Source organism: Nothoprocta perdicaria, unplaced genomic scaffold (assembly GCF_003342845.1).
Source record: "Nothoprocta perdicaria isolate Ctin4 unplaced genomic scaffold, notPer1 scaffold_2, whole genome shotgun sequence".
Classification (NCBI taxonomy): Eukaryota; Metazoa; Chordata; class Aves; order Tinamiformes; family Tinamidae; genus Nothoprocta; species Nothoprocta perdicaria.
The window spans coordinates 208,911-349,765 of NW_020455204.1; the positions used below are offsets into that span (position 1 = coordinate 208,911).

Sequence of the window (140,855 nt, forward strand, 5' to 3'; positions counted from 1 at the left end):
CTTCCTTCCTTTTTGGTGTTATAGACCCCTTTCCTTCCCCATCTGCACCTCTTCCGCCAGGATTTGCAACAAAGCTAGTCACAGTCACTTAAAGTCTCTGATTATTGGCTTTCTTTTCTTCTCTGTGTCTCTTTGTAGTAGTCCAGAGCTCCTTGAGAGGCCAAGTGCCATAGATCGAAAACTTCTGGATGGCACAGCAGAAGTCATACTCTACCTCAAAGCTTTGCTCTCTGGGTGCTGATATACAGAACGTTATTGCTTAGTAGATAGTCTCATTTACTGTGGAGGGAGTCCAAGAGGGGGAAAAAGGGGTATTTGACACCTCTTCACCCTTATTTTGCTGCAAAGAAGGTGGTAGACGCTGTGGTGGTGGAGCAGAGTCCCAGTTCCCAGTTTGATCCCACTCCCTGCAGATGCTCTACTGGTAGTGGAAGAGGGTACATAGTCCTCGTAGATGAGACACTTAACTGTAGATGGATAAGCTTTGGCAAAATACATCCGTCCTATGCAATCTTGAATTAAATTCCCTAAAGCTTTGAGAATCTGTTGCATAAAGGGGAAAAACTAGCTCACTTTTGACGAGGCACTTCCCAAGATGAAAGAAGCTGTAGTTCATTCCAGAAGCCACGTTGGAGTTTCTCCTGGCATTTCTTCCCCTCGTGCAAGAAAGGGAGAGAAGAGTCCTTGCAGATGAGCAGCTCTTGATGTAGAAAGAGAGCGGGGGAATAAGCCAACGTGCAGGGGACAGGGAGAGCTGCTGCTCCGCACAGGCCAAGAGCCAACGCTGAACTCCGGGAAGAGGTTGGAAGTATAGAGATAACTGATAATCTCCAGGGTAAACACTTCACATCTGCTGGATTCAAGCTGAGCCTGTAGAACCATGGGGATTAAAATTTTTTTTTCTTTTTTTTTCTTTTTTCTTTTTTTTTTTCTCTTTTTTCTCTTTTTTTCTTTTTTCTTTTTTTTTCTTTTTTTTTTTCTTTTTTTTTTTTTTTTTTTTTTTTCTTTTTTTTTGAGAGGATTGCCNTTTTTTTTTTTTCTTTTTTTTTGAGAGGATTGCCAGGCACACTGGAAGAGCAGAAGCAGAGAATAGTCGTGCTAGAGTTTAGCCAAAACTCTAACCAAAGTTTAGCCAAAACTCTGGGTTGAGAATTTAGCCAAAAGGGCAAGATGTCACTCCAAGATGCCAAGATGTTACTCCAGAACAAGTAAGCAAAAGGAGGGCAGATTTAACAGAGAAGGTGAGAGGGGTCCAGCTGGATTGAAAAATGACACTTTGACTCACCAGAGAAAACTGGGAGTTTCTTTTCTGTCCTCTGATCTCATTCAGAATCAGGGGAAAAGGCAGCACTCTAGAACTTCTGCAAAATACAAATTCCAAAAAGGAAAAAGCCTCGTGGAGTAGGCAACAAATTCCATTTTGGTAGAAAACTTGATTTGTTTTGAATTAAATGTAGAAAATGAATGTCAAGGAAAAGTCATTTCTAAGCAAGAAAGCCCATCCTTGTTGTTGGGGAAAATGTCAAAAGGGCACGCTGACATTTATGGTTTTTTTTTTTCTCTCTCCACTTTGTTCCTGAACAAAAATTTGCCAAAGCCAATGGGGTGTCATTTTCTGATGGAAATCTGTTCTGACAAATTTTTTCCAATCAGCTTTGCTAGCTATGCACAAACATTTCCACGCTCAATTCCAGCTTGGATTTGGCAGGGAGTGGGGCTAAGGATGAAGAGGGGCTATTCCTTTTGGTACCAGAGGTGGTGATGTATTGGCCTGTCAAGAACTCAGCGCTGCAGAAAGTACCATGCTTCCAGGGAGATCTTTGATCAAGGATCACCCTGTGTGACTGGCTGGTCTACCTGGGCAGAAACTGGTCTGAATGGACCTTTCTGCCATAAGGGGGGATTGTTCTGCCATGATGAAGATATTTCTCCTTCTAGTTTTCTTTCTTTTTTCTTTTCTTTCCTTTATGATGTTTTTCAGGCCTGAAGGTCTCCACAAAGACACCATGAGATGGTGGGCAAATTTCAGACTTCAGACAGAGCAAAGGCAGATGTTTGCTTCCCCTTTTTGTCTGGGTTTCCTCTGTTGGTGAAAGGCTGGCATCTTCCAGGTGGTTAAGGAGGTGGACAGACTCCTCCTTGAGGGGCCCATCTGTCTCCTCACTGCACTGAGAGACTAAACATTAGCTTAGACTAGACATCGCTCTTTAGTTTGCCAAGGCTCAGTGGAATCAATTCCACTCTAAACATCTTGCAGAAATGTGCTGCTGTGAATGCTGTGAGAACACCAGGGTGTATGATCTCTCTTCCTGGGTGGTGGAGAAGACCAGAGCATGGGTTGATAAATGATTTTGGGGAAGGAGGGAATGGACCTTGCAAACCCCTGCAGCTCTAGCTGACATCACCAGCTTGTCTTTAAGGGGGAAGAGCCGTGATGACTGCAGACTACAGATCACGGCCAGCTCCCACCTGCTGACAAGGTGCTGCATGATGCATGTGACAACTGCAGATGGCCATCAGCGCCCGGAGACTGCTCCTCCATGGCCTCCTGTGCTCTGGTTGCCTTGAATGGCACCAAGGAAAAGTGAAAGTCGAAATACTATTGATTAGGTAATAAACAGAGCAAAATGCAAATGGAATTTTTCAGAATTCCTCCCCACCCCTGTTTTTTGCTGGTCCAACTCTGGCGTGCCGTAGTCCTCCTGTTATCCTGTTCCCACACTGGCTGAGCTGTTCCTCTGTGTTATTGCTTTGGATAAGGGGACTCCAGCAGTCACCTTGAGCTCTTCCTCGGGAATGCAGCTTCCCCCAAGGTGCTTATCCTGCTTTTGCATCTGAGCTTGTACAGTCGCTAGCCCAGCTTGTGGCAGGCCGTGTGATCCYGGCCGTTGAGAGCTGCTCTGGACTGGCCACAGGCCCTTGGCCAAAGGCAGCACTGGCTGTTCACTGGTAGGTAGATAGTACGGGCACATAGGACCCTAGCCTGATTGCAGCATCCTGGAGAACAATCCATCCACCCCAAATCTTCAGTGGCAGATGATGACGCTTCTCTTCTGACCAGTATCCTGCTTGGGCTGAAGGCAAATATTTACCTTCCTTCATGAGTTGTCCATGCAGATATGTATTTTGTCATACAATGTCTAGTCCATTTTCATGTAGTGGTTTCCAGACGCTTAGCTTGGGAAGCAGGAACCCCAAATAATATTTCTTAGGTATCTGTGAGCTCACGTTACCTGCTTATCTCTGCAAATTTACAGAGAGCTCTGCATATTTTGGCTGTAGCTCATTCCTCRGTCGTTTATTTAAATCCAAGGGTATGTGCAGGAGCAGGTTTGCAGATCTCTCCCAGCAGCTTGTCGAGAGAGCCATCGTCTGGGGAGCAGGATGAGGCCTGAGCTACGCTGACACGCTCCTGCCAGTGCCTCCTTTCGGAGAGGAGACACCAGGCTTTGGGCTTCAGCAAAACACCCAAGAGGCTTAAAAAAAAAGAAGAAATCCGACTGGAAATGCGACGATGTTCTTGGGGTGGGGGGAGGAAAAAAAGCCACCGCAGCAATAAAATTAATTTCCTCCTCTAATATATACAAGACTTTCTCCGAAAGAATTATGACCCGAGCTGATCAAAGTCCGTAAGTGGTACTTATGCTATCAGTTTCACCCCCTTAATGCCCTCCTGTCAAAACAAACCCCCTTCGAAAGGCTTTGAGGAAAATCACGTGAGCATAATGGCTTTCAGAAAAAGGGCCCTAAGTACTCGATAACATATACAGAGGAGCCTATTAGCTGGGCTAGCGTAATTGTACTTATATTCGAATGTAAACAGTCTTATGTGAGCAAGTTACTGCTTGCGCGGCGAGCGGAGCGCCGGCGGGCAGGCTGGGACGGGGAGGTGGCAGTGGGAGCTCTGCCCTTGCAGGGACACCCATTTCTGGCAGGAGTTGAGGAAAAGTGAAGGTGGAAGGGGAATGATGGTGCTTGTTGAAGAACTGCTTTAAAATATGCACGTAAGGGATGAAATTCAAGCGTGTGCGTTGCCCACTGCTCCCAGGTAGGAGTGGGCTGTGCCAAAATGATCCCGCATCTGGTGCGATGTGGTTGTGTGTGAATGTGCTTGCTGAGGGTTCAGGGCTGCTCTGGCAGCTCTAGGAATGGGAATTCTCTGTGCGTTCCCAGGATAGATGTGTCAGGCCACGGCCAGGAGTGGAGGGGGACGGGGAGTCACCGGGTTGCTGCCCGCCAGCCATGAGAAATCATGGTTTCTCATGTACTCGGGTTTCTGCTCCAGCCCTGGTGTCCAGAGAGCTTGGGCAGGCAGAGCTCCAGCCTAGGTCTGTAAAACCTGCAGATGCTCAGTCTGTGTACTCAGCTGTGTCCCTTCACAAAACAGAGCCAATTTCTGTCTTTTGGGGATTTACCAAAAGATGCACCAGGTGTCATGGTCCTCAACCTCTCTGTAGGACACCTGTTGCTATACCAGACCCTAATTCTGCCTGCAGCAGCTTGCTGCATTCGCCTCCTGAGCACACCCAGCATCTGCTCTGCCAGTCTTCCATCACTGACATGCATCACTTCTCCTAATCTCCTCTGCTATTGGCAGTGACGTCCCAGACGATGTTCAGTAGCTGCAGAAGAACGAGGACCTTCAGAGAACTCAGAGCAAGATCCAGGATGGTTCATCTAGCCTTGCATGTGACCTGACTTGAGACAGCTCTTGATTCTACTGCAGCAAAGCTGAACACAGGTGGGTGGTCTGGGCTCTTCTGGGTGGAATATCTGAGGGCACGTGTGATATTCCTGGTTCCCCCTGAGTAAATCCTGAGTAGACCGTCTCTGACCAGCACCAAGTCCTTCCACAATATCCTTCCTGCCTGATTCTCTTCCTTCTTTGGGTTTCTGCCTTCTCTTAGTGCTCCCAAGATCATACACTCTCCTTCCACAGTGACTTTCCTCTTTGGGGGCTATCTGTGGAAAGAGGGGTCAGGCCAGCTGGGCAAAGGTCTTTTTTTTTTTATAAAAGCCTGAAATATTTCAAAGGCTTTCTGAAATAAAAGCCATGTTTCAATTACACTGGCCTGGTGAGTTGAAAACAAATTTCCCCGATCATCTTTCTTGTGCTGGGGCAGGGGCAAAGTCTGCTGGAGTCAATAAAAAGATGTTCCTAGATCAGAGTCATCCAGATTCCTAACATCTCTTAGAGGTTTTTCCCTATCTGTCCCTCTTTCCTGGGCTTACTGTCTTGCTCTCCCTTCGGAGGAAATTCCTTTCCTGGTGATAATCATGTCTGTAGCTCATATTTCCTCTTTCTTGTTGACAGTTTTAAACCAATAGACTTATGAACTTTGAAGTAATAGAAATATTTAAGACATACCTACCCTTATCTAGAATATGCTGGGAGTATTCTCCTTCTAGATACTCCACCTGTAAAGGGAAACATTTACCTTTCAGCTGATCCTCTGGAAAGCCAACCCCAGTTTGTTTAATAAAGGGTCTTTAGCCTCTGATTATTCAGGCGTAGCACCAAATTTTATATATTTTTATTTATTTTTGTCTGATTTTTATCACAGCTGGGACCAATGAGATGAACTTATCTGCGGCAATTGCCTGCAGCAATCTCCTAACCATGGCACATTGCTTCACTGAGGACTTCAGACAGGGACTTAGGCTTTCTCCACTTTAGCCCTTGCTCTTTCTGCTGGCTTCCTGATGTTTGAGACGTTTCCTACAGAAAGCAGTTGTGTTTTTGTTTTCCCTTCAGGGAATGGCTGGCTGGAGCCACGTTCATGAGAAGCCCCCAGTCATGTCCCTTGACCCTCCACTTGTCCTTCAGTCCAACTGGGCCAGAGCATGTAGGGCTCTTCTGTTCCACAATAAATACAGACTCTGGATCTTAATCCACCCTGATTAACACTCCCTGAATCCCACAAGGGACCTGGTTAAGGGTAATTACGGAGGCAGCAGCAACTTCCCGGACACGAGGGCTGCTCTTTTGTGCGTGTGAAACCGCTCGCCCCTAGCAAATGACAACTCACAGCACTCTCTGGAGGATGGAGAGTTCAGTAGGACAACTTCCTTGCTAATTAAGATTTTTCTGTAGCTGTAACTTCCAAGGAGCGTAGTCTGGATCAYGGTGCTGCAGCTGCAGATCCAGGGTTGACAAGTCACCTGGCTGCATGCTCAGCACCACCTCAGCCTGCAGGAAAGCACTGGGATGCTTGGAAAGCTGCTGAGGATGGATCCTAGAGTTCCCTAGTCCTCCGCTTGCTCTCCGCTCTATGTGGTCTATCTTGTGGCTCTCAGCTGCTGGTAGAACGTGGRAAGTGCCTCTGCCCTCCCCTCCAGCTCCTGCTTTTCTGATATGTTGATGTTGATGCCTCCTATTTAGAAAGTCTTGAGGTGCTTGATGGAAAGGGAGTCTTAGTAATCCCTGCCACATGTGTAGAACATTATGGATATGTTTAATGGGAAGGTTCCCAGCTTGAGCAAAGCAGACTGCCTCCTAAGGCTTAAGTTAAGTATTTTATTCAGGAGAAAGAGGCTCAGATGAGTTATCTGGAAGGGACTGATAGTCTTTGATATAAAGTTATTCCAGCAACAGATGCTCGTCCCTTCCAAGGAGAAGAGGAATACAAATCTTGAAGGTCCCAGTCTTGCAATCAGACAGACCSTACTGCCCATAGCACTCTGCTCAAGTGTGGATCTCTGGGCAGGTTCATCTCCATGCTACAGCTACTGTCTTTCTGGAAATCATCACAGAGACATCCCAKCCTGTGGAGGGGCAGGTAGGTTCTCCCCATGTCTACCTACCTTCCAGTAGCCCTAGCTCCCTGAGTCAAGTAACCAGATGTTCCCCCAGCTCTCCAAGCTCTAAAAGCTCTCCAAGCCTCAAGCTGAGCTCTCCTCTGGGCTTGCTGATTCACCAACYCTTCTTCTGGCAAAGCCACTTGTCACCTGGAGTCCCTGCAGTGCTGCTGCTCAGGTAGGACGTCTCTAAACCGCCTCATYCCCAGCCTGCTCGTGTTATTCTCTGAAGATCATTCGTGGTGAGAATGGGCAGGTTGGTTAGGTCTGTGCCCAAAGGGACACAAACCCACGTGAACAAAATTTACCACCACGGTGAGCGGCAGATTCTGTGGCTTCCYGGCTTGCTGTTTTCTGCCCCGTCTGTATGAATGGTGTCTCCAAGACGGAGTGCTTGAGCAAGAGGCAGAGCAGGGAAATCACACGCTGGCATTTCCCCAGCTCTATCAGCTGTGGGGCTTGGGAAAATAAATCATTTTCCAAGGCTATAAATCCCAAACTTTTCATCAGCTCTTACTGCAGTTCACATGTGCAGAACAACAGCAGGCTGTTTATCCAAAGCAGCAAAGCTTTTGTAGCGGAGTTAATGATTTTGCAAGGATACCCTTCATCCCCTGGCTGCAGGATCAGAGCTATGCTGCTGCCCAAGAGCAAGGGGGAGAAGGAGAGACCACAGAGAAAGGTGGGAGAAGGAGAGACCTCAGGGCAAGGTGGATACTTCTCCTCAATCTCTTGCAAAACTAATGGAGAAGGCATTTTTGAAGGAYTTTTTTTAAGACCCCAACTGTTTTCTTCCTCGCTTGGCTCCTGTTTCTCAGCTGCAATATTTTGCTGGATGCATTTTTAGAGCCATGGGGGTCGGTACTCTAAGGGTTAACTCCAGGGCTCTGAKGGGATGCTCCTCTCTCCTCTTGATCACCAGGTCCCGGCTCTGTTAAACATCTTCCCCTCTCTTTTACATTCAGCTCTTCTTTTACAAGGCTCCGCTTGGGAATTCCAGCCCAGCCAAGAGCCATCTTCTCATCCATTAGGGCTCTGTGACAGCAGGTAACTGTATCACTTCAAAAGGCCGAACTAGCACGATTCTTTTTATTCTCTCCAAATTAAATTTGCTGAAAACAGCATTTGAGCACAAAACAGGGAGGGCAGCAGCCGTCCTGCTTCTTTTCATGCCTTGTTGCCTGCACCCCAGAGCCAGCAACACCTTTCTGGGGAGCAAAGGCCAACCATGGACCAGAAATGATTCTGGGCATGGGAGACCTGGGCCTGGGGCTGCAGGCTGTTTGCACAAAGACCTTTGCAAACAGTTCTAGCCATCTTGCCCCCCAAGAGCAACTGGAGATACTCCATTTTATCAGCCTGCGCCTGACCTCTTACCCTGTATCAGGCCAGCAAAGGCTGGATCGTGTCTTGCCTAATCACCAGGGCTGCAGATGGGGGCCCTGAAGCTCTGTGTCTACTGTCTGCTTCCCTCCTCTTTCCTTTTCTCCCTCTTCCCGTCTTTCTTTCTTCCTTTCCTCTCTGCTGACACAGTCTCACAACTCTCTTTTCTCCTATTTTTATTTCTACGTGCTCCAGCTGCTGCATCTCACACTTTTGCATCTCTCTGTTTCCCTGTTCTCTGCAGGTAGAGGGTTCACSCGTGGTCCCCACCTGGGCCAGCAAAGGCAACGTTTGCAGGTCCGTCCCTCCAGCCTGGATGCTATTTAAGGATATTTAAGGATAACAATAACAGTGAGAGGAAGGTCCCTCACAAGACGGGGGACAGACTGCTAGCAGCGGTTTCTTTCCCCAGGCATCTATTCTTTTAGCAATAAATCTACAGAGAAATAAATAGTACTGGTACAGTTTCAGGTTGAAAAAGTAGATTTTTTTTTTTTGTTTAAAGCAAAAAAAAAAAAAACAAACACATGCAAGAATGAAAAAAATGAAGGCAAGTTCAAAGAGAAGTTGCTGCATCCTACCTGCAATTATTTAAATCTGTATTTATTTGTTCCAGTAGTGTTTATATAAAGCACTTATTCTCTTCCAAAGCATATCCTCCAAGAGCTGCTGCCCCAGCACCCGTACACCCGCCATGTCACCCGCCCTGGGAGGTGTTTAGAGCTCAGATAAGCTTCATTCCATCGCTGACTGGAGTTGCCAAGTCTCCCCTTTTCTAGAGAAATCTTGTTCCAGATACCTACGTGAGCAGCTGCCGTCCTCCTGCGCCTGCTTCCCAGACAGCTTCRGCACACCAAGTCCTGGGAGAAATCTCCTCTAACCTGCTGTAGCAAGTCGCAGCGTGTTTGAGCTAGCAGAACYCGGGTTTTTCCTTTGGTGTAAACTGAGAGCAACCAACTGTCCAGAGCCCTTCTTGACACGTCCCCAAACGTCCCATGGTGGGGAGAGGGGGATCTCGCAGTGTCCCAAGCCCTGCTCACTCAGGTCCCTTGTTCTGCCCAAAGCCCAAGCCCAGAGGGTGGTTGAAGGGAAGATGGTTCCTGAGCCTTCGAAGGCAGGGAGTTCCTCTGCAACTATCACTTATGATACAGAAATACTTTTTCAATCTGAAACTGTACCAGTATTATTTATTTTTAAAGAGTGATATGCATTTGGAAGCCTGTAGGCCCTCAGGGAGCCCTTCCAGTTTCTCTCTAGGCTTTCTCTCTAGGCTTTCTGATATCCTTCCACTCTGGATAGCATCTAAAAGACAGAGAGTATCTAAAAGAGCTCACTCCTGTTCAGATTTATGTGATCAGCATTTAAAATACAATCTGACTGSATCAATTTGCTACTGCTTGGCAAGTGGCTCTTCCAGGAGTCTCCCCACACTTGGTAATTCCAGACCTACCCTCCCCATCCCTGCCTTTGCCTCTCTGGGCTGGATGGCTCTGTGCAGAGCTGGAGCAGCAAGGGCATCCCCTGCCGCCACTGCTGGGAAAGGCAGGCCTGGCACYGTGGGGACCTGCAAGGGCATCGTGCTCCTGCCAGCGGCTTTCACACGTGTTTTGGTCAGGAGGAACAGCTGGGTGGTCTTGCTGACGTTGGCGGGGGCTGCAGCAATAGGTGTGAAGGCGGCTTTTGGCCATGGAAATAAAGCAAGGGCTGCGGGAGAGTCCCACCACGTCTAATTTATTTCACAGGGCCCAGTTGGGAGCATCCAGGAGAAGCTGCTGAGATGCCAGGGCGTTGCTGCCCCTCGGAGATACTGATGTGCATGGAAGGACTCATGCTAGATGCACAGATTGCTCCGTGCTGTGCCAGCCTCTCCAGCGAGAAAACACCAACTCAAACCCAAAGGAAATTTCTGCAGTTAAAAACCCCCCATATTTGAACGGAGAGACACCGGGGCAATCCTGGTTTCTCTCGCACGCGGGGAGCAGCTGAGCAGTGAGCAAGGAAACTCCTCTCGGGGCAGAGCRTGGCGAGCGCGCATGCCCAGCGCCCCGCCGAAAGAGTTAATCCCTGCCTGGTGCACTAAGTGGTCAGCAGCCCAATAAATTACCCCACGGAAAGACAAACCCCAATCATCATTAGTCACGGCTCATTGGCCTGCTAAGGCTCCGCCAGGACGTTTATCTCTTCCCTCCTGCCCACCGGCAGCCGTATTTCATGCCCTGAAAACGGATGACCCTGGGGGTCAGCGAAATGAAAGCCCCATTCAACAGGTCCGCGAAGGGCTCGCCGCGGAAAAAAACCCAGCCCAGGGTCAAACTAACATTGAGATACGGCCAGCCCTTGAGCCGCTGCCCTCGCGGAGCCGCCGCGCAACCGCACGCTCAAGTGCCCAAGACATGTTAATCCGTGGCAGGATCAGGCAGGGTCAGGCCGGGGCTGGGAGGAACAGTGGCGTAATTAGGTGAGGGTGACCTCCATAAAACGGTAATGGGCTTCCAGAGGCACGCTTAAGTCGTGCGGCCCCCGTGGCYGGCGGGATGCTCGGACGAGGCGGCACCGAGAGCGCCGGGCGAGCGCTCGGGCGTGGGATAGTGAGGGAKGATCCGATGATCCAAGCACTGGCCCTTGAGATCATCCCGTCTGAACGGAAAGGTCTTCGTTTCTCTTAAAAAACGCTTCAGAAAGCGTGCAGTTTTACGCTGAAATAAGGCTAGAAGGTGCTGCAACATCCCTGAGAGTGGCCCATATCGCTCTGGAGCGAAGAGGGAAGACGAATCCTGAAAACAGCAGGAGTTTTGGTTAAAGCCTTCGTAGGACGTTATTTTCCCGAGCATCTTTGAGATGTGGTATATAGGGACAGGAATCTATTTGCGAGGTTTGGGCCGTCGTGAATAGTAAGGAGGAAACGGAGGGAAACTGCCTACCAGAGAGGATTAAAGCCAGCATGTCCCGTTAGGCTTCAGGACTGTCAGAAACACCCTGAGTTTTCATATTTCTAAGTTCTTGGGGCCCGAGGTCTATGTGGAGGCACAGTGTTTAAAAAAAAATTAAAAAGCAAAGATCCTATCTCCCGAGCTTTGTCTCAGGAATGCTGTACTTAATTTTGCTGGTCCCCAGCTGGTCTCCCCTGGGACAGGGAGTCATGGAGCTCCAGGCAATGCAAGTGAAACGGTCTCTTCTGAAGCATCTGTTCCAAAAAAGTTACCTTCTGTTGAACTGTTCACGAGAAAGCTGAATGTTTTGGCCAAGCATGGACATTTCCTTAGAAAATTACAGCAGAAATCCATTCTGTGATTTGGGGGGATTTCTGTCATTTCAGGAAGGTTCCGATATAGCAGTTCTTTAGTTTGCAACAGAGTACCTTTGGAAAATCAGAGTTGTGCTAATTTTGCAGGGAAGGGCAGTCCTAGGGAAGATGGCATAGATACTTAGTTATTGGGAACTGATTTTTTTTTTGTGCACCAGCAAGAGGATTTTAAGGCAAGACTGATGCAAACCCTGTCGCCTGCAGAGACACATCACTCCTTATTCTCTTTCACACACAGATGATGCTTCAACAGATGATAACCGATATTCAGAGGCTGTAAGATCTTCGGTACCCAATAATATCATTTTCATGACACTCCAGATCAAATCTGGACGTGAACCCGCTTGAGCATCAGTGTCTCTATAAATGAAGCTCTTTAAAACCAGCTCCCATAATGAATCCACTCTGTGTCTCCAAGCACCATAAATCAGGAGATCCTGGGCCCTGGCTTTACAGCGAGGGAGTCAGAGGAGCAGTGAGGAACTGGAGTAATTCTAGCTAACACACTGCTGAGATAACCCCGTTCCAAAACAGCTTGTTGGGATCAGGTTTTAAAGTGTCTGTTTATCTGTGTATTTATTGCAGCGTGCGTCATGGGGTGATATTAATACAAAGCAATAGAGATGATGTGATTTGGGACATTTGATACCCTGTCCTCCCGTTGCAGCTGTGCCTGGATGGGGCTATCAGCCCAAGCGCATGGCCAGCAGGTGCAGCGTGTTGGGACTGGGGATCTTCTAAAGGAAGGGATGAGGAGGGGTGGGCTCTTCTCCTTTCCTGCTCATGCTGAGCTGGGGTTTGCTGTTGGAGAGGAGGCACCTCGTGGCCCAGTGTGATGCATTTCTGTGTGAGCAGGTCTTGCCAGTGCCTCATAATTTGGAAAGGAGCTCTGCAGGTTTCAGGTATCACAGGAGGCTTGGACTACCAGTGGTTGTGTGGTATGGCCTGCCCTGCCTTGCAGGGAGGTAGGTGAGGGAGAGTCTCCCCCACGTAACTTGCAAGAATGGTGATGGGTTGCCTCCATGCAGAGCTTCCCCTGCCCAGCACTATCTTCTGGGGTCCCTCCTCCATCTGGGCAGGGGATGTCCCCTTGGGATGTGTAGACTCTCAGTGAAAGGGCCATAAYGTGAGGGAAGTCTCTGGGAGAGGAGCAAGGAGTGCTGATGATATGGTGTTTAAGTGCTCAGGCTTCCTGGTGGCCTGTGGGATTACAGATATGTCCAGAAACTGGTTCTCCTTCTTCCTCTGCTGCCTAACTAGGGTTCCTGAGCTCTTAACTCYTCTGCTGTTTAAATAAGCCCTTAAAACAAGAACTGCAGGTATGTGAAGCCTGAACCTCACCTGGAGCTGCAGCCCAGGTTTGGTTCTGCTGGGGGAGACTGGACCCTGGAGGAGCCTCTTCTCCCCTCTCAGCTGCAGGTTGCACAGGGTGACCGTGCAAGGACGAGCAGCCCCTGTCCCCTGGGCTGGAGAGGAGCAGGTCTCGGCTCTGCCCTGCACGGGGAAGGTCACAGCAGTTGTTTGGAGCAGCCTGGGGAGTTGTACTGAGATTTCCCCACCTCTAAATTAGCACTTCAGCCGCTAGCCCACACTCCCTCYCCGCCGGCCCTGAGCTATTTCTGATGACATGGTGCAATTAGAACAAGGTGTGAACTGATGTGGTATTGATTCCCTTGCAGACAAGGGAGATGAAAATGGATATGGAAGTAAGAGCATGACAGGCACGGAGCTGGCAGCAGGTAAGATGTTGTTTTTTGGTTTCATTTATTTACAAGCTGATGGAAAGCGGAGCTGGATCTGAAACGGAGACRTTTCAGATGTGTGCAGTATCCATCTGTGTGCACACTGCATTGCAGTACGCAATACATGTGCTTTTCTTATTCCCTGGTATACAATGGCCATTAGCTAAATTGAAATAATTAGCTTCTCACTGTGATGTTTCCCCTGCTGCACCCAAGTCAGCAATGAGCATTGCCAAACTCTTCTCCTCAGCTGTCCCTATGGAGCACAGCACGGTGCATTCCTATATCAGACTTACCTCCATCCCAATCTGGGCTTCTGGATAAAAGATGCTTAATTCTCTCCTGGCTTTCTCCCTTTTCACTCTCCAGTCCCTTACCCTTGAAGCTATTGAATTAAAACCAATCGGATGAGCTCCTTAGAAATCACTGAATTAGAGAGATAATGCAACTGTGCAAGAGTCCCAGTGCTGGGACAGGCCAGTGTAGGGAAGAGACCCAGCAGAAACACCGAGCAGGATGACAGGCACAGTGCACGTGGAAAATTTACAGCTGCAGACCTGGGCCCTGGGCCCCCTTTTTATTACATTTTACACTGAGCAAGCTATATTGAGTTACCATTGAGTTTTCATCTGTTCTACCAGGGCTGCTTTCAGATCCAGAGACCACAGGGTTAGAAAGAAAGAGCCCCAGCGATGTCGGTTCTGGACGTCAGCAAAGAGATCAGATACATAAATAAAGAACAGGTGATATTTCATAAGCTTAGGTTGGGATTTAGCCGTCCAGTAAAGCCCGGAAGAAAAGGAGCAGAGTTAGCATTTCCCCAGTCCCCAGGACTGTTTCACTTAGAGGAATCTCAACTTTTCTGTTGTCCCTGGGCAATAGAGGCATTTTTTTAAACTGTGTTTGCTGGTGCTTTGTAATCTTGTCCCCGAGATGGGGAAGGGCTGTTGGCAAACCTGGTAGCGGGGAAGCAAACCCCCTGCCTGTAATATTTTAATAATTAGCTTGCAGAATAGCAAGTGCTGCTTGGGGGCTTTGAAGGATTTCTTGTGGAAGAGGGGATAAAAGGTGTGGGAAGACAGGAATCTTGGTAATTTTATTTCAGTTTTATCTGGTTTTCAAATAGAYTGAGTACATGGGCAGAGTGGGGTTTATAATCCCCCGTGGAGCGGGATGGCCTCAAGTTCTGCCAAATGAGTTTTCTTGATCCCATATGATCCCATATATCTACTCATCTGGCTTTCCCCGTACGCAGCTCTCCAATTGTACTTGGCCTGGGATGGAAGCAAGGGGGTCTCCTTTACAGGTGAAGAGGGAGCAGGAGGAAACACCAGGACATTGTCCTCTGATGGCAGCTTGCCCTTTCCRGATAGATGTGTCCCTCGGCTCCTCGCGTGTTCAGCTGGGCCTTGTCCTGCTGTGCAGAAACGCATGGGCAGCGCTGGGTCATTGGCAACGAAGGTCATCTCTGCAGGTCCTGGCTGCATCTCCAGTGACAGATGTCTGGAGAATGATACCAAACTACCCGCAACAGGAGCTCTGTAGTCCCTGTAGTAATCCCCTCCAGCTAGGCAGGCTTTGCTGAGCCGCGCTTGCTGCAAACGGGGCTAGAATTCCTTGTCCCCTCTCCAGCGAGTGGCAGGAACAATTTCCATGTATTTGGAGACTTGCTGCCCGAGACCTTCAGCCTCTGCTTGTGCTGGCGAGGCCCTGGCCAGCAGATCTGGTGTGTCCCTGCTGATTATTCAGCCCTCCGAGCTGTGTTTGGTGATATGGGCAGAAGCCAATAAAGAAGCCGAGTTTTAACTCGTCCATCTGTCTGCTGTCTCCCCAAGTCCTCCCATATTTCATCTCTGGCTCTCAGCTGTGAATCCCAATATTTCCTTGGGCCATAAGCCATTTACTCTACTGGCACCAGAACATTACACATGGTGGTAGCAGCTGTCCTAGCAGAACTACTGGGTCCTTTTTCTGACTGTCACTATGTTTCTAAAGACAGAGCTGTCTGGCACCCTCTAACAGGTCACGTTTGATGTGGATTCTCCACTTGCAATCCGTCATAGCCTTATCAGAACATCTGCATCATGGCCTCTTACTAAGCCCTTAGAAAAATAGACACGTTTAATGCCTGAATAGTTTTTAAATTTGGAAGCAGGGTGGGAGTAGGTGGAAGAAAATAAATTCCCCTCCATGTAATCATCAGAGGAGGACAGTTCTGAACAATGACCAGATCATCCTCACGCTGATGATGACAGCAATTTCAGACTTATCACACCCCAGCACTATATTAAGGCACTGAGATTACATTGTTATTCATTAGTACAACATCTGTTGAAAATCAGCAGGGAAGGGGCTGGGGCAGTTGCTGAAAAAGCTTTCTGGGGAGAGTAGAGAAACTGCTCTTGCACAKAGAGACAAGGTCTTTGCCCCTGCTGCCCCCCAGCAACCGCACGTGTGAAGCAGCCACTTGCTCTGGGTAGGTAGGTTGGTGCTAACTGAGGTCGGTCTGTCCAACTTTGTGGTTTTGGGCGTCTTTTCTCTTCGTCTCATCTGTCCCCGGGCTGTCACTTATGTGCAGTATCTGAGGGACACATGATTTCATGCACTTCTCTCCTGTGYTTGCTATGGAGCAGGTCAGAGCTCAGTTTCATGCACTTGTGCAGGACTATCTTGCTTCATAACAAACCCAGCCTGGCACAGAAGCTTTCTACCAGTTACCTGCTYTGCAAGGAGTCTTCTCCTGTCCTGACAGTCCCTAAAGGGACTCAAGTTTCTAAGAGTCCTCTGGGAGAGGAATTGAATTTATGAACAACTTTTGGAGTAACCTGATGACTTTTTTCTGCTTCCTGAACTGGCCTGATTAGTACTTAATCTACCCAGGCCCTCTGTCTATGGCTGGATCATCTACCTCTAGGATGCTGGAAAAGGAGTAGGGTGGGTGACCACTGCCTTGAAAAGGAGGTTGGAGGTGTAATAGCAGGAACAGAAGACTCTTYATTTAAAGATAGAGCAGGAATAAAGAAATAGGTGAAGATGCAGAGTAGACGATATTGACTTAAGCCTTCGTGTCTCACATGGATATCAAGATGCTTTGGCTTTCCAGGAAAAGTTTTGCATTTGGAACAAAGGTTTTATGCAGCAACTCTTCCAGATCAGATGACTGATGGCCATTGCAACTAAGCCTGTGCTCAGAAGAAAACTCTTGAGAGTTTTCCTTTCTGCTTCCCCCCCGATCTTTCCATCCCCAAGTCTCACCAGTGCTGCTGTGACAAGATTCTCTGGAGGACACCAAGACCTCTGATGGCAAATACTCATTAATTGATTCACTGGGACCAAAGRAGCATCCAATCCAATTAGAGATAAATAATTTATGTCATTGAACGCTGAGTCCAGGACAATATTGATCAACGGCAAGAAAGGGGATGACAGCTGTTTGTGTTGTCAGAGTTATGGAACCTGAACTGAGATGATGATCCTTCAGCAATGGGCGTGAGTGGCAGGGGGTTGCCAGGCTGACCATGAACCACCTGAGGTCTCTGCACACCACAAGGGCAATCATTTCTTGTTTTTAATCCTTAACTCCTGGCTGTGCAAAAGGTCTCCAGATCTACAGAGTTTTTGAAGGCTAAGAGCCTTCAACGCTCTCTCCAAGGCACCAAGACCCTCCTCAAGAAGAACCYTCCTCAAGTTTCAGCAGGTCACACCAGGAGATAATTCCTTTGAAGAACAGCCCATAGACCAAACACCTTCATTTTTACCAGTCTTTGATCCTTCTAACAAGGTCATGTCCTGCAGAGGAAGAAAGTGGCTGCTCCAGGGGCACAAAGGAGGAACTTGGCTGTGGTAGGAAATTGTTCTGCTGCAACCTTGTGGCTCAACATCTTCAGGCACCATCCAGGAGCTGTAAGAAGGAAGCTCCTAATGAAAGTGCAGAAATGTACTGGAGGGAGGGAACGGAGAACAAAGCCTCTTTTGTAAGACGGGAAAGAAAAGGGGGCGCTTCCTAATTTTGCTTTAATTCTCAACCTGTTTTCCCTGTAGGAGGAGAATGGCTTGGTTTTSGTGTATAAACAAAAAAGTAAAGGACGAAGTGGAAAAATAATTTTTGAAAGAAAGCATAGTTTCCATTGGTGAGTTTTCCAAGCCAATCAGAAGAAGATGGAGGGATATTTCAGAGATTAGCTCTGAAAAATGGGCATCGATTTTTGACTGTGACAGGGCCAGAACTGTGTGAACTTTAGCCATGCAACCTTTTCGGCTTGTTAATGGCTGAGCAGTCATTAAAGGCTCCATAAGCCAGTTGGAGGCTTTCCATTGACCTGAGTGGAATTTGGATCAGGCCTAACACAAGTGGGTCCTCATACGGCTCAGAGAAAAGAGGGATAAGTTTTGCAAGGTCTAGTTGGTGCAGAGAAGCAAGGACCAACTCTGGAACGAGCACATGGTTATTTTGAGCAAAGGCAATCTGTTATTTCCACTCCTGAACATTTATTTGGGTCAGGGTATGAAAATCTGATATACTTGCCAAGGTCCCACTGGGGTGGTAGAAATGCAAATGCCATGTATTATGGGTGTTTTCCAAAAAAAGTGGTTAGTGACTGTGTTTATTACACTTGGCCATTTGTAGGGAGCTATTCTCTCTGCCCCCTTCCCTAAATTCATATCCTTAGGTGGAATACTGGTCCTGCAGGGAACTGTAAAAATGYGGCAGCGGGGTGGAATTGGAGTGACTCTACCCAGGGCTTCCCACACCATGGCCTTTGGAGAGGAGAGGTCTTTCCGTGTCAGTGGTCTCGTCTGGTTGAGCCATCACATGTATGTGGTGCTAGGGATTCCCTGTGCTAAAGCTGCATCATCTGTCCAGGGATGGATTCTCCCGCATCGACCAAGGATATGCCAGTTGGTTACAGCACGGTTTGCAGACCCTTCTCTTCATCAGGAACTGTATCCTGGGCTTCATCCTGGCAGGTCTGGATTTGATACAGCGGATAAGTGAGGTAAGGGTGTAAGGATGAGTGTTAGGAAGATGCTGCTACCCATTGTACCTTCTTCTTTAAGGGATACTTTGCTGATCCCTTGGTGCTGATGGCAATAGGTGTGGTGCATTTATCAGGGAAACAAAGGGAACAACTTCACYAGTTGCATCTCTGAAGCTGCTCAACATCTTAAAGTGCAAAGAGCAGCAATGAGTCCCTTGCAAGAGCCCATCCTTGCACTGATCCAGCATGCATCTTTCCACTAGAAGCTTCAGTTGAAGACAGCATTTCTGGTCTTTGTATCAAAGGATGCTATTATCTCTGACTCTGCCTTTATGTAGGACAAAGACAGAATTCCACATGACAGGACCACTGGAACTTTCAAAACACGATATAAATATGTTTTTTGACAAAAATATCTTGATCTCCCAGAGAAGACTGGGACATCCTTGAAGATAGGTGGCCTCTGAACTGGGTGGAAAGTGCCAAATAGCCTTTTCTGGCACTTCTGACCCAAATGATCCTTTCCAGTCCTTCCTGACTTTAGGTCAGAGTCCTTCACTGTCCTTCTTGCACCCTAAAACTGTCCTATAAGCAAGACTGGATGTTACTCTCCTCTCTCCTGGTTTACTGCTTGTCGCACGGGTTATATATGGTTATATATGGTTCAGCATCAGGAAGCTGTGGGTTCAAGGTCCCTTCTAGTGATTGCCCTAAATTGTCTGAACTCTGCTGTCTTTGCAGTTTGGGGTTGGGCTGTCACTCCTCAGGCAGGAGATGTTTTTAGTACTCCATCCGTTTCAAAAAGCATCAGCATTTGCATTACAGCAACACCTAAGAGTCCTGCTGGGTCAGGACGCAGGGGCACGAGTGGCTGGTGGAGAACACAAGTCCCTGAGAAGGATAATGCACGCCCTGTCTTTCTAGTTATCAAAATCCTTCCTTTTTGCTCGGAAACAGCCCGAGCCAGCGATCGATCCCGCAGATATCCCCCAAGGAGAGCAGCCTCGTCTCCCGCGCCGGGAGCGGAGATGGATCAAGTCGTCCTCCTAACCCTGCTCGCAGCAGGGGCCGCGGCTGCGTGCGAGCTCTGGGTGCTGAAACAAGACTCACGTGCCCGCACGGGCAATTCTGGGCTCAGCTTGAGTTCTGGGAAAGGCAGGAAATGGAAGGTAAGTCTCATCCCACCCCAGCCTTTGCCTCCTTGGCCCCCCTAAGGACTCGCTCCCCTTTTCTCTCACAGCGAAAGCCAGCGTGCACGTGCACAGGTAACAGCTCTTGCAGGGAAAATGCAGGAATTTCTGAAATAGAGCCCTGCAAATGGGGAACTGCCATGCATGCAAGCCGGGAATGCTGCCTGCGAGCAGTAAGCGGGCCTGGAGGAGGCTTGCTCACACCAGGGTGGAGCTGGTTGCACAGCTTGGCCCGTTGCATGTTTTGGGGCTCAGCGTGCACCTCCATAGCGTTGGCTCCGCCGCTTCCTCTGCACCGGCCCCCAGGGAGCTGCCTGCTCTTTGTATCCGGGGCTAATTAAAACCTCTCCGAGCTCAAGACACTGGTTACGGCGAGGGGGCCAGGACCACGAACGGACCACGTTGAAGGATGCCACAGCCCACGGGCTGACCCCGTGCCGTTCTGCAGACCCCACGCTTGCAGCCAGGATGTTATTTACTCTGATACAAGCAACATTCTCTTAAAATATATTGAGGGAGAGATTGGGAAAATGAAGTGTATAAGATTTATCCCGCACTAGAGGGTTTCAGCATGCAAGAAAGCCAGAGCGTCCAGTCCCTCAGACTTAATAGAAACCTCCTGCTTTATTAATGTTGCTTTTTTTTTTTTTTTTTTTCCCTTGTCCACAGGTCCTGGGCAGAAAGTCAAAGCTGTATTTGAGGAGCTTTCCTGGAGGTTTTCATTAATAACAGAGCCAGGGAATCCACTGCAAATGTAAAAATAATAGATTTGAGAGTCCTAAAAGGATGGAGATTTACTCACTGTGGAAATATTAGAGAGAAAGCGGGTGTGGGAGGTTCCTGTGGCTTGTGGTTGCCTGCCAAGGGGCTTTGAAAGCTGCCTAGGGACCCAAGCAGACCTGGGGCCAGGGAGGCAGGAGGGGAGGCTGCTCCAAGCACGGTAATAGCTGAGACCCCTGCTCCTCTGAGCACTGAGCTCCCATCACTTATGGGTACGTCTGACTCCAGGCKCCTCTGAGCCCTCTCAATCTGAGGAGAAAAGGAACGTGCAGAGGTGACTTCAGGTGAGCTGGGATTCAGAGCTAAGGTACGAGTTTACCCCCACACCTGAGAGCCTGGTTGGCCCCATACGAGTGGTTTCGCTGGCAGCCCTTGGCTCAGGGAGCCCTTGTCGAGTCCAAGGTGAAGCCTCCAAGGGCTCCAGGGGACACCTTCATCAGGGTCCTGAGCCTCCCCAGAGGAACTGCTCAGAGGCCAACCCATGGTTCGTGGCTCCTTGTGTCACCCTGTGGTCAGTGTCGTGCCAGGCTGATTCCTTGTGCCAGCCTTGCTGACTGCTTGGCACTCTGCCCCTGGGGCAACTGGTCCAAGTGAGCCYAGCCGTGATTTACTTGCAGCTTTGCCAGCCATGGACCCTGCTCTTCTCCTGCATTTGCAGTTCATGGCTTGGGGAGAACAAGTTGGTACAGGGAGATGCATGAGAGGGCAATTCTTCCTAGCTTTCCCCATCCAGGTGATCTGCAATTTGGTCGCCCCTTGGAAACGAAGGGCAGGACTTGCAGCAGCCCCTGCCAAAGCCAGTTTCCAGTGAGCTGGGAAGGTAAGGTAAGCATGGATGTGGGATGCTGCTCGGCATGGGGCAACGACCAGCAACTCTMTTTCTGGTGGCATCTTCTTCCATGTGAGCCGCTTTCCAACGGGCTGAGGCYGCTCCCATAGCGCAGTTATGGTCTGCCTGCCTTGGCACCATGGGCAGGATGAGCTCTGCAGGGTCACCCCAGCTGCAGGAGGGATGAAGAGGTCGGGCACCTCCTGGTGGCACCTGACCCACGTGTCCCACTTGCTGAGGTCTGCTCCCCTTTTCAGCAGTGTCACTGAGGGCAAGKACACCTGTCCCCACAGAGCCCCTGCGTTGGGAGCTGGATTCAGCCCCTCGGGAGGAGGAGAACGTCTTTAAGAGCATGGAGAATATCTGACATTCTAGACCTCTGGACAAATTTAGGGCAGGTGAGCGTGGGGTGGCAGCCTCTTGGGCAGCTTGAGCTTAGCCCTGCTATGCGTTAAGCCAGGAGGAGCTGCTGTAAAACATGCTGCCCTATCTTTGGAGTGGTGAGCTTCCCTCCCAGAGCCTCCCATAAAGCTTCCCCTTGTGCTACTGGCCAGGCTATGGTGAACTCCTTGTCACTGGAGCTGGACCTCTGCTGCTGGAGCTCTCCTTCCCCTGGCAAGGACACATGGGAAAGGTCTTCCTACAACTTCCTACAACAACTTAATCAGAACCTGCGCGGTGTGTTTTCTTTGCACCTTATCACAATACATACATGTTCCTGCAGTAAATATAAGTATATATTTGAAATAGGTTTGGATCATTGCACTCTATGGCCAATGACTCTGCGCCAGCCCTCCAGGTATGTGTGGAGAGGTCTGCATGGGATGAGCTAGCAGTGATAACCCCAAGCACCTGTGCTCCAAGCAAGCTGGAGGCTTCTGGCCATGGGTGGCCTGGGCGACGGGCAAAGGGAGAAGTCAGTTTTCCTGGCAGGAAGGTCCACAGCCCTGCAGCAAAGCAGGGGGCTTCTCCACAGCTGCTGCTTCCTCGCCCCTCAGCAGCTCCGCAGCCCCCTGGCCCGCGGGCCGGCAGCCCGGGGGGCCRCAGGCATTTTCCCAGCGCTCTAATCTAACAGCTCCAGTGGGAATGTTTACAGCACGCTGCCACTTGACGGCTTATCGGAGCCCTTCCCTATCTCGCTCCGCCGGGGGCTGATAAACGGGGGTGCTGGTGGCACCGGCGGCAGCGCGGGATGGAGCTGGGGCAGAGCTGGCCGTGCTGCCCTGCTTTGCTCCCTGAGGCCTGGGGGGGCAAAACTGAGGGCGTGCAAAGGCAGCAAAACACCCTTGAAGGGGGTGCTGAGGGCCTGGGGTGCAACCCTGCGGCRTGGAGACGTGCTGGAGAAACCAGCCCCAATGCGGTGGGAGGGAGACTAAGTGCTGACACCTCCTGCCTTGGGCAGAAACGAGGGTTTAAGGGTTAAAACCGGCTGCTTTGGGGCTAACACCTCTTTGCATTCGCACAGAATAAGCGATATATGGTGGATGCACCCAACTCCCAGCACCCCACGCTGATGCTAAGGGTGTATGGAAAAGAGCACTTGTGGCTGTGGAAAAGGATGCCCGGCACGTTCCACAGAGCCCTGGATGCCCGAGCGTCCCCCCACGCATCCCCTGGGCTCCCCCGTGGCCCCCGGCCGGGTTTGGGGGCCCCATGCGCGTGGTGGGACATACTGCTGTTGCCCTCTAGTGGCTTTTCTCCCGGGGAGAGACGGGTCCCTGYTGCTGCTGGCACTGAAAGGTATTGCCCGTTTTCCCCCTATGACACAAGGAGATGGAGACTGCTTGTCCCACGGATGGGAGATGGGCTTGGGGACCAGGCAGTGCCTCCTATCAACTGCCAGAAATTGCTGCCAAAGCTGTGCAGAACCATGTGCCACCTTTCCCTTTGCTCTTCAGAGCCCAGCTCCTCCCTGGCACTCTCCCAAAGTGATTTTCTCAAGCTAAGCCATCCACCGGCGCTGCTCTAGGCTGGACGTTGCCATTTGGGTCCCTGCAGCAGCAGGAGCCGCTTTGCAAGAGCGATCGGGACCTGCTTCAGACCAGGTGTGAGATCGCAATCCCAGTTTTAATTATAAGCAAACACATTCTTTTCCAGGTTGGGAATATGCTGGAGTCCTCACTGAAGACYTCCTGAGCCTGTGGTCAGCTCCACATGCTACCTCCGAGGTGCCCGTGGTGGTGGTCCCCGAGAGGAGGAGACGCAGATGGGAGCTGGTGAGACCTCCCACCTCCTGCTCAGCARCAGCTGCAGTGGCTGATTTGGGAGCCGACGTGCAAAGAAGATGCTGCAGGAGGTGAAATGCATTTTCAGCCCCTTTTCTGTGAGGTACCTAGAGGTTTTKGGGGGGATATTGGGCTCTTCCTAAGCTGCTGCTCAAGCTGCTGTCTGCTGGTGCCCACGGGCTCGACGCCAGCTGGGATTTCTCTCCCTTAACCAACATTGATTTTCTGAGTAATCACAGAGCTAAGGAGCTGTGGGAGAGCTCCAGCGAGGGAAAGGGATTTTTCAAGGATCCCAGGAGATGTGTTTGAGGGCCAGGGGAGAAGCTGAGGGAGGATCATAAACAAGCAGTGTTTTTATTAGACCCTGCAGGCAAATAGGATAAAGCCCAAACAGAAAAAGGGGCTGTAAGGGTTGAATTCAAAGTGAGTTTTCTTTTTTTTTTAATATGAAGGAGCTACTAGGGAAAATTATATCTACTTTGTACTCCCATCTACACCCACAAACCAGTACCTGCAACATCCTTTTAAGTTTGAAAAAGGAAATGAGCACCGTGGTCAAGAGGTAAATGAAATGTGGCCTGCGGAGGGGAGGAGAAAAAGAGGATACCGGAAARCACAAGTGTAGAGAAGGAAGCAACAAAAAGTGAGCCAGGAGGAGCTTATAAAGAAAGGCTTCATAAGCTACCGGGAAGACCAAGACCAATGTTTAGCTTCTCTGGAGGAGGAAGTAAAAGGAAACTGAAGAGTGAGAGGGTAGGTTGTACCAGAAGTGGTGGGGGAACTTCATTTGCAAAGTGTGTCTCTGAGGATAGCAGCCCAGGGGATTTTATCTCCATATGACCAAGAGAAGAATCTGCCTGAGCGTGTTTGTAGTTTTTACCTGGATAAATTTTTCACCTGKGGGATGCAGATCCTGCTCGGATGAGAAAGTCCTTTTGGTTTGAGTAGGAGATAGTGAGATAGTTTGGGGGGTTGGAAATACGTTCAACCATGTATTTTTGGTTTTTATTTTTAGATTATGGAGAGCTGCAAGAAAAACTAAAAACAAGCAAACAAAAAAACCTCCCTGCAAAAGAGGACATGATGCCTGTATCTGCAAGCAGCCTGGAGAACAGCAAGGCTGCTCTTTGGAAGTCTAGGCAGGACTACAACAAGCATAAAGGTCCAGCACACCAAACGTCCTGTGAGCTCTGTCACCAACACTTCCCAGGGCAGAGAAGACCCTGTTCCTGTAACATTGTTCTGGGTCTCAGGTAAGAAAATTTTCCACGGAGATCAAGGGTCAAGTTGTGAATTTGTTTCGTACTGGCATTTTTGAAGGACCAGGTCATAGAGCCTTTGAATTTGTGGTTAATGTTGGCTCTCTCCARCCACATGGAAAAAATTCTCCATCCTAGTCCGGGCTGAGACTGAGGCTTCTAGTGGTGCTGGTGAAAGAAGGAATGGGCTAGAAGAGCAGCCTATGGTTGTACGTGCCATTGAAGCTAGCACAGAGCCATCGTTCAGCATGTAGAGCAGTGCTGGCCTGGCAACAGCCAACCAAAAAAACCAGGAATCTGAATTTACCTCTTGGCAGTGCTCTTCATGGTGGTCCAGCTCTCAAAGCCTCGTTGTTAGCGTTCCCAGAAAGAAATCAGGTCTTGCAACGCCATGGCAAAGGTGTGCAAGCACTCCACAGTAGCAGGCCAGGGTAATTCTAGGAGTATCTTCTACAGCATCTTGTAACTGCTGGTTTTGGCCATCTAGAGAGGTCCCCTCCAGCCTGGTGTTCCTGCATAGCTGTCCTTCAGCTCTGTCCTGACTTGAGCAAGGTGCTAGTGGGTCAGCCCCTGAACTGAGGAGCGTCTGTGCTTCTGGAGGGTGTTTCTTGGTGATGCCTGCAGGCGGGATGAATCTTGCCAAGCTAAATGGGAAGCATGAGACCACAGACCTTGCTCGTGCACCTTGTTCAGTGGCTGTGTGGGCAGGATAAGCCCATAAGCAGAGCTCTGAGGTTGAGGAAGGTCCAAGCTGAACTCTCCTAACTCTGAGCTCTTCTCATAACTGCTTATACAAGCTAACTTTTGCCACCAATATCCATTTAATTTTATGGTCCTAGTCTATCTACCTCGCCTAATACATGGCCACATAACCTGTGCTTAAGTAATGAGACATGACAGGTTGTACATTTCTTTTCAATTATGGCGTGTGTCATAAAGCAAAAAGCTGAAGGCAATAATCCCCTGGAAACACATTGCCCCAGGGCGTCTTGTTGCTCTTATGAAATAAAACCAGGAATGAAAAAATAATGAAAACATTCGAGCACTTGTGCGCTCCAGCCRTAAGTATGGGAGAACTGACAGGCAAGCAAATCTCCGGGCTAAACTGTGGCCATCATTTATTCCCAGCGTAAACACGCTCACACACACGTGCACTTGCACATGTGTTAACAGCATCCGCAGTGGGGCTGTCGTTATTTCTGCAACCATGTGATGAACGGCAGGACCCCAGGAGAAGCCACCTTTCTTCAGCAGCTCCAAGGGCTTCACCTGGGGTCTGCTGTCTTACACCTTCTTGCCTGGGAGCGTTTGCCTTATTCCAAGCCCCAAGAAACATTTGTCTCCACTCTAAGGCCATTCAACAAAAATCTTTCCCCCTCACCCCCTGCTCCGAAATTCAACTTGCTGAATTTTTGCTTAGGTCCTAGGCTCCAGCGCTCCCAAGAACCTCCTGCTTCCACAGCCTCCATGCACCAGACTTCGGGTTCCTTTAGCAGTTAGTGGAAGTGTTTTTCTTCAGAGGCAGCTGGGAGCAACTAGTTATGGAGCTGCCTGAAAGTTCRTGCAGATGATTAGCTTGGTTTTTTATGCTTTTTTTTTTTTAATTGTAGCTCTAGGATGTCTCAACACGCAGAAGTTCTACATGCCACACGAGCACGTAGCCATAAGCAGAAAAGAGGAGCGGTGAAGAGTATGCTGAGAAACAGAAGTGGCTTTGCCAGGTCTGATCAGCTGCTTGGTGGGAGAGGGATCCTGGCAGTAAGAACCGTGCACTATTTACTAGGCTAAGGTTTCCCTGGCTGAGTTTGAAATCCTTAAATAGCAGCACGAGGCCAGCAGTGAAAGAGGAAACAAGACTGTGGCTCCAGCCAAAGAGCTGGGAGAGGGAGATGGGAAATTGCTCTCTTGCACAGCGGTTACTTCCAGCTCCTGCTCGATGAGCTCACTGGAACATTTTCTGAACCAGCTTGCCTTGATTGTATCATTCACCCTACTGGAGATGTTGGGTTTGAGTTCTGCTTGCATGATGGGATCCCATCGGGAATGCCTCGTAGCTCTGCTAGTGGGTGAGTAATGCAGGCAGACCAGGCTCGTGCCAACAAAAACTTCTCTCCGTGCTCTGGATGAGAGACACGTCATGTGAACTGGCCTAGTGATGGTGGCGAAGGACGAGGGGTGACAACACCGTAGCGTTATGTCCTTTGTTTTGCTTGGTGACTGAATCATCTGCTGGGGAAGAAACAACGGACCTGCTGGGTGAAAGYGCAGCACTGTTGTCAGCTCCATCCTCCGTCCCAAGAAAGAAGCAGAGAACGGTGTCACTTGGCGGCTGGTGGTCCTGGGAGCTGGCAGGACTAGCCAGACCAAAGAACACACCAGAAAAAAGGACATTAGTCATAATGGAAATCTATGTATGAATGTGATCATGTTGGCAAGGGGGAGTTATTTTGCAGCCTAAGAATACTGGAGGGGCATCTTATCTATTCATATATATATATATGCATATGTATGTATGCACATGCATGCTCCAATATCCATTTATGTGTTTATATAGATTTTTAATAATCTTACTTTTAATAAGTTTAATAAATGTATAGATTTTTAAAATAATTATATAGATTATATAATCATATAATCTATGTAATAATGAGAGGCGCCTGGATATCAGGAAAAGGGTCTTCACTGTGAGGATAACTCAGTTTTGGAATAGGGACCCGGAGATGTTATGGGATCTGCATCCCTAGTGGTGATCAAGAACAGGCTGGACGTAGCACTGAGCAATATGGYTGGAATTTGGGGTTGATCTTGCTCTGAGCAGGCGGTTGAACTAAAACCTCCCTGGATCCCTTCCAACTGATTTATTCTGTGATCATATATAAATCTGGAGAGGTTTCAGGCTGGTGGGACCGGTCTGCTTTTCTTTTGTGTGGAAGCAGTTATCCATGATCAGCTCATGACACTAGAACAACAGAATAATAATAATCTTTTTAAAACATATTTCTCAGCTTCTTTTATATTAGATAAGGGACTGGAAGTGGCACCATAATCTTGCAGCCAGAGGTTTTTGGGAGGGTGCTCATCCCCACCATGAGATGTAAGTTCATGTTCTCCCCATGTGCAATAAGCAATCCCACGCTTCCTAAGCCATCGAGAGGGCAGTGTGCAGCTGTGGGATGAATGCTATCTGTTATGAAGTGATGACTCTGTCACCTGCCTTCTGTCCATTAACTCCCCCAGAGGTGGTGTTTAATGGGAAAAGATGCTGAGAAGTCCCAGAACAAGAGGATTTCTTTTTTTTCCTTTTCGCTGTACTTAAAAAAACAAATCAATGAAAAGGATTTATCTTTCATCCTATCCACAAACAACGACTGGAGTTATCAAGTAAAGAGGACCAAGATGTATGTTCTTGCTTTCCCCAAACGCAAGTATTTTTGATGCTTGGTAGGACCCAGGGGTAAGGGATGATCCCAAWTCTGCTCTAAAGCATCACTGTCTGCAGCATAGAGCTGTCCTGGGAATCTCAGTAATCGGGAGACGCTACATGGCCGTGGAGATGCACCAAACTCCTTTACACTTGCAAGTTTGGGTCTTTTTAGGAAAATAGGAATGTGAGCAAACAGTTGCAGTTTCTTGGGAAAGTCTTGGGAAAGACTTCCATTTTTGGCCACCTATGAACTGCCCTCAAGTTTTGCCTTAGTGAGAACTCCCAAATATCAACAGAATGATCCCAGCATTTTGCTTCAGAAGGAAAGCTAAAACAATTCCATCTCCTCGTTTTACTGCCAAGGAAGCCAAGCTGCAGGGAGAGCCATGGGGAGAGTTAAGGAAAGGCCAAGTGTTCACACTTCTCCCAACATGGCTTGGACTCATTTTTTCTGGTACCAAAGGGCAGGTTACACTCAGCATTGGGAGAGACTCTGTTTTCTGGCTGTGTTGTAAAATCGGACAGAAGGAGGGGATGAAGGGAGRGGACTTGCTTGGAAGAAGCTCAGGGTTGAACCAAGGTTGTATCTCATTTCCCGAGGCTCTGCTTGATCTTGATGCTAGGAGAAGCCTTCTCGAAATAGCTTGACAATTGTCATTTGTCCCATCACAGCTAAGGTTTGTCCCATCGATTTACCCTCAATAGATCTGCAGCTGGTTGATGCTTGACGAGATTTCTCAGAGTTAAAGCATGTGTTGATTTTAATTTTTTATTTATTTTTAAAGTGTCTCTTTTTACCCATAGGGGAATTTCTATCATATTCAGGAAGACAAGGAATGAATAAACTCTGATTTTTGTGGGTAGAGGCACTGCTCAAAAGAACTTGTTTCAAGCTGAAGGGAAACATTGGGAACCTGACCGATTTCTTTTAAGTTGTTATTGGAAACAAATCAATAGCCTTATGGAATGACACTATTTTTTTTTTTTTTTTTTTTTGGTTTTATTGGAAAGCAGGATTTAAAAAAACAAAATGTTGCTTTGCCGTGTCTGTGCAAAAGTCAGATGCTAAAGATAAATATGTCTCTAACGAGGCAACTTCAGCTTCAGTGAATATAGACCTGTGTTAATTCCCAACCTGTTTCTAAATTTACTGGCAGTGGTGATTTGGGGAAGGAGGGAAGCAATATACCCAGGATTTGGTCATAAATGAGGAATTAATTGAACACTTTCTTTTAATTTCCCCCCTTCCCTGAGCCTGAACCAAATGTGCATCCCTTTAGCTGGCAATACGCTTCCTGCAGGGGGAAGAAGGGCAGTGATTCCTGGCATTCCCATCCTTTCCTGATTGATTAGTACCATTTTGTACCATTCTTAGGCAGATTTGCACTGTTCTCTCCTGCCTCCCCAGCTACCTGCTCCTTTTACAGATCTTGCTTCTCGGCGTCCTTTTTGCAAGTGATGTAGAGGCAGGTGGTGCCTTTTGGTCATTGCATTTGGGGACACTTCCGACAATTATTCCTCATTCATGATGAGCTAGGAAAAAAGCCGCCACATTTCCCTTGCAGAGACTTGAAGCCTTTTGGGTGCAAAGATTCCAGATCTTCCATGGCTTCAGGGTGCTACAGGAAGAAACAGAACAGAGGCACAGACAGATTGGACCCAGGAAGGCTCTTCTTTTATAAAATACAATTTCGGTGAATGCGAAGCCTTGTTGATGGATCATCATGTCCCTCTTCGGAGCTGTGGATGCTTCTGCTTGGGACCCAGGTGCGACTTCTGAGAGATCCTGTGGCCTTTAAACTCAGGGCAGTTAATATACAAGTCTAGCTCCGTTCCCCAGGGGAAAAGGCCAAGCATGGAGAGCAAAATAGCTGCTGCTCTGGAAAAAAAAATGAACTTGTCCTTGCTCTTTAGCATCCTGAGACTGGGAATGTCCCAGCAGCTGAACCCCTGTACCTGGAAGCAGCCGCGTAGCCCAAGCTTGGGATGGAGTAGCCCAAGCTTGGGATGGAGTAGCCCAAGCTTGGGATGGAGTCAAAGACAGCCCTAAATGACCCAACTGGAGAGAAATTTTCTTGAAAATCATGTGTCCAGATGGAAATATGAATGCAGCATGGGCAGCCTGGGGGCTTTTCCTTTGGGAAAAGCAGTGCAAAGGATGAGACYTGCCCTGCCTTCCCATCGCTTTGCATCCCCTCTCGGATGAGGGACCGCTGCCCGGCCCCAATTACAGCCTTGTGGAGGAGACTGGGAGCYCTTCAAGCGCTCAGACTGGGAGCACCGGCGCTCGCCTGCCTGCCCAGCCTCCCCGAGCATCATCTTTGGGACCCCTGTCTTAATGAGAGCAAATTTTTTGTCCAAACATTTGAAGCGAAGAGGTGCCTTCTCTCGCCGCCCCCCGCCAGGATAAATATTGTTATCTGGTTTGCTCGGGCTGGCAATGAAACCAAGGGCAGCTGCCTCTTTTAATGAGAGGTGACAGTGGCTCCAGCACTTCAGAAGGGAATTAGCGAAGGGGCGCTCGTGGCGGTGGCCGTCCCCGCCGCGCCGGCTCCGGCCGGCTCCGCCTCGGCCATCGGCTGGAGATGCACGGGAGGAATCCCTGCCCGGAAAAGGTTTAGCTGGAGCGCAAAGCTTCTCATCACAAAAGGTTGGAATGGACCTTTGTTTTTGTTTTAGATAAGTGCTTTGAGCAACTTTTTGTTTGTTTGGGGAGTTTTTAGAACTTTGGGGTAGATGTTCCAGCTGAGGCTCTGGCATCCCTGCCCATGCTAGCGATGGGAAACAGGGCGCCAAGGCAGTTTTTAGATCTGTCTTGAGATCGGTTTGATTAGCAGCGTCAAAAGAATATGGAACAAAAATGTGAGGTTTTAATCCCCTTTGGAAGGACCTTTACCCATGCGTGAACTTCTCTTTGAAGTCGGCTCTTCCCGGCCGCTCAGAGCAACGTCTCCGTGGAGGGGAGGCTGCGGGAGAGCACGGGGACCTTTCTTGCCCAAACCTTCTCAGCAGCGGATCTGAGTGGCACTGAAGGGCCAGAGCATCCTGGACGCTCGAACTGGGCCAATAAATCGATTGACCCGTTTGCCATTCAATCACAGTGCCCTGGAGAGGCTAGAGATGTGGGGAGATGCCCCTGGCAGATGCACTGTGCAGAGCAGCTTGTGATGGTTGCAGTGAATTTTGAGCCCTTTTTTTTCCATATGTGATGCTTTGCCAGGGCACCTACACTCGGGTGTTGCTTAGAGGGGTTCCCCCTTCCTCTTCCTCCTTTCCTCATCTCCTGCAAAGGAACTATTGAGCTTCTCTCATCTCCGAGCTAGGGGCTTGGTGGTCTTGGTGTGGCTGGTACCACCCAAAGCCAGGGTGTGCAGGTTTTGGGACCCAGGTCCCCTCACATTTCCATGCAAATGTTGCTCATCAGCATCTGAAGAAAGGGCTGGCAATTGGCTTGGTGGGTCTGAAGGAGCCCCCATTGCCTGCAGGTGGGCGAGATTTTCTATAGACCCAAAGCTTTGAGAGCAATGTCAGGTGTCCTGCACGCAGTTGTGGTTGCAGTAAACAGGTATTTAMATTGCTTTGTTATTGTTGTTCCTTAACCTTTCCTGATTTTGGCTGAGCTTATATTGTCCTTAGGAAATTTCAACTTGTTGAAAWAGGGTGGATGCGTTAGCCTGTTTAAATAGAATTATTAGACAGGCTTTTAGTGGCAGAAACAAAATCCAGACTGGAATGAGGGGATCCATATTCCTTTCTGCCTGTCGGAAAAAGAAAAGCAAGTTATCTGATCAATTCAGAAGGGTTGTTTGCATTTATGCACACATCTGGTTTTAGAACTAAAAGTTGAGGTTGCTGTAGTCTGACCCAGGGTTGAGACCGAGCTTTGGGTTTTTGCAGTGGGTAACGTTGCCCCTTGTCTTTCCTGGCATCTTATGGCTCTGTTGCTTTTTATTTGCGTTGCTGCTCAGGTAAAGTCAAAGTGCTTGAAGCTTTTCAGACTGTGGCCCTACTACCTGCACGTGGCAAATGCAGGAGGGAGATGGGGCTGGTTTAACTAAGGACGCTCGCATTGCTCTGGTTTGAGCTCTGTTTTTTTAAGCTAACGTGAGGAAGTATCTGTGAAGTCAAACATTCCCGTGGCACTGCGATGCAAAAAGCTTTCTGCTTTGAAAGCATCAGAACATTCGACTGCTTGTATGCAACATCATGTTTTCATTAGGCAAAAGCTGTTCGAGTCAAGCTTAAGTAATTGAATGCCTACCTTGCTAACCTAATTGTCAGCAAAAACTGTAACTCAGCCTAAGAAGTCAGAAATGAAGGGAAATTAAACAGCGAGGGCAAACTRTGAAAGGCTGTTTGTCTGGCTGAACTGAAACATCTTGCTGTTATTTGAAGGAAGCCAGTAAACTCTCCCGGTGAAAACTTCATCAGCCTTTCCACAAAATGCTTTTACTCCAGCAAATCTGCTTTTTTGGCTGGGAATCCGTTCCATCAAACGAGTTGCAGCCTTTTCCAGCAGAAAGCGAAGGTGGTTTTGCTGATGGCTGGGGAGATGCAGGATGCTCCTGCTGGCACAGGGGCTAGAAATCCATAAGCCCAGGTTGTGGCCGTGTTGAGTGGACAGGGAGGAGACCCTGATATATCACCTGTGCTTTTGAACGCTCTCGAGTCAGACAGGCAGATTCATCCATCTTCCACCCGGGAGAAGGAACGGAGCTAGCTCCTGCTGGTCTGGATTCCAGATGTTTGGAGGCAGGGATTGCTCTGCACCTACCTGTGATGTAGAAATGGGGCATCTTTTCCTGCTCCTCAGACCTGGGAGCATTGAATGCTCGTGCAAACAGGGCAGGGAGCGACCTGAACATAGGAGCATAAGGTTCTGAGCTTGTCATCTTGTGTCTTGTGCTCTGCCTTCCATGTGCAAATATCACAGATTAGTCACCTCCCATGTTCGTTTAGTCATGCATGTACCTGCACACATACATAAATACATAAATACATACATAGTCCTGCAGTTTATAAGCTAAAAATATGATATTTGGAAAGAATGGTTGTAGGAATATGTTCATCTTGCTTTTTGGTCTCTAAAAATCACGTGGTGCATTTTGAACCACGTGAAGCTGGAGGAAGATGTGGGCGTCTGTGGAAAGGGTGCAATCATTTGATGGTCCCATCTTTATGCTGGTGGCTATTGTGTGTCCATGCAGGAACAAACTGAGCTGCATAAAATGCCTTTTTTTTTTTTTCCTTTTTAAATTCTGTTAACTAATTTGACTTTGGGAAAGGAAACATCACTYTGGCTCACAGGTTCAGCAGAGGCTTCAGGGAGAGGATAAAGGGATGTCAGTGGACAGTGAAGAGCGCCTGGTTTGGGCGAGGTGACACATTCACTCTCCATGGTGGAATTCGTTGGAATTCTGAAATTAGCACTAGAGGACAACCATGGTTTTGCACAAGCTCAAAGCAAATGAAAGTATTTCCATAATGAAGTTTCAGAAGGGCTTGGATTACATTTTGTTATTTTTTTTTTCCCATTTGCATGCAAGTAATCTTTTTTTTTTTTTTTTTTTTTTTTTTCCCCTCAAAAGTGTCTTAACTGAAGGTACATGGACTAACTCTCACATGTGGCTCTGGGACCCCAATTCAGTCCCCACCAAAGAAAGATGAGATTGAGGGTTAAACTTCTTTCTATCACGTTTTCTGTTCACCTCAAATTTGAAGAAAACACAGAGAGAGAGTCTGTTTTGGTGGAACATTTCCTCAACTACCTACAACCAGCAACTCTGCGCAGAGTATTTGGAGCACCGCTGCTCATCCTWAAGTCCAGGAGCTACGCCCAACTCTTGCAGGGAGATGAAGAGCCACCTGGMAAAAGCGGGAGCATATAGAAAGGTAAAATATATATATATGTTAACACTGCCCAGGTCTAAGGGCAGGCCCAGCCTGTGCTGGTCCAGCGGCGCGTGCCTCGCAATGCAATTTCAGCCCTCAGCTGCAAGACAAAACAGCTGGCCTGGTCCGCCGGCGCGCGGAGGTGTGGAAARTCCGTGGGGGGATTAAGCCGGTCTTACCATCAGTCCTCACTTGTGAAAATACAACCTACTAAGTTTTCCTAGATGATGCGGTTTTCAATTGCTTTTGTTTGTGTTTCGGACGGGTCTTAAATCATTCTGTCAGTCGGGCTCCCCCCTTGCTCCCGCTGTGCCTCCAGCACGACTTGCAGGCGCTTTTTGGGGAGAACCTGTGAGGTTTTGGCTATTGCCATTTATTTGTGGGACTTTCTCTTCYTCTCGTGTGGAGCGGATGGCTCCAGATGGACCTCACCACGTGCCCTGGGTCTCAGTGTTCCCTGGCTATCAGGGCTGCCCTGGTGCTCCAAGACTTGGAAATAGCTCAGTGTCTGCTCTTCAGACCTGGCAAATGCTGGAGGGTCTGGAGGCTTCTGTCATGCCTCTCCTCACACCTGTGTGGGGGGATTTCCTTGCCAGGGAAGAGCAAGGGGAGAAGGTTTATCCGCATTTCCTATCCTCCTTCCTCCCATTCCTCGGCTGTTACATTCATCTTCCTGGCTGGAAAAGATATTTGCACGGTATCCCCCCGGGTTGGAGAGAGCTGAAGGCTCATTAGAGGTCACTGTAAGGATTGCAAGCCCTGGCCCAGAAGAGCGCGGCARTTTCTGGAGCGCTGGCTGAGCCCGGGAGGAAGCAGCTCTGCAAGGTGCAAGCCTGTGTGCAGCTCAGCCCGGAGCTCCATCCCACCAGGCACGGTTCTATATATTCCTAGGTGCTTGAGTACAGCCCTGTCAACGCATCGGGAAGGAGCTGGTCYGGTCTGCAAGCGCAGCAAATCCAACGTGTCTCAGGCCAAGATTGACTCTGCTTGATGCAGGTCAGCACCACGGGGACACTGCGGCACGCAGAGCAGGGGGTGGCTGTGTCAGGAAGGGGATGCTTGCCCAGGACTTTGGAATATCCAGGCAAATCCCAGGCCATGTCACCAGGCACCAACATCCCCAGCCCTGCTCCCCTGGGCAGTGTTGGCAGATCTGCAAATACCTCCATAAATCTGGCCCCAATCTCTCCATCCGTCCCAGCAGCATCTCTCCCCCTGCCCCAGGCCTCATGTTCCAGGTGCTTTCTTCTGCTCTTGTCTAATAGCACAATGCACAGAGGAGAGACCTCCTGCAGACTTGGGAATCTGAAGGCCAAGGCTGCTCCCACTAAATCCTACCCCTCCAAGTGATTTAAATCACGGTGCTTATGCCTGGAGAAAGGTCGGGGGGAGCTTGCTGAATTTGAATGTCACCTGTTTAATGACTGTGCTGTGATACCTTTTTCCCTGCATCTACAGCAGGATGGACCAAAGCCAGGGGATGGAGGAGGTTTGCTGGGCTCTACTGGCCGAAGAAATAGGTCGCCCCACTGGGACTCTCACTGGTAACACAGCCCCCAAGCATTTTCTTTGGTCAAGAATATGCATACCTGATTGAGCACATCAATAAGGTCTCCTGAAACCAACTGAGGATAAGCGAAGAGTTTGGTGTGGTCTGGAGACACATAGCATGCATGTGAATGTGCTCTTCCTGGATGACTTGTAGGAAGGTGGCTGCGCTTGGTGCTGCAGCTCAAAGGAGCTTCACTTCTTTTTTCTCCTGCTGTTGTAGCCTGTGTGCAAAAGGCTTGGGTGCCTGGAGGTCCCTTGAAGGTCTCTTGGAAGCTGTCATGCAGAAACGTTGTCCCTGAAAGTGGGGAGCAGCAAGGGGTGCTGGCCTCTTCGACCTCGGCAGCTAAATCTACTGGGGTTTCTTGCTGATTAAACTAGATTTCCATCAGTCTTTTGCCAGGCCAGAAGAACATCTACCTCTAGATCACGGCCCAGGAAGAAAGAGACGCTTGTAATTAAAAGGCCTTATTTATTTTTGGTGTCGTTTGTTCTCTGTCCTCCTTGCAGCCTAGGAAGGAGAATAGTTGACTGGTGCCATCACAAAAGAACTAGATGTGTTTATGGTTTGGAGTATGTTGCTCTGCAAACCGCTCTTCAGGAGTCTTCATGTGTCACTTTGGCTGCAGTTCAGACTGAAACATCTTAGGAGAAAATATTGGATTTCCTCAGGGCTTTCCAAAATACCGGCTGTGGGGATGCCAGAAGGTGAAAGTGCTGGCTGTCCCCCTCCTCTCAATGTGCCAGTCTCCCTGAGAGGTTGTTTTTTTCCAAATTGATACAGGAAAATAAGGTGCCAGGTATCTGAGTGGGATTAACTGAACTCAGAGCATCCAAAGCCAGCCCCATTGCACAGAGGGACTGCACCATTGTGCAGAGAGACTGTGCTGAGATATCCTATGCATGGCACTTCTAGCCTATCTGCTAGAGCAAGTCTTGAGAAGGGGAGTTTGGAGCACTCAAAGCAGATCTGGCTGGGATTCTTTTTTTTTTTTTTGAATGGAACGTGTTGGAATTTGGTCAAAGCTGATTTGTCAAAAACGAAACATTTCACAACTGCATGTGGTGTCTGGTGAAGCTTAGCAGGGAATGGTTTTCCCCATCAGTAGGTAAGAAAAAAATGTGACTCCAGAATAAGAATCATAGAATCATAGAATGCTTAAGGTTGGAAGGGACCTCAGAGGTCATCTAGTCCAACCCCGCTGCTCACGCAGGGACACCCAGAGCACGGGGTACAGGGCTACGTCCAAGCAGGTTTTAAAGATCTCCAAAGAAGGAGACTCCACAGCCTCTCTGGGCAGCCTGTTCCAGGGCTCTGGCACCCTCAATGTCAAAAAGTGTTTTCTCAAGTTCCTGTGGAACTTTTGGTGCCTCAAAGCAAGAGCTTTGTGCTGTAGCACCCAAGCCAAAAGCGTTTGGCTACAGCTCTTGGTGGCAGCTGGAAGCATGAGCCCTGGGGTATTTGGCAATGCTGGTTTTCACGCTGCATCTCCTCACCCATCCTCAGCTGCGAAGACACAAACACGGTGCCTTGATCCACCATGTACTTCCTGACAATATGTCCTCCTCAGTGGTGCAATGTGTGCCCRGAGTAGGTTTGCAGATATCAGAGCTGGCAGTGGGCAGCCCAGGTTCAAATCCCTACCTCCAAGAAAGCTCTTCAATCACACGTGGGATGTGGTCCTAACTCTCTAAACTCTCCCTCCACATTTCTCCCCTCAATGAAGTTTTGGAAGGTGGCCTTTTCATCATGGTCAGAAACAGGAAATTCTTGGAAAAGTCATCCCCCAAGGTAAGGAACATTTATTTTGCTCTCCACACAGTGGTCTGCTTGAAGAGGCTGTGCTGATGGTGAGCTTACAGCAGCCCTTAGAGCTGCTACACCAGAGTAAGTATGAGCTACAAGCTTACCCAATTCATTAGACACTGCCTGTTGAAAAGGCAGTAAATCAACTAAACCCTCATGTTTTATGGTGAAATTAGAATAATGGATGAGGAGCTGGCTCTTTTTGTTAGCGTTGGCTGGCAAGCTGAAGAAAAAATCTGGTGTTGAACTTCATTATAGAGCTTCTACATTAGCAAGCTCTAAGACTGGTCATARCTTTCTTAAGCGTCAAGGGCCTGCAAGGATGAGGACTGAGACATTGCAAGAGCAAAGTGCACTAGGATGTAGATAAGAGACATGGGCATGTTTTGAGACGTGGCACAGGCAGAATAAGATCATGCTTCTGGAAGGGCTCTCCAGGGCCTGGAGCCTCCACTTTTCTGTTCTTTACCACATGTGCAAAGTGCTTGAGGTTCAGCGTTGTACAGCAGTGAGCACAGAAGATGTGTTGATACCCTGCTGATGTATGATACGGCTACAGAGTCTGTAGACTCATTTTATTCTCACTTGTGCGGAGGCAAAAGGCATATATCATGCTAGTTCATCTCTCCAGCCCATCTCTCCGCTCCTGACCATCTGTCTGCTGTTATCTGCAGATAATGAAATGTCCCAAAGGCCCAATCTCAATCCAGCTGGAGACCACAGAGAGACTCCCATTGCCTTCAGAGGGCTGTCAACAAGGTCCATTACTGCAGATCCAACTGCAACCAGTCAACAGTATCACAACTTCTGGCCTCCTGCTTTGAGCTCGAGCCATCATATGCTTGCCTGGAAGCCACCAGAGTCTTGCCTTGGCCTTGAGAGAAGCAGGATGTGTCAAAGGGATGTGAGACTTCCCCCTACCGACACATCCCCGATGTCATCACCACGGCATGGCTCATGAACCCAGGAGCTATTGGCCACCACCAAGACCGTAGCATCCCTCCCATGGCTCTTCCCACCTTATTATCAGCTGAGCCCAGGCACGCTCAGTTCAAGTTTGCTGCAAGCCCTGCTTTGCTGCAGGATTAACCTTCCCAGGTTCCTCCAAAGGGCTGGAATCACGGCCGCCTCCTGGCGGAGTTGCTTGCTCAAGGGCAGCCGGCCCTCCTTTATCTCTTTGAAGATTAGGGGGCTTTAACATGTCTTTAAAGTGAGTTTCTCCCCCCTCCTCTATTTTATTATTATAATTGATGACCAGCAAACTTTTCTTTCCTTTATCTCTTAAATATGTTTCTTTACCCTTAAAAATGCAATATTTCTTTTAACTTGGAATATGGATGAGTCTGTGCCTAGCAGGGCCGCCTTGGAATCATCTGTCAATTTGATCGTGTAAAGCCTCTGTTTTCAGCTGGTATCCAGTACAGATTGCAAAGCCGTGACTCACCAGTTCTTGCAGAGTTAGGACCAAAAGGAAAGGTTTTAAAAAAAAGAGATAAAGAAAAAGAAATTTTCTTCAAGTAGTTAATTACGAAGTTATTTAGTGAGGTCTGTGCAGTCGTGCTATCAGGGAGTTTTGTGCAGGCACAGGAAGGATTAAAGTCATTGCAGCGTTTCAGTAGTGAGGACTCCAAAACGAATGGTTGCTACTTGGAAAGTGTGGGTTGGAAGAAATAAAACAATTTTAAGTGAGGCTGGGAGGACAAAATGCAAACTTCCTTACAAAGCTCAAGGCCAAGAAGTTGGAGAGCAATCAGATCACTTTTTATGAAGTCAAAACACTGCACTTTATATATAAATGCATATATAGCAAATGCTTGAGGCTGAAATGCATTGCTTTCTCTCTCTGCGTACATATATATGAATATCTTTGAAAAAATGCAAATTTCAGAATGCAAAGTTAAACTGGAAAATAGCTTTTTAGTTTGAAATATACCTTTTTAAGCATTTTAACAAGACTTTCTCCTAATTCATACACCATTACCAAGAAAAATCAGTTCGATCAAAATAGTGTATGTTTTGGGCAGGTCTTCGATTACAGCACGGTATAACACCAAGCGGGGTAAAATTCTTTATTTTCTGGGCCTGATCTCATGGGAAGGATCAGGATTGCAAGACATTAGATACCCCTGTGAGACGACAAGGCCCTGTATTCATTGCCTCCAGTGGCTTCTGTTGCAGAATCCCAAACTTCAGGGGTTTAGCCAAGACAATTCTACAAATAGTGTCAAAAGAATATGCGTGTAGCAGGCTTAATGTTTCCTCTGATGTCAGATATTTTTATGACACAGCTTAAATCCACATGTAGAGAAAGCAGACATTAAAAGTGAAGGTTTGCAATGGGCTGACGCACATCAGMGCTTTTCCGCTGTCAGTGGCAGGGTACCACCAGGGCATGGGTTTTTTTACACCCTGTCTCAGTAGGGACTAAATCRTAAGATTTTTGCTTTGCTGTGTATTACGTTGCCTTCTTCTAGCTCCATATATTAAATAAATAAATAAATAGAACCTTTCCAGGATGATATAGGCCAACTCTCTGCTGTCATCACCCTGTTGACTTCGGAGAAGATGAGTGTGCGTTACTGGTCTCAAGAGACCACACATGCCTGAACCTCCAGGAGATGCTCTGAGGATACTCTCAGGACCAGACCTGATATGGGATCCATCAAGACAGAATATCTTGCTCCCAAGTACCACCTTATAATGCCACTGTGAGCTCCAGAGAGGCCATCTGTGACCTCTGGACCAAGAGGAAGTTGTAGTGTCAGAAGCAGAGAGGTCATGGAGGCTCTTAGGGTTCAGGGTAGCATCTTAATTTTGAACTTTTGCATGCTTTATAGTGGGGCCTTCAAAGGCTCATTTATTGCCCAGCGTGCTCATCAAYGACATGTCTCTTGCTCTAGCTCCAAACTCTGTTCTTCTTTCTCTCATTCCTCTTTCTCAAGGTTATGCTCAGCACTTACTTGTCTATACTAGGAAACCTGGGCTTGAGATACAAGTTTGAAATAGGATGTCTTCTGGAAGACAATACAACTTAAAAACAAAATCTGAGAACATCTGCTGACGGAAAGCTGTTAAGATTGTCAAGCATTAAAGAAGACCTGGGGTTTCATGGTGGTTTGTCATGTGCAGTCAGGGATATTGGAGAGATGAAGCATTCATGAATGAATGACTCAAACTGATGCATGATGAGTGTTATATGCTCATCTTACCTTTCCTTGCACTAGCTAATTTCCTTAATTATTCCTTTCATCAAGTGCCAGTATTTTCCAAAGTTTTTTGGTTTTTAATTCTGTCAGCACTTCCAGCATCATCCTTGGACCTGCACGAGAACTACTAATCAACCTCCTTTTGTGGGGCTTCAGCACACCATGTGAAATGGGCCATAATCTGCTCTCCTTTGGCAAAACAACCTTACCATTTGACAGCCAAGGGCTCTTCAGGCAAAAGGCACTTTGCTCAGCACCAAGTACCACTTGAAAAYGCCTGAAGCGTTGTCTTACCTCTGAAGGCTATAGCAAGTCATCTGGAAATGTGTGGCATGGGCTGAATATGGCATCRTAGCCAGCCTAATACAGCCAAGAGCTTGAAATCAACAGCTCTGAATCTCACCTTTCGTTGTGTGGTTGCGTTGAGCAGCAAAGTAGATGTTTGGAAATGAATGTCACAAGGAAGAGGAAGGGCAGATGGAGGAGAAGCTGGTTACGAAAAGCCTTGGCCACCTTTGACTTGTCTTCACCTCCAAATGAAGAAGTAGCAATTCTAGAATAGGCTTGTGTTTGATTATTGTGTTCTTCGAATAATCATGTGTTCTTGTGTTCTCCTTGTGAACAGGAGGTCGGTGGTGACTCCAAAATCCCATTTGGGGCTTGCCAGTGATGCCAGCAGCAGGAGGACGGGTTGGCACAAGGACCACGAGCAGTAGCAACTGGCCAGGGGTGGATTTGAACCTATGAACTGAGATGAAAAGCTCCATTGTGGGTCGCGGGAGCCCACCCAAGGGCCTTGCGGTGGGCAAGGCGCCAGGCAGGAGGATGGATACTCAGGCCATGGAAAGCCCTTCTCGAGAGTATATTTGCCTTGTCCTGGGTGACACAGAGAACCTGAGTTATTATTTGATCCTGCGCTGAGCAATAAGCAGATAAATGGGCCTGCGGATTTCCAAATAAACAGTTTAATAAATGACGGGTGAATTAAAGCAAAGCCGCGCGCTCCCCCGTTCCCCTTCCCAATATTAATGTCCAAGCGAAGGCGGGCAGCATCTCACAGCGCCCTGGGTACTGTAAATACATTTCTTGCACTGTCACGTGTAAACACTGGGGAGACGGAGATCAAAAGGTCCTGGCGGGCGGTGCGGGGCGGCGCGATGAAGTGAACGTGCTGCTTGCGGCCGGCGCGGGCTGCTGCGACCCGCCGGGGAACAGACTGCCTGGAGACGGAGGAGCCCACAAGGCCTGGGGGGCCTCAAAGGGGGAAAAAAAGAAGAAAAAAAAAAAAATCCCTGCTAGCAGCAGGAAAAATAAATAATTCCGTTATCTCTGATGAATTTCTGCCTTTGATCTGGTTTTTCCTCTCCCTCTCCGCTGCCTCTGGCCGTTTGATTTATCCGGCGGCCGGCTCGGCGGGCCCCGCGGCCCGTGATGGATGGGCGGCGCGGCTCTGCTYGTGGCCCGGCCTCGCTGGCTACAGCCTCGGCATCTCCACAGGCCCGGACAGCGGGCGGCCTGGCGGCCACGCTGCGCACAGCGTCCCCTCCACGTGCCGCGCGGCCCTGGGATGGCGCCCAGCCTGCCCCGGCCCACGGTTATTTAGTTGAACCCTGATGGCTGCTGAATAACTGGGTGTTTCTTCCCCAGATGGCACCTCTTTCAGGAGCCATTGGAGGCCACATGGATGCYTCTGAGATCTCCCTGGGCATTGCCAGGAAGGAAAGGGATGGGCTCTGGGAAGCAGAGAAAGTCCTGGTTGGTGCGGGAGAGGGAATTGGTCCCCAGAGTTGTCAGCGGGATCCTGCAACGGGGGACAGCAGGTTGTCTCCTCCTCACAAAGGGACTGGACAAGCACTTTAAAGACRAGGGGAGAGGGGCAATGGCCAAACCGAGCCGCTTGGCTGCGACTTATGCCGTTCCTGTCCTAGAAAGGTCCAAGTCATGGTCCAGATCTGCACAAGTGATGGACGTGGGGAGCTCTTGCTCCAGTACCCAGAGGSTAATGGCTAAAAGACCCTGCTTTTCCTGAGCGTCCTGCAGTAGCTTCTTCCTTGCTTTCTGATTCCTTYGCTACTCACTGGGGAGACCCTGCTTGGACATGTCTGTGACTACCACTTTTTGAAGTCAAAACTCATGCAAAAACTGTGGTTTTGCTTTTCCCTTCCTACCTAGCCAAAAAGAAAAGCCTTTATACAGTGGTTAATATTTAAAATTTTGATAAAAATCACTGTGAAATGTGAGCAATTTTTGTCTGATGAGATCCGTGGATCCAGCCTGGTTCCATGATCAGACTGTTTTTCTCCTTATTTTTTGTTCCTACACTGCTGTCTTGCTTGAACATCTCCTTTTCTTCATCCCCTGGAGACATCTCCGTCATGGCAACCCCTGCTTTGGGCTCTACCCAAAGGGTCATGCTCTACCCTTGTTGATATATATTTAAAGGCGATACATTAGGTTATAAAGGTTATAAAGACCTTTATTCCGTAGTTTGGTCACTGATCCTCTTCCCTCTTCAAACTTCTCTAACATCTTTTTTTTCAATGCGATCTCCTAGTTTTGATCCAGAAGCTAAGGTCTTTACAAGGATGAGTGTTGATATTTTTCATATAATCAATATCCTTATGAAACGTGTTGGGAATTAGGTAATTTGAGGCTACTATTCTCACCAAAATGTAGGTAACCCATGGAAGTTCATGTATGACTTAATCCATGTTTTGAAGTTCTGTGCATAGACCCCCCCAGTTTCACCCGCTTCCCCCAGAGCTGGGGTTGGGCAAGCAGCTCTTCCAGAGAGGCATCCAGCCTCCAGTTGAAAACATCCAGAGATGGCAAATCCATCACCTGCCTTGTTTTGCTCCAACGGTTAATCACCCTCACTGAAGCATGCGTGCCTCATTTCTCACTGGAATTTGCATGGCTCCAGCTTTTGAATCTTCCTTGGATTTCTTTGTGCACAATTCCAGAGTTCTTTCATGGCTGGTGTGTAAAGTTTGCAGGGAGGGCAGCCCAGCTTAGGGCTGAGCCAACGCATCTGGGTTTGGTATCTGGATTGCTTCATTAATTAGCATTTTCAACAGCTCAAAACTGGGTTCTGTCCGATCATCACCACCTACAATTTCCCTGTATATTTGCAATAATCCCCATATCCGGAACGGAGAGCTCAGCATCTTCTCCAGGTTCATACTCTACAGCCTGAAGGCCCAATTAAACCCATCTTATTTAAAGAAACCTCCTGGTCTTTGTTTTCCATATATATTTCTGAATGTCTTACAGATCTTAGCTTTAATTAGAAAAATTAACCTCCTACCTGGGAGTTTCTCACACAAACTGCATCTGCAGTGAGAAGCATTCCCTTGCATATTTTTAATTAGGGATAAACAGATGCATTGCTATAATAAATGAATAGGTATCTTGTCTTATTCATGGAAGGAAACAATCTGACTTAGAATGGATTTTTCCCTCCAAATTTCTCTAAAGCAATCATTTTCAAAGATCAATGAATAATGAAAATTGTGCAAAGGTTCGTTTGGCTTCTGTAGCATCACCCTGGTCCTTTGCTTTTGATTTATCTATGCTGCTAACTAGATTGGGTTATAGCATATATAATAAATATCACATCATCTGATGAGATTTTTATTTTTCCAGAATTAAACAAAAGTCATCAAAATGATATTAGCATAGCAAAATATTTGGATTTTCCTATGTTGCAAAGTTTAATCAAAACCAAGTTTTTAATATGAAAAGTTTAATCAAAAACCAAGTTTTTAATATGAAAATTGTTATCTGGAAAAAAAAAATACCAGCTCCACTGATACTCAATAAATGATGAGAGTGCTAACTTAAGGTTACAGGAAGTTCCAGATTAACTCAAAAATGCCCCCCATGGCTTTTGATAAACATGGAAAATCCTCTCTGTCCCACTACAATTCTAGTTATTAAACCCCAAGATATTTCCAGTGGGGCTTTGTTTTTAACTGTGTAGTGCAGGTGTAGATCTGGTACATGGCAGAAGATGCAAGTTAGACTCCACTTTGATTTTAAGAAAAAAAATTGGATGTCCTGATCACGAGGGCTCTTAAAGACCCAGGAGTAAAAGAAAGAGGATTAACTAGCATTAATTAATTACAACCTGCCAGTAATTAGAGAAAGGAAAGGACTTTCCCCTCCCTAGAGTGGCTTCAAGGGACTGAAATTTATATAAGCCCTGACACCAACAAGTTGCTAGAGTGCTCCTGGTGTTGGGGTGGTGGAAAGAGGTGCTTTCTGCAAGGTATATGATGTTGTTTCTATGTGGCAGATAGCATGATTGKTTTTTTTGTTTACTCAAGAGGCTTTGGGGGTTTTTTTGTTTTTTTTTTTTAATATGCTGGCCTAGATGCTGTTAGTGTGTTTAGACTGCTTGTAGAGGGGTACTAGTTGGCATGGATGCTGTTGTGACTGGGAAGCCCATGTGCACCCTTGAGTAGTGAAGAGGTAGGGTTCAGTCTTTTCTCTCTCCTCAAGAGAAGAGGATTTTACTGAATCATCAATTAGAGATGRCTTTGTGTCCCTTTTAACGGAAGGACTCCTGTTCCGGCTGAGGTACTCTTTGAGCTGGAAAAATTAATTTCTAAAAATCCTAATCTCTAAAAATCCTAAAAGCCTTTAGCTAGGGGCTGAGTTGTCTCCACACCTGAAGAGATTAATATTTTCAGAGGGTTCCCACCARCCTCTTTCTCCTAAAATGCAATAGAAAACCAGTTTTGGGGTGCCCCTAATGAAATGAGGTGTGAGGGGAACTTCCCTGTTGGAAGGGTGACAGGTAAGGTGAGGAGCAAAGGACCAGGAATGCTGGGTTTAGCCTAGCTCAGGGGATGGTGTTGTCATAGGGTGCCCTACGCAGTAGCCAGAGGGAGATGGGTGGTGGACACCAATGGTGAGAGCCTCACTGGTAGCTTGCTCCTTCTCTCGTAGCTTAAGAGCTGAGTAAGTTTTGGGCAACACTTTCAAATGCTTCTGATGAAATGGGCAAAGCACTTGGATTTATACAGGAATGGAAACTATGGCAGGTTCTTTAAAGTAAATCCTAGGTGGCAGATAGTTTGGAAAGAGGAGTGAATATGTGAAGCTTTGACTTGGAGACCTTGATCCAAGTGTCCCGCTYGCTCTGTGCTCCTGCTCTCTGCTGCTAACCCTGGGTTTGTTGCCTCCTGTCTTGCCTGGGCTCTGCACAGAGCTCTGCACTGTGGGGTGCAGGTGAGAGGGAACCCTTGGGAGATGTGGTGGACTTGAAATACTCAGCAGGATGGAACTCTCCTTGCATAAAGCCACTTGGTTATAACAGCAAGAGAAGGATGGGCAGATTTTTATTAAACACTTCTGGAAGACCACATTTTTTGTGTGTGCTTTGAGGAGCTTATAGAAATAGTGCAGACTGCCTSCCCGCCTGGAGAGTGACCATGGCTAGTGATTGGCCTTATCTCTCCTACAAACATCAGAGAACTGGTCTTGCTCCTGAGGCCGGGACCTGACAGCCTTGTACATTAGCACTTTTTTAAAGTGATGTCCACTTTTGAAATAGTACCTGTCCCAAGAGTGGTCACTTCATTTGACAAATGCCAGCGATGACAGCTGGATGCAACTTTACAAACTCCAGCCTTTTGCTCGCCCTGGCTCACTCCAGCCTTGCTTGCAAGCAGCAGAGTTGTGTTCACAGTCGCCCTATCAAGAAACCTGTTCGTGGGGACCTCTTTGAGCATGGGCAGAGGTTTAGTTGGGTATTTAACACAAGCTGCTCTACTCTGGAGATGTCCTCGGGTCCCACCAAGGCACAAGAGACACGCACCGAATTGTGGCAGGGACAGAAGAAGGTGAGGTTGCTGACACGGTTACGTGGCAGAGAAGTGAGGCAAAGAAACTAATTCTCACTGTGTGTGAAGATTTTGGCTGAAAACAAGGGGTTTTGGCTTTTGGACTCTGTGCCAGTGGTGAGTTCAAATGCTCCTAGTARATAGGTCTTCCCCAGAGCAGGCTTGGCTCTGGTGTCCCATGGTTAAAGAGAATTGGGCACAGGATGCCGCCTCCCAGAAACTTGCATCTGATGGGGAGGTACATGAGGAACTAAATCACTGTGAAGCCTGGGCAGGAGTTCTTGGGTTGTTGCTGAAGGTCTACTTGGCTCTGCAGTTCTCCTCTAGAATTTCCACTGAAGAAATGCGATGAACTGACTAGTCCAAACCACGCAGTCTAGAAGACACCAGAATTCGGATTGGTTGAGTGATCTTCTAGTCTGCATTTAAGTATGGGACTGSATGAAGCCATTTCTCTGGATTTGGCTGTCCTGTTGAGATCAAGGACTTCCCTGACAACTGTGGTCATCCTGGRGGGCCTGGGTGACGTGTGCAGGTAACCCCAGTGCGTCGTGTCTGGTGTGTGTGGCTGTTTGCAGTCTGATAGCTGGGGAACAGCTGAGACACGGTGGCTGGAGAACTGGGTTCTTGAATGTTTAGCTGCTGCTTAAATGACAGTGGGATGCCTGGAAAACTTAAGTCACAGCCTTGTAATTTAGCGGAAATGAAACCTCCTTCAGTTGTCTGTGAAATGCTGTACTTGTCTTTCCTTAAGAGACTCTTCTCTTCCTGACAATCCCYCTGCACTTGCTGTTTGCCAGTTGCTGACTTGTCCCTCTGTGTCCATCTATGGGTCTTGATGACCTCCCATTCAGCTGCCATCCTGCCCACCCTGGCTTCTCCCTACTCCTTAACGGCTCCACCAAGAACTAGATTATGATGTGCAACGTGGACACATGTGGACAACTGGCACAGCCCAAGCTGAGCCTGCAATTTCCTGGCTCATAAAAACCTGAGCTTCCTTGAGGCCCAGGTCCTTGCCAGGTCACACTGATCAGAGCCCTTCACCTCCTCCCCAAGGCTCCCCCACCCCCAAAATATTTCACGACACCAGCTATGAGCTGGGGTTTTTTTATTGCTCCATATGTTGGAGAAGCAGGGAAAAAACGAACAGGAGAAATCCCCTTGGAGAGGGAGTGCAAAGCCACCAAGTTTACAGGGTGTTGCAAATAATCTGAGGCGAAACCAATGTTTAAGGCTGACTTGACTGCCAATTTTGAGTATGTTGTTTGCAACCTGGAAAACCAGGCCAAGGGCACTTGTTAACGGGCCAGTAATTTTCTTCCTTTCTGGACACCCCAGAGCAACAAATATCAAATATTCCTTGGGAAAGAGATCAAGTGCGGGGGCCTTTTTTATTTGCCATATCAAAAGGCGACATTGACTTGCCCTCGTAGAGCGCTGCTCCTTCCAGCAAGGGGCTTTTACAAGCAATAACCTGTTTGTGGAGCCGCCTGGCCAAGYTCGTGGGTTATTCTTGCCGCTGACTCTCATAAAACACCGTGGGGGCTTGCAAAAGCCGTGCTTTTTGTAAGGCAGTCCATTAAGCAAGGCAACCCGACCCAAAGAGCGGTGGGGGACCGAGCCTCTGGGGACCTTCTTGCGTTGACCCTCTGCTTCTGCAACGAACTCAGCAGCATCCCACTTACTGCAAAGAGCCCACACTAATGCAGGGCTGTAGGGAAGGTCAAGTATGAAAAGGGCCAGGTTGGGATCTTTCCAGAGTGTCGGGTGGTTGTTGCAGGGTAAGTGGCCAAAATGTTGCTGCTCTGTGTGGGTTTTGTTCTTAGCGGCATTTYGAGCCCTGGTTTACGGACTTCTGTAGTTGCTGCTGAGATGGTTTCTTGCTCATGGGGAGTTGTGGTTGCCCTGCTCAACGTGATCTTGTGGATGTYGTGTTGGCCTGCAGCTCAAGAGATGCTGGTGACAAACAACAAGCAGCGGTGACAAACCAGCTGGGTGACTCCAGGCAGCTCTTGGTGTTCCCCTCCTGGCACCAGCAGCTGGGCACAGTGTGGCTGTGGTGGCTCCGAGTCCACCACGTTGTTGGCATTTCCATTTCCCTAGCTGCACGCTGCTGTGGAAAGTAACCTCCAGGATTTTGTTGACAATTTATCGGGCTGCAAGTGAAGGAGCTGTGGTCTTTTGGCATTAAATGCTGGACCCATGTGCTTTTGAACTGTTTCCTGCAGAAGGACAGGCTGGCAGCATAGCTGGGCACGGACAGCAGTTGCGGGGGGGTCTCTTGGCAAGGATGAGGTTTCTGGATGCTCCCCCAGATGGTTTGGGTGGTGGTCGGTGTTTGCATAATGATGCTATAGGGAGTAGGATGCAGAGGATGCAGATTCCAGGAATGCAGTGYCCAAAATACCGGGGGCCAAAGTGTCTCTGGTCTTTTGGGGASGGTTTCCATCTCTTTCATCCAAGCCTTGCTCCTGTCAATATGGTAATTCCTTTGCACCTTGAAAGAGTCAGTGGCTCCTGGGCAGGTGGGTAGGGAGACCAGAAGGGGTTTTGTGCGTCACTTGTGCTTGGTGCAACRAGGCTGTAGATTCGCTGCAGGTCTCTGCGCTATAACTGTGTGTGTGCAGCTTTCATAAGCGTTTTTAGCTGGTGAGGGAAGGGAAAAGTCACCCTATGGAAATGTCTTGGGAATGCTGGCCCCTTTGACATATTGATCTTGCACGACTGGATTCCTCAAATGTCAAACCCCATCCCCTCTCCCTGTTTCCTGAACTGTTATGCTGCTTTGGTATCGAAATAATCTTTCCCTTATTTTTTTTTTCTTTATATCTCTAATTTTAAGGTTCAGTTTATTCCTGTTAAGTGAATTATTTTGGAACAAAATTTCTTGACCAAGCCACAGGCTGAAGTCATTTCCAGTGTGCTTCTGTTTGCAAAGAACATGATTTTCTTCTGAACCAGGGCATTATTATACAAAAGGAAAAAACAAATACCCCTTGTATTCATTCAGCTTAATATTTCCCTGGAGAGACCTCCCATTGCATCTTAGAGCCTGAAAGCTTGTAATTAAATAGAAAACAACTTATTCTACTCGTTGGTCAGATAAGAGCYCTGGGTCCTAGATCTCTGGATGGACAAAAAGTTGAAGCAGAAACTCAGACTTCAGAGTGGCTGCAAGTGCGAGAGCTGGTGCTTGTGCCGCAGCTCCCCTTTCTCGCTTGGCCGGAGCAGCAGGTCCACATGGAGCATCCCTGTGCATCCCCGCGTGGCTCCGGAGCATCCCCACGCATCCTGAGCATCCCCGTGCAGCTCCAGAGCATCCCCACGCATCCTGAGCATCCCCGTGCGGCTCCAGATCATCCCGCGCATCCTGCATCCCCGTGCAGCTCCGGAGCATCCCCGCGTGGCTCCGGAGCATCCCCACGCATCCTGAGCATCCCCGCATGGCTCCGGAGCATCCCCACGCATCCTGAGCATCCCCGTGCGGCTCCAGAGCATCCCGCGCATCCCGCATCCCCGTGCGGCTCCGGAGCATCCCGCTCCAGAGGGGGAGGATGCTCCCATCCTCTGGAAGCATCCGGAGGATGCTGTGGCGGGACGTGTCCATGGTGATGGGGAAGATGCCGAGTCCCAGCTGTGTCGCCCTCCCCACTCTTTGAGGGGCCGGGACCAGGGCTGGGCTGGGGAGCGTCTTCTCCAGGGGGGTCCCCCCAGCCCAGCTGGGGAAGGGGGCTCTGGGGGGGCTTTTGGGGAAGGGTGCGGGTGACATCTTGTGGTGACGGCTCCTCGCCAGGCCCGTGCAGTGAGGCTGCTGCAACAGCAGAGGCTGCTCGGCCATTTCGGCTCCGATTCCAGGGATGCRGAGAGCTCCTCTTGGGCGCTTGGTGTTGATGATAGGCTTGCTGCAGGGTTCTTGGTGGAGCTTTGTTCCCGGGCTCCGCTCACCTGTGAGCAAAGCCCCACTGCCCTCACAAAGCACCAATCTGACCAACCTTTCTCAGGTCAGAAGGTGCAGACAAGAGGCACCTTGGTTCAGTCTGTCCTGATGCTTTATGGCAAGACYGTGTCCTGCTTGGTGAACCTGAGGTCCTGATTTATCATTAGAGATGARCTCATTTCTGCAAGCTGCCAGAGAAAGCGGAAATATAAGTGGGTTCAAAGAGGGGCTAGAAACCTTCAGGAAGAGGAGGCTGATCTMTCAAGGGGTGTTCAGCGTAGTTTGGAGGTATCTTCTGCCTTGGGAACAACTTGGCTCACTGGCTGCCAGGAGGTGWGGCAGGAAACATCACATGTTATTCCCACCTGTGTCCTTGTGTATCTGGCTCCGGCTCCCATGAGGAGGATGGGGGTGCAGAACTACATGGGTGTCTCTTGTTGCTGCTTCTATGGACTTGGTGTCTTTGGAGACCTATTACAGCTCGAGGTGTTGAGGCATCGCTCAAGGCGGAGCTCTGAAAACTCATCATGGATGGAAATGGCAGCAAGTGTCTGGTGCTGATGTCTGGCCGGTGAAGGAATACCAGGCCCTCCTTGATTAGGAGAGATGGAGCATGTCGGTGGGAGGCCCTTTAGTTCTCCTTGCTGGTTCTGCTGCAGAAAAGGTTAATCCCCAGGTAGGGGGGACGTCTGCAGCTGTGCTGCTGCTGAGCAGCCCCGTGATGCTCTAGTTCTCCTCATGCACCTTGTCCCCTGGCTCCGACCAGCCTCTTGCGACCATCTCCATCCCTTCGAGCGACAGGGAGCTGTTTCCTTGGAGCGGGCGTGGAAAAAGCCTCGACCTTTGCAGTCAGGGATGCCAAGCGTGTCCTTGTCGTGGCAGTGCCGGGGCCTGTGGGGTGGGCAGGGGTTGTCACACGGGGGCCATCACTCCCTCTCGCAGGTGGTGACACAAACGCTCCGAGCCAGCCTGAGAACAAGGGCAAAGGGAGGGTGTGCAAGGTACCAAGGCTGACTGCAACCTGCTCTGCACTTTGCTGCTTCCTGTTGATCCCAGCACCCGCTCTTTGCTCTCTTTCTCCATGATGGAAGTGGAAATCCACCTTTCTGTAGGAGCTGTTTGCCCCCTTCCAGGCTCAGGCTCGACAAGGCAGGCTCCAGCACCCCGCGAAGTGCAGTTATGGGGATTTGGAGATGCCAGCAGGAGAGCTGCAAACAGTGTCAGGGATGGGCAGAGGGGCGCCCAGCTCCTTGGGCACGGAGCAAGGAGACCTGAGGAAGGTCTCCTGCGGGATGAGGTTCATTGCTATGGATGGGATGCTCAYGCTGCACGGCTAGGATGCTGCCAGGCTCTTGCCCTGGGTGTTTCCCAGCTTTGGCGAAGGCAGATGTGCTCTTAGCATCACGCTCTGTCTCTGTTCTCCCTTCCCGGTGTCTCACTTGGCCGTGTCAAACAGGAGCTACCCTCCACTCTGCCCATCTCCCCCAGCTGCACAAGGRACCTGGTCCTGGACCCCACCGCCAGGAGCTACCTGAGGCTGGACCATGMGGATTAGTGCAGCCTGGAGCATGGCAGGGCTTGGAACACTGCGGGGCTGTGAGGGTTGTGGGCTTCAAGTGAGCTTCACAGTGTCTAGGAAAGGGGACCTGGAGCAAATCCTTGGTTTTGGGGCCCCCTTGAAGCCTCCTGGGTGCATGGGCAGCTCTGGGCGGCTGCGTTAGCTGRGGGTTAATCAGACAAAAGGCTGCTGCTTCCTCAGCGCTTGAAGGGTTAATGCTCCCCTGCCTCAACCACCGTTTTTCTGGTCGGATGGGCAGGAGGTTTAAAATGGCTCTTTGGCCGGCAGGAAGATGGGGGCCAAGGGAAGGGCAAAGGAAAAAGCTTTTACTGCCAAAAATAACCATAGAACAAAACGAAGAGGTCGGAGGGTGAGCGGGGAAGAGGAGCAGCAGCTTCCCCAAGGGCCGGTGCCGGAGCTCTCTGCTCCGGATGCCCGGGGAAGGGAAGGCTGGCAGGGCTAAAGGGGGCACCCCCCGCTGCCAGGGCTAYGGGGTGTGCGTGAGAGCGGCTGCCGAGCGCGCCGCAAACGTCTCCCTGGCCCCTGGCTGAGAAGAAATGGGGAAATCCAATGAAAATCACCCTACAAGATGCTCCTGGGTCGAGGCTGGTTGTGCAGCATCATGTGCGCTGGCTACCTGGGGCTCTCAGCCAGGAAGCAACACGTGTGGTGCCACCTGGACCATTCCCATGTCCCCTGCAGGTCCCAGCTCCTGGGGCTGCCAAAGGCACCTCCAGTGACCAGGCCCTTCCCAAAAGAGTTTGCACAAGAGGAAGGTGTTTCCTGGAGCAAGTGTTGGGTGGGCATTGTATCGCCAGCGGTGGCTGGYGTGCCAGGAAACACGGTTCCTCCTTCCCTTCCCGAAGCTGGGAGATGATAAACATTAGGATCCGCCTCTGTTCAGCTGCGATCCATCAAGGCAGGGGGGCTCTTTGCACGAGAGAGTGGGTGAAGGGAGGTCAGTGCCTGTGTAAACAGGCACTTCAGAGTTCACCCCGAGCTGGTATTACTGTAATTCATTAGAAGTGTCAGCCCGCTTTGTAGTTGCTCGCTGCTTGCACTTTTGCAACGGGGGAAAAAAAAAAAATAATAGATGTGGCTCCTTTGCACGGCCCTGGCTGCACGGCGCCCTCGGCGTAGTCCTCGTTGCAGCCTGGGCAGTGCTGGGCGCTCCGTGAGATGGAGCCTCATCCACCTGGGATCCCTGTGGAGCCCGTGGGATCCCTCCTGCAGCTCCTCTAGCTCCGTGCGAGGCTCTGTTCCCATTTGTGAGCCGATGGAAATGGAGTCTCCCTGTATCTCGGGAGAGCTGCTGCGCTTTGCCCTTCTGGAACAGCTTGTTCCCATCCCCTGGCTGGGCTGGGAACGCTTAAGTGGACTTAAAAGGGCACTGCAATTCCCCCTGGCAGCGGTGGGGAGCCGGGATAAACCCTGGAGGTGTCTGGTGAGCGCTTCGTGCGGGGCCTTGAGGGGCTGTAAACACGGGGGGGGTCCACGAGGAATCTCGGAGGAGCCGAGAGAAACGTGGCCGGGGTCCCTGTGGCCATGGGGCTGGATCCAGCGGTGGCCCTGGGCGCTGAGAGCCTCCAGGCCCTGTGTCAGGGGCCGTTTCCATGGCCCATGATGCGGAGGCTGGTGCGGAGCTGCAGGAAAGGAGGGGAGCTCTGCCCAGAGGGGATTAACACCTCCCGGGCAGGACGGAGCTGCTCCCTTCCAGCCAAATCGCACTTGCAGTGCGAGCTATAAAGCCAAGGATGCAGCTGTCCAGGTGACAGGATCCCTAGGGCTGGTCCTACCCAGGAGGTGTCCGATGTAGCCTTAAATTTACAGCTCTTGTTGGAACATTTGCGGGAGGTGGGTGGATGAGTGTTGGATCCCTGGGAAGGGCTGGTGTCTCTCCACGCGCCTCCCAGCCTCTGCAGGGTGATCCCACGGGGGACCGCAGCATTCGAACTGGGTCCCACATCCCTCGTGATGCTGACAGGCCTGCCCTGGCAGAGCAAAAATGAGAAAAGAAGTACAGAGACCACTATACACTTTGATATTACTTTACTTTTTAAAAGTTTCTGTGCTTTCAGCTATAAATGACCCGAAAGGCTTGTTGCCCGTTTCTCTCCTTAGCAGGGGCTTGGAAGGGGCTTTTCTTCTTGCAATGAATATTTGATGCTCGTGTAACATCAGTCAATGCTTTACAAAAGGTGGGCACGTGCATGAAGCGGATGATGGAAACGGGAGGTYTAGCAATTCTGCATGACCAAAATGGGTCAGAAACTGAAGCTGTGCTGCAGGTCTATTAAGAAGCTGATGTTTCACTGCGATTCGCTTGASGGGACAGAGCTGGGCTGGCTGGGAGTGGGGAAGAGGCTGGTGCTTCGTACAGGGTGTGGAAAAAATGACGCTGGATGCAGTGGAGCTTGTACCGCTCCTCTAGGAACAGATCCCGCAATTGCTGTTTTTCCCTTCTCTGCCTCATTAATGCAATAATCTAATGTAATCCTGTCTCTCTACTTGATGAGCTCGTTCCTGTGGTATCGGAGCGCTGCATTTGAGCACAAATCAAACCTCTCCTGCGCCCCGTGCGGGGGGTGCGTGTGTGTTTGTAGGGGGGAACGTGCCGTGATAGAGGCGCTTCTGCCGCAGCATGAACACAAGTGTCGGCCCCCAGCTCCGTCGTCGCTAATAAACCATCTGGCTTTGCTTATTTTAATTGCGTTGTGCTCCAATTTAGGGCCTGCAAGTGGAGAGGGTGCCCTACATTCTCGTGCGCAGCATTTGGTCTAGGATAATTGTGCTGYGCAAGCGGCAGGATCCCAGCGCCGCGGCCTTTGATTCCCGTCCAAGGGAGGCAGGTGCTTCCAAGATTTGCCCTGCTGAGCTTCCCCGAGARGGAGAAGTGTTTGCAGGACGCATATGGCACAGCAGAGGCTGCGGAGGGAGCTGAACCTGGCTGGGAACTGGCACTGAGTCCTGGGCACTGCCAGCGGTGAGGTCCCCGGCCCATCCCTGTGGGGACAGCTGAGGCCGCGCGCTCTCATTGCACCTTGCTTGTGTAGGATGTCAGTGTGGGAGCTGCCTCCTTGTGCCCAAGAGCGTTCCAAGTGCTGGGAGATGTTTTGGAAGGAAGGGAGCAGCTCAGCGTGGTCCTTGGGCTGCTCCTAGGACAGGAGTGAAGACAGGTTGGTAGCTGGAAGGGACGGGCAAGCGCAGCCCTCACCCTCCCTATGTGGCCAGCCCCTGCTTCTCTGCCTCAGTTTCCCTTTCTGCTCTTTGCTTCCCACACACATTCTCCGAGTGCCGAGGCCAGGACTGTGGGTGCGGACAGGACCCGGTGTTTCATGGGGACGTGTGGTGTCAGCACAGCCTGGTGCTCCGGCCGGGGACCTGTGTCGCAGGGGACTAGCGGCATCCTGGTGTTGCTGCTGGGAATACGCTCCCAGCACATTCCCTCGAGCTGCCGCCTCTTCCTGCCTCCCGAATCCCACCCACGGAACTCGGTGCTGGCTGCATCAGCTGTCAAACCCCAAACCTCTGTCCCTTGCGGTTCTCCGCAGGTTGGTGAAGGAGCGGGCATTTTCATGCCTTGATTTTCCCAGGGTTTGCTGATAAATCCTGTCTCCATAAAGCCAGCCGTGATTGACTCATTATCAGGCAAAGCGCAGCAAGGAAGCGACCCGTGACCCTGCCCGGCAGACCTGGAGGRACGAACCCTTATCGGCCCTTTAAAAGCTTCCCTTTTTAACATGACAGAGGAGCCCTGTCCAAGGCACGAAACACCCCAACGGAGCTGGGGCCGAGGACGATGCGAGGCGGGGGTTCCTCTGCCGCCTGCATGTTGAGGGGGATGAGGACAAGAAGGTGGCAGGAACTGCTGGCATTGGGAGGGGATGGTCTCTGCTGGCAAGACTACGTGGCTGAGGTTCGGAAGAGCAAACAGCAGCTTGACCATCGATCTACCTGGAGTGAATGTGAAGCCAAGGTCTGCATCCACACGTAGGCATTTCCACCTCTAAGGGCAAGGTGACCCCACAGCTTGGGTGCAATGTAGTGCTTGACCCAGCTGAAAAGGTGGGAATCTCTGCCGGGTGCCCCGGGRGTGGGACGGGGTGCGGTTCCCAGGAGCAGCACCAGGAATGTCTGCCGAGCTGCTGCCCGGATTCCCACCCAAAGAGCCCCCCCGCACAYGGCGCTTGCCGGGGTCCACCTGCTCTGCGCAGATGGGTTTCCCAGCCTCACACCCGAGGTTATCGAGACCGAGTCGGAGGGGAGATAAGAGTGTCTGTGGCTATAAGGTGACACCAGACAGGCTCATGGGGAGGGATTCAACCCCACAGATCCAGCGATCCTCCATGGCCACCCGATGTGCTGGGACAGGGAGGGAGCCACGTCCCTGAATGCTGGCTGTCTATCAGGAAGAGGTTAATTTATCTTCCCTTTGCCTCCGAGTTATTTTTATAGCAAGCGACCTTTCAACCCCAGCCTCATCTTTATGGAGGTGATAAAAGTGTTAGGACATTGCTGCTCCACTTTCCCTTGGTGTCCCCTCACCGAGGGAGCAGGTAGGACATGCACCGCGTTGCTCATCCTCTTGCTTTCTGCCCATGCCAGGTTTCTGCTCTGAAGAAGAGTTTGCTCAGCAGAAAGGAGTCTAAGTGCTGCTAAATTAACAGCCTCAGTCTCCAAAAGATCAAGAAAAGTGTTAAATCTCCAAGGCCAGAATCAAGCCTTGGGCCAGAGCCTGGCGTGCTGGCCTTGGTGACATGGCATGGAATGGGGATACTGCGGTGTGCTGCTGCAGGGAGCAAGGGCAGCAGGTTGGAAGCCACGGAGGGGGACGTGTGAATCCCAGCGCTGGCTTCATTTCAGATGGGATAAAGCCAGGATGCTCCCTGGCTCTGCCATGGGACAGGTGTAAGTGTCGCTCCTTCCACGTGCCATCCAGCACGGCCTCCTGCCCCTTGCTCTGTGCTGGGGACAGAGCTCTCCCCTTCGCTAGGCCGTGGGGCAGTGGGCTGCAGATCCTACCCCCTCGCAGTTCCTGGGCGGGATTAACAGGGATGAGTTTTTGCCAAGTCCCGGCTGTCACTGTGTTCCCACCTTTGATCAGGAGTCGGCATTCCTGAAGTGCTCCATCTCCCACATGTTGTGCTGATCAAAGGCAGCTGTTGCCTAGACCCTCCCCTGAGCCCATTTACACACAACCAAAAATACAGAAATACAAAGGAAACTGAAGGAGGTGGAAGGAGTGATGGATGAAGGAGAGACTAGGCGAGGAGCAGCAGCCAGCAAAGCCTCCAGGCTCCTCGAGAAGGCTCCCTTCCAAAGCCACTAGAGARGCTGGTGGTGGGACCTTTGATGGGTCTGAAGAGAGATGCTGAAGGCTGGTGCGAAGGGGCTTGGCTTTGCCCGGGATCTGAAACAAAACCTGTCTCCATGTGCAAGGCTCTGCTTCACAAAGCTGGCTGACCTGCTGGCCTGCCTGCTCCTGGACGTGTGAAGGTGGATGAGCTGTTCAGATGTATGTGGTCCAGGCGATATTATACATGACAACTATATGTCAGCATCTCCCATGACTTATGGTGGTGTAAGAAAAGGGACCAGGCGGATCTCTCTTTGAAGCCCAYTCTGATCCCAACAGTTCCTGTGTCTCCAGTGTCCCAATCTACCCATCTTCTTCCAAAGGAATGTGGATGGCTCTGGTAGGAGGAAACTTCTTGTTCCTGAAGAGAGTCCCATGGGCTAGAGGTGACTGAGTGCTCCTCACCAGCCCATGGGCAGAGCGATGCCATGCAGGGTTTGACCTCATGGACCATGTCCTCTGCTCCATCAGCATCTAYCACTTAAAGGGCAGGAAGGAGGCCTGCAGTCTGGGTTATGGTGGCTTGTCTGTGTGGTGCTGCAATAGTGGTTCTGCTCCAGGGCAAGTCTGGTCCTCTCTAGTTGTATTTTAGCAGATGATGCCKTATTGTTCATGCATGTGATGCTTTACCTCTGCTCTCCGACTCCTTTTACTGAAAGGACTTGCACTATTTGTATTTCCAAGTTCTTTCCAGATCCTTTTCTATGGCAATTCTGGCTGGTGTCAGTGGATTCCTCTGGCTAGTTCAAGTTCAGAGAGCAGGAAGCTCTCCTCCTCTTCCCCATCCTTGTACCTGCCTGTTTGTTAATCACCATTACAATTTAACTTTGATTTACTGTGTTAGAAAAGACTTTGATTTACTGTGTTAGAAAAGATGCCTTTTCTATCCCAAAATTGCAGACAGAAAGGGAAAAAAAAAAGGCAGAGAACGGGACTATGGGACATGCTTGCAGGCCATTTCCTTGTGGGGTTCACAGAGCTCATCACCATTCTGCTGGCACTAGAATAACAGCAGAGCTGCCCAGAAAGGCTTCAGGTGGGACACGATCCCATACCTTCCCCTTCACCTTCGCTGCTGTCCAGCTGTGGACAAGGCGCTCCTGATCAGACAAGCATGAAGGGCTCCTCGGGGCTGCGCTTGTCCTTCTCGGGGAGGGCTGACAGCACGTGCCTCTGTCCCCGAGGAGCCAAGGGCAGGCGGGCTCAGCGTCCCACTTGCAGCAGCAGCCGGCCTGACTCGGGGTCGTCACTCTGCCTGCCCAGGGTGGCAGGATGGACGGGCTGTGCTGTGACACCTGGGAAAATAGGGGAGGAATTGCTGGTCCTACTTTGGGCATCGCAGGGGCAGAAAACCAAGAGAAACATCCCAGGAGAGACCTCAGTAGACTGTGACCTCTCTCTTGTCGAACCTGGTGACAGGCAGGCTCTGCAGCAGCATCTTTCTCTCCTTCTCAGCAGCACCTTATTCCTCTTGTTTCACCTCCTAGGAAGCAGCTTCCAGGCCAGCTTTCCCCTCCACCTGTGCCTGCTTCTTCCCACTGAAAAACGCCCCCGACACCACACTCCTTTCCTCTAAATGTGCTCTCCAAAGTTCAGCTGCTTGACTGCAGGCAGCCCATGATACTATTTTACAGCAAGGTGACCCCTGCTCTTTCGCGCTGTCCGGCCCATCTGACAAGCCGTCCACCTAACGCTCTGTGACAGATTGGCTTCTACTCACAGGGGTCTCTCCCCGCCTCTGTTGGGAGTGGGATTTGACACCAAYGTTTGGCCCACCCATGCTGACCATGGCGGAACAGCCTGAAGGAGCAATGGTGAAGGACTCATCACCACCTCTGAGGCCCTGGCATGATGCTAATTGCGGGGGTACCTCCAGCAATTCCATCTGATGCTGGGGACACCCTCACAAGGAGCAGATCTGGTCTCTGGCAGGACAGCACTATTGTGGGGACAGTTTATGGCATGGGGACAGGAGTGCTATCAAGCCATGGTGTGTGGCACCTGAGGAGCTGGTWTGGAGGAGAGGAGGAGACGAGAGGTGGCACACACATGCCACCACTCTCCAGTAAACATCTGTTTCAAGAGATGATTCACGTCAGCATGAAACCAGCTTTTTGGGGCAGTTTCACCTCATTGACCAGATTCCTAGGGGCATCTCCCAAACGCCATTTGTCTGGGTGGCTTCTCAGCTTGGGTTTTGGAGCACGGCCTGTCTGACCTGCACTCAGTGAGCTGTCCAAGCTGCCTGTACAACACCTGGACTATGCTGTACCCATGCTGTTTGCCTTACACCGGCAAAAGGGTAAAGGATCATCTTCAGGTCAGATCCTTCAAGCACTGGGAGCTGCGTTTCAAAACAGATTCCTCTGAGTCTTCTCGAGCAGGGCCCTTCCTGTTTGCCAAGGGCTGGAATCTCTGAACAGAAATGAGCCTGGCTTAGAGAAGGATATTCCACCGTTCAGCAGAACCATGTGAAGGAACAGCTCTGATGTGCTCAGGTTTTGCTAGGAAAAAAAAAAAAAAAAAAAAAAAAGGAATAATAAAAAAGCTGTTCTAGTGCTCACAGTTGCTAAGAAATATCTAAATATTTCACTCAGAGGTAATCTATGGAGGAGAAAGCACAAAAAATATAAATCCTAAAGCCAATGCTTTTAAAGCTTGTATTTCTCTAGATGTTTGAGGGSCTAGGCTAAAATATGTCATTTTCAGAGGAGTAGGAGTATCAATATCTGAGTATCTCCATGTTCTTTTGCAAAGGTTACGTGCCCTGATGGCCACTAAGGCTTTTTTAGCAGGGCTTGAGAGTCGATGCAGGTGTCTGACCCAGCTGATTCGGACTCTTCCATGTCTCTCCCAAGCCTCAATGCAGAACCAGTTGTACTGGTCCGCCTTTAGCTTAGCACTTAGTCCTATAACAGCACCTCTTGCAAGAGGAGATGATTTGCTCTAGCCAAGAGCTTGGCCGCAGCACTTGCAGGAGATGCTGAACTTGCAGGCGTTGCTGTTGTTGAGACTGCAAGGTGGTGGCGTGGAATTGCTGCCCCATGATGGGGACCTCGTCGTTGGGGTGGCCGAGGATGTGCTGTAAAGCAGCTGCAAAGCGGGTATGATTCTGTCCTTGCTGTTCCAACTGCCTGGTGAAGAGGCAGGGAGCAGCAAGGGCTGCGGTGACTGGCGTGCCGGAGCTGGACGGTGCCGCTGGCCATGAGCGGCAGGTGAGGAGGACATCAGGAGGAGAGCTGTCTAGGAGAGGACAGGCGTGACAAGGACAAGGTCCGGATGTGTCGGTGATGGCCCTGTCAGGGCCAGTCCAGCCTTTACCCTCGGTGACAGGCGTGACAGCCCTGCCAAGGACAAGGCAGGGAGCACAGGGTGAGAGAAGCAGCAGGAGGGGATGGCACCAGGTGCTGGGTGCTGCTTCTTTGGGGAGGACACCATGGTCTCTCTGTTGGCCCTTGGGGCACTGAGCCTGGGCACTGCCCCGTTTCTCCTTGCCCGGAGGACACAAGGGCCTTTTCTCTGCCCCAGGAAGGTCTTGGCTCTCTAGTTAACATCAGGTGAGGGGCCAGACTGAGGTGTGAACTGGTTTAACAGGTGAGGGCAKCGTGGGGCTCTTGTGGAGCTGCCTCCTCTGAGCAAAAGCTGGTCCACCCTGCTCTGGTGCAGAGCTGGACAGCCCCGAGTTGTGCCAGGGGAGGTTCAGATTAGRTATTGGGGAAAATTTCTACACAGGAAGAGTGGTGAAGCAGTGGAACAGGCTGCTGAGGAAGTGGTTGGAGTTACTGTCCCTGGCAGTATTCAAGAAGTATGTAGATGGAGCACTTAGGGATGTGTTTTAGCAGGCATGGTGGTGCRGGATTTACGGTTGGACTTGATATCTTGAAGGTTTTTCCCCTCATACTGATTCTACCACTCGGGCCTCTCACACAGCACAAGCAGAGCTGCAAATGCTGCCCTGTGAGTCTCAGCTGTGGTGACATGGGCGGGTGGGGAGCTCCCTCCTCCGGCCCCGCTGGGCAGTGCGGCCGCAGGCGGACGAGGCCACCTCGACTGCGGCGCCGGGAGGGCGCCTGGGCCCGGCGCGGAGGAGGCGGCAGCCGCGGCCGGGCCAGGCCGCAGGCCCCGCGCTAGGCCGCGTTGCTAGGGCCCGTTGCCAGGTGGCTGCGTTGCTAGGGCCCGTTGCCAGGCGGCCCCGCGCAGGCGCGGTGCGCCGCCGCGATCACGTGACGAGGAAGAGGCGGGCGGCGGGAAGATGGCGGCGCCCAGGGGCCGGCGTGCGCGGCGCTGAGCGCGGACGGGTCGTGCGCAGCACCGCCATCCCCCTCCACCACCCCCTTTCGCCGACATGTCGCGACTTATCGTGAAGAACCTCCCTAACGGGGTGAGTGCGCAGCTGGGCGGCGGCGGTTCTGGGGCTGGGGAGAGGGAACAGCGTGTGAGAGGCCCTGGGCGGGGGGGAGAGCTGAGAAAAAGGGACAGGGCTGGTGGTGGGAGAGGAGAGGCTCTGAGATGGGGCAGCCTTAGAGATGGGGGGAGAAAGCGGCCATGGCCGGGGGAGGCTCTGGTGGGGGAAGCAGGGACAGGCCCCCGGGAGGGTCCTGGGGAGGTGAGGAGCCCTGGGAGAAGGGAAAGGCTCCAGGAGAGRGAGCCTCGGGAAAGCCCTGACGGGRACAGGCCCCAGGGGAGGGTGTTTTTGGTGGGAAGGAGCAGGGAGAGGCCCTAAGGAACAAGGGTCCTTGGTTGGGGGGAGCAGGTAGAGGCTTTGGGGCAGGGGGTCCTTTTTGGAGAGTAGAGCAGGAGGATTCCCTGTGARAGGGCCCTTTTGGTAAGGGGTACCACTTACATTGGAATGAACAGGGATTTGGGGCAAGCAGAGAGACACTGATCCTTGGGAATGGAGATTGAGGGAGTCCTGAACAAGCAGTGCCCCAAATGGGACAATTTACTGCGGGCGTTCAGGGAGATCCAGACAGGCAGGAGGCGGGATGGGGAGCACCGGCTGGGGGAGGAGAGGAGCGGCCTGTGGCCGTTGCCCTCCCCTCTTCCCTCGGAGCTGGGCTACGTGGGCGCTGTCGCCCCGCTCTCCGGCTCCCCTTGGTGGTACCCGACACTGCTCCTGGCTGCTTGGCCGAGGGGCCCCGGGCTGCACGAGAGCTGGGTGCCCCTCCTGCCTGGGGAGACCTTGCACAGGGYGATCTGTAGGTGTAGCGGCCTCGTGGGGAAGGGATAACCAGAGTGTTTCACTCCTGCCAGAAACTTCTGCGATTTCTACGCATCTAAACTCCTTTGATAGAAAACATCTCTTTATAGACTTGTCTGTAAAGCATTTCTTTAGCATTTCTCTGTTTTTTTTTTTTTCCCAGATGGATGAGAACCGCTTTAGGAAGCTGTTTGCAGCCTTTGGCACGCTGACCGATTGCTGCTTGAAGTTCACCAAGGAGGGCAAGTTCCGGAAGTTTGGCTTCATTGGCTACAAGTGCGAAGATGAAGCTAAAACAGCAATGAACCATTTTAACAGAAGYTTCATAGACACCTCTAGAATCACAGTGAGTTTTCCTTTAAAAACATCAACTTCATAAGAGTAGAAATGTGGATTTTTCTTACTGTTAAATGTGAAAAGCCGGGGRTGAGGAAAGCCTGAAGAGTTTTCTCTGCAACAAAATAGCAAAACCTGGTGACAGGCCCCACTGCTGAGTCTCAAGCAGGTGTTTGACCCAGATGAGCTCCCTTCTTTGCACTAATGACAATTTCAGTGCTGGTCAAATCAATAGTACTGAATTTTGAGTTGTAGTAATCTGAATTTTTGAACTTGTACTTGCTTGTTTTTTATTTAAAAGCATTCATTTACTTTTCTGGAAAGACAGTGCAGTGATTCATGATGGTCAGGATAGCTTATTTGACTGTGCTTAAATAGACACATTAAGCTCTTCCTCTCACGTTGAGCAAACTGTGTCTACACATTTCTAAAACACGGAGCGAGCTGTTCTTTGCTGTGCTCTCCCCTTTCCTTAGTGGTACAAAGGAGATTCTTGAGTGAGGCTTGTTTTGCTGTTACATTAATTAAAGAGCTTTTGATTCTTTTCAGGTTGAGCTATGCAAGCCTTTTGGCGACCCTTCAAAACCCAAAGCGTGGAGTAAGCACTCTCAAAAACTCCCAGTCTCAGAAAAGCAGCCTGAGAAGCCTGTGACAAATGTAGCTGCTGCCCATGCAAAGAAAGTAAGTCCTGTTTGTTTCCTTGAGAATCCAAGGAAAGGAAAATCCATGTCAGTGACTTGGAAAACAGARCCTTGGCAAAGAGAAGGGCAGTCTGGTTTGTGCTAAAGGGAATGGGGTGCTGAGATAGTGGATGTCTTGTTTTGGCACTTTTTGCCTCAGGACTTTTGCTCCCTGTACCTGTAAGTTTCCTGAGAAGTGGTCTTGGCTGTAGCTCTGTTGAGCCTTTCTAAAAGTGTTTTCTCTTTCTAGGACAAAAAGAAGAAAAATGCAACAGAAAACTTGCAGCAGGTGAGTCKAGGTTGAATTGCAATCCCTTGCTTGTGCCCAAGGAATAATAAAAGTAGCTGCTTTTAGCCCCAGCTGCCTGTTCTGCCCTGAGAAGTGGGATTGCTGGACTCTGGATAAAGACAAACTACACAGCTAGAAGTTCCCTGGTGACCTAAAGGGTGATTTTATCTAATTGCTGCCTTTGCTTTTGTGAAAAAGCATGAGGCTGCATTTAGGGCAGCAGCGCCAGCGGTGTGACCTGCTAGGATGCCCCTAAAAGGGAGAATTTGCAAAACTGTCCCCCCAGTAAAGGCGTGACTCGCTTTACCTCGTGCCTGTGCACAGCACTGATTGCCTAGTGGTCTCTGGACATCCCACTGATGGTGCCAGAGGCATTTGTGTTCATCTAACTTTCTTAGAACTTGATTGATGCTTCTGCATGGTTTCCAGTTTGTATTAAGAGCCATAGTYGAGTAGCTCCTTATTGTACCTCTTCTATTAACTCAAGCAAGGCATATGGTTTAATGAAGCTCCATGATGTACAGTCCAGTTCAACTGCAACAAGCCATGGTTTTAACATCCCTTGCATCAGGGGGCCCTCTTRTATTTTTAATTTTTAACTTGTCCTGTGTGTACGGACCCTGCGTCTGAGTTAGCCCCATCTCAGCAATCTTTTTTTGTTTGACTGTTTTCCAACTGTATGCAAGTTTTGCCATGTTTTGATTGTATATATTTTTTCCCCTTTTCATGTTTTGTTTTCTTCTTTAAAATGCTGTTTAACAGCAGAGTAGGGCTAAGAGACCTTGAAGAATTCACTCCTTAACTTGCGTGTGTAAAGTAGATTCTTACTTATGGGGATTTTTTCTTTCTTTTTTTCTTTCTTTCTTTCTTTGTTTTGTTGGAAATGAGGTTGTGTCTTTGAATTCAAACTGACAGCCAGCTGTCCTGTATCTGTGTTTACGGGTTATCCATTTTCCTTTTCAACAGCTGGAACAAGATAAGACCTTCCAGGAGTTCTTGCAGGTTCACCAGAAACGCTCTCAGGTGGCCACTTGGGCTAATGACACTTTGGTGGAAGAGCCCAAGAAGGAAAAATCAAAGGCACCATCTGATTATCTCAACTTTGATTCTGATGAGTCTGAGGAACTGAGTGATGAGGAGAACGAGAATGAACCCTCTGAAGATGAGAAGGACACCAAAGGTACTGAAGTGACTATCACGCTTTGCTTGTCTTTGCCTCTGTGAATGTAAGGACAGCTAAACTGATGAGACTGAAGATCCACCCAAACTGCTGTGCTACCTCTGGAGAAAGATGCTGTGGTTGGGAAGGTCATTTCTGTAGCTTGAGCCTTTTTCTGTGGATATCTGAATGCCTTCAGTTTTCTTGAACATGGGGAAATGTAATTTCTGGCACTGAAGGGATGACGTTTCCCTTGAGCTCTTAAGTCACTGCCTAGGGAAGAGTGATGGAGTAAAGATTATCCTCTCCAATAACACTCTCCGAGCCTGTAGCCACGTTGAGCACCAGGACTTCCTGAGCTGGATGTAGTTTCTGTTTATTAATGAGCCCTTAATTGATTTCTGTGAACTTATCTGGTCTGCCTGTGACAGATGCATGTTTCTGGAAATGGCTTTGCCTTTGGGCTCTGTTGGAGCACCTTAGAGCCTGTGGAGTGGTAATTTAGTAGTGGGATAACATACAGAGGATTGAGAAATCTGAACTCTAGTTTGGTCCTTGCTGGTCTCTAGTGTCCCTATGCCAGTGGTGCAATGATCAGCCCGTTTTCAGACCTTTTCTCCCATCCTTTAGAGAATTTCCTTATGTTGTTTTTTGGAGTGAATATTTACCATGCATTTCTTTGCATCCATTTGGGCAATTGGCACACTCCCCTCTCCTGTAAAACTAAACCACTGAAAATCACCCTTGGGGTCACTTTGAAGTATTTTATTGAAACTGAGACATAATTCACTATGAGATCCCTTGAGCTTTCTAATTACATTTTTACAGAAAAAGGGTTGCTTTGGAAAAAAGATGACATGTCAGTTTGGAGGTTGCTAAAATGAGGTTGCCCTGCAGTTCTCCATTCCTTTCTCCATGTGTAAAGGCCAGAGAATAGGAAGGTCATTGTGGTGATTTTTAGTTGTTCTCATGTTTTATGTGGTTGAAGAGAAAGCAGGAATATTTGTGGGTAAGACTTCTCAGTTCTTTCCTCTCTTACAGTAAAGAAAAGCCAGAAGAAGAAGGCAGCTGCCAGGGGAGACCTCTCAGATATGGATTACCTGAAATCCAAAGTGGTGAAAGGTTCTTCCTCTTCATCCAGTGCAGAAGAGACAGACAGTGAAGAACTGGAAGAGAAAAATGAGAGTGAGGAGGATTCAGGAATTGCAGAAACCATCAGCACACACAAAAGAAAAAAAGAGCAAGAGATAGCAGTAGAAAAGAAGAAGAAAAAGAAGAAGAAGAAAAGCTCTATACTAGAGGTATAACTGAACTTTTTTTTTTGTCTGATTTGTAGCAGAAACCCAGTGGCATAATATATATACCAGTCAATCTCTGTGAGAAGGAGATGAAAACTTCAGGCCTGCAGGACCCCAGGTGCTCCATTTCTTGAGCCACATGGAAGAAGCTAATGAAGTTTGCTGCTGAAATTCCCCTTCTAGGAAACACACTGTGCARCAAGTGCTGTGGCTTTTGTTGTTTCACAGGATTCTTCTTTCTTCTTCTGTCCTTTTATCCAGCAGAAGAACCAGCTCAGCTCAGAGGAAGCCACCACACCATACACAGTGAAACTACGTGGTGCCCCATGGAACGTCACTGAGGCAAGTGATTCCCAAGACTGGGAATGGTGGTGTAAGGGTGTTCCCAGTTTGTAACTCACTGTCTTTGTGATGGAAAAGTTCGAGAGTTGTTTGGGCAGCTGGGGGAATCTTTCAAACAGGATCCAGAAGCATTGCRTGTGTGTCTGAAACCTTGCCCTGCCTGTATTTAAGAAACCATTTAAATAATTATTATTCTTCTCTGCAGCAAAAAATTCGGGAATTCCTCCTGCCTCTGAAGCCAGTAGCAATCCGAATAGAAAAAAACACCCAGGGCAAAAAGACAGGTAATGTGTTTGTGTGCAAGGGGGATTGGATCTGTGAGTTGGAAGACCTCTCTTGGGCTCAGCCTCTGCCCTTGTTGTCTGTGGTTCSAAACTGCTAGTTTGTGCCCCAATTCTTGCACGTCCTTCTGTGACTCCCAGCTTTCCTGCCCACATTGGTATCTGTGGGATGCAGAGGGGTCCTGATGATCTCTGGATCAGCCACAGAGCTGCTACAGCAGCCAGACTGGGTCTCCCTGGAGACTCTGATTATTTGAGCATCCGTTGGAAAGGGTTTTGGAGCAGGGCTTTGGAGCTGGCAAGGAACTCGGCTAGATGCAGCTTTCCTTTATAGCCTTGCAGCAGATTCCCCTTTTCTTTGCCATCGTTGGCTTGGCTTCACACCTGGGAAAGACTACTTTGGCTGTTAAACTGTGCTTGTTTGGTGTGAGAATGAGCTTTTAAAAGCCAACCTTCCAATTTGAGATCTGACATGGCCATTTTCAGGCTGCTTTGAAATTTTAATGGGAGCCAAATGCTTCATCTGTAGGAATCTATAGAGGAAAACCTGATTCACACTTAATTAGCCGATCAGTGAATGTTTGTTTCCCCACATGATGCTCAATTGAGCCTTTGCTTCCTCCAAGGTTATATCTTTGTTGACTTGAAGAGTGAAGCAGAAGTGAGGAAGGCCTTGAAGCGCAATAAAGAATACATAGGTAAGGGCTATTTGTTCTTTCCTGTTGTGGCTGAAGGAGATGGTGTGGGGATCAGCTGCTGAAGTGTTCGCTGCTAAAGTATCTCTTGTTGCCCTTGTTTCTCTCCAGGCACATGGTGGGGGTGGTTTCCTCTGCTTAACTGAAACGAGGTAACCAGGTGCTGTGTCAGTGCCCTCGAAAGTAGCAGAGAATTGGCAAGAGACTGAGCTGTACATTGCTTTTTGACCCTTGTTTTTGTCTGGTGCTTGGAGTGTGTCCTGCTCTTGGTACAGAAATGATATTGTTTGAATCTGGCTGTGACTGTGCAGGGGATTTGTAAAACTGGTTCTGTAAGCCTGTGTCTKAGTCCTGTTCTTGGCCTTGTCCTTAATGGAGCTAGACTTAAATTTGCAAAAATCCCATGCAGAATGGGAATATCTACTTCAGGGCCYGTGGACTAGGTTGGCAGAGACACAAGGCCTGGAGCTCTACATCSTGGCCGTGGGAAAGGGGACTGTGAAATTGTCTAGCAAACGTTATCCCCTTTTTCATGAAAACTGATTTTTTTTCCTTGAAACTTCCTGCTGCCCCCCTCTTTATTTCTATTTTATTATTATAAATCAAGCTGAGTTGTGCTTAAAGTTTGTGGAATTAGAGTTGCTTATGTTACTGGCTCCTTAAGCACTGGTATCAAGTGTCTGAGAAGGGTTTGGAGCTTTGGGAAGTGTCTAATGTACCTCTGTATGTGTTTGTGAGTTAGGGGGCCGATACATTGAGGTATTCCGACATGAGAACACCCCAAAAAAGGAAGTCACAGCGGAGAGCAATGACCAGCCATGGCAAAGAATAAAAAGGGATGATGAGGAAGAAGAGGACTTGTCTGAAACGGGGAGACTCTTTATCAGGAATCTTCCCTTTACCAGTACTGAGGAGGACTTGGAGAAGCTCTTCTCCAAGTATGGTAAGCAACCACTGTGGGATGGGGACTTGCAGGGCTATATTGTTCTTTCTTCCAGATGAAAATCTGATGGGTTCTACTGGGATGGGAATAAGAAGAAGAAAACTGAAAGTGCCTTATGCATAGAAGAGTCTTTTCTCATGCAAGAGATCGTTACGTTCTGTAGATAAATGAATCTCTATGGCCAAAATGCAACCTAAGTTGTTTTCGTGTCTGTGTCAGGTGGGGATTCCAGGCTGTCCTTCTCTAGCTTAAAGTTGAATAAACTGACATTGGTTTTGGCATTAGATTGCCCTAGGGAGAAGAAAGGGTTTAGTTTTGGACATCTTTCTTCCTGACTTCAGTTAAATGCAGCTGCCCAGAATTTGCTGTTTGTGTCATTTGTGCGGATGTTACACTTGTGTGTCACCTCAAGGTTGCAGTCTGGATTTGGGCTGGATTTGTTGGGCCTGTCTTGTTAGTCTCCAGTCAGCAGCTCTTTACTCAGACTAGTACCTCGCTGCCCTCCTTTCCGTAATGTGCAGAGCTGCTCTGCCCTCCCTGGTCCCTTCCTCCCCTAGCTTTGGCAGCAGATGCCAGTACAGAGAGCCACTGTAGCCCATGCTGGTTGTACTAGGGACATCTCTCATGGAAAGGCTTTTCCTTTTGCAGGGCCCATCTCGGAGATCCATTTCCCCATAGCCAGACTGACCAAGAAACCCAAAGGATTTGCATTCATCACATATATGATGCCTGAGCATGCAGTGAAGGCCTATGCAGAAATGGACGGGCAGGTGTTCCAGGTATGGTGATAGGGGCTTGTGCTGTCCGACCGCAGCTGSTGGGGACAGTTTGTTAGTGATGTGGTCAGGTCTTTGTTTCTGTGCTTGCCAAAATGGATCCCTGCTATATGGGAAGCACAGTTGCTACAACAGAGCCATGGTGGTTTGAGCAGCCCCGCAGATACCCAAATCTGACCCAGAATGATATTGAAGCCCCTCAGTCTGTCATTTTGTATGGCCACGTTGAGTTGCTGTGGTGTCATCTTTGAGCAAAAGGGAAGGAAAGTTCCTTTCTTCCAGCTATGTCACCTGACTGGGAGGACACCTTGACACCTTTTCTTTCTGTTCAATTCACGAGCTTCTGGTATTAATTTCAGAACTGCTGGTTCTCTTCGTCCTTTTCTCCAGGGCAGAATGCTGCATATTTTACCATCCACCATCATAAAAAGAAAGGAAGATGCAGAGGCAGAAGAATCCTCCTCATACAAGAAGCAGAAGGAGGCCAAGGACAAAGCCAACAGGGCCAGGTACAGAGGTGTTTTGTAGTGGCATAAGAACACAACCTGCCAGATTCTCAATTGACCAGAAAAACTGTGCATTCTTTACGGGGCTTGTGTAGATTACCCAAGTCAATAAACTCTGACTGTGCAGCTTTCAGTTTCCTTTATCTGTGACCTGTTTCGCTCTYTTTCTTCTCAATGTGTAATTCTAGTAGTTCAGTGAGGAGCAGAAAAACCTGATTTTCAGTGACTTCCAATATGAGTTGGATGCTGTAGTGTCTAGTAAATGTTGGTCTAATACTGTGACTCTTTTGAGTAGTGATTCCAAATCAATTGGGTCTTTTTTCTCAGCGTGGCCATCTGTATTTCTGAAACTTGTAGAAACTTTGGAGATCTTCTTCCTGGAAGATTTGCTGGGAAGAAGACAAAACTTTTTAACTTGAAGGAGAAAGAACATAGCTGTGTTCTGCTCCACAGTGCTGGGATCTTGCGAAGTGATCTGAACTTCCAGCACTGATTTCTGCACCTGCRTAGCCAAGACTGCTTACTTGCCATTCACTTCTCCCTCATCCTGTCCCTTGGCTAAGGATCTTCGCCGTCCTTTCCCTCTAGCTTATCCCCCCTGGCTGCTAGTGATAACATTCAAAGCTGTTTTTTTCTCAGGGCCACTGACTAGAGAAATGCCAGGGAAGAAGAGCCTGGGTGACCCTGGGCCTGACTTTTTCTTCCTGTCTCTCTAGCTCTCACAACTGGAACACACTGTTTGTGGGGACAAATGCTGTGGCCGATGCCATTGCTCAGAAATACAATGCTCCCAAAAGCCAAGTCCTGGATCACGTGAGTTGAGTTTTTGATCAACCTGGGAAGGGCAGGTTATTTTTCTGTCTATCTCTTCACCACCAGAACTTATCTGGTCTTTTTGTGCCCAAAAGAGTGCACAACACAGTGTTCATGACACTGATTGATCATGAACACCCAGCAGTCAGATTGAAGGATCCATGGTCCTGTAGCCTCATCGAGCTTCATGACAAAATAACTGCCCCCACCCTGGCTTTCCTGGCTGAATTTTGCACTTCTGGGTGCTGGAAATTTATAACCTATAGCTTATTCTTCCTGGAGACGTCATTTTGACTTTAGGGCTGCTTTCTGGTTCCAACAGCAAAACTCTCAGCAGCTTCAAAGGAGCTGGAGCATTTTACCTTCAAGCTCTCTGCAGAGTTCTCTTCAGGTCTGATTCTGAGAGCAGCAGGAAAATCAAGTGCCCAGCATTTTCTGGGGTAAAACACTTTGCTGTTTTGCTTTGGCCTGTGTCACACTGTTGATCTCCTTGCCTGCAGGACAGCAAAGACAGCGTGGCAGTGAGGGTTGCATTGGGAGAAACTGAGCTCGTCCAGGAAATCCGCCGGTTCCTCATTGAGAATGGAGTCAGCCTGGATTCCTTCAGTCAGGTGAGATGTCCAGCAGCAAAGTGGAACTACCTTTTCTAAATGATTGTCTGGTCTTGGGGTCCTTAGCTTACATAGAAATTGGTAACTGAATTCTCAGCATTTTGCAGGATTAAACCCTCAGATGGATTGAAAACTGTTCGTTTGAATATGCAACCACCCCTAGAATGGCTTTAAATGTCCTGCAGTGTGATTTCTGGCAGTAGGCAGAGAGTGAGTCCTGTGTCCATACCAGGGTGGACCTGGAGCTCAAATCTCTGTGTATGAGCATGTGTGAAATGGGAGTTTTGTTTTGAGATGTGGATCTTGTTGATAAAATGTATTCTGAAAGACTGTTGGCCCTGTTATGCCCTGTAACAGGGTGACATGGAGCGAGAGAGCATGTTGCATTGGATCTGAAATCATCAGTTGCTTAGAATTTATCGTTTTTTACTTCTTTTGTTCTATTTCTCTTTCCTTTTTCCCCTCCAAATGTTACAGGCCGCTGGTGAGCGGAGTAAAACCGTGATCCTGGTGAAGAACCTCCCTGCCGGGACGAGGAGAGCAGAACTTGAGGAGGTTTTTGGCAAACATGGCAGCCTGGGCCGCGTGCTACTCCCAGAAGGTGGCATCACAGCTATTGTGGAGTTCCTGGAGCCAACTGAGGCCAAGCAAGCTTTCACCAGGCTGGCCTACACCAAGGTGAGCATGRCACGGAGCAGGCAGCTGCCCAGAGAGTGTTGCTTGGTAGGACATCCTGCCAGGCTGGCAAAAGGAGCTGGAGCACTGAATGCTGCCCAGTTGGCTAGTAGAAATTGGTTTGTGTGTGTGAAGTCTTGAGGATGAGAACGGGCAGTTTGTCTGAGTGATTCTGATTAACTGTGATCCTGCAGAAAGGAGAACTTGCTGCAGATATGAGATCCCAAGAGCTTTTTAGGAAAGAAAGTTGGCCCCAGAAGGGTCATTGCTGTTTTTCTCTCTCCCTTGGATTTAGAGAGATGCCAGGTGTATCCTTATGCARCAGTAGCTGAGCAGGGCTCTCAGCCTGCGTGGGCACCAAGGACTGACAGGGAGAGAAGGCTCCAATAAGCCCACGGTGTCTCAGTGGCCTGAAAAGTGTTTTTGTCACCTTTTGTGGTACAGAAGTATGGTACYGAAGCCAAGAGCATGCCTTGGACACCATTTGCCTCTTTGTGGCCTTGCTCCATGACGTATAGATGTCATATGCCAGGCTGTGGCCCTGGGTGCAGTTTTGCTTGGGTGAAAGAACTGAGTCATCTGCAAATGCTGCTCAGCTTTTCCCCTCCAGTTTCCCATAAGAAAGCGTTTAGTGATCTGTCCTCTCTCCAGGTCTTGCCCTCCACTCTCTAATTTTCTTCTGTGTTGTCTTTACAGTTTCACACAGTGCCGCTATATCTGGAATGGGCTCCAATGGGTGTCTTTTCTGGGCCAGCACCTCAGAAACAAACCCTTGAGGTTCCAGAAGGGGAAGGGAAAGTAAAGCTGGAATCAGGTAAGAGCTTTGACCTTGAAACAGAAACATCTCTGATTGTTTCCCTGCTCTTTTCTGTGTGAAATGGCAACTCTGAGGATCCCAACACTTCTGGGATCATGGAATCACAGAATGGTTGAGGTTGGAAAGGACCCTCTAGAGATCATCTAGTCCAAATCCCCTGCTCCAGCAAGGGATCCTTAGGGATCCTCAGAGATCCTGCTCCAGCAGGGATCCAGCACGTAGCACAGGGTGGCATCCAGGTGGCTTTGGAAGATCTCCAGAGAAGGAGACTCCGCAGCCTCCCTGGGCAGCCTGTGCCAGGGCTCTGTCACCCAAATGGACATGTCATCCAAATGTCTCTCAACTGGAATGGAACCAATGTTATCTCAAGCTCTTCGTATGGTCCCTAAGGGACATGTGAGTCCCTGCAGTGTGTTCATTCATGTTGCATGTGACTGTTGCACTTGTTCTTGTCTCKGATTTCATTGCTGCCTGGGTAAGACGTGGAGAGTCCAGCGCTGTTTGCAGCACCCGGAGCAGAATCCAGTTTGGGTTGGACTGATGTGAGCTCTTGTTTTTGGCAACGGGAAGAAATTTGTGTTCTTTGTCCAGTATTGGCAGCTGCAGTAKGGCAGGTGATTGTGTCGAGCGTGTGTATCCCTGCTTGGACAGCAGTGTGGGCAATCCGAGACAGGAACGGTGYGGAGGCTCCTGGATAATGCAGTGCTCACGGCCTTGGAAATGCTCGGACAGCTACTTGGATGGGAATGCAGATGCCATTATCAGCTGTGATGATGGTCCAGCCCAGCCTGGCTGTTTCTTAGCTGTGCTTTGCCAAAGCAGAAGCCCCACGATACCAAATTGAGTCCTACCTCCCTGTCGCCAGGACAGGGCCTGGTGTTGGCAGCAGTCGTAGGGACGGCGTTAGCTGCTCTGCCTAAGCAAAGCCCTAGCCCAGCTGAACCTGCGTGCGGATTCCTCCTGTGTAAGGACCCAGGCCGAGCCCTTGAGCTCACAGCGACGACGGGAGCCCCAGCAGCAGCAGCTCAATCACCCRTGGCGGCCTGTGGGTCCCTGCCCACGTTTCTTTGTGCGCTGCACGCCTCGCCCGGACCATTTCCCACTGCTCCCACTGCGCAGATGCAACCTGCCTCCATCTCCCCTGCGAAAACGAAATCTTCCTTGTGTATTTAAAGCCTTGCACGATGCCCTTTTTATTTTAAGGSAGAGTCCTGCCTTTGTTCCTTTGCTGGAAGCGCACTCAGGCCTGGGGTTTGGGGAGGGGGAGAGGAAAAAGCTGAAAAGCGCCTTTGCGGGCTGCAGTTCTGCAGGCAGGGCGCAGGGGAGGCCGAGAGGCAGGGGGAGGTTTTTATCTCGCCGTAGCCGAGACCCTCACCTCAAGATAAAGGGCTTTAAGCGCCGCAGCTCCTGGAAGGCTGCGCGGGGCTGATAATGGTCTTTGCTGCCAGCGTCGCGGAGAGGGAAGGGAGGGGATGTGCAGGGAACGCGCCTTGCATGGAGGCTCCTTTTCAGCCCTCCCCCATCTCGCTCCATCTCTTCCCTCCCCCTTCCCCAAATGAGTTTTTCTTCAAAGGTGATGGGTTTTTTTTCCTCCTTTCGGCGCTGGCAGGTCTCCAGGCAGCGGGAGCGAGGCGGATTTGACCAGCCAACCGAGGAGGCTGGGGCTGCGTGATGCCAAGGGGCCGGGGAGGCCGGCTGGATGGAACCAAATGGGGAAAAGCGGCTCTGGGGATGGAGCGAGGGCTCCCCGAGCGCCCTGGAGCCAGAGCGGCTTCCCCTCGGGTGGAATGAGGGAGAACTAAGCCTGTAAAAAGCACCCAAGGTGGGAGATGTGTTAATGCCAACGGGAGGTGATTAGCTTGGCCCTCCTGAGCTCAGCATCAGCTCTGCTCTAGGAGATGGAGCCAGCCTGAGAGACAAGGTATCCAGCAAGTAAATGAGCCAGAGCTTGTGTGTACTCTCTGGTGTCTAATAAGGCCCTAGTCCCCCTGCAGACTGTGCTGCAGCGAGGACACTAAAAGTCCTCTCTTCTGCGGCCACCCAGGAGCTCTGAGCCCTTCATTGTGTCAAATACTGTTTTGGACAAGGCCTCAAAACTCCATAATGGAATTTAGATGTCCCAGAGGAAGTTGTTGTGCTGAATTGCTGCTTAATTTTTGGCTTTCTTTATCCCAGTGTGTTCAATTGGATGCGCTGAGACTTGAAGCTGTGTAAGAAGACGTGAGGAAAGGCTGGGTGTTTTAGCATATAAAGCTCAGAGTCAGCTAAAGATCATGTCAACCCGCTGCTGTGAGGCAGAGCTGCAAGGCATCAGTAGGAGGGTTGGGAACATTTTGGTCAGTTCAGCGACTGGCAGATACTGATTTTTCTCCAACTTTTATGGAGTTAGTGGTGTAAGGGAAGTGGCTGATGTTGGTGCTGATGGTGTTCAGTGCGTTGCGCATCCTGCCTGGCTCTCATTTCCCTTTCTTGCTGTCCTCCATCGTCTTTGTAGCCAGCCATGCCTCACACTTCTTGCCTGGATTCAAAAGATTGAAAGGATTCRAAGGATTGAAAGGCTCTTCCAGGGAAATACAGGTCTCCCTCCCTCACTGCCTGAGCTTCCTTCCTACGCTCTGTTTTGGGGTGAGGGCCCCTTGCATAGTGCAGCAGGTGTCTGGTTTTGCTGTGAGGGTGTTTGGATGCTGGGGAAGAAGGTCCCTGGAATGGTGTGTTTGAAGAACAGGCAATATTTGAGTTTCCCCAAGGATGACATGTTCACATACCCCGTGTTGAGCCTGCTTCAGGCTGTGCTCATCTAGGAAGAGCTGCAAAGAAATGGCTTATTCCTGTGCAACTAGCAGCTGGAGCAGGAAGCAACTCAGCCAGGATTTGTCTTTGCTACATCTTACAATGTTGGGTTTGTTTTCTCTGTATCAGGTAATGACACTGACAAACCTGGAAAGAGCTCGGAGGTACCAGCTGCACAGGAAGAAGAGGARGAGGAGGAGGAGGAGGAAGAAGAAAGCATTCCGGGGTGTACCTTGTTCATCAAAAACCTCAACTTTGCCACCACAGAAGACACGCTGAAGGAGGTGAGCTGTGGGCAAGGAAGGAGGACTAGGTTTTGCTGAGCACAGTCTGCTCGGAGGAGCAGGAAGGTCAGGGTTTAGGGCCAGACTGTGATGCCTGTTGGAGTAAGGTCCTTGTTCGTTGCACAGGCTTCAGAAGCAAGAGCCCTGGTCTTGCTTAATGGTGCAAGAGACAAACTGCTCTGCAGTGCTAGTGTGGGCAGGGCGAGGTGTTCACAGGAGTTAATTTGCAGCCAGCGTGACCTTGTAATGATAGAAGAGAGAGCACTGGATTATGCTGGGACTGAGAACCGCCACTTTTGCATTTTAGGCATCGATTAGACAAAACATGTCTGAAACGCGTTTCATGTGGCTGAATTCCATCTTGGGACAGGTGGAAGCAATAGAAAATCTTATAAGACTCTCCACTATCCATACTTTGTGTAACGCTTCTCCCTGGGACCAGCACTTCTGCCGCCGTGGTAGCGCTTTGTGTGTTAATGTATTTAATGCATGGTTTCACTGAGACGCTCTTTTCATCTAAGTTTCTAACTACGTTGAGCTGTCTGTGCCTTGGCAAGGGAGCCCATGCTGCTTTACCTCAGCAAGGGGAGATATTGTAGCATTTCTAAAGCCAGGTGGCTTTAGAATAGTTCTGAAAAGCTAGTTTAATTGCCCAAAGACCTATTACTTTGTAATCTCCTACCTGTCCTTGAAGTCGGAGCAGTTGGCATACCCTGGCTCTGTGAAGGGAGACTTCTTTCTCCACTGACAGCATGACAGCAAAACAGRTGTCCAAGCAGTCTTTTTTTTATGGATAGCAAGTGAGCTTGGCTTGCATGCAGGTGCCAAAGGGGCAGAGCGCAGCACATTCAGCCTGTGCTGTCATTCATGGGGCTGGGATAGACTGGGAGCGGRAAGAGCTCGAGTGATTTGTGGTCCCAGTATCCTGGCAGGTATCCGGTATCCAAGCACTTACCTTCATAAGAGCAGCGTGGAGACTTTGATGCAGGTCCTGGAGCTAGGCAGGGTTCCTCATGCTCTTGCCTGACACTGCCAACCTCCTCCTCCAGGAAATGGTCAGGAGGAGAGGAAATCGGCTCCAGCACCCCAGTGCCCACAGCAGCAGCTCATACCTCCCTGCTAGAATACTGCCCTTACAATCTGGGTGGGTTTGGAAGGAGCAATCTCGAATGTTGTCGTGGCAGTTGCCCACCCCTRAAGTCTATACCTGGGTGAGGGTGATTTGTAATCTACAGCGTTCCTCCACTATGGATTGTGGCTCCTCCAGAGCCATTCCAGGTCCCTGCACAGTTATTGATGACCGATGAAGAATTTGTGGGATTAATTGTGCATAGATTTGTTTAAAAATGTGCATTTCTTAGTGTATCTCTATCTGTATAGAAATAACTTTATGAGAAAGGTCCCCAGCTGCGCTGTCTCCTTGTTAGGTGTGCGACGGGGGGAGGTGGGCCCATGAGTGTGTGTTCCTGGCTCTGGAAGAGGCCCACGTTGTCACTTGAGTTGAGTTGCAAGCTTTTGACAAAGAGAATTAAGTCACGTGTCTAAATTCCTTGCAGATATTCTCCAAAGTGGGAGCAGTGAAGAGCTGCACAATATCCAAGAAGAAAGACAAAGCAGGTACTCTAGATGTTGCTGTTCAATTCCTTCCCTCAGCTGGTTGCCGAGGGCTCAGGTGTGGCGTTGCTTTTGCATTTGTCTGTCATTGGTGAAATTCTTAATATGCCTAGAAGTATGCCTGTTGAAATGGCTGAAAACAGCAACCAAATATACGCCAGGGTTCAGTCTAGAAGGTTAAGCTCAATTGTGAGGTTTGTGAAGATGTGGCCTTCTCTTGAGATCAGGATAGAGAAGCCAGCTCCTTCAGGATCGTAGAAGAGAGCAGAATGGAAGTTGAATGGAGCCAGTGCCCCGTGTTGATTAAACGTGTACAAAATGCTTTAAACACAGAAGCAACCAGCGTCTTCAAGGATGTCTGGTGGAGTACGGTGCTGAGTGAGGGTAGTTTGCCTTCTGCCTGCCTCCTGTGAACCCCGGTGTGCCGCTGTGGTGGGCGGCTGTGTCTGCTGTGCTGCCTGTGCCTGGCTTCAGGGCGGCTGCTTGGGAAGGCTTGCTAAAGATAAGCACTGACTAGGTCTTGTTCCAAGATTTTAAACTAGTGCGTTGCAGAGTTTCATGGGGATTTGCCTTGGGAAATCTATCTACAGAGCTGCTCTTGCATGGATATTCCAAGTCTGATCCATTCAGAAAGGAGAGGGGAAAAAAAAAGAGTGGGTGAAAGAAAACTCTGTGCTGCTCAAATGTACAGCTGCAGGCGTGAGGAGTCTGCACGATTTGGGTTTAGGCTGGTCTCATTCTCCTTTCCAAAGCCACCTGCTTCAGTCATTACAGGGTGATGATCTCTGTTGGCCTGCTGCCATTGGAGCTTTGAAGTTGGAAACGGGATGTTTTGTTTCCAGTGGTGGCATTGTGGGCTTTTTTTTTYCCTTTTTTCATCCAGCCTTATTGATGGACTTTTGAAATTGTTAGTGCATTCTTTAGAATTCTTTAGAATGGGGATGTTGTGAGCTGTGCTGGTTCAGGGAAGAACTGAAGAGATGTGAGGTCYCATCTTAGGGTTCGAAGATGGAGCTGCCCCTCCACGTTTATCCATTTGCTAGTTGTCTTGCAGACATCAAAGGCGTCCTGTCTCTTGGGTGAAACACAGGGCTTGCACCTCTTGCTAATGGGAATACAGCTTTATTTAAGAGTGTGTGAAGTGTTGATCAAAAGGAATTCCTGGATGGGCTCTGGATTAGAGAAGTGTCATCTAGAGACTGCCCTACAGCCTGTCCATTTCTGTCTCRGGGCAAAAGTTGCACTCATTCCCAGGTTGTTGGCAAACCTTCCAAATGAAGGTCATGAGGAAAAAGTTCTAGTATAGAAAAGGTGTGTGCATCCGTCCTGATATCCATCTTGGTATCCACCTTGACTATGAACAGCTTCTGTTTTGTACAACTTGTAATTAATGTTCTGTTTAACATGGATGCACTACARTTATGCAAAGCCAAAATCTCTTCTGTGTATGACTTCAGTTATCCCCTGATATGAGCTCCAAAACAAGCAAGGCCAGGCTGTTCAAACAGAGCATCTGTCCTAGAGCAGTATCTTGTTCAGCAGTGAGCAGTGGTGGGTGATCTGCTTAATATCCCTCATTCCTGCTAATATAACAAGTTTCCTTTCTCTTCTCATAGGTGCTTTGCTTTCCATGGGCTTTGGATTTGTGGAGTACAAGAAGCCAGAGAGYGCTCAGAAAGCCCTACGTCGACTCCAGGTAAGCTTCAGTTGTCCCGATGTCCTTCCATAGGTGATGGACAAAGGATTGGATGACCCATGAAATTCAGGGATATCCCTAGCCAGGGATATCACTGTTGTGAGTGATACTGTACTGATGGCGTGGTCTCTAAAATGGATTAGGCCTGAGAGGGAAGAGGTTTTGTAAGACCTCATGCAGTAGACTCGTCTAGTAGTGATCCAGTGCAGAGGTGGCAGAAAATATAGAATGCTTGGAGTTCAATGAGTTTATCCTGCAATGTTTCCTTTACAGAGGAGACRGAGAGCCGGGCCTCAACTAAGAATTAACTGCTGCTTGGTGTTTAGTGCTGTGAAGGTCACAGTTTCATCCTTTGTGAATCTGCTGTTCCTCCAGAGTCTTCTAGCCTTATGCCTTCTCCATGACAAGCGCTATAGGGTTGGGCTGCAGAGGAACGACTCGTCCCTTGTGCTGCTCCCTTAACTGAACCATTTGGCCCATGTTACCTGGGTGCTACAAGCCAGAAGGTTGGAACAATCCTTCTCTAGATGGATTTGAAGGAACTACTGAACACACTTGTATAATCTGTGTGCATTCAGTCCATGAATCCCATCTTCAGCAGGTGATGATCACATACTCTGCAGTCTATGTAGATGTCTTGAAGTAGATGTGAGAAGACAGAAAGCAAGAAAATGGGTAGTTTTGCAGAGGGAGTGGACAGTGAACAAGTAGCAGAGCTCCAGGATCTGTCAGGATCAATTAGACAAAATGCTTTTTGCTTCCTGTGCTGAATTGCAAAGGCGCAGGAAGGGAGAGATGAGACTTTCTTGCAATTTTGGCTGCTGGCTGCAAATGAGACATCCTTGTCTCAGTCCAGGAAAAATAGGAAGCTGGTGCCTGCCTTGAAGAGTTTGTAGCCCAGAGGGAGAGGAAGCAGGAGCGCAAGCGGCTTCTCTTTGCCAATTCAGTGGTGGAGCTGAGGCTGATGGACAGCTGGATCAAGGATGTTGGCTGCTCCTTCAGTTAGCCAGGAAATCCCTAACCTCATATCAAAAGCCTTGGCTTATTTGAATGGTGTTCAACAGAGAGCTTTGGCATGAGGARAGAGGAAAACATGGGAAGCAGAGATCTGAAATGCTGCGCTTGCCTCCTGGAAGCCTGAAGACTGTTGTGATTTCAGTGTTTTTCTGTTTGTTTTGACTTGTAGGGCTGCTCCGTAGATGGCCATAAGCTGGAAGTGAAAATCTCAGAGAGAGCTCTCAGGTAAAGCTACGTTGATTAACAATTATTAACTGATTTACTCTCAGGTAAAAGTTGATTAACAATTTTCTAAGTCGGTAAGAAAAGGGATGAAAGTTTGCATACATTAATCATTTGGAAATCGGAAGGATGTGCAATAAAATATACAAAATTTGCTGTCAAAACAGAAGTTAGTAGCAAATGTGAGTACAGGCATGATGTGTGATCTTTTCTCTGGGAGAGTAACCAAGTGCACRGGCAGAAGTGGATTGAATATATTTAGAAATTGTGATTGCAATCCAAAAGCTGAAAATTTTGATTTTTAGATGTAGGATTTAAAACAGTAAATTAATTTCTTCTCCATTTACTCTTTGATATWTCCAGTGCTTCCATAAGATGCCAGTGAGGATGTTGGTTGTGAACTATCTGGCTATTCTTTTATTTTCCTAATTTTAAGATTCCTCATTAAAATTAGATTCCCARTTTTAAATGAGCCGGAGTGCCCTGCATGTGTTGCTTTGTGTACTGGCCTTCAACTGCCCTTTGCTGTTGACTTCTTAGACCCACTGTGAAATCATCCCGGAAGAAACAAACTCTCAAGAAGCAGACGACTTCCAAGATCTTGGTCCGAAATATCCCATTCCAAGCTACTGTGAGGGAAATCCGGGAGCTCTTCAGGTAGGAAAGTGGTTTTCCATCTTTCTGTGGAGTGCTCTGTGCCTGAGCTGCTGTTTTCGATAAGAGATCTTTCTGTAACATCTTTTTCTTGTCTGTGGGGGTAAATGGGTCTTGATTGAGTGCAAATATAAATGTTTTCGTGCATTATCCCAGTATAGAAACTCTGCATCAGCCCAGGATTTTGTTAGAGCCACTGTGAAAGCTGTCGGAAGGGTGTCACGCTGCTCAGAGAACAGCAGCAGAGATGGGAGATCTCTCTTGTAGAACAACTGATACAGCACTGACTTTTTGTGCCCTTTAGTGCAGCACGTGCAGCAGCTTTCCTGGGTCTTGGCCGCCCTGGTTGGGGAGGAGCACCAGGACAGCTGCTGTGGGCTGCTGCTAGGCTTGGTTTTCATTGAGATCTGCCTCTGTCCTCCCTCTGTCTTGTGCCCACGACTTTGCATTTCTTTTGCATTGAAGAAGGAGCACTGAAATCTCAGTGTGCCTTCCAGGAGCCRTTGCTGTGCACACAGGGATGTGTCTGGTGCACAGCGTGGTGCTGCTCTGTCATCAGCAACGCCAGGACTGCAGGGACACGGGACTGCGCTGGCCTCTCCGGCAAGAATTATCTTGTCAGACTTGAGCTGAGTCTGGGGTAGCCTTGATTTGGGGGTCCTGGCCTGATGGGGCCATCCTAGTGACCACGTTGCTCTGTGTGTTGGCCTTTACTTTGTGAGGCATCTTGCTCCATGCGGGAGAACGTTATTTCCATTGCTGTGTGACCCATCCGAGGGGATTGCTGCACTGTTGCTGCCCTGCAGAGCAAAGCTGGGGGAATCGGTGTCCTTTTCCTCCCTGGTTTTTCCCACGTGCAAAATAAGAGTGATAGCTCCCATCTGCCAGGCAGAATTCAGTGCTGTTAAGAGGCAGCTTTTCTGTTGGGTTAGTGTAAGTGTGTCTAAGCAGAAGGCAGGCTCTTTAGTCAAGGCTGCTTCAGAAGGGGCTGTCTTGAGGAATTGCTTAATGCACTAAAACCGTGCAAAAAAAAAMCGTTGAAAACTGCCTTGTGAGGATCCATTGCACAGCATTTGTTGGGAGCAGGAAAGCAATGCGTTTCCATATATGCAGTGAATTCTTCCAATTTTATTAATATATAATATTCTCCTGACTTGACCTCAGTAAGGTGATTTCTTAGCTGCTGCTGGCCTCTTTCCTGGCACACTGGAGGAAAGGTGTAAGGTGGTGAGGATGGCTGTGTGTGGCAAGGGTATTTTGGGAGGCAGCTCCTTGGGTTTAATGGGCCCTGGGTTGTGACTCAGATCTTGGACACACTTTGTTGCTCCACGAGAAATGGGAGCAACCTAAATATCTCTGTACAACAGCAGAAGGTATTTTTCTTTGTAATGCTCTGCCGTTTCCAAGGTTTTGGGTGCTTTTGCTGTGACTCTGGTGCAAGAAGGCAAAAGAAATTGGCTGTGCTGAGTTTTTCTCAGTGCTTGGGACAGCGCTAGCCTAAAGCTCAGGGCCATTAGGCCGTGCTTGTCCTCYGTAACATTAGAGCAAACAGAACTAGGGGATTTATCCAACTTTTAGGGCCTTGTGTTAAGTGAAAATTGCTGGGAAACTTACGTACTTATCCTGGAAGGCAGACGTGTCCGACAGAGCCTGGTTTTCCCGTTTTCTCTCGTCTGGCACCTCGGTGCTGCAGAGAGGAAGGAGCAGCRGAGCGAGCTGATGAGCCCTGCAAGGTACGTGCAGCCTCCGGCCGTGCGTGCTGCTGACAGGACAATCACACGAACACCCGTTTCATTTACTTAACACATTCAGAGATGGGTTTTTTTCCCCCAAAACAAGAGCTTGCGGCGGGGGCCCCACAGTGCTCCCCCTGGCCCTGCCACAGCCCTTTCCCTTTGGAGCCGTGCCGGAGCGCTGCATCGTTCCCGAGCCAGCCCCGGCRGCTCCTAAATCACACGCCTTGGCCCTTGCGCTTCGAGCTCCTGCATTTAGGAGCCCGTTTTACTCCTGTGGGGTTATTTATTTCTGGGCAAAGGCTCGGTGGCTCGGCAGGGACGCGAGGGCTGCAGGGGGCACTCTTAGCCTGCCCAGGAAACTGCGCCGGGGACGATGGCCCTGCCACGCCGGGCAGCAGCCCTGCGCCTGCAGGAGATGCTTGGCAGGACCCGCAGCTCCTCTATTGTCTCAYGTGCTCCAGAGCCCTTTTACATCTCTGCAACTGGTCCTGTTTCTTTGCCCACTTCCTCTGCTGCATTTTTCCCCCCTCTCCTAATTATCTGGGCAAGAGAGAATTATTTATTGCAAAAAAGAATTTCATATTTTGAGCTCTGTCACGGGGAAGTTCTGATCCTCCTTTGCTGCTCCTGCACCAAAGCGGATGTTAATGACGCTGAAACGCAGCAAAACGGCCAAGTTGGGTGCTTTGAATGGTGAATTTTGAAAGCCTTTGTACCTGTGCGGCTCAGTGTGGGTGCTTCAGGAAATCCTACCCTGATTGTCTTTGCACTTTTTGATGTCACCGTTTATGGATCCATCACTTAGAAGCTCGAACTCGCCCGGCGTGTCCCGCATCGTGCAGAGCCGGCAGGTTTGGGGGTGTTCTGCTCCCAGGGGCTTCCTCCTTGGCCGTTCCTGGTGGCAGGCTGGACCTCTGGGAGCACACGGGTCTATGGAAAGCTCTGTGTGTAGGTGTGAAATGCAAATTGATTTTTCCCCAAGCTCATAGTTCACAGGAGATTCAAAGCAAACATGCTGCTTTTGATTTCAGAGTTTGGGGATAGAGAGTTTTAATTCTGGGGTTGGAGAAGGACGACGCTTAATTTTCTCCGCGCTTGAAAGCCGTGAGCGCTCACGATAATGGCCTCAAAGGCTCAAACCCTCTACCTGCAAATCCTCTTCCACGCAGGGCTCTGCCAGCACCACTTGTCACCCACCTCCCACGTGGCAGCCRGGCTGGGAGAGCTGCCTGTCCTGCTCAGGATGGTCCAACCCGCTGAGGTGGCTTTTCTGGGGCCACCGGGCGCGTGTCCCCCCCAAAACGTGTCCCGCCTTGTGCTCAAGGTGTTGGGCTCTGTCACTCGCCTGGGGGTTTTTTGAGACCCGGTTGGTGCTATTTGCCCTGGAGGGAGAAACACTTTTCAATTACAGTGGCTGCTTCTGGGGTAGGTGTGAAGATTTAGCTTTTGTGGGTGGGTTCTTTCCCTCTCCATTTTTATTCTTTATTAGATTCTGCTCTTATCTTCGCTCCCTGGAAAAATGACAAAGGATAAATCGTCCTTCCACAGCTCTTTGCGAGGAGCCGTGGTTGGGAGAGGAGAGACAAAAGGGCTGATATCCCATGAAGGCTGCTAATTTTTGCTACTAAATTGGGGGGCTTTTATGGCAAGACTTTTTTCAATAGAAACTCTAGATGTGGCATGCTGAATTGGAGTCCTGTGAAAGGCCACATTTTCACAGATTGGAGCTCCGGCAATTTCTGAAAATTAGACTCCTTCAAAATCTATTGCATTAGATCCATGCAATGCTCGTTTGAACTTCCAATTAACCGTTTGTTTCAGCATCCTGTAGCATCCTCTTTCTTCTCCCCTCTCCRTGCCAACTTTCTTGAACATAAAAACCAAAGGTGTTCTTGCAATTGCTGTATAACATTTCGGAAAGATATTTGCTGTTTGCCCAAAGAGGAATAACTAGATTTACAAAAGAGTTTCTTTAAGTTTTCCACCTGATCAAATGCTACCTGAGGGATAAATACTATAGAGTCTTGCTAGAATTGGACATACCTGGCAGTGGTACCATCAGAGGAAACGTTATTGGAGAGTCTGCCCAATTGCCTGTTGGAGGGCCGGAGCAGTTTCCTTCTGCCTGCTTTACAGAAAGTAGCTGAGAATCTGTAATTAGGCCTTTTATACATAGAATTCTCCTAAAATTGCAATGACCATCGCTTCCAGAAAATGGAGCAGCCCTTCTCTGCCAATTAGTTACAATAGACACTAATCTTCAAAATTCAGGGTGCTGTTCAGAACAAGACCAGGTGTCAGAAAGCTTTACTTTCCTGTACATCTGGCCATCTCCTGCCTTTCACCAGTGGGCACCAAGTTCAAGCAGCTGCTGTAAAGCTGCTAAATCATGAAACTGTAATTAGCTGAAAGACTGGCCTTGAGCTCAACCAAGGAAACAGCTACCAGAAAAAAAACAACAGAGAGGTAAACACAAAATGGGCTAGCGCAGAATGGACTAGCAGGTATGACTATCCCTATTCTGTTTTTATTTTATTTATTAAAAAAAAAAAAAAGGGAGTTCTTTAGGAAGACCTCTGGGGATGGGTGTCTCTCTTAATTTTAACTATTTTCTTGAGTAGTTTCTTGGCCTTGACAAAGCCGTGGCATTTATTGCGTCTGGCAAAACAAATGCCTGAGCCTGATTAGAAGAAAACAGATCTATTCCTTCTGATAGAGGGTAGAAGTGAAAGCAGAGTCACTGGGACGAGACGTTGGAATCACATCTCTCTCCTGCAAGGAGAAAATCTCCGGGAGAAAGATGCGGTGGATAAACTGAGCAGAGATCTTTTTTTTCCCCCTTTTTTTTGAGGCAGTCTTTATGAAGTTAATTTTATAAGATGATGCCTTTCACTTCTTCTGACCTATTATAATAAAGTGTAGTTATCAGAATGGGCTTTTCATTTCCCATTATAAAGGACACGGCGGTATAATGAATCCGTCTGCCAGACATGCTTGCTGTTCACACCTTTCTGCCAGTAATGGAGTCTACATGACTGGAGACAATTTCTCCTTCCCCGAGTACTGCTGCCCTCTTGAAGCCGTGGAAATCTCTGCTGCCGAAAGGCAGAGGAGGGAAAAATGAGCCCGTAAAAATGAGTTCGTAAACATGGGTGTCTCTCCCAGTGCAGCTGCTGGGCAGTATTAATTAGAATATTAAGTGCAAACAGCCTTGGGATGCGTAATGTTGCAAGCATGTCATTAAGCTGTCCCATGTCAGATTACTCTCCAAGTATTGCTTTTACTTTGAAAGCCCTACATGTTGTACTAATAATGTGTTGAAATCCAAAGTTTCTCCCTCCAGACTGTGGCAGCCTCGTGGCCCTTGGACGGGGGGAGCTGCAGGAGTCGGGTGGCAGCAGTGGACCTGTCCCAAACCAGCCTTTTCTTGGCCAAATCATCTGCTTAGCTCCCTGCAGGCTGCCGAGACTGAGGTCCCCAGCATGTCCTGCACCCTCACAGGGTGGTAGGTAGAACCAACACGCAGATCCTTCTCCCATCTGGAATGTTTTGGGGAACTTTTCCATAGCRCTCTGGAGTTTGGGGGGCAAAGCATTGCAAACCTGACTGTGATGCCTCAGACTGGGATTCGCAGGACCACGCAGAGACCGTTGGCTCCATGTCTGTCACCTCACCAAGGGGCAATTGCTGAGTTAAAGGCAATAGTTTCTACCAGGGCCTGATCCTAGACCYGCCTGCACCCTGTCACCAGGAGGGGGGTCCATAGCAAGGGAAGAGCCTGGAGGTCCTTTCCGGAGGGTCGTGCAYTGGACTTGGTGCTTGCTGCAAGGTCAGATTCACAAAATCCTGTTCTGGAGCAGTTGCAGATAAGGAGAGAAAGGCTGGGCCTGTGGAGCAAACATCTCGAGGTGCTTTCCTCTATCCTTGTGCATGATCCCAGCTCCCTGGTCTCGCTCAGGGATCAGGACATTGGCAGCAGCACATGGAAACACCGTGGCATTGTGTATGTTGCCAAGAGGCACCCGTTCACGTGGAGATGTGTCAGAAAYATCCACGAGCCAGAACTGGGTTATGCCTCAGTAAGAGGAGAACTTGGTCCCGTTTGAGAACTCGTGGCACTAACGGTGCCTCCAGAGTTTGGAGTTTAGCAGGATCACGGGATCGCATTCCTGAGGGAAAACATGAGCGATGCTTCTCCGGAGCCTCCAGAGGCGCCGAGGCTGGACACGTGGCCCCCAGCTCTGCTGTGACCCGGCTGGTGTGTGGAGCTGGTGGCTCAAGGGGGTCCTGCGCTGTCGAGCTGCTGAGGGGGAGCGATGGTGATTAGGCAGGARCGTGCGTTTCCCCGAGTGGTTTCCAGGGGCTGTGGCTGGATGAAAGGCTCATGTGGAGCTGCATGTCTTCCTAATTGCACRCGGAGCTTGGAGGAGGCGGCAAAGCCGGGAAAAATGAGGCTCTGGATGGCTCCCCTGGCATCCCCGGCACTCGTGGCAAAGCTGTTCCTGCTGCAAAGAGGATTTGCTGTGTTGGGAAGCAAGTTCAGAGCGTAAGGCTGCAACCAGGCTGGAGAAGGAAAAGGGGTCAGAGCAGGGKGGGAAGAGCAAGACTGTCCAGAGGTGGATGGGGGTCCTTGTGGTTCCAAAGGAGCGAGGAGCCACGAGGACAGTGGGGAGGAGGATGGGACTTGAGAGGAAGCATCAGGAAAGGTGAGACCTGGAGGAAGACGCAGCAAGCAAGGCCATGGTTTAGGAGAAGGGATTTGGGAAGGGAGCAGCTGGGGCTTAGGTGTCCAACAGAAAAAAAAAAACCTTTTTAAGGAAAAATAAAATGTTTTAAAGGCGACTTTCTGTGCAAGGTACAGATGGAGCTGTTGGGCACTGCAGGACTGGGGGGACGGGAGGCAGTCCCCCCACGCCAGCCCAAGGCCGTGTCCTCCAGAGGTGTCAATGAAAGCGGCTTCAGGTGGCGCCTGGATTCCAGTGCTGGAGTCCAGCTCCCTAACTGGGATGCAAGGCTGTGCCGTCCCCTCCCGGGCTTGTCCGGGAGCGGGGACACCTGGAGCTGTTGCTGCATCCCTGAAGCTGATGGTCCAGCCCGGAGCCACCCCTGCGTGGCCCTTGGGACACCAGGTAACCAGCCGGCCGGGAACAGCGGCCCCAGACACAGCCGCCACGAAATCCACCCCGTGCCGGGATCGTGTCCGACCCTGCGCCACRTTTCCAGGTGTGCTTAGAGCCCGGCTTAACTCGGGGATTTGCTGGGCATTGTTTGCCYGGACTTCCGAATTCCGGGTCGCCGGGAGCGGCGTGCCTGGAAAGGCGGGAGGCAGGTGCCTGCGTGGGCAGCATCCTGCAGATGTGAGCTCCGAAATCTGGAGGAGAAAACTGGGRCCTGCTGGGCTGGTTTATTTCTTCTACAACAGTTAAAAATCTAAATAAAACTTTTTTTGTTGTTGTTCCTCCTTTAAGTTGCTTCCTTCTGTGCTGGAAATCCGAGCACAGCAATATTGGGCTAATAGTCAGAGCCCAGCAATGCAACTGGCCAGTAATTTGACTATCCAAAACGAGCCGTGGGGTGGGGGAGAGTGAAACAGGCTTTTTCAGTGCTGTTTTTCAGTTGGAATTATAAAGGTGTTTAACATAGATAAGGAAATGTTTAACTCTGTGTTATCTTGACAGGGTTGCTTTAAAAGGTGGATCTTCCCAAGAGCAGAAGGAAGATTTTTTTTTTTCCTGCACATCTTTCCCTGTCTTGAATATTCATTGCAGTACTTGATTTTTATTTTTTTTTCCCTTTTTCCCCCTCCTCTCCTGCACTCCAAGCATCGCCTGCACACAGGTCCTTGGCTGCCTGCAGCAGCTGCCGAGACGATTCCAGCCTCCGGCTGCTGCTCGGAGCGGCTGTCGGAGCAAATTGAGGGCATTTCAAGGCTGCTTCGTTCTGCCTTTTGCAGAAGTGCCTCTTGCCAAGGCACCGAGCTGAGCCTAGTGATGGAGCTGGATTAGAAGGTCGCCTTTTGTCCGAGTTAGGAGTATGTATACGTGTCTTCTAGGAGACGGACATACGTCGTTTTTTGTCTTAGATTGCAGCCTTTTCACGTTCTCTTTGGAAATTGCCCATTTTCTGGGCTGCCTTTGGGTTGGTACTGGGAGCGTTGCAGAGTGTGCTGTGTCCAAACCACCCTGGGCAAACTGTTGGACTGATGTTGTAGTTCTTCCCTTGAGGAACAACCGAMATGTTTGTGTAAGAACAACATATCAACATTCCTTGCAATGTGGAAGGTCTGTGAATCGTGGTGCGGCAGCGTCGACCCATCCACCGTCGCGTCCCTTGCTCGCGTAGACGTGTGGGTAGTTTTCAGTCTCGCTTCGTGAAGAGGTCCTGAACAAGCCTCTAATGAGTCACAGTTTTCTGCTCGGGATGACACTGTCTCCCGTGTTTGCGTCTCTCTCTGCATTATTAGCGTTTCTGTAACCTCCTGCCTGCTGCAGCGTTTCTGCCTCTTCTCATCTGGCGGGTTTTAATCCCCCAGGACGTGGTTGTGACTGCCCGGGGCTGCTTGGAGCAGCTCTCACGTCCCACTGATTAGATCCCTGCCAAGGGCTGGCTCTGCCCCGGGGCTCGGGACTGAATTGGCTCTCGCGGGTTGTGCTCGGTGACCCTGTTAGCGCCTCTGCTCCTGACCACGTCTTGCTTACGTCTTGGTAAGGCAGCTCGCACTGACCATCTGCCTTCTCGCCTCCCTCCTGTCCAAACTGACCGATTCCAAGCATCTGGCAGAGCAGAAGGAGCTCTTAGATCTGGGAACTTGGTAAAAACAAGTGTGGGAAGAAACTCCTGAGATTAGTCCTTGGGGAGGAGGTGATGGTGAGAGCTGGACACCCCGTAGGTGGCCAGGAGTCCACCGCTGGACCTCTGCGGCATTTCCTGCAGAAGGGACATTTTTCCTTGGGGATTTGCCCAGTGAGCTCTGCGGGAGAGGCTCGGTCCTCTCCCTGGCACCTTGCTGGGCTYGACTTGAAAGCAGCTTGTATCCCCTGGGCTTCATCCTGCTCTCTCCATATCAGAGCAGCAGCTGGGGGGTTAAAGGAACCTGGGTGGAGAGGAGGTCCTCGAGCTGCTCCTTGCTCACTGCCAGCTTTCCCCCCAGGCACATTAGCTGTGCGCYGGCACTGCGCCGTCTCCCCCGTGAGCAGCGCGCGGGTCCCGGGGGGAGCAGAGCCCCTCGACCCCGTTGTGACGCAGAGCCCGGGCTTGGGGGCGCCTGCGGACACCTCTCTCCATGCTCCTCATCCAGCCCAGCGCTGTGMGAAGCCCCCAGGACACGGGCCCAGYGCGTTATCTGTATCCTCAGAGGTGTCCCTGCTTTTAAAACCAGCCTTTTGCGGTCAGCTTGTTGGCTGCCCCGTGGGTAGAGCTCTAGAGCACGTTGGGGCCATCAACTGCTGGAGGTTGTAGCCAGCCTAACCCCGGCCCCATTTACACCAGGTTTGGCCCTGGCAACTGAGGCAAGTGGGACTGCGGAGGGTTTGGTCCCAGCCCAACCAGACGTTGAAGGGTGGCCAGGCCATGGAGGTGGTGGCCTTGAGCCCTACGGCTGAGTGCTGGTGGTGCCAGAGCCTAAGGAAAGCTTGTAGCTTAGTACGTCARACTGAACATCTCCTCCCATCTCGGCCAGTCCCACAGCTCCAGCACACGGCACRGCTTCGGTACTGCTCTCTGAGCAGGTACTCAGTTGTTTTGTCACTAAGAGTTAGGATCTTGGATGGAAAAACACTGACCTGGAAGCCCTGAGCTGCCCCCGCGGGTTGGGGCTTTCCTTGGAGTTGAGAAGCAGCAGCAGAGGCTGAAGMGGGCTTGAATTGCCCCAAACCTGCYGCTCTGCTCTGCCTTTGAGCCCTTCGTCCGAGCTCTGGCCTYGTGGTTTTCTGTCTCCCACCAGGGCCTGGAGCTGTAAAACACTCAGGCTGGGGGGTTTGTTGGGTTTGTTTTGTTTAAGAGGTTTGTCTAGCAGCAGAACYGGACCTAAACTGGGCTTCAGTAACGGCTACACCTTGACCTAGAKGTGAGGATGGAGGAATCGGGACCACTCAGTATAAATGCAGGACCTGCTTAACCAGAGTGCTTTTAAGTTGCATCCAGCTCTGAAACAAATACATTTTCAGACGTCTTTTTGCTTTTTTTGTGTGTTTTTTACTGTTGGTTTCCCTGGAGCAGCCAGCCCTGGACCCTGGAAGTGTCATCCCATGGGGCCAGTTCCAGCGTGGCAGGAGGGGCGAGCAGCAGCTCTGCCTCGCCAGGGAGCAGCTGTTCCCAGTTTCCCTGCTTTGTCCTGTCCGGATCTGCGTACGCCGGGGTTGGGGTAGGCTCTTCAGTGCTGCGCCGCAGAGATCTCCCGATTCTCGTTGTATTTGAAGAAGCAGAACAGAAGCTCTTCACTTGAGCATCCACGTTCTTAATGCATTTGCATGCATTTGATCTTCCCTACGTGTTTCTCTGTTCTGCTGATGAAAATAATTAATCTGGTTATTTTTCTAAGTCACTCTGCAGCTTTACTGAGACAAGACTTAAATAAGGATTCTCTTTAAAGCTGAGCTATGTTAAAATAGCTGTCTGCCTATAAATATCTCATTGCTTCTATATTTATTCTCCTCCAGCTCAGGAGGTTCTACAGTTGAATCTGATTTTTTTTTTTCCTGCTGGTACAGTCATTTTAGCCCCTTATTTTAAGGCAAAGCTGCTTTTTCAGAAACGTGCCCCCGGTCCCGCTTTGGGGACCCAGGCAGTGCGGCTGAGTCTCCGCTCTGTGTTTGCTGGCTCCATGAATTTCCCCTTCTGTCTTTGCAACTCGCTGACTCAGACGAATCATAGGGGAAAGGAGATTTGCACTGGGCCCTCCTGCGAATGCCATTTGTAGCGTAACTTCTTTTTGACCAGAGCCGCGCTCTGATGGGGATTTTCCAAAGTGCCCGGGAGAGATAAATCCCCAAATCTCGGTGCTGTTCAAGCTGCGGGTTCCTTTGAAATCCTGACCTGCTGCCGATTACTGTGGTGACTTGGGAGCTCCTAAGCCCTGGTCCTGCAAGGTGCTGCACGCAGCGGGAACTAGGGCTTAGGAGAGCGAGCTCGGAGAGCCGCTTTGCGGTGACCTCCGTGCGAGGATTTGCGCGGGGCAGGTTTCGTGGGGTTTGGGCTGGAAGGGTCGCGGCTCTTTTCGCTCGTGCAGCTTGGGGAGAACAACGGYGGGAGCTGCACGTCCAGAGCTGTAGTCTGGCCTGTAGGTCCTGCAATGGTCCTTGGAGGTTGGTGTGGTACGAGGGCTCAGGAGAAGTCCTCTGTTAGTTGTTCGGTTAGGGATGGTCTCCTCTTGCCATGACAAATCTCTCCGGAGTTGGTTTCTGCCGTGTCCCAATGTCTTTCCTGTCCCCGCTGAAGAAAAATTTACCGTAACCTCGAAGAAAAAGCGGTCAGTTAGGTGAAATTGCAGATTCAGAGAGCAGCCGAGAAGGCAGAGCCCAGGCTTGGAAAAAAGGACAAACAAAATGGTGGTGAATTAGCTCTTTTCCTCAGCCCTAATCAACACTGACCGCAGCCTTTGGGTTCTATGTTGTGTATGTACCGAGTAAATTGTGTGATACAGTCTTTCTCCAARATAGTTACTGCTGGGAGAGGTGTGTGTTGGTGGCTGTATCAGATGGGGACCCTTGGGGGCCTCTTTTGGAACAAGCATGAAAGCTTCTGCAGTAGCTGAAATGCAGAGGAAGGGTCAGATGGGCCCTTCCGCATGGGCCCTTCCCAAAGGTTGGCACTGGCAGGGCATTACCTTTTTTTAAGGGAAAGGAGGGGAAAAAAAAAGAAAAAAAAAAAAAAAAAAAAAAAAAAAAAAAAAATCAGAGAGGAATTCTCAACCCCTCTGCTGGCTTTCAGTGACTTCTTCTGACACGGAGGTGCAATAGCTGATATTTTTGAGGCCTCTCAGTCAGCAGCTCACACGTTTTTGCACCATTAGACAGCTGTGAACCCTTAACTTCCTTGCAGAGTTCAAGTCCAACAGTAGCAGTTCAGCAAGTGGCCTCAATTCAAGTCCAACAGTAGTAGTGCAGCAAGTGGTCTCCTAAAGCCTATGAAGATCCGCGGGCTGGCTTCACATCCTTCTCCGTGGCTGCCTGAGGTGGCTTTGGARTCTTGAGCCTCGAGCTGTAAAGTTCCAGAACAAAAAAATCTCTTCACGCTTAACTACGCGGTGAATCGCTGCAGTCTTTAAAGCACGAAAATAAATGCGGATAATAAGCAGGTATCTTCTGCGGGACTGGGAAGCGTGCTCGGTAAGTCCTGAGCACTTTTCTTTGATCTTGCCAGCTCTAAAAGAGATGTATAACAAGAGCGAGACTGGAAAATAAGCCCTCCCTGGTGTCTCTCTCCCCCCACGGCACGTGCTGGAGATGGAGGGAGGACKGATGCTCCTCGAGCTGTGCCGAGACACGATGGCGAGGAGCGCAAATCTCCCCGAGTTGTTGAGTCTCTGCGCAACGTTTAAACCGCACAAAGTAGGATTAAGCGGAACCAAATTATGGAACCAAGCCTGATTCTAGCACCTGTTTAAGAATGACTTAAGTGGAGGGATATTAAAAATTTAAAACCTGCCACTAGGCTGCTGATGAAGGATTTAAAAATAATAATTACTGGGTGGGTTTCTTCTTTTCGTTTTGCTTGGTTTTCAGAATTGGTTTCTTTCTGTTTAGCATGCAGCCTAATTGCGTAATTACACGATAGACTGGAGTAGAATTTAGTGCCTGTAATACCAGTTATAAAGAAGAGCCCTAATTATGTATATCTTCTCAGGTAAATAATACATCAGGGGCATGGAGTGGCCTAATTACTGTTCTGAAAACCTGCCTAATGACTAATTTACTTGGAATTTCAGAAAGCTTTTGATAAGGTCCCTTACAAGCAACTGTTAAGGAAAATAAATCGAGAAGGGGTAAAATGTTTTGCTACGTTTTTAACAAGCGGTTTAAGCAACGGGAAGCAGGCTTTGAATTCCTGGCTTGGGGAAGSGGGGGAAGTCCTGTGGTTACAAGTTGGTCTGGGGCCAAGGCGCTCAGTTCGGATCCTGTTTTGCCCCGAGTTCCAAGGGAGGCTCATGCTGAATGAGGTTTCCCTGGAAAAAAAGGAGATTTAACAGCATGTCAGCACAAATGGGTAAATTTGTAGTGCCCTGGCAGCAGCACATTTGTGGCTAAATACTCCGCGGCATTGGGAATATTTGCGGTATTGAGCATCCAAGCATCTTTTGGAGAAGGTGCTGAGCCACCATGGAGCCTGATAGGGGCGTTTGGGAGCGTGGTGTTGGGATAGGGATAGAGAGGCAGKAGCAGGGCTCTGCAGATTCTTCTTCCATCAACACATCCCCATCCGCTCTTCTTCTACCAGGTTGGGTTTTGCATGGATTTGTTGGCCGAGTGTCACTGCATTTTGTCACCTGACAGTAGATGTGACCAGCTAGGAACCTGTTACTTCACCAGATTCACACAAATTTAACCAAAAGAAACAAGCCCAACATATTCCATGTGCCCAACCCTTATTGCTATATCTCCCTTGTCGCTTTCGCACAAATTTGGGGACAGAAGTGGAAATCTGGCTGGTGTTCATAGCCCCTGAGGAGAAGGGGGAAGATGCTGTTTGTGCTACAGTGCCAGAAAGGTGGGAAATCCCTCTGTACAAGACATGGGAGAATCCCCATGTTGGGAGCAGGAGGAGGGTGCTGGACCTGCTGGAAAACAGATTACTCTTTCAATTGCTTTTCTGATGGCTCTGCTGCTTTCTCGCTTGCACCTAAGGTGCTCCCATTTCACCCTTTTTAATCCCCAATCCCTCTGCTGCCTTCCTGGCTTGAGCAAAACCTTGCACGGCAGCTTGAGGTCAGCCAGCAGCCGCTGCGAATGTGCAGGTGAGCTTGAAAAATGGGAAGGCCGTGGCTTTTCCCAGCACGTGGGAAGCTGAGCCCCAAACTGGAGCCCCGAAGTCCCCGTGTCACCTCCCAGCGTGGCCGCAGGGCCCTCGGCTCCCTCCGCTGTCACCTGAGGCTGCAGTGGCTCCTGGTCCTGCCTGTCACCACCGAGGTGGACGCTGCTCCCRGGAACCTGCTGCTTGGGAATGGCCATTCCTGGTTCCTGTGGTCTCGTGCGGAGGACGGAGTTAAGTGGTGGTCTGCAGGGACCGAGGTACCGGGGGGTGAGTCCTGGGGAGCTGCTTGCATCCGACTGCAAAGCTTCCATGGAAAGTGGGATCTCTTGCCTTTGTGTCCACGTCCCCCCAAGGAGGTCGGTCTCCTTGTGTTGTGGAAAGGCAGCTCTGGCCCTGCCAGTGCTGGAAGGGAGGAACGAGTGTTTGCTAAGGTGACAGCCCTTGGTCTGCATGGGGGCTTGGAGGGAGCAGGAGGCAGTTGGATCGTCCGTGACTTCCAGCAGGATCATCAGGAGCAGAGAGCAAGGAGCTGCAGGACAAGGTCTTGAGGTAGGGACAGGCCAGTCCTGCCCTTTGGTCACCCAATTCACATACTGGGGACCAGCCAGGGCAGCCGGGCGGCTGCAGGGTCCCTCCGGCATCCTCTTCTCYCGGCTCTCTGCGGAGTGGGAAGCAGCAGCAGGAGCAATTTCCCCCATCCCGGCATGCTGGGAGACTCTTTCATCACCCACCTGCACATTCATTCGTTAAATTTCAGAGGTTACCGAGGAGACGTTATTGATGATGATGATGGTAATGGTAATAGGGGAGATAGGTGGCAGATTAATTCCTGAACTCTCTAACAGGATTTAAGCTAACAAGAGAGGAGGGCTTTTTTTTTTTTCCTGCCTCTCCCTCTGTCCTTTCCCTTCCTCCTTTCAGATATTTCCTGTGCTGGGGATAACAACACCAAGGAGTGTTAAATTGGCTCTGAATGTCCACCCCTGGCTGTCCACATTCTTGTAACGATTTCATTAGCTTGAATTATCCACGTTATTTTCTGGTAATGGGATTAGCGGGAGTGGAGTCAGCTGAAGTCCTGGAGCGGGAGGCGGGGAGGGCCCTTCCGCTGGGGATTTCATTAACTCTCTCATGCAGGGGGTGGAACTGGCCAGGGCTCAGCCCAGGGGCAAAACCATTTCCCGGGGTCCTGCATTCCTGAGGAAAGAAGAAAAGGGGGAAAGAAAAAGGGACCGTTGGTTTTTCTCCCCTCTTATAATCAGCAAGTCAGTGCGGAAGCGGAGATTGTCGGAGAAGTGGTTTGTTGGGGGAGGGAAGGGCCTATATGGGGGCAGTTTGGGGCATAAAACAGAATTTAGATGGTCATTGCAAGCGGTTGAATGCACTGTGTAGGTTGAAGAGCAGCTCAGGTCCATCCCTGCAGGACCCTGCAGCAGGAAGGGATTTGGGAGTTTTGGGAATGGCTTCAGCCATTGGCACCGTTTGGAGATGTCAGTTGTGCTCCTGCCTCTGGAGCTTTGCAACCACAGGCCCTGATCGGTTTGTAGCTAAGGGTGATAAGGGAAGTGAAGGGAATTTTGTGTTTGAAACTTGGAAAAAAAGATTCAGTTTCAGTATTTTATCATAATAATGGYCTGAATTGCATTATTTTATCATAATAATGGTCTGAATCTGTTTAGATTGACATCTAAACAGCCGTAGCAATGCCGCTCTAAAACCAAACACATGATAGGCATTTGGTTAATGGGAGAAAAAAAATGTCCCAGAGCTCGCTGTTTAAACACTCCCGTTTCAGACAAATTGGTTTGGAAGAGGGTTCAGAACAGGTGGAACAGTGATAGTCAGGAGATRCCTGGTGGGGTCTTCGCTCAGCAAGTGTTTGGCACGTTCCCTCGGGAGCATCCGCAACTTGGGATCTGGAGGAGTTTGGGGTGAGGAAGGATCCAGGTAGGTTTGGTGGCAGCACTAGATTCCCGTGCTTGGGAGGTGGAGGACACCTTGCAGCTTAGTTAGTGTCCAGCCTGATGTACAGGTGTCTGTCGTGGGAGAAATTGGGATTAAATGGGAGTGCGGTGGGAGAGCAGGTCCGGGTTTCCTCCCTTCCTCCCTTTCCAAGTTTCCTCCCTTCTCGTGGTAAACAGGGATCAGCGTGAAACAAAGATTTGGTTTAGGAGAGATGGTTTAGGCGGTGGTTTAGGAGATACCATGTTATGGTTGGGGCTTTTGTCCTTTTTAGCCGGTGGGGTGAGAACGTGCCAAGCCRGGGAGGGCAGGTTCAGGCTGGAGCACGGATCTCGCCTGCCAGGCTGGCAAAGCGCCCGTGGTACCCAGGGAGCGCRGGAAGCTGAGGCCAGGAGAGCGGGATGCGCCGGGCGCACTGCCCCGGGAAAGCGGGATGCGCTGGGCCTGCCGCCCCAGGAAAGCAGGATCCGCGGGATCCACTGGACCCCCTGCGCCRCTCCCTGGCTCTACCTCCCAGCCCTGCATTCCCTGCACTTCCAGTGAGTTGATTCCCTCTCCCGGGCTAGCAGCCCTCGCCGAGGAGGGAAATGGCTGTGATTGCCGGGATGAGCCGTACTCGGAGCCCGCGTTCCCAGGCTGCGCAGGCAGGAGCGCGGCGAGGCAGTGCCCCAGCCGGGCGCTCTGCRCCCTGCAAACCACCCAGTCTGCAGCGGGTCTGGCAGGGGCACGAGTCACCCGAAAGGAGGGTGCAAGGCTGGGACAAGTTAAACTGAGCTAGCTGCGAGCAAGCTGGTATCTCCAGAAGGAAGAGGCTTCGTTCCTGTGGCCTCCGGGTCTTTCAGCGTTTGGGCTGTAGCTGAACGTGGGCACTGGCGCACAGGGCACCACGGAGGATGTGGAGAAGCCAGTGGGTGCAAATCCAAGGCGCTGTGCCCGGGCCGAGCTGTCTGCATCGATGCCAGGCTGGGTCTGGGAGCGGTTTAACYAGCTTAGCTGCAGGGTGGGCACAGCGCCCGTTAACGTGGCCCTTCTCCCGTCATCCTGGAYGGGCTCTGCATCGTATGTGGCCAGTGCAGGGTGCCAGTGAGCTTAGGCCCATCTGTCCCCATCCTGGTGTGCAGACGAGCACGGAGATCTTCACCGTAGCACTGGAGCTTCGCTGAGCACCAGGGCAGGTGACGCTGGATCTCCGAACTGGAATGTTTTGCTCCAGACGCAAAGCCTCAACCAGGAGGCTCTTGTATCCTTGGAGAGAGCAATACCTGTGCAAAACCTGCTCCCTGCTCTCCCGGAGCCCTGCGTGGCTTTGCCCGGCTGCTGGGCTGCACCGTGTCCCGTGCACGAAGCGCCCGTCGCCTGCGGACACCCGGGGTGCCCGCGGCCCCGTCCCGGTGCTGTGGCCGTGGGCGCGGATGCGGCCGGCGCAGGAGCCAGAGCAGCTCCCCGTGCGAGAGGAGCCTGGCGCCGCGGGAAGTAATTGGGTTCCCTCTTCCTCAGCCCCCCTCCTCCTAAATCTGAAGGAAATAATTGGAAAAAAAAAAAAATAAGTGTGAGTCTCTGCCGGGCGCCGGGGAGGAGAACATTAAAGGGCCGCTCTGCCCTCTTCATTCGCAGCTCCGAGGCTGGTAATTGCTGTGTTGTGGTTTCTAATTAGCAGCGCAGTGGGAGGGAGGGAGTTTTGCTCCCCGGCCCTGRCGGGGTCGGCGCTGGCTCTGGGCAGGGTCTGTCCTGGCCCTCCGGCTCCTCTCCCTCCCTCTCCGCTGTGGTTTCCTCCGGCTCATCCCTGCGGGAGCTCCCGGTGGGGACCGCTYGTGCCCGTCTCCCAGCCTTCATCCCCATCATCATCCCCTTTAAGCACAAGAGGCTTCTTGGTTCTGGTGTGTGTTGGGTCCGGCCGTGGGGGCTGCTGTGCTCCCTGTGTGACCGTGGGGCACGTCCCCGGTGTGGGTGGCACTGGGCTTTGAGCAGCACCCTGTGTGTGTAGGGCATGACAGCGACATCCCTGTGTGTGTAGGGCATGACAGCGACATCCCGGTCAGGGAAGGACCACGGAGGCAGCGGGGGGACATGTCCCATTTGTGCCCCTCTCTGCCCATGGTGTGAGCTGGCCCTTGGTGTTGAGGCAAAGGGAATTGGCTCTTTAGTAGCCACCGGATCCAGGTGCTTCCTGATAAATCCCCCGTGGTGCCACAAGCCCTTTGGTCCATGTGCTCTGCTCCTCAGCAGGCAGTGGCCGTGACACGGGCCCTGTTTTCCCTGGTGTGACAGGTCAGAGCCAAGGCCACCCCYGCCGTCTCCTCTAGTTCAGTGTTAATCTCTTTGGGACGAGAACTCACAGTACCTGTCAAATAAGATACTACAAAGCTGCAGCAAATGGGAGGAAAAAAGCCACGTTCAGAGCTCCYGTGTCCCCTGTCAGGAGGATCCTGCTGCGGCAGGAAGCCCCGCAGCATTCCCATGGCCACGCATCCCGGTATCCCGGGCCGCTCCGGTGCCGCCACTCGCCCCTGTTTGTTTGTTTGCGTCGCGGCYGCTCGAAGGGGAGGAAGGAGAGGGAGGAAGGCTCCGCGCGGCAGACGTGCCGATTCATTTCGAGGCTTCATAATGGTGCATTTACACACCACGTTGCCCGGGGAAATTGGGCAGATGAATGCCTGGTCATGCCGCCAGTGCAGCAGGTTAACTCCCAGGATTTAGCTTATATCATTGCACGAGAGCGTTTATGGCCTTTACTGTGTTTATTCGGGAGCGCATCCCGGGCTGCTTTTGTGTATGCGCGCGTGTGTGTGCAGATTTTCAAATAAAATAACGCATCTACTCAGACCCTGGCTGCATTAAATATTTATTGCCTGCCGTTTGTGCATATGGGCTTGATAAATGGCTGGGAGGGGAGGAGAGAAGGAAGCGGGAGCCGGGATGCAGAGAGAGCATCTCCTCCTTGTGGGCCCTCTCCCAAGCTTGGCTCTCCCTCTGCTTCTGTTTTCCAGTTTTASTGACAAGATCCAGGTCGAGGGGCTGGCCACGTGCTTTCATATCAAGTGACAGGGTCCTTCCCAGAGGCCATTCCTACTTTTTCCCTGCACCATGTCCAGCATCCAATGCTGCCAGTCCCATGCACACCTTCTGGCTCAGTGGCACCCCCGTTTATTTCCTTGTTCCTGCCTTTTTGTGTTGGTGGCACGYGAAAACTAGTCTGAAATGTTGCAAAGAGCCTCTTGCAGAGTGGTGCTCGGGCTGCCTCGATGCCCCGTGCGCATCTTCAAAGGTGCATTTAATTAGTCCAGAGCAGTCCTGCCTAGCACTAACAGTGACTACAATAGGGGCTGTGTGCCCAGCCTGCAGGATCCCTGGTTTATRCAGGATTCCTAGGAGAGGGGAAGTGCACCACTTAAAACAAACAGTTTCTGCTGTATTAAGATTTGTACTTCTTGAAATGCAGGCTGAATTTTCATCTGTTCGTGGGCGCTTTAGACACACGGCTCCCGGGAAAGCATCTGTAATAGTGCCCAGGTTTGTGCTTAACAAGCTGGTCCTTTCCCTGGTCTCTAATGTCCCTGCTTTTTGCTCTCTTGTTCACAGCACCTTTGGAGAGCTGAAGACTGTCCGGCTGCCCAAGAAGATGGCAGGAACAGGGTCGCACCGCGGCTTCGGCTTTGTGGATTTCCTCACCAAGCAGGATGCCAAGGTGGGACTTAAACCTGTCGAATCCTCCTCTCCCTCCGGCTCCTTCCCAGGCTGGGCTCGGACTAGAAAGCAAAATYGGAGGCTCTGTCATTTAGTCCTCAGCAAAGCTATAGAGAGGCTAAAACCTCGGTGTAGCCAAAGGCTCTTTCTGTCTTAGTTACACTTGGATTTGCAGCCTGTGAAGGTTGGGGTATTATCAAATTTGTCACATGAGGCTAAACTAAAATTTAGGCTCATTCTCCAGTTCTGTCTGGTCAAGCAGCTTCTCATCTGTGGCTATAAGAAAAGAGGGGCAGAGCCAGGTTCCTTGCTGTGCCTTGCTTTGAGGACTGCAAGTTGCTGCTTTTGGGAGAAAGGACTCACAAGAATGATGTCCACCCGTATCCACGTGCCAGCCTTTGTCACTCGAGGCCATTGGGGACAGCTGGCTCTGGCATATCTGGGCATCAGGGACTCCTAAACRAATGTTCTTGGTCCCACCGATAGCGGGACATCTGTAGGGGGTGGCAGAAAAGCCCAATCCTTAAACAGAGCAACAAGGCTGAAGTTCTGTAACACAGATCGTCATTTCCTTGGACCAAGGAGGGAGGATCAATAACCTTGGCAGAAGTGAGGAGTGGCTGCTAGGTTGGACCAGAAAGGCCATTTAAAGGCAATACAGAAAATGTCCACAACAGGCAGCTGTGCCCRGGGAAACTCCCTCCTGAGCACCAAGAACTGACCCAAGGAACTCCCAAAACCTGCAGGTCAAAGCTATGTTTGCTTCAACCAAAAGCTCAAAAGCCTCTCAGTGCCCTGTTGGGATATTTCTGCAATCCACATGTTCTTTGGGCTATTTCATGGTGTTTTAAGGCACGACAGACTGCAGTTCCAAATGTTCTACCCTTCCTCAGTTTTTCACATGATTAAGTTCCATATTTTCAGAAGGCACAAGGAGACTGTTGCCTCTCCTTATTCTGCTTTTACCCTTTGCCAGAAGGATGAACCAGGCACGGTCGGCCTCAAGGCAGGAGAGAGGGCCTGGAGTGGCTCTGTCCGACGGCAGAAGCATTTTTGCACTAGAGCAGTGATGGATTTAGGGGATTTGCACCGTAGCTGGAAGTGTCACAGCCGTGGGGACCAGCCAAGGGATGGCTGGAAAGGACCAAGTGGCCCCAATGACTTAKACTCCAAATTCCAAGACAGTGAGCAGAGGGGAAGGAGGCAGGAGAAGGGAGCGAGCGGAGCCTGTGTTGATGTTTTTAGACAGGATTCATTGATCGGAGATCACAAGGGACTATTAGATCATCCGTTCCAGTCTGACCTCCCGTATAACGCAGTGCAGAGAGTTTCTTTGTTAGTCCTGTATTGATCCTAACTCAAAGTTCCTTCAGCTTCACGTTTGTCCTTCCCGCCTGGGCCGGCTCCTTCGGCAGCCTTTGCTGGATGGARCCAACTCGAAGGGTGGTTCCCTGCCCTGTTCTGCCTGTGGCTTTGTGCTCGTTTTGAGCCTCTGCTCAAATTTGCTCTAACTTTGGTTCACATCGGAGTTGCTCTTTCAGGCTTCATTCCCCGTGTTTTTCCTGGAGCCTGGACCTTTTCCTGAGCAAACTTGCAAGTATTTAGCAGAAAGGTTTCTATGCGAGTCYGGCTTGTTCTTTGCCCATGTGGTAYTGCAGGATGGTCCATAGCAGCTCCGTGCAGCATCCTGGTGGGTATAAACCCAGCAAGCCCCATCCTCCAAACATCAGTGTCGCCACTGCTCTTCTCGGAGCTCTTCCTGGTTGCTTTTTCCCCAACCACCCCTTTCCAAGGGCTTCATTCCCTGCCCGGGAAGCAGTTGGCAGAGCCGTGGATGCGCTGCCCGTGGGAGGCAAGTGTGCAGCGAGGGAGTCACCCTGTCCCCGATCCCTTGGTGGGTTTTCTTCCCTGCAGCAAAGCGGCTTTTCTTCCTTTTTAATGTTTTTTTCCTATCGTCTTTTTGAGGGATTTAATTGTCTCGCAAGCGGCACACCAAGTGCTCTCCGTCGGCCGTCTGGAAAAGGATGCGCTGAGGATTGATGAATAGGATTCTGAATATTGTAAACACGGGCATAATTGGCTTAGAGTTTATTACTGAGTGAAATGAGAGAGAAGGGGARCAGACCCAGAGACCTCGGAGCTGAATAGCTGCGGACTGCCACTGATGGCTTTGCTCAGAGTGGTAATTGGGAAATAGCTTATAAATGCCTTATAAAACACGATGTTTTAATAATAGGATAGTTACGGTGGCTTTGTTGGGCATTTGAAGCCTCTGCCCTTCCACGTTTCTCTTTTATTCCTGGGCAGTTGTTGCCACTGCAGAAGCACGTGCAGGTTTTCCAAAGCTAGGGCAGAGATGTGGGGCTAATAAACCTGCCTTCCTAATATTCCCCCAAAGGGCTTGCATACCCTCCTCAAGCCTTGGATTCGAAATGTCCAAGGAGAGGTGACCGCTGCTTGGGAACGTGTAGAGTTTGGGAGGAAAAGAAGGGCCACTTGGATTTGCTGTATGTATTTGTTATTGGCAATAACAAATGAGCCCCGGGTYGGGAAGCGTTACCTACGTGGCGGGTTTCCTGAAGCTCCCAGCGCAGAGTTGTTGCYGGATTGTTTTTATTTTTAAACTATTAACTGCAAGCAGAGTTTCCACTGTTCTCCCCCGTCGATATAAAAATACATCTGGTCTCCAAATAGAAATTGCCCATTCGGGAAAGACAGGCAACCCTTTAAAAAACACACGCATGGAATTAAAAAAAAAATGGCTTGTGTGCAGCTGGCATGGCAGGGAACATCCTCGGCTGTGACTTTCTTCGGAGGAGTGGAAATTTATCAGTCTCCTAATGTTGTTGACCCCTTGTCCCTCTAATGACTCCAGCCCCGAGGCTCTTTGGCTTGAGCATTTAATAGGGCAAGGGGGAATCTATAGGCAGAGCCTATTAATGTCCTCGGAATTAACACAGCGTTTGGGGGTGAGGCAGGCACCCGGGGAGATGAGGGCGGCCCTCCAGGCTCTTCATCTCTCACTTTTGCCAAGCCCCAGCACAGCGGATGCTGCTCCAGGCTTGTCCCTRCATCCCAGCGTTCAGGTACATTTGTCAGCTGTCCCTTAAATTTTTGGAATTCCCTTCTTGGAGCTCCAGAATGGTTTTTGTACTGTTGTTCCAGCCTCTCTCCTCCCTCTCGCTGCTTTTCTCTTGCCTCTCAGGTATCTGCGGGGGCTCTAAGCCTGTGCAGACTCCAGCCACCAGCAATTTAAAGCACTGCTTTACATCATTCCAGTTCAGTAGCTCAGCTCCCAGAAGGATATTTTGCGCACGCGTGTGCAGCGTTTCCTGGCTCTGGTTTAGATGTAGCTGCCTGGGTCTCCGTAGCCTCCCAGCCCCACTTTTTTTTTGGAAATTAGTCTGACTTTGCTCATTTCTCTTCCTGTTTCTCATGTATTCGAAATACGGTTTYCCCTACCTAATCTTTTATTTGGAATAGCAGCAGTGGCCGTTTTCCTCCCCTTTTCCTTCCGTTGCCGGAAGATTTCCAGTGATACGGGTATAGGGGAAAGTCTTTTTCAATGTCATCACTTTGTTAATTAATTGTCTTAAATCATGGATTTTTTTTCCTTTCTCCCTGTGAAAAAATTCCTAATTCTCCTCCAAGCAACAGATGTGGAAGGTTTGGTTTGGGGCTTTAGTTTTTTTGCAGGGGCAAAGCGAGGTTAATGTTCCCTTTCCTGGTTCATCCCTGGCCGATTCCATTCCCCGGCCCTTGTCTTCCTCATTGAGGAATTAAAAAGTATAAATTACCAATGGAGACCCAGCGATGGGAGCTGCAGTTAGTCTTGCCAGGCTCTGGAAATGGCTCTTTGTGCCAACGCAAACAGCCGTCCCAGCTCCCTCCTGCCGCCTCCCCCTGAGTGTTTATTTAAGCCAACACATTGCTCAGCTAATTGGATACCATTCCGAGGGAAAAGAGGCCTCTAAAACAACAGCAGCAGCAAATAAAAACAGCTGTAGCTGCAGAAGCACCGGCGAGGCTGCAGCCTCATGGAAGGGAATATCCCCCGGAAAATGCAGCACGTCGACGAGCCTGGAGAGGCACTGGAAATTCCTGTGCCTTCTGGAAGCATCTGGGCATGAGAGCCACTGGGGACAATGTCTGGGGCCACCTCGGCCACTCAGAACCAAGCAACCAAAGGAGAAACCTGCACTTTTTCTTTGGAATTTTGGACTTTTTGCAGAGAAACATGTTTTTGGTTTTGGTTTTTTTTTTTCAAATTGGCATCAATTTGGAAAGGCTCTCAAGCCAAATCCTCAGCGCAGGCAGGAGCGATGATCGACTCGACATGTAGTGACAGGGTTTGGAACCAAAAGGGCTGGAACCCAAAAGTTTGGAACCCAAAAGGACTTCCAGACTTGAGGACGTTTCCCCTTGAGCAGTTGGTGTTTTCTGAACGCCTCTTGGTTAGCCAAAAATGCAGAGAATTAATGTGAATTAATGCAATAGTCAACACAGATTCCAGGTTAGCAGAGGTTAGAGACATGCAACCATTCTTAGGCAGTAGCTAATAATCAGGATACAGCCTGATTTCTGTAATGCATGAAACCGCTGGAAGCAAAAAAAGGAGATGCCAGAGCCAGTCTTGGATAGYGATGGGAGATGAATCCCACCCAGTCAGGGAAAAATATTCCTCGTAGGATGTTCTCTGGTGGCCTTTTAGATTCAGGCATGGAAATTTTTGGTTTTCCCCTACGAGTCTTCTTATTTTCTTCCTTTTTTCCCCCCGAATTTTGCAGAAAGCCTTCAACGCCCTGTGCCACAGCACCCACCTGTACGGCCGGAGGCTGGTCTTGGAATGGGCAGACACGGAGGAGACGGTGGAGGCCCTGAGACGGAAAACGGCGGAACATTTCCACGGTAACGTAGCCACATCCTTCCGACCTCTCCATCTGGCATCGTCCCATCTGGCATCCGCTGCCGGTCCCCGGCAGCTGGGAGCGCGTSGGGGCTGGCAGGTAGATGCCGGAGCCTGGCGGCCAAATTTCCACCTAATTGCAGTGGAAATCTCCTCTGCCTGAGGAGAGAACTGTGCGAGGAGCTGCAGGAGGGCTTTGCCCTGTCCCCAGGTGGAGTGAGCAGGAGGAATCCAGCCGGGCTTCTCCTTTGTCTGCTCCTTAKGCATCCGAATGTGCCTTAGCTGTGCGTGTGCGGCCTGGGCTCGGGTCTCTCGTGATGCCACCCACCTGCTGAAGGGCGTTTGTTCTGTTTGCACCCTGGGGTGCTCTGTAGATGTGAGCAGGCTGAGATGGGTGCAGGGAAGGCACCCTGGATGCCCCTGGTTCGGTGTGAACAGCAAGGTGCGCAGCCCTGAGCTGGCGTGATGTCACTTGGGAGATGGTGATGTGCTGGGATAACCCTCTGGCTTCCCAGCAAGGACGTTCCTTATGGAAGGCGGATGTATGGGAAAGGTGATGGCATCCATCTCCATCCCCGGAGTAAAAACCTGTTTAAAAAGGGCAAAGAATTCAACTGCTGGTTGAAATCCAGAGAGTCTCATTGGAATCTGTCTGGAGAGCGACAGCTCCACAGATAACGGCACATCAGGCCGCTATTGACAGCCATCGACAGGTACAAATGCATCGCCTGGCAAATATTTATGTAGCAGGGGATCCCCTGGGCTGGAGAACTAAGGTGGAGATCAATGCTCCTCTTCCCGCATCCCTTCATGGCCATCCCACTACACTGCACGCAGTACTGCCTGGCCAGGTGGGATGTGAGCAGGGAGAGCCCATGGAACAGCAGCTCCATATATTCCTTGTATCATGGGGATTTCAGGGCACACCTCTTTCAAGTTTTATTTCATTGGAATTGAGGAATTCTGAAAACCTACTTTTTTCTTCTGTTTTCTTTTTTCCATTCAGTTCTTGACTTACTGTGTCTGCAGCATTGATGCACAGGGGTTTCCAAGGGTAGTAGGTGACATTCTCTGTGTCAGAGAGCCTAAAGAGCCTAAAGATGGAAAGGGTGAGAAATTTGCAGTAGGGCTTTGGGGTTCTTCACACCCATGTCCAAAGAGATGACTTCTTCCAAAGAGATGACTTCTTCCATTGGCTTCATTACAAGCTGGGCTTGAACGAGCAACTAAATCCTCCTGCTTCATCTCATCCGATGGGTCTTGCTGCCATCGCAGCAGATCCCAGCATCTCCAGGTCTGAGAGAACCATCTTGAGCATTCAGGCTGGTGTTTAAGAGTAGCACAGGCCAAAACCTCTCACCCAGCAGAGCGATTACAGGCCAGTCATTTTTGTCCTTGCAATAAAATACTTTCTGAAAGTCTAGTCTTGGGCTGGGAGAGACAGAGGATCTTTCAAGTCCCGTTACTGACTTGTCTCTGGTGCAATTATGCACCTTATTTCTAGACACCATTTGTATAGATTTGGCTTCCAGCTCTTAGGTCTCACTTCGCTGTTATTTGTTAGGTTAAAGAGAGGTCTGATCTCCTAAATCTTTTCTCCTTGCAAGCATTTGTCATAGCAATCAAGRCACTTCTGAGCCATCTTTTCAATAGGCCTAATAGATGCAATAAAAGGGAATAGGCTCCCTTCCCATTTTATGTATTTTTCAGGTCACTTCTAAGGCTTGTTCTGAATCTTTGCAATGTTCCCGGAGAAAGTGGGGACCCCAGAAGGTGCCAGAAATGGGTTCACTAATGCTCTGAGGAGAAGTAGGACCACAGCCCTGTGCTGCCCGTTGTGACGGTCACAGAGCGCYGTGGCTCGCGCTGTTGTCTCCAGGCACTGGGTGTAAAGGATTAAATCCTTCCCTCACTTCCGAGGGTACTTCCTTTCCATCCGGAGACAGGAGGATGCAAAAGCACTTCCATTTCTTGAGCTTTGATGCTCCTGGCAGCACGGTGCAACTCCCTGCTCCATGGTAATAGAGATGCCGAGAGCTTTGCTGCCTGCCGAAGAGATTTTGGTGCTAAAGTGGATAGCGAGATTAGGAGTAATATTCCAAAAGGTATAAAGAAAAACAAAAATTGCAAAGATTTTTGCCTTTTTTCTGCCCTTTTTTTGCCTAAGGGCATGAAAGGAGCACCGGGGGCGAGTGTTGCAAGTGCAGCCCCCTCGCTGCCTCCGCTCCCGACCTGGCCGTGCTTGGGAAGCGTTTCCGAGTGCGCGGCGCTGCCCTCGGCTCCTGCCTTCCCTCTCTCCCGGGAGCTCGCAGGCCGTGCGGGGAAGGTGCTTGCTCCCAATCGGGCTAAATGACTATTGACTTGTGTTCTGTGCGCGTGGCAAACATTTCCCTGGGCTGCCGGCAGYGGGGCTGGCGACGTCCCGCCAGGGCTAACTCGGGAAGCCAGCTGTGCCAGGCCGCTTTGCCGCCTCCTTCCCATCGATCACTGAATTAAACTGACAGATGGGGAATCTCGCAGGAGGCTTGGGAAGGGGAAAAAATGGCTTTTTCTGCTTGCAAGGACGGGGTCCTGCGGGAAGGTCCTTCTCCCCCTGCCCGGTCCCCAGCAGCTTTCCAAGGCTGCTCCATTTCGGTGGGAACGAAGCTGCCACCCTCCTCTTCCTTCCAGACATCCCGGCTCCCTTTGTATTTCTGATTCTCTCCTTTCTTCCTTATTTTCTTCCTTATTTTTTCCWTTTATTCCTTTGCGAGAGCATCTGTAACTAATGCGAACACATGCCGTCGCCCGGGAGTAAAACCCCGCGGGATTAGCGTGGCCCCCGCCGCCCGCCACGCTGTAATCCCGTGGTAATCCCCAGCACGGCCCTCCCCTCCGGCTCCCACTGCCCTTCCAGGGAAGCAGCMGGGATGGGCACCGGGCAAACGGGACCGGGTCGGATCCATGGGGCTTCCCCATCCCAGTCTCCTCAGTAGGAGACCACAGGACTCGGCACCACCGGAGAGGAGGGAGCCGGCCCTGGCACTCTGTCAAGGAATTAATTGAAAAATAAAATCATTAGATGGGAACTCCAGAAGTGCGGGCGAGTTGCGAGCTGGGGGAGGCGGCGGAGGGGGGAGGCGAGCTTTTGTCAGGTTAATTTTGTCCGTATTGATGTTTGGTGACATTTACTTGTTGTTTATCTCCCGCAGCAGCTGTAATGCGAAAAGAAAATGCACAGCTTGTTCCGTTTGTTTATTTTACACCTTTCCTCCCGTGTTGGTGTGTTTGAGGAGCCCGATGAGGCTTTTGATGTGTGCTGCCGGCAGCCGCGGCGGGCCCAGCCGTGCCGCCCCCTCTGCCCCTCGCCACCCCGATGTGGAGGGCTCGGATGCTCACCCAAAGGTGCAGATCCTGTCCCGGTGCTTCATGTCCCTGGACATCTCCATAGCYTCAAGCAGAGAGATGGGATTTCTCCTGCAAAACCTGCTGGTGGCTTTGGGCTGAGAGGCGTCCTTACCAGCAGTGTGCTGTGAGATCTGTCTGGCTTTTAACCATTTTGTTTTTTTTTCTTTCCTCCCATGTTGCCTTTTCTGCCGTCTGGGCCTGGGCAGATTCCCCAAAGAAGAGAAAACGATCAGAGATTTTGGATGAAATCATGGAGCGCCTGGAGGAGGAGGAAGACATGAAGGATGGGAACGACTAGCAGATCTTCAGCCWGGGGCATGGAGAGGTGGGTACATGGGGTGGGTGCTCTGGGGTGGGTGGAGGAACCAGCCCTGCATGCAGAAATGTCCTGGGCTGCATCGGTTGACAACACGATGTGACACCGGAGGAGCCGTGGTTGACAACACAGGGTGTCACTAAAGGGAAGGAACCTCTTGGGCTGCATGCCCATGCTGTGCATGTCCCAAGAAAGGTGTAAATGTGTCACCTCCAAGGACTGAGGTGAGCGTGTCAGTACAGGGCTGGTAGTGATGAAAGCTTCTTGGTAGCACTTGAGACACGAGTGACTCTCTTTGCTGCACAACTTGAGGCCCTTGTATTGGAAAGAGCTGATTTTCTTCACCGAGCAGAGCTCCTGGGAAATCTCTGAGCAGGTCAGAGGGATGAGGGGTCCTGGTACCTGTTGGTACCAAGGCTGGCAACTCCTGGGCAGGAATCCTACCCAATTGCCTGTCTTCACTCTCATCCCGGTGGGCTTTTTACCCCAGTCTCAGGGCATGTGGCTCGGAATTGTCCAGTCCTGTGGTTTGGGCTCCACGCTGAAGCACGTTCTGCTTGTGTCGCTACGTGCTCCCCAACCTCTGCTCCTTGCCGCAGGAAAGGCACAGAGCTGTCACATCCCAAATTGTCCCTCGCTGTGTTTGTGGGAGAACCAATGGGCTGCCAAAAACAGAGCCTGTCTAGAGACCAACCTGCAGCTGCTGCCACAAAACGGACGCTTTGACAAATGCCTTTCCCTGGCCACCACAGTGATCTCCACAGCTCCCTGCAAAGGGACCATTTGGATGCTTTTAGATGCTCATGGGGACTGCCTGGCCACTTGGCTTTTGGGCACACCAGGGCTTTTCTTCCCCAACCCCCCCMAAAAAGTTGTGTCATTGGTGTTCGGAGCGCTCAGCAAGCTCAGAGGCTGCTATGTGCAGGCTTAGACATCTCTTGGTGTAGGTTTGTAGCAGCCAGGCGTCTCCTCACAGAGGTTTCATCACTCCTTCTTGGCTTGTTTCTTCTCTTGGTTGCATCACTTGAGGCCAGAGAGCCAGAGATGCTGTCGATTGGCAAGAAGGAGCAGGCCTAGGTAGCTCTGCTGACATCAAACACGGTGCAGTTTAGCTGCTCTCCCACCCCCTYGGGACCCCTCCTACCAAATCCTGCATGGCTTCAAGGCTAGACGTGTTCATGAAAAATTAGCCCATCAGTGGCTATTAAAGCGCAGTAGTCCAGCTGGAATTGCTGCCTTGGGATGTCCTCGGACTGCTGTTAGCTGGAAGCTCGTAGAGTAGACAGGCAAATGCACCCCAGTTCATAACCCCCTGCACCGCCCCAAAACATTCCCTGCTGTCCTGGGTTTGCTGGTGGGTTTGGGAGGCTTGCAAGGAAGGGAGAGCCGTGGCTGCACCCCGCATGGACCTCGTCCTTCCCTAGCTGGTGGCCGTGAGCCTGCTGCTCTGCAGGGCTTCAGCGCTCACSCCTGTCATGAAGAAGAATCTTAACTTCTGCGGTGTTTTTTGGTTGTTTTTAATTAGCCACCTCCTCCCAAGGGAAAGGAAGGGGGCAGAGGGGTAGTCCAGGTCTCCCCTTTCCAGTCATCGTGTCRCAGGTGGGCAGAATAGCCGGTGCTTCCCGACGGATGGAAACCTGGCATCCTGTGCCCAGGGACCCGGGTAGGGGAGGCGAGGCAGGGGTGCCCGCTGCCTGCCGGGAGGTGCTGCAGGAGGCCGGGCTGGAAAATCCTGCCTGCTGGAGGGAGAGTTATTGCCCTGCTCCCCCCAGCAGGATTTATCGCTTTCTCAGCACTGACAAGGAGCAAACGCGTTCTCGCTCCGATGTTTATAGCCACATAAATGAGGTAGGTTCCTAAAGCTTATCCAAGCAGAGCCTGGGCCCCGGGATGCCTCTGGGAAGGCCACTAGGAGCTGGGTTCCATATGGGAACAGCTCAGGAAAAATTTCCACCCGTGAATCTGCTGCGGATACGGGAACGTGTTGCTGCATGTGCCACCACTCCGAGCGCTTCCGAAGGGACACTGGGAAGGGGGCATCCGAGCTGTCCCCCGTGCCACCCGCGGGGCTCTCCCGCCGCTCCGCGCCGTGCGCCCGTGCGCGCGCTCCGCATTACCGCCGGAGAGGCTGTTTCCCTCCCGGCGCTATCCGCCTATTGTTGCGAGGCGRTGCCCGACGCGCCGAGCAGTGGGATGCTCCCAACCTTGCTTATTATGGGACTTTTGTTAAGCCCGCGGCACCGCCGGCCTCCTGAATGGCGCGCGGAGCCCAGCAATGAGGCCGGTAATGCGGCTGTCTTCCCGCRCTGCCGCCGGCGCCGGATGCATGCCCGGCACTGGGGCTGCGCTCATAAAGGGGAAGGTGGCTACGTGAGCGCAGGAGTAATCCGAGTTGGGTTAAATAACTGTCTGCCTCACGCCGTGCCTCTGGAATAAGCACCGCGGCCTCGAGATAACGTTTGTTCCCTGGGAAGGGCTCTAATTTAAGGATGCCTCCGGATGCGTGTGTTGTTAATGCCTTCCCGAGAAGGGAGCCGGAGGAAAGGCGCGGGAATGGAGAGCTGGCGTTGCTGATGCTGGAGAACCCTGTGCTTTCGGATGTGTCCCTCTTGCCACCCCAGGCTCATCCAAAGCCTACCCGAGGCTCCCAAACCAGCCCCCGGATCACACAGGAGCTGCTGCTGCTGCACCCAAATGGCCCCCGGGTCCCCAACACCCCCCTGGGACAGGTCCCGGTGCTGCTGGTGCGAGGGACAGGCCCTGTGTTGGGAATGAATCCACGGCAGCATCCAGCTTGCAGCCCTGCCATGGGCGGGTATTTACACCCAGTGTGCGGGTGGGTAAACTGAGGCACGGAGCAGCATCCAGATGGGATGTAAAAAYGGTGATGAGAAGCTGGGGGCGCCTCCTTTCCCCTCTGCTTTTGCTCCACGTTGGTAAGCGCCGTTCCRTCTCCGGCTGCTCCCTGCTGCCTTCGGCAGGGGCAGCCGGCGGTGCCGCCGAGAGCGCCAGGGCTTCCCAGCGGGAATGGGGACACGCRCGGAGGGCGGGATGCCCACGGCCCGGGCAGGGGGCTGGAGCCTCCCAAGGGAAGATATTCCAAGGGAAAACGCTGCCGAGTAAAAGCCTGGAGGGAGCCGGAGCAGCCCCAATGGCTGGCTCAGCATCCCGGCAGGAAAAGGAAGGAGCAGCAACGACGGGAGCGAGTGGAGGATGCCGGAGCCAGACAGGGACCCTTGCAGGCACATGCGTCGCAAACAGACCCTGTAAGCGAAGCCTTACGGATTGGGGGGTAGTTTTTCCTCCTCTTTTTTTTTTTTTTTTCCTCTTTCTTTTTTCCCTGTATTTTTTCCCCTCCCCTCATTGTCTTCCGTGGCRGGGCAGGTTTCTTGCTGCGCCTCTCCGAGGTGTGCGGCGGCGGCGAAAGGGATTAGCGCAAGCAGAGCATGTAGGCTTTAGAGAACAGAGCAGAGTTTGGTTTCAACATCTAATTCAATTTGTTCTGCCGAGATTGAAATATGAAATGGTTGCCAGTCAAACGTTCAAAGGGGGAGGAGGGAGGGAAGGAGCGAAGGAGCCTTCTCAAATTTAAATTTTAATGAAAATTAATTTAACCCTTTGATATGTTTTAAAACATGTTATTTCCTTGTCTGGAACAGGCTAGAAAACATTTCTTTTTTTTTTTTTTTTTTTTCCATACCTTCAAACATAATGAAGATTTTCTTCTTCCCTTAATGATACTTATCTTGTTGAGCAGTTTGACATTGGTTAATTTTTCAGGCAATGTGGTATCAAAGAAATCTATTTGATGTGTACGGGGGAGGCTGTGTATGTGTGTACAGATATGTGCATGTACGTTAATTATGAAAGTGCTGATCACAGCTCTGGAGGACGGTTTGAGTTAATTCCTACTCGGCAAGCAAAGGCTCTGCTTCTTTGTTATATATTAAGAATCCCCCGTATTGTACCCCTAAAACGACAGCACGTTTGACACGATTTTTCTGAGCCCAGGCACATATCTGCTAATTAATTTGAATTCAGATGAAAGCCTAAGTAGGTCTTCACAAAATTCATCGCTCCCCACTGCCTTTTTTTTCCCTCTTTTTTAAATTTTTTTTTTTTTTGCCTGAAAGGATCCTAATGATAAAATAACACAAACTCTTTAGCTGCCTGCGTAGTTCAACGTGGGCAATAACCTCTTGCTGGTCCCCAACCTGTGCAGTACTGCTCGAGCTGAGCACTTAAACCACACATGTTGGTTAGGAGCAAAAAGACTTTCCGTAAAAATACTTTTTTACATTTTGAGCCATATTTCCATATCAAGTTTGATATGGAACTCGACATGGAAATATCCTTTTCGATATGGAAACTCGATATGGGAAATCGATATGGAAGCTCCTTTCAGCAAGGGCTGGAGAGATGCAGCTCAGCCCCCATTCCGCTGCRCTTCCCCGGTTCTCCCCTCGTTTGCAGGAGCAAGAGATGCTTCTCAGGGTGTGTTGGAAGGAAATGTTTCACCAGCAAAATAGAGGAGCAAGGGCACCGCGGCGAGCGCATGTGGAGAACCTGAGACACCCATCTCTCTGCTCTGCCGCTGTTATGTTTGCGCCTTGGGCACATGGTGGTTGGACTTGATGATCTTGAAGGTCTTTTGCAGCCGAGCACAACCGCATCCCAAGTTGTCCGTGTTCTACGCAGCAGAGAGCTTAAATGGGTGATTTTTATGGAATCATAATGGTTGGAAAAGACCTTCGGGATCATCAWGTCCAACCACGAGCCCTTGCACACTGTGCTCGCCAAACCGTGCCCCCGGGCGCCTCATCTCCGCGCTCCTTTGGCACAGCCAGGAGCGGTGACCGCCGCTTCCCCGGTTCCCGGTCTTCATCCATCTTTCCATGTCCAGATTCCTCCTGATGTCCAACCCGAACCTCCCCTGGTGCYGCTTGAGGCCGCTTCCCCTTGTCCTGTAGGCAGTTATTGCAGGGAAGAGGCCGAGGCCGGCCTCACTGCAGCCTCCTCCCAGGTAGTTGTAGCGAGTGATGGGGTCCCCGGAGCCTCCTCTTCTCCACACCAAATATCCCAGCTCCCTCCGCCGCTCCTCGTAAGCTCTGGGCTCCAGCCCCTGCACCAGCTCCTTTGCCTCCAGCATCTCAATGTCCTTCTTAGGGGCCCAATGCCCTGTATGAGGAGCCCAGGACCAAACACCGTGTTCGAGGTGCGGCCTCTCCAGCGCCGAGTACAGGGGGACGATGCTCCCTGCTCCTGCTGGCTGCTCTATTCCTGGCCCAAGCCAGGCCACCCTTGGCCTTCMTGGGCATTTTCACTGCCACGGTTCATGTTCCTGCTCAGGGCATCCCTGAAAAGCAACTTGCTCCTCTCTCCATTCCTGCAACCCCTGGGATGTGCTGCAAGATCCCACGGGATCCCCAGGTCCTGGGTGGAAGCTGSCGCCCCAACAGGAGGATTGTTGCCGTGTTGTGATGGCCCCAAGCAGAGGGAGACCCTGCAAGGAGGGACGGTGGCAGGAGCTGTGGCGGCCGCTGCCTCTTCCCTGTGCAGCCGCCGCGTGCCCCTCTCCGGGCTTCCTTTGGAATTGGATTAGGATATTATTCAAATGCATCCTTTTTACTGAATTAGAGGGTTAACGGATTTTGATGTAAAACTAGCTTTACTTTATTGCTGCCTGTTGCCGGAGGCCTCTCTGGGCTGTTATCTACTTAAGGGGGACAGCAACCAAGCTCACACAGGGAGAATATTGAAYGTGCCCAGATCTTCCTAGGTGCTGCAGGTCCCTCCACGTGCAGGGCCACCCGTTTCCGAGGAACATCGGCGCTCGCTGCTCTCTCCAGGTCAGCTGTGTTAGGCTGCCCTATTTGATTGCTCCAGATGACTCATCGCCTCTGGAAAAGTCTTGCCCACGGATGTGGGGTGTTTTTCCGGACTRTGCGGCGCTTTGGATGGGAGGAGGTGGGAGCTTCTATGTGCACGGGCAGGCAGGGAGCACCAGGGCTGCGAGCTGGTTTTCTCCTGAGTTTTTGGGCTTGAACCAGTGCCTGGGATCTGCCAGAGCCCTTCACCTGCCCGGATCCAGGTGATTCCATCTCCTGCCCTGGTGCTGGCTGGAGCATCACTCACATTCCAGCTGTTCTTCCTCCAGCCCAGCCCTGCCTTCACACAAGGGGGTTTCTATCCCGACGCCCACCTGGCTTGCAGAGGAGAGCTCGAGGAAGCCCAGACCGAAGCAGCAACGCGTGTCTCCATGCAGCGGGCGCTTCAGGTGCCCATTGCCAGGGCTGCAGGAAGCGCTGGAATCCGCCCGCGTTCCTGCATCGTGCTCRCAGCTTCCCAGCCGGGCTGCTGGCTCCGTGTGGGAGCTGCGTTATCTCAAGCCTTTCATCCTGCATTTCGGTGTTGGCAGCCGTTCCCGCCTCCCCTGGAGCTGCACGAGCTTTGCTGCTCTGCTCGCAGAAGCACCGAGTGCAGTGTCTGTATAAACCTGAAGTCCTCCCCCTGTGCAAGACATGGCAGGAAAAATCTAGGAAGGGTCTGGGCTTCAGAAGACCAGACATGCAAGCACTTTGGTTGCTGCTCCTTGGCAATAGCGTGGATTGGGAGACATGTTCCTAAGATTCCCAAGGTGGATGCTGCTGCCTGGCTAGCATGCTTCTGTGCGGAGACCTTCCCCTTGCTGCCTCGATTTCTGCATCTGTGAAATATCGCCCAGACCTGCAGCTGGAGGCAGCTGTGCATGTGCACGCCCTAAATCTCTGCTGCAGCCCTGGTCCCTGCTGGGTGCCGYGGATTTGGTTTTCCCTGGCAGTTGAGGTGCTTTCCTTCAGCTCAGGATAGTTTCCCTGCCTTGTGCCCGTTGCAATTCCGCACCCCCTTTGCTCTCCCCACATGGAGACGCAGTGAAGACGATGCCGTATCCCGCTCGTACCTGTCCCACCGGGCGCCACGTCCCTTCTTTGCATTCCCTGCAGCCGGCATTAAAATATTCCGAGTGTGTCTAAGGGATCAGCCACGCAGACACGTTACCAATTACCGTGGATCAGCCGGTCCATAGTACCTGGCTGTCCTCAGGCGCTCTCCTCGCTTAAAGCAAAGCCAAGGTGACTCCGGGTAGCTTGACCCTTTAATGGAAGGGGACAGCAGCAAACTCGSATCGCCCCGGGCTGTAACTCTACACAAGGACAGCGTGCTCCGATGCCCGGCGATTTGCTCGGGATTTGAGGAGCAAGAACTTGTGCTTCATGTTACGGCATATCCAGACCTTACCCCGGGGTTACACCGGGACTAACGTCTTGCCGGGCACTGTCACGTTCCACCTGATGGTGATTGTGGCAGGTCTGAGTACCCTGGCTGGAAAATAAAATAGGACGGTGAGAAGCCACTTTACAGCTTTCCTTCTCTRGAGTGTGGCTGCGTGTGCCTGAGATGCGCTGCCTCCTGTTTTCCCTAAATATATGCATTGGAGAGGGAGAGAAATCGCATGGCAGGGCTTGAGATTTCAGACTTAGCCATTCATGAATAATAATCAGGCTCAGTAATTCACAGTAAATGGGTATCCAAATTGGCTAATAAGGGAGGCTTTCACCCCAAACTGGAGCTAGGAGGAGAGGCAGGGAGAATATCAACAAACGTTGGCTGAGGCATATGTGTATGTGATGTGACCTGAATCAGTGAAATATGCAAACCAGCGCCAAACGCCAGGGAAAGAGCATAAAAACCTGTCAGCAAGACCTGGGAACGGGAGGCAGTGGAGGGGCTTGGAGGGAGGCAGGCACCCGAGTTGCCCTTGCATTGGATTCCAGTGGCCGCTGTCACCCAGCAAGAGCCTCGTGTAGGAGCCTGACCGGGTGCAGATCTCTTGGTGCCACGAGCTGTAGCACCTCTGGAGGGGCTGCTGTGGGTGCTCGGGTTTTAGGTGTCCCACTGGCTTAGCAGGACCAAGGCTGGGAAGGTGGCCTGGGAGGAGGGCAGGGTGGTGGTTGCCCCGCAGCCGTGGGCTCAGGGAGCTCCCAGCAGCAGCCGGGGGACCCCAACCCGTGTCCCAGCCCTCACACGGGGGATTCTCGTCCTCCCCGCCGCCCCAGGCACTAACTGCCCCACAGGCTGCCTGCCCCATGTGTCTCACCAGCGCTCCTGCTCCGTCGCACGCTGTAAGAACCTCCCTCGTATACGTTGGTAGAGGTTACATAGGAGAAAACAAGTGTGGGGTTTTTTTTGTCATATTCCTCCAACTAAAAATTAGATTTTACATTGCTTGGTGGTTAATTTTCTCCTGCAGGAGAGAGCAAGATAACGTTGGGAGCTCTGTTCAGGTGGAATGAGGTGGGTTATCAGTCTTCATCTGCCAGCAACAGGCTCTAATGCTGCCCCATGGGCACCGCTGAGCGGCTGCCGGTGCTAACGGGAAAGCGGGAGCTTCTCCCCAGCGTCTTCCACCCTCCGGAGCCGCAGCGGAAGGGAGCTCGGGAGGTCACCTAGTCCTTCCCTACGGCAGATCAGCTGCTTGTTCCCAACAAATGTTCCTCTCATGTGCTCTTAAAAGGCGCTGTGGCACAGGCTGAGCTGCCTTCCCAGCATCCAGCATTCCCTCCCACCCTGCTGCTGGAATCTGCCCCGTGCAAAGCCCAGGGGACTCGGAGGTCGGTTTATTCCCTTCTTCTTGCTGTSTCCAAGGTCTGCATTGGAGGTGGGTTTCCAAAATTGAGGCTGCTGAGGCCCTGGGGTCTCCGCTGCCCCACTGGCCTCAGCCCCACCAGAGGCAGGGATGATGYTCACACACCTTGGGTATTTGGGCCAGAAAAAACACATTTAAAAACACGTGGACACCCTTGAGGACTGTTTCCACGGGCAACTGAAATACCTGGAATCCAATTGTGCGCTAGGATTCCGAGTGTGGCCGCTGCCTTTGGAAAGTTTTGCCCAAAATGCCTCGTTGGTTCAGGGTCTGAGGTTCTTCCAAGGGGTGCAGTATTTGAAAATAAAGCAAGGAGGCAGGAGAGGCTGCTCTTCTGCAGGTCCGAGCCTGCTCTGATGCCCRAAGGCCCAGAAGTGGCTTTTTCACTTGCTGTGCCCATGCCCACGGTCACATCTGTGTCCTCTGCCATCCAGCTGGGAGGAGAACAGCTCTTGGGGGRCCAAGCAGGGCTGTAAACGTGGTCCAGGGAAGGACTGACACAAAAGCAGAGAGATTGTTGGGCTAAGACACCCAAAGAGGAAAAAAACATCCAAAAGCAGATCTCTGGGTGCCTCCATCCACAGTTATCGCTATTTAAACATGTAGAATAGACTGAGAATCCGGCCAGCGACTGGTTAAGGCAGGGATCCCGGTCGGAGGCCCGGCTGTTGTCAGGCAGTGCTTTGCAGCTGCTAAATGACTTTTTAAATTGCGGAGAAACCTGCGGCCGCTTTTACAGTCCCCTTAGCTCGCTTATATAGGGCAGCGCGACGGCTGCAGAGCCCCACGCCGCTGCTGCTCGGCTGAGCTGCCCAATATTACAGTCCCGGTGTCCTACAGCAAGGAATTGCAATGGATTCCAAAGAAACTGCAGCTCCTCTTCCCAAAGGCGATTTTCCTCCTGCCCTCCCACCCTGCTGCTGGATTGAGGACACTTAGAAAATTCAGCATGCTGGGAGGCATGGAGCATGCGAGCCTGTTTTTTTCCCCTTTTTTTTTTCCCTCCTCGTGCCTTGGCTTATTTAAATGTGTTGGGAAGTCATTTCRGGGCACGCAGGCGTTTGTCCCCAGGCTGTGACTGATGTGCTGGGCACCCCAGCAGCTCCCGCGCCGCAGCGCCGGCGGCCAGAGCTCTCCCTGCATCCCTCCATGCCTTCCCTGCGGCGTCAAGCTTCCAAGAGCAGGGAGCGGGTTTAGCAGGTGTAATGAGACAGCCGGATAAGCCGCTAGGAAAGGGGAGGCACCTGCCTCTCCGGCATTGGGTGACCTAAAATAAAACACCCCGTCTCCYGAGCAGCATGGAAACGGCAGCACGGACCCCGCTGCAAGAGGGATTTTAAGTCCAAGGAAGAGATTAAAGGCACCTGTTTCTCAGTGAGGCAGCTCATGGGGCCGAAGGATCCCAAATCCTGGCCCTCGGCACAAGGACCGGGCTGCGAACCCGCTGCCATCCGGAGAACCGCACCGCGAGGCAGCGGCAGCACCCTGGAACGGGAAGATTCAGAAAAACTGAAATTGGGAAGTTTTGAAGGCAGAATTGCGAAGAAATGGAGGCAGAAGAAGAAGGAAAACCTGAAAAAAAAAATCCGCCGTGTTTAAGCCGCGGAGCCTCCCGTCGCTCGCRAGCGGCGGTGACGGCGTTTGCGGTAGCGGGAGGGGTGGCGGGAGGCAGCAGCCTTGGACTTCGTTAGGATTCAGCCCTTAGATCTCTCCTTTCTCTCTGATGACTGAGTGTGATTGACACTTACAAATTACCCAGCCAAAAGTGTCGAGTCTTTGACCCCTGAGTAACATCTTTGGCAAGCCTGAGATTTGCCAGCATTTTGTCATCTAATTACTACAAATCCCTTGAAAATTCACTGGCTGGTGAATTTTTAATGCGGGACAATTTCAATGTGATGCATCGCCCAGATGGGCACCCGCGCGTGCTTCTCRCTGGCTCCCCCTCCTCCTCTTTGCGCTCCCTTTCTTCTCCTCTTCCTCTCCTTCCCTTTCTCGTGTCCTCTCCCCATCCCGGCGGCTCATCCGGAGCCTTCTCCCAAGGGCAGCAGCGGGAAGCAGGCGCGTGTCGGCTGCTCGTCACCCGTGGACGTGGCTGCTCGTTCCCGTCGCCGGCTCCGCGTCTCCTGGGGAAAGCAGCGCGTTGGGTGGCAGGTCCGTGGCTCGGCGCGGATGACGGGTGCCTGCTACGTGTCATTAATTTTTCCTCCTCCTTCTCAGGTCGCCTCCTGATGGACAGGGGGAGAAAGCCCCGCTGGCTGTTGTGCTGTAAACACACTTGTTGCTGTCTGAATCCCTCCRTCCGCCCCGTGGACCAGGTTTCTGCTTCAAGCCCAGCCCTGCGTGTTCAGAGCCTTCAAATGGACCTGGAAGCCAGAGCAGGGAGAAGAGTCCTCGTGCAGGAACGGATCGTGCAGGAGGAAACCCTCCTCAACCAGGAGCAGGTACTGGGCAGCGACCCGACTTCCTTCAATGCAGAGAACTTGCTACGTAGGAGCTCCCAAATTCGGACGTTTGATGGAAGGTCCCCTGTCAAACTGAAAGACTCCATCACAATTTGTTCGTAATGTTTGAATTTAATAACAGTTTGTGTACATAAAAAGCCATGAATATATTTTAAGAGCTTTCCAGAATCAGTCAAATCTCTGGTTTGGGTAGAGTTATTTTTGATTTTCTGTTCACCACAGCTAGGTAGTTATTTCAGTCCGATAGGAAGATAAACCTGTTCTCGGAGCAGGGCCCAGGGTTTCCTGCGTTCGGCTTTGTGCCTGTGTCATCCCTGTCCACGCTCTCAGGCAATTGCCTCCCGTCTTTCCCTCCCTTGCTTTCAAAGGGAAAGAGGCTTTGCTTTTCAACCAGGGTACTGCTTTACATATGTACGCRGCTGATAAAGTATTTTCACTTCGCCCCTTTCCCCTCTGGGAATCGCTGTCTTACGGCAAAACTGTTTTGTCTGACAAGGACTGCAACAGATTACACGTGTTGGCTGCAAACACTGGGCCTTTTTTTTTTTTTTTCCTTTCCTTTTTGAGAACTGCATACCTTAAAAAGAAAAAAAAAAATCCCTGCAAAACCTGCCTATCTCTCCACTGCCATGGCGAGCTCTGCCATCCGCCTTGCTTCCCGAGGAGCGAGATATGATCCCAGCACTCACAGTCTTTAGGGTTGTTTGTGGGAGCAGGGCAGGAGACCTCCTTGGAAGATGGTTATCTCTCGTATCTCTCCAAGCTGCACGTTTGCATTGTGCCTCTTGCGTGATCGTGGTTTGAGCTTTGAGGCCACAGAGGTGCCACTGGTTCGGGTGGAGGCCGAACCCTTCAGCGCCTCGGATATCTGCAGGGAAGGGTTTCTAGGACGGTGATTCAGGCTGATGTTTCCTGTAGGAATCGGACAGGCCGGCAGCAAAGCTTTTGTTTCAGCTGCCAGAAGCCACTTGTGTAAAAATGTTTCATCTCGTCGTTGTCTAGTTAGCGCAGTGATCTCGAAGCACCTCACAAGTGTTTGCTGCAAATTGCTTACCTTGAAAGGACAATCTTAGATATCAGCATCACCCCCRCTTTATAAAATGATTCTCCAGCTTTAGTGTCACCTGGAAGTGCGTGACCCTGGTCTGATCTATCACCTTCCCTGGCCCTGTGTTCCCTGGCATCTGGTGGTGGCAAATCCAGCAGGATATTGTGGCTTCTGTTATCAGAGTGGCACAAATGAGGAGGTACCAAGGAGAAACGGGGACTTTSTGCAGTCCCTTGCATCAAGCATCCAAACCTGTGCTGGGCAGTGACTAATCTAGGACAGTGCCTTTCTTTAAGGGAGGCATGGTTTAAAGGCAAGGTACAAAATACTCAGCAGTTTGTTTGCATAGCTCTGAAGAGCACATCAATGTAAATGGCTTTTCATTTACACTAATAAAAGAAAGGTAGCTCAAAAGGAAGTTTGCCTCCAGGGAAATGGAGCTGGATGGTGATGTTTGAGAGAGGGAATCCAGATTAGCACACGGATGTAGTGGGTTCTAGTCCTGTCTGCCCTTGAAGAGCTCTGGTCGTCTCCAGCATCAACCAGACTTTGTGGTGCGGTCTGTGGTGTTACCACTGGCAAGGGGGATGCTTAGACCTGAGGAGAAGCTTGTTTATTTGAAGTGTTGGCAATCTTAACAATTCCAGTTGGACAGAGGAATCTTAGCTGGGATTTCTGTGGGATACAACCCATCAGCACCACAATCTGATTCCAGAATGAGGGCACCTTCTTTTCAGTGATCTCCATTCAAACCTTCACACCAGAAGATACCTGCAGAGGACATGAATTCTACCCTGCTCTTCTCCAAATGAGTGCTCGTTCTTCTTTTTTTTTTTTCCCATCTCCGTAGCTTCACATGTGCAATCCCATTGAAGCACAGGTCAAGGTCCGGGGAATACTTTGCTTCCCTTGAGTTGTTTGTGGAGATAATTAACTGTGCACTCTCTCGGCTGCAACTCATCGTGGCTGTGCTGAATGGAGAGAGCCCGAGGCGAAGAGGGGGAATAGATGTAGGAGAAGAGCGGTTGGAAAATACGCAGAGTGGAGCAGGTGAAGAGTGAATATTGCCGCTGTTGGGGACCAGCCATCAAGCTGAGCCTCTAGCACAGCAGCCCAGATGTGCTTCGAAGTCCAGCATGGCAGGGTCTCCATCGCAGAAGGGGAATGCCAGCTGTGAAGGGCATCAGCTGCTGCTCTGCCAGCAGGGTGTTCATGGGCCATGGGCCCTTTTCTTCTGACCATTAAAGCCCCGAGGGTGATCTGGCATCTGCAGGCACATAGAGAAAGGACACAAAGGGGACACATCCTATGACCTCTCCTGAAGGGTCTCCCAACTGCTGCTAGGTRGTTGTGGGAACTCAGGGTCGAGGTGCTTCCAGAGCATGGAGTTGGGTCACCCATGATGGGCTCTCCTGCATGAGGGTGTCCAAGCTCCTGAGGCTGTTGCCCCCGCGGCCTGCCATGGCCATGTGTCCATGTCTGCCGAGGTGACTCTCTCCAGGGGCCTTGGCCCATGTCTGGGCACGGAGCCAGCCTGAGCTCTGCCAGTGGGGACCTTCCTGTGGCTTTTCCAGGCCTGTAAATGGTTCTCGGCAGGTTTCCGAGGATGCAGAGACCCGCTGCTCCTCCACCCGCTCCCCATGCCTGGGGGCTCCCCATGTTTGCAGACCCAGCTCCCTGTGTGTCCCAGGACCCCCTTTCCCCACCCRCTCCGTCCTTCCCACCGCCCCAGCCACCTCCTCCATTGCCACCGCAGTGTCACCAGGAGCCTGTGCTGCCGTTGTCACCAGAGCCCAGCTCAGGTACCTCGCAGTGACCTGGCTGAAATTCAGGCACGTCAACCCCACCCAAAGCTTGCKCTAAGACTCTCCCTCCACAGCTCATTTCTCAGTCCCTGCCTCGGTTTCCCCAGCCAGCCCTGGCCCTGTTAGTGAGGCCACCAGTGCTTTGGGGTCATCCCAGCAGTGGGACCCTCGTGGCCTGAACTTCCTCCAGAGGAGGGGATTTAGGGGAGCTACAAACTGGCTCCAATTCCGATCTTAAAAATGGTATCAGCCRTTCCACATGCCAGGAGCCTCCCGCCTTTGCTCTGGCCATCGCTCCTAATCAAGGTGTTTTATCTTGACAGGCTCCCCTTTGAATACATCTAAGATTAAGCAAACGGTGCTTCCTTTTAAATGATTCATGAGGCAGAGAAGAGCTGTCGCAAAGCAGCCCTCGGGGCTAGGAACAGCCTGCGGCCAGAAAGGGAGCACGGAGCAGGCCGGGCTTTTCCCACCTTCTCCATGGGCACTCCGGCTCGGCTCAGCCCTGGGTGCTCCCAGTGCTTTGGACACATCTCACCCAGGCTTTTGTGCATGGCGGGGCTCTCCTCTGCAAGGGGCCAAATGCTTTGGGGAGAAACTCCCCCCTTCTCCRTCATTTCTTGGCCATTCCTCACTGAGGTGGATTTTCTCCTCACTGCTGGCCCAGAGAGGCTGCAAGTGGGACATGGAGACAGCGCCATGCTCGGGTCGTTCCTCTTTCTYTCCACCGTGGGTATGACTAGATGACATACCCATGATGGGGTGTTGGACTAGATGACCTCTGAGGTCCCTTCCAACCCTAGACAGAGAAAGGGGCTTGGCCAGGGCTCTCTGAGCAGCCTCGGTGCTGTCGTTCCCAGAATCACAGAATGGTTGAGATTGGGAGGGACCTCTGGAGTCCAACCTTGCTGCTCGAGCRGGGACACCTAGAGCATGTGACACAGGGGTCACGTCTGGGCGGGTTTTGAAGACCTTGACGTTGTCTTTGGCCGCAGCACTGCCCTGGGTGCCGCGTGTGGCCCTGTGGCAGGCGGGGTGGCRAGGGGATGGCACCGCAACACGCGGCTGCAAGGGGGGCTGACGTCCCCAACATCATCACACCAATAGCCCAGGTGGCCAGGGAGCCCAGGCCTGGGCACAGCAAGGTCGCACTGGCCCCGGTGGGACAGCATGCGTGTGGCTGATGGGACCATCCTCCTGGGCCACCGAGTTATGGGGTGCAAACCCTTTTACAGAGGCCCTCGGGAGCCTGCAGGGAACCAGCCTTGCATTTCCAGAGGGTTTTTCCAAAGTACCAGGCAGCAACGATGGATCTGGGAGGGCTTTTAAGTAACCTCTGGGCCCCTATGAGCAATTTTGGTTCCTGTCACTGGCAGGGTCAGAGTTTTCCTTCCAAAGCCCAGCTTAAGCAACCACACCATGCATCCGTCCATGCTGCCCAGTCCGTCCCTCCGCACCCTGCAAAACCACTGCAGCAGCTGGTGAGAACTTGGCAGCTGCCCTTGCTGCAGGAKAGACCTGGCGGGCAGCTCAGCCCTTATCAGACAGCAGAGTATCCCCGGGGCCCTCGGCCCGCGGGGAGCTCCCGGGCGGGCGGCAGCCCCGGGCCATCCGTCTCCCGGACTCATCCCACGCAGCTGGCAGCAGCCGGGGTGACAGGGACGAGGGGCCCGGCTCGGTGGAAGTGGGAGAGAATGAGCGCAAGCGAGAGGGAAAAGGACATGTCAAATCAATCATATTTAAACAAAAGCCTCTGCGGCCCAAGGGCCCTTTTAAAAGCTGCTTATTTAATTAAAAGTCCCATTTTCCATATTTATGGCCCTTATTCAGTTAAATATTAACCGCCTGGGCCAAGGCTGGTTTATTCTTTGGGAAGAGCAAGTATTGGGAGGTCCATTAGGCTGCTGGGATTTGTCGGGGAGCAGGGACGCCTGRCAGAGCTATGGATGCGCGACGGCGCTGGCCGTGCGTGGGCACGGCGTGGGGACCGTCATGGGACATGGGTGGCAGGGCCCAGCCAATGGGTCCTGCACGGAAGCAAAACTCACAAAAAATGAAGATCCCCGAAGAAAAATGAAGATCCCAGAGATACATGAAGCATCAGGGAGATACCGCTCCTGGACACCAGCATCCTCCCAGCCAAAGTGGAAGTAAGGCCAATTTTTCCAGGGTTACTGGTGTCCCACAGAGCTGTTTCATGAGCATGAGCCCCATCTTACGTCCATYGAGCTGTCCTTGGTGGGGACACCCAAACAGTCCTCACCTACCCTCTGTCCCCCAGCTAAGTATTTGCAGGACTTGCAGGAATGCAAAGGCAACGAAGACCTCAAACCCAGGTCAAATTGGCCATTGAGATGGGCACTTCACCTCCTTGCCCCATTAGCTTTCCCATTTCTTCACGGCTGCAGTAGCCCCCAGTGCTGACATCCTTACGCACAGTGGGCAGATTTTGTCACTCTAGAAGGGAATAATCATAAAAATCCTSCAATTCTGCCCCAGGGGGTATGAGAACATTATTTTACTCCTTGCTAAACCCTTCCAAAAGTAGTCAAAGCATAGTAGTAAAGTACTATTTTCACCTGTGATGAAGCTCCCCGAAGCCCAGCTCGTGAGCGCTGGTGGTGTGTGAAGCCATGGCTGTGTTGCACTGGGTTTTGACAGCTCGGGCCCCTGCAAAGCTTTATTAGACATGCATCAGCCAGGCATGGTTTTACTGCACCAGCCTAATGTTGGGAGATGGAGGCTGCCAGAGCTGCTCTCGGCAAGGACCTGGTGAGAGCAGCTGGTTGGAAGGAGGTAGTGGAGCCTTCAGGAAAGGTGGGAAGTGGGGAAACGGAGTTAGGATGAGCTGAGCTCCTCCCCAYCGAGAGAGGAGATAAAATGAGGTGTAAGGGGCCTTTTTGGTTTTCTGGTATGTGAGGAATCTRTGTGTCCATGATGACAGCAGCAAGAGGAGCCTTGTGAGTGCCATGGTGAGAAGCAGGTTCTGAGCTAGAGGAGAGCTGGGGTCTTTCTCCTCATCTAGCTCATGGCTCATGAAGTTCCTATGCTCTTCTTCTGGTGATTCTTCCTTTCTGCTGGTGGTTGTGTGGCTGTATTGAGCAGGTTAGAAGGTAATGGTTAAACATCCCCCAGATGAATCCTGCAAGAAGGCTCCTCYTTAGTCCTTGGGCCTCCCTGCCCAGTGGGTGCTCGTTTCTCTTCACTCTCCAAAGCAGCTTCCAGAGGCCACCTCTGGCCCTGTCCTRCCAGGGGCTGCACACACTGAGGCTGGCCCATGCTCAAAAACTCATCCTGCTTTGTTCTCCAGGTGTRACCCAAAGCTTGAGGTGGCTTTGACTAAATGAAAATCGCCTGATGTGATGTGCTATCCCCTATTTTTATTTCCCTTAACCTATGCTACTGCGTGGGTGTTCTTACCAGTACCGCACGAGGCGGGCTGAGCTGCTGCCCTGATCATGCAGTTTGTAGCTGGTGATTAAGTRGCTCTTGCACATCGCTTTTAAAAGCAGGCTCGGAGTAATAGAGTTGACCTGGACTCCTTAGCTTTTTTGGGAAGCTCCTTAGCTGGTGGAGAGAACTCGGTGTGATGTGGCGAGGAGCCCTGTGCAGCTGCAGAGCTCGCTCAGCAGCCCCGTCTTGAAAGAAAGCTTGAAGAGATGAAGCTTGAGAGAGAAGAGCAGAAGCTTTACTGTGAAAGGTGGTCGCTTTCCGAGAGCTSCTGCTGGTCTCCGTATGTTGTAGCACTGGGCCATGGCTTTGCTGAGCCATCAGCACCAGGGTGAGCTTTGCAGAGGAGCCAACAAAGGAATGGCTGGAAAACCATGGGAAAGGAGAAGCAGCCATGTCCCTCAAGAGCCATGTCCCACAAGGAGCGTGAGGATCCCGTAGGGTGAAGGGCTGAGAGAGGCTCCTTGGCCTGAGCGCTCCCCTTCTTCTGATGTGTGAGCTTCAGGCTTGGCAGAGGAAGCCCAGAAGAGCAGAGGTTGTGCTGTCCTCCTGCAGCAGTGTCCTCCAGCAGGGACAACCTGCTTGAGATGCTCTCGGAGATGCCCTTGGGAGGGAAACGCTCCCTGCAAAGGCCATGTGGGTCCTGCACAGGCAGCTTCTGCCTCCCCTTTGCCCCCCACCACTTATTTGGAAAGGTGGGAAACCTTTCCTGAAAGGTGGGAAATGGTCCTGAGCATCCCTGCGTGTCCTGCTACGGCGGGTCGAGGATGTGACAAGGAATCGGTGGGAGCATCTCCTGCTCCATGCCACCAGCAAACATGCTCTCCTTTTCCTCCCTAGCAAAACCGGGCGACACCAGCGCGCCCAGGGGAGCCCCGGCGAGGGGACCCGGCGGGGACGGACCCGGAGCTGGTGCTTGGGCGGGCGCGGGAGGGCCGCGGGGTTATCGGGGAAGTGTGGAGACAATAATGCAAGCTGACATTCCCGAAATGAGACCCCCCGGTTGCCCGGGCAACGGCTCACGTGGGAGCAGCTCCCGGGAGACGGCGCCGCGCCGTGCTGTAAATGATGGTTGATTAGAATTTAAATCATTTAGGCGGAGGGGAGAGGGGCCTTTTGTCGGCGGGGGTCGGCGGCCGCGYGGCTGCCCCGAGCCCCGGCCGGGGCCGCGGGACCCCCCGGGGGGGTTGGGTCCCCCTGCCCTCCCTCCCACCGCCTTTGCAGGACCCTCTCCAGCCGGACAAAGTGGGATCCGGAGGCCAAGGGCAGGACGAGCGGCAAGAGGGGAGCGATGCCGTGTTTGCACTGGAGGAATGTAGCAGCTCTGACTTGACAGCACTACCTGATTTGGGKTTTTTTTTTCCCCTTTTTTGGTGTTCCCACCCCCCCACAGCTGCTACAAAGCCATGGAGATGCTCCCCTGGCTTGCGCCAGCTGAAAGCCTGGCCCTTGGCTCTGTCAGCAGCAGCAAATGTGTTCTCTAATTAAGATAATAACACTTAAGAATCAATTCCGCCTCCCTAAAAGTTTTCTTAAGGAGCAGGGAATGAAGCATGTTATTACCTGGAAGCGGAGCGGTGTTCCCAGGAGAGAGGGGACCAGGCTGCTGTCCTGGCTTGCACTGCAGCCCCTGGTCCGGCTTGGTGTCTGGTGAGCTGGTCTGCATGGATAGCAGAACACCTAGATGTTCTGCACCTAGGCATGGTCAGAGGCTGCTGCTTGGGCAGGACGGGAGATCCAGCTAAGCTTAGAGAGTTAAAAACAGTGCTTAAAATCACATTTGCAACCAAAACAACCAGCCATTTGGATGGGACTCTTGGGATGGAGCCTACTGGCCAGCATGGGCCATCCTTCCAGTCTGATGCAGCTCCAAGGAATAATGCGGTCACCCATGGGCGTTGATGAGACTTGTGTTCCCGAGCAACTTACCAGGGTCATCGTGTGCTTCACCTCAGCTGCCTCTACTGAGATGCTCAAGGTTTCTCCCAAAAGACTTCTTCAAGATGCTTCTTCCAAAATGTGTGTGATGGAAGATCCTATGGAAGCAGCCAGAGGACAACACCTGGGTTAGCCCAGCATAGCCGGGCTTGTCTAATGCAGTTGGCACCAGCAGGATCAAGGTAACTGTGAAGCATCTGGAGCTTCTTTCAAGGTCTGGCAGACAGCATGTAGAGAAGACCATTGACCTGATAAAACCAGGAGGCAACCCAGCTTCAGCAATGCCGGTCCCCTAGATCGAACTACCTGTGCTGCACTTCAGGTGATGACCTAAAGTAAGGTAAGAAAGAAAAGATGAGGATTTCCCGATCGAAAGTGGGTGGTGTAAAAAGCAAGGCAGTAACTTTGCGTGGACTTTCTCTTCAGAAGAAGTTCAACTGCCCGTTTTTAGTGCCGTGGTTTAGGCTCAGCGAATCTTTAGAGCTTGCTTTCCAGCTTCCAGAAAATGCCATCTGATTGTGAAATTAGAGCTAAATTAATAAGTCTCAACAAATATTAATCTAATGAATTTAGCTTCTTTCTGTTTGTGGACTAGCAACGAGGGAATTGCAGTGTTCTCATATGTATTAATTATTTGAATGTATTCAACAAAACTTCCCCGACTCTTTTAACTATATGGCTTGATTTTGAATATTGTGACTCCAAATTGTRTTTCTTGGTTGTGATTGCTCTGTAAATTGAGGGATGGTTGCTGTCAGCTTGTGCCAAGAGCTCAGCCCAGCAGAGCTCCAAGTCTTGCACACAGTCTGTGCATTTCTGGGGGGCTGCTGGTCTTAGTTTTCCATCTTTTCATAGCATTTCTTTCCCCCTTCTGCCCCATCTCAAGTATGCTGCTTAAATGCCTGGAAGATGAGCAGGGGATGAAGGCAAATCTTATAAATAACTTTATTTACCTAAGATGGATCACAAGTCTTCAGGTTCCTTCGCAGTGGCCCTACCAAGAGCAGAGGGATGRGAGACGTTTCCCCCTTGGTGCCCACTGAGGGTAGTTCATGGGTCTCGTTCTGGTTGATTCTCCCGGTGTGCACCTGCAGATCCTGCCGTTGTCCAACAGAAGTGAAGCTAGTGCAATTCCTTTGCATTAATAATGTATTTTTAAACAAAAGAAGATAAACGTGGGTCTTCCGTAAGCTTGCACGTAGCTAGACAAGCAGGACAGCTGGGTGGTTTAACCAGTGTCGCACCAGCACCGCAGGCTGCAGGAGACCTAGCAGTTGCTCTTGGTATCATCCCTGTCTTTATTCTCCTTTGGCAAACTAAATATGGGCTGTGCTTCCAAGCTGTCTCAATACAAGATCTCCCCTTGTTTTCCTGAGCACCCCAAGGGGGATGCAATGCTGCTCCGTGCTAAGTTGAAGCATGGTTTTAATTAAAAAYACGCGCGAAGGCTCTGCAGGACCGGGCTGGCTCTGTGTCACCCATGTCCCCTGCCAGCTCCTCCAGTGGGCTCCCCGTCCTGCTGTGTCGGGCTGGCCGGAGCCTGCCCGGAGCCGCGGGAAAGCGCCTTGGCGCACGCACCGCTTCTCTAACGCCGAACGGATCGGGTTTGTGCAACGGGAGCTCTGGCTTCCAAAGGGCCGTGGCAGGCCGGCTCTGCGTGCGCGCTGCCCGTGCCGAGGTGCCCAGCGTGCCGAAAGGGGCTCTGGAGGAGCTTGTGGAGGTCGTGCACGTGCAGGGGATGGGCAGCCCATCCCCTGCAGGACCTCCACGTGCAGGGGATGGGCTGCGAGCTCGGAATCCTGAGGCTGGCTTTCCCAACCGCCTTGTTTCCATCCAGGACAACACTGGCTGTCCAGGACCGACAGGACAAGTACAACAAGGTCAGATCTTAAGGCTGGGAGAGCTGGGCCTGTTCAGCCTGGAGAAGAGGAGGCTGAGGGGGGACCTGATCAGTGTCTATAGATACCTCAAGGGAGGCAGWGAGGAGGAGGGGRCRGCCTCTTTTCAGTGGTGGCCAGCGACAGGACTAGAGGAAACGGCCACAAGCTGAGGCACCAAAAGTTCCACAGGAACTTRAGGRAACATTTCTTGACAGTGAGGGTGCCAGAGCCCTGGCACAGGCTGCCCAGAGAGGTTGCGGGGTCTCCTTCTCTGGAGATGTTTAAAACCYGCTTGGCCRCAGCCCTGTGCCMCRTGCTCTGGGTGACCCTGCGTGAGCAGRGGGGTTGGACTMGAYGACCTCTGAGGTCCCTTCCAACGTTAATGATTCTATGATCTTCCTCCAGGGTGACAGCCATAGGGTTGGATGCACAGCAAAGAAGGGATACTTGGCTCCCCTGTGTCCTGATGGGGCTGGTCCTGGTGCTCCGYAGGCTCAGCAATGGATTCCCTGCGCCAGGARCTCAGCCCTCCACTGCGCTGTCCCRCTCTGGYGGAGCAAGCCAAGCGCTCTCAAGCCCTAGACTGGGACTAAGCCCAGATCATCCAGTCGTGGGCCCAGCTGGGTCCCCACTGGGCCCAGCTGGCCACCACGTGCAGTAGAGGGAGCTGCCGCCTCCCTCCGCTGGGATGGGAGCTGCCCATCCATCTTCCCRAGAGCCGGCGTGACACTCGAGTCTAAAGATTCCCCTTGACGGGGTTTGGAAACACCCCCCGTCTCCCCTCCCTCCAAATCAAACCACTTTGCTCGGCAGTGAATAAGGGTTAATGGCACGCAGCTTGCCCTGCAGCTGAATGGGACGAAGTTAATCGGAGTGTTTTAATCACGCCACATGAGCTCCTCATTATGGGAATTTTTTCCTGCCCCTTTTGTCGCTGCCTGTGCCGGTTGCATCTCCCCCTCCCTCGAGGGATGCGATCCCCGTTTGGGTTTCTGCCTTTCCCTAGGGGTGCAGGCAGGGTGGGCGGATGAGCCTTCCTCCCGCTCGGGAGGCTGAGTAGGCTCCAAAGGGCTYCGTCTTTGAGTGGGGACACCCGAGTGCCCTGGATGGGCAGGGAAGGCAGTTCCCTGGATGCCCCGGATGAGCAGGGGATGTTCTTCAATGGTGAGATGCTCTTTGGCATCCTCAGGCTCCTGGAAGACTCTCCTTGCATGCAGGTGCCCCAGTTACAAGGTGGTTTGCCTGGGGAGGGCAGTCCCTCCAAGCAAGGACACAAGTCATGGTGTCTCATCCCATCCTCTTGCTACACAGGACCATGCAAACTATGAAACCTGCCAGTGATGGGTGCTGCCCAGAGGAGGTGAAAAGCAGGTGCTGAGAGAGGTCAACTGCATGAGCTTAATATCCTGCTGTGCCCTCTGGAGAGATCTCCAGATGGTTCTTCCTGCTGTGTTCAGCATCCTTCACGTTGATGCTTGAAATCCAGTGTTCGAGGGCTAGCAGGAGGATCTCAGCCCTGTCTCTTGAAGTCCTGATTTCCACTGAAGCCAGTCTCCTCAGGCTGGGCAGCGGGACTTGTCATGCAGCCAAGTGCTGGGTTAGTTCCCTCAACAGAAACGACCTACAAACCTTTCCTCGTCTCACAAACAGCGAGGGCCTGGTGGCCTGGAGCTCCTGCASGACTGTGAGCCTGCAAGTCCCCACCAAGACCCCATCGTATCACCCTGTAAGGGTGTATGAGGCTGTAAGAGCAGGACAGTGGCCAGGACAGGTCCGGRCTGGCAGGTCTCCTGGCTCTTCTGGATGAGCTGTTGCCCCAAGTGGAGACAACTTGCTAAGAAATCATCCACCGCAGCATCTTTCTGGTGCTAGATGCTGGCTTTGCCATAGGACAGCTTTCAGCTGGACGCTCTGGTTGCCAGAAAAGCTTCATTTTAATTGAGCTAGGAGGCAGAAGTAACTTGTCCTGGTTCAAACGAGAAGTGAATGGGGCATCTTCTCAAACACATTCAACACCTTAAGCTTCAAAGCACAGACTACAACTCTCCTAGCAGCRCGTTGCTTTTGTTTCATTCCCCTTACTGCTTTTGGAGCTTTCACCTCTCTGGGTCTCCGTCTGGTATTTCCAACACCCAGTGATGTTTGGCATAGTCCCTCCATGGGAGGTGCAATCGTGAGCACCCACCTGGGGATGGGGAAGGSTTAGGAAGGGAAAAGGCAGCTCTGGAGGCTTCTCCTTCTCCAGAGCAGGGACTGTGGCACCGGTGGCTTCTCCTCCCTCGTCTGTGAATTGGTCTCACTTGGCAGCTGATGCATCCACAGCCCAAATCATGTTTGAAGCTTCCACTGTCTGAGAGGACTTTCCACCAAAATAATAATAAAAGAAAAAAAAAACTAAAAATAAATATATAAATAAACTATTTCGGGAGCTGGAGAAGTTGGCAGCTTGTTTCTTGAGAAAACATCTTGACTTTAGTAGATGAAGGTGCGTTTTATTCTGGTCTTCCAAAAACAYGATCTGTGGCAACTGTTTCAAAAGGCTGGGAGATGATGTCGTTAAACTGGCGTTTGGGCTGGAGAGGGCAGCTTCCAAGAGCTGGAAGGGGAGGTGAAGGGGCAGCCCTGAGCTCTCTTTGCAGCAGGAGTCCGTGTTTGCTGAGAAGATGGCATTGGAGGCTGGTGGGAAGGTGGCGGAGGAGCTTTGCTGGGCTCAAACCCAACTCTTCCATGTGGGCCCAGCAGCACCTGCAGAGAGTGGAGCTGAGGTCCCCAAACCCACAGCCCACCCTTGTGAGATATGGGAGCTGCCCCTACCAGCAAGGCTTTGCTCGAAGCACAGGGAACTCGTGGTCGATGTCCTTGAGCTACCAGTGCCTGCCCTTCACCAGCCCTGGTCCACTGGGGCTGGCCACTGCCGCAGGAGGTGACCTCCTGTGAGGGTTTTATTCCATGAGGAGGAACAGCCATTCTCCCTGTTGGTTCCCTCCCTCGTGGCCATGGATGCCGCAAACCCATGGAGTAAAACTGGATGATGGCAGAGAAGAAGGAGATGCTGGGCATGGGGACACCTGGCGTGGTGTGGCATTGAGCGAGGAGACCTTGGAGCTGCTCTTCCCTCCCTCRGCAGCTGTGGAGCCTCCGGGCAGAGCAGCCCCGGCCACCTCGGTGACCGGAGCGCCTGTGGGACTCGTGTCCTGGAGCTCGGCTGGTCTCCACATCTCGCTTTCCTGGCTGTTCCTTCCTTTTCCAAAGGAGAGCGTGGATGGCTGGTTAACCCCTTCCACCCCAGCAGTAAGAAAACGGCGCCTGCCAAATCCGTCTCGCCCGCTGAACCCTCCTGCTTTTTTTCCCCCGCTCTCGTGCTGCTTTCCCTCCTATTAATGGAGGGTCCTTCCATCCCCCAAAGCCTGCGGGGCAGCGGCGAACGGCATCAATAGCTCCGAAGCCTGTCAGAAACACATGCCTGACACAGATCACCGGGAGGAGGGACAGCATGAAATGGGGACCAGATGGGGCCATTCCTCTCCCGTCACCCTTGGGCAGGAGCAGCTGACGACAGCGGCTTTGTCCAGCCGGGCTTTTCCCACCCTCGTCTCGGCGGCTGCCTCTTTGTGGCGCCGGCCTCGCTCCATCCCTCCCTCCGCTCCCTCAACCTGCCCTTTCTTGCTCAACGGATCCAGCCCCGAGCTGTGGAAAGGATCAGGCCAGTCGCTGTCCTCTTTGTGCCTGGTGTTCCCATTCCGTCCCCAGGTCTGTGGGACCGGCACCGCTTCCCCTGGCCCTTCCAAGGGAAGGGATCCTTCCAGGCTAGGGATGCTGCAGGATGAGACCTGGAGTGCAAAGAGAAGCAGGATAGATGGGGAAGGAACGGGGTGTCTTGTGAGTCCTCTCCGGGGTGGCAGCAGCACCAGGCACCCGTCCTGCTCCCTGCCGTCCTTCCATGGCAGCTGGGTTGGGAAGAGAGCTCTGGACAACACACTGCCGCTAGCCACCCCGTTCRCCCCGGCTGATGTTGTGCGGATCCTCCAGGGCAGCTCCTCGGCCCAGGCACCAGGAGAAGTGCCCTGCTGTCAGGGGGCAGATGGAGGCGGCTCTGCCCGGAGCCCTGGCGCATCTGGCACACAGAATCCCAGGACACTGTGGCAGGCGGCAATGCCCCAGCTCCCCAGTGCTTCCCAAAACATCTTGTGCGTGCTGGAGCATCCGCGCCTGGATGCTGCTGGATTCCAGGGAACCATCTGCAGCGCCGCTCTCCTCCTCCACATCCTCCTCGCCGAGCTCTTGCAGGACACAGGGGACCTGGGGGCAGCTCCTGGCCCTCAAGCCGCTCGTGCCCTTTGCAGTGAAGGAGAAATCTGGGTTTCCCAAGGAGCTGGACCAGCAAACCCAGCATCTTGATTTTAAGACAACGTGCCTGGGTAGGCACAAATTTCCCCATGGCCAGACGTGGCCTGAGGTGACAGAGCAGAGCTCAGCCTACGCTCCCTGGGTCCATCTGTGCCCTCGCTAAATCCTGGCTCCGCTTCCCGGTGCGGGAAGCGCCTGTGCCGGAGCCTTCATTGCACACACCCTTTTAAAGGGAATTTTGTGGTGGCCACTGCCAACTTTGCTAAGTGCGAGGGGAAGGGTGAGCACTCGTGAGCAGCTGGAGCAGAAATAGATATTTTCATTCTTCTTCACTTCTTTTTTTATAAGCCATAGTGCCTCCTTCTGTCTTTCCAGCCCTTGTTTTGTCTCCGCTCCCGTCCCCTCTTTGCACGTGCCATTTGAGTGGCCCTTCTCTATTTATTTTCTCTAAGGGCATCGGGCTCCAAGCGGCCGAGCAGCTACAGCCAACACCACCGGGCTCCTCCTGCGGCGCTCCCGGAGGAGCGGCGGATGCGCCAGCCCYGGCGCCGCTCCAGTAAGGATGCTTCCCAGCAGGAATCTGCTCCCTTGCCCTCCATCCCTGCGGGAGCCCGCGGACACAGCGTCTGTGCAGGGTGAGGATGTTGCTGCCACTGCGGGTGCTGAGCAATGAGTGGAGAGAGAAGGTCCTGCTGGTTCTTCCTGATGCCTTCATGGAAAAGCTGGCTCTGAGCTGCTATTACTCTGAACTGCTATTATCCCAGATAAGCAGGATGGGAAGAGTCATAAGAAACAGGTAGCCATCCCAGGATGCAGAAGCAATCATCTTCCAACATCGTCTCCCAACAAGCATGGTCACCCTCCGGATAGTGGGAGGACTTCCAGTCTTAAATGTGCTGAGTTGTTCCCTCATCCTGCAGCCCTCAGCCCTCTCTCTGCAGCACCCAGCTCCACATTGCTTGGGGTGCCAAGGGAAGTCATCCCTGTCCCTGCTGGCTCTTCCCAGGCACATGCCACRGGGCTGGTGCACCAAGGGCCACTGATGCCCTCTGTGTTGTGTCCTGAGCTCTCCCAGAAATCTTGACCTGGATATTATGAGTTGGTCTGGGAGTGGTGATAAGTTCCTGTAACTGCATCCCTCGGGAGTTAAATCTAGTGACTAAGAGGACAAGATGGTTATTCCTGTGGCTGTCCCTGCAGCCCTGGCAGCCTGAGCGTGGTGGCAGATGCGTCACCCAGCCTCGAGGCAGGAGCGAGAGCAACGGACCTTCATCCTGCAGCCAGAGCGAGCGAGGGGAGAACACACGGCTGCCATCCATCCTCTCGCAATTTGTGGGATCAATCCAAACATCACAGCTGGATCTTTAAAGAAATCCGCAGTGCTGCCAAGCTGAAGGAGTAGGAACCAAGTCCCTTGTCCCCAGTCTTTCCCTGTCACCCCCCGGAACAAAAATCATGCTTGACTTCACAGCCGCATGATTCAGTGCACGGAAAACACAGAGATTCCTGAATATTGAGCACACGGGCTGGGTTTTTTTTTCAAGCTTGACAGAGGAGCTGGTGGCAGAGAGGAGCCAGCTGCTGAAGGAAAAATCCGGTCCATCCATCCAGAGCTGATCCATAGGGAGCGGCTGGACCACCGCCTTGGCTTGGGGACACGGCAAGGGGCTCCGGCAGTCGGTCCTTGTCCCCAGACGGCACCTAGGGGATGCGGATGCTCCGGCCCCGTGGCGTGTGCCCATGTCCCCGTCCCCGCGCCCGCCTGCGCCGCGGCCTCCCCTCCTGCTCACAGCTGCTTGCGCCTTCTGCTCGCGCTGCCTCCGCGCTGCCTCGGAGACACACATAACTCTCCCGTGAAATATATACAGTGTAAATATATAAAAAGCCGGCGTTTGCCTGCTGCTTATGTATTCATGAAATAGTAAATAAATTTTATGGGGTGATGCGAAGGCTGCCGGGGAGCAGGAGGCTGCGAACCCAGCCGTAATGAGCCGCGGTGCCAGCGYGGCACACGCGGGATCGAGCGMGCGAGGAGGAGGAGGAGGAGGARGAAGGGGCAGCYGGGGCACAATTCCCARCMCAGCCASCCRTCAGCAGCTCCACATGGGCKGGTGGGACACTACAGGTGTGGATCAGGTGGAAAAAAAGATGGGAAAAGTTTCCTGTGCAGCATCTCTGTGTGCACGTGGAGGTGCCGCTCGCGACTTGGGGCTTTGCCCGAGGTTTACCCAGGTCCAGGGTGCATCCCTAGGTCCCCTTGATGGCTGCCTGGAACTTGGAGGCTTCTTGCAGCTTAAAACCCTCTGGATCTACAGGGCAAAGCCAGACATTGGTTTTGCTGGAGGGTGCGGAACCTCTGGGTTGGTTTGCGGCAAAAACGGGGCAGCTGAAGCTGCGCTTGGCCCTGCTCTGCTGCCTTCTCGTTTAAACAAATTGGGGCAATTTCCGAGGCTCTAGAGACACGAACCGTCCCCTGGCCTCGATGGAGGCAGCCTCCAAAGGGGCCAGTGCTGCTGAAAGACCCGGTGCCATCAACGCGACACGAGCCAGCCTCGCTCAAGCCAAAACGCTCCAGGGCCAAGCTCCGGGCTCCAGTGCTGCCCCAGCGAAGCCACCGCATCCCCACTGCCCCCCGCCCCCCGCCCTTCCCCCSCTSSCTCCCCCCGGGAATTTTTTTTTTTTTTTTTTTCTTTTTTTTTTTTTTTTTTTTTTTTTTTTTTTTTTTTTTTTTTTTTTTTTTTTTTTATGGAGGGAATGAGATGGAGAAGTAAAAATTATTAACCCCAGGGTCAGCACTGGCTGCCTCGCTCCTCTCTAGCTTCAAGCACTTTCTCCCTCATCTGTTTCACAGACAGCGATGTTCGGCTCAACACATTTGCATATACTTATTGCTTTTTTTTTTTCCCCCTTTTAGTCTTTATCTATTTATTTATTTTTAAAGAGACAGAGCTGCGCCTTCCTCCTTTTTTATTTTCCTCCCCTCCGTGCAAGCTTTACCCAGTGGCTTTGGGGATTCGGGTGGATTTTGCCCTTGTCCACGGTTGCTTCGGGAAGGAGGAGGAGGAGGAGACAGGTTAAGCTCTACCAGGGAGGCTGAGGCCACCTGAAGATCAGCATCCCCCCAAACCACTCATGGATATTCCTAAGGGTCCAGCAGCTATTAGGGGGCGGAAAGGAAAAAGGAAAAAAAAAAGCARAGGAAAGGAAATGAACACTGGGCAAGGAGTGAAAATTCATAGCCCCACTGATACGCCATGATAAATAATTATGAGTTATTAATTTTAAATTACATCTTTAATGCGTCGCATGATTTTAATTCCCACCGCAGTATTAATACAGGGGCTCGGGGGTTGATTAATTTAGAGCGGAGCAGGAAGGTGCCGGTCCCGGGGGCTGCGGGGGCCACCGGCCCGGGGGGGTCGGCTGGGGGGCCACGATGCTGCTTGGGGCCRCAGGCGCTTGGGGCACCCATGGAAATTGGGAAATTGGGCCGAATTGAGGAGGGTGTCGAGGTGCTGGACACAGCCAGGGAGACACAGGAGCCGGTCCCCACTGCCGAGGTGTTTTCCCTCCTCTCCATCCTGGGGATGGAGGTGGTGGCAAATATGCTTGGCTCCGCATCCTTGTGCAGAGACAAAACCCGTCGCCGCTGCCCCCATCCCCGTCCCCCCGCGGGAAGCTGCTCCGAGCCCCGCGTGGCAATCGCTTTAGCTCCGCACCGCGGATTTGCCGGCTCCCGCTCTGGCCAAGGAAGCCGGCGCTCTCCGCACGGGCGCATCCGGAGCGGCCGCGGCAGCCCGGGCGCTCCGAGCCCCCTTGCAAGCAGCATTAGAGCGGGGATTAAGTCTAAGAGGGTTAGGGAGGGAGGAGCGCAACAGCCGCGTCCCTCGCCGATAAGCGCTCGGCCCCGGTGCCCGCGGGAATGGCACCAGCCAGAGGGATCAAACGGGAGGCGCCGGAGCGCGTCCCGGCCGCCTGCCTGCCGGGATGTGCCGGGCAGGGAGCCGTGGCGGGAGCCGGAGCCCTGCGGCTCTGCCACTGCTGACGGGGAAGGAGGGAATGGCCAGGGCAAAGCGRCAGGGTTGTGGCTGCCCCTGCATGCTGTTCCAAGCACATTCCCATCCATAGAGCATCTCCATCCATCCGTGGTGTCCCCAGCCATCCATAGCATCCCTGTCTACACACAACATTCTCATCCATCCTCATTCTTCCATAACATCCCTGTCCATCCACAGCATCCCCGTGCATCCGCAGCATCCMTGTCCTTAGGGCTGTTTTGCTGGGATGGGGTTCCCATGGCTCCCACGGTGGCACTGCCCTTCCCAGCGCATCCTCTGCACGGCCCCAGTGCCTCTTGCACCATGACTTGGCACCCCATCCCACCCAAGGGRCCACTGTTTTGCTCTCCTCCCCACTATCCCAACCTCGGAAAGGGCATTTTCAGGTGCACGAATATTTAAGGAGCTTCAGAGAGTGCTCAGGCCTTTGCTGGGGTCTGTCTGGGAATGACAGTTTCCAGTTGGGAATGTTTTCCAAAGGCAAGTGGGAAGGAGCCGGCCAAGGCCATAGGGAAAACCAATCTTTGTGGACACTTGGGCCAGTGGAGTCCAGGCAAATTCCTGGTATTCCTGACAGGGAAGCAACACCATTCCCTGTTTTTTCCCATTTCCTTCCCCATTTCCTCACCTCTGGCCTCTCTCTCGGCACAAGGAAGCGGCACCAGAGCCATGCAGTGCACTGGGATTCCTGCAACACCTCCCTTCTCCAACCCTCCCAACCGGGAACCGCGGAGCAAAGGGACTAGGAGCAGGGTTGGGGGGTTCCTCGCTTCATCCCGCTCCCCATCCCGGCMGGATTGGTCCCTGCGTTCGCCGCCGCCGCAGATTTCCCAGTGCGCGCCGGGGGCGGCCTCCCCGCGCCGCTGTCGGGAGGAAGATGTAGAGCAATCACAGCCCAGCGCTGCAAATATTAATTATCCRCTAAGTGCTCTCCAGGCAGCCGTTCGCTCCCGGCTCGCTGGCAGCTGCTCCCGCCATCCCKCCCGAGGAGGCCGGCGGAGGGGGACGAGCTGGGGGCGCCCTGGTCGGGGACCCGGAGCCCGGCGCTCCACGGGGACCTGGCGGCACCGGCGCCAACGGAGGAGCCRGCGAGCGGAGGGAGCAGCCAGCGCGGCTCTCGTCCCCCCAGGGAACTGTCCTCATTGCTGCGTTTTTGAGGGTTGCTTTTTGACCCCCTTCTTCCCAGGTTGTCCTCAAACCCAAGAGCAGAAATTGAGGAGAGRTGCTCCTATTTTTCCTTGTTTTGCGAATGTGGACAGAGGAGCCAGGGCACTGCTGTCCCCAGGACAATGGTGCCCAGGAATGAGGGATGGTCGGCCCATGGAGTGCATCCATGTCGGGGAGCCGGGCCAGGTTTGCGCCGGCTCCCGTTTAAATCACCACCCCTCGTGCCGCCGTTTTCCTGCTCCTGGATTAATGGCAGGCGCTGGCGGCTCCCGCTCCGAGCGCTCCAGCCACGGCCCCAGCCACGTCCGGGCGTCTCCTGCCCTGCAACCTGAAAGGTTTCCGAGGGTTTTCCAGGGAGAGCTCCGGCATTGTGGGAAGAGCTGATGCTTCCCAGGGCCGAAGAACATCTTGAGAGTCTGCCGAGAAGGAAAGGGATACCCCAGGAAGCTGATCTATGGARATCCTTCCACCCTCCCACCCTGTTTCTTTCACCATCCATCTCCCTGTCAGCCCCTTGGCCATTGAGGGGTTGGAATGTGACTCCTTTTCTCCACATAAACAAGAGGAAGGGATCGTTATCCGGCTCGGCATCCGCATCCCAGCCCCGGGAGCACCCGGTGGCCGCGGCCGCTCCGCRCACACCGTTAGCCGCGCTGGCTACCGCTCAAGGGGGGGCAGCCCGGGGGCCTTATCTCTCCTTTCACCATTTCTCTTCCTGGGAAATGAAGTTAAAAATCCCTTCACAGCAGCTCCAGCAGAAAAAAAAAAAATAAAAAATAAATAAATAAAGGAGTCCCATATCACTATTTAACATGCACTGCTAAAAACTAGATAAACACAGGCCGTCACTTGGAGATTAGCTCCTCACATGACTAAATGATTTATTTAGAAGATTCCTTCTTTTCCCCCTGCCTCCCTCCCCTCGCCTCGGCTAGGAACGTATTAATCAGAAATTAGCGGCACACGCAGGGGTGGGTGGATGGAGCCGGGCTCACAAAGAGCCCCGGAGAGGGAGGGAGACGGGAGAGGCGGGCAGGGATGGAGAGGAGCAAGGAGGGACGGGAAGGCGGGGAGGGACCCAGAGCCTCCTGCAAGATTCCTGCCGGGGAGTCTCCATCTGGGATATAGGGAAAAGGGCCCTTGGGCGGGGGGGGTGCGGAGGTGTTGCCCGCTGCCCCCTTGGCTTTGAGCCGCGCGGATAACGGGGACCGCGGCCGGCGGCGATAAGGAGATTAGGCGGATTGGGCTTATTTGTCGCTGCATCCCCCGGCAGGGATGTTCAGCTC

The 140,855-nt window shown here is 51.3% G+C and overlaps 1 protein-coding gene across 1 annotated transcript; it reads left to right on the plus strand.

The window, feature by feature from the left end:
- Positions 1-61,394: 61,394 nt before the first annotated feature.
- RBM19 (RNA binding motif protein 19) lies at positions 61,395-120,135 on the plus strand. The gene is made up of 25 exons (XM_026037817.1): positions 61,395-61,450; positions 62,433-62,615; positions 63,155-63,286; positions 63,536-63,574; positions 64,541-64,754; positions 65,775-66,034; positions 66,293-66,373; positions 66,579-66,657; positions 67,281-67,352; positions 68,092-68,292; positions 68,941-69,071; positions 69,459-69,577; positions 70,291-70,387; positions 70,888-70,998; positions 71,476-71,676; positions 72,370-72,487; positions 75,410-75,564; positions 77,121-77,181; positions 78,795-78,874; positions 80,061-80,116; positions 80,654-80,770; positions 100,012-100,117; positions 104,904-105,024; positions 108,616-108,734; positions 119,632-120,135. Exons 1-24 carry the CDS (start codon positions 61,415-61,417, stop codon positions 108,705-108,707), a joined length of 2,862 nt encoding a protein of 953 aa, XP_025893602.1. The 5' UTR covers positions 61,395-61,414; the 3' UTR covers positions 108,708-108,734; positions 119,632-120,135.
- Positions 120,136-140,855: the final 20,720 nt, after the last annotated feature.